Here is a 138,643-nt window from a genome sequence, read left to right on the forward strand (position 1 = left end):
CAACACTGACAATCATTGACCTCCTGTTTTCCAGGAAAAAAATAACACTTTGTCCTGCCCATGCTGGGGAAAAATGTCAGAGTAAGGATGTAAATAGACCCTCTTGTTCTAACCTCAGGTCTTCTACGTCTTTTTGTTAACATAATAACCATTTGTCTTCATGCCTACCACAGTCAGTTCATGAAGCTGAGAGAGCACAGTGTGCCCAGCAGTCCTGTCCAGACTCCTGGCAGATGCTGAGAGAAAGAGAGACCTTCATCTTGCACAGACACCCAGCTGTTCTCTTTTGCTCTTGTGTAGGGTCACTGCTATTTGGCCTTGAAAAATCTATGATACAAGAGAGGCACCTGATGTTGACTTCACAGCTTGCCATTTATGTTTGAGACTGACTGTAAGCTGTGCTACACATACATACCTTTAATTCTAACAGGCACTACTTTACTCACATTTTCCCTGTTTATTTTTTTGTTTCCCTGAGCCATAGCATGTTAATCTTTCCTTGCCAGACTGCTACAGAGGAGGAGAATCAGAGATGAAACCATTGCTTCCATTTTTCTAGATGTAAGACCACCAGCTGCTGATAATCTCTGTGTTAGAATGGCTTTTTTTTAATTCCCCTTCTTTTCCTTTTTCTTTTGAAAAAAATCAATTTTTCAGTTTAAGTGAAATGCCAGATTGTTTAGAGTCGTCTGATCAGGAATATGGGCAATTCCATCTGGGAGAAATTATAAGGAAGAGCTTAGACCATGCCAACATTTCTCCCCCCAACACCTAGAGGTGGATTTTTTTTAGTTTACTTCTCTTTCTAGATAATTACCAATACAATAGCTAAGGCAGCTGAGCTAAATTTAGATATTTAGTGTTTCCAGGGAGCACAGAACCCACAATAACTTCATTTGGACAATTACTAAGTTGTTACTCAGTGTATTTCTTTTATGATTCCCCTGAAGAATTAAGCAGAATGTGAACTGTTTTTTCAAAGATGACGAAAAGGAAGGCAGTAGGAGCCCAAATTCAGGGAGGTCTCCTTCATATCACCCTGTCTCACAGGAAATGTGGCTTGGACTAAAGAGCACCATAAGCTGCACTAGTCCTGGAGCTACAGCATTTGTAGCAATTCTCTACCTGAGATCATTCTGTCTGGAGTTTGCCATGAAGCTTCTTACCTGTGTTGTGTAAACATAAGACTTCAAGATTTTCTTGATGTTTTTCCCAAGCCTTTTTCTCTATATCTTTCCCTTTCTGGCCAGACTTCTTGCTCCTCTTGCACAGAGCACATATAGTTGTCCACAAACCTGTACTGTTGAACACTACCTTGCCTCATCACCAAACCTCGTACCTATGTCAAATGAACAGTTTCCTTCTCTCTAGTTCTCTTCTCTAGGCCTACAACTAATACTTTCAGTTGTTTTTGTACACAGTACATCATGCACAGACTCTCCCTAGGTGTGAAGTGTGATTCTGAATCCCACACTAGATTGAAACTGGCTTAAGGATAGGAATAAACCTCACCTCACAGCTGTGCTTAACTTCCTCTTGCAATTACAGGAGAAGAGTTATCAGTATCTTTAGTTGCCATTGAATGTAACCACAGAGTGCATATGAGATTCACACATTAATTTTATTAATTTCATGCATATACCAACTTACTTATCTCCTCCTGCGCAATTGCAAGGGTTTATCTCAAAGGAGAAGGAAGAAGGAATAGCGACCAAAACAACAAAGACCAAATCAGGTAAGAGCATGCTAGAAATTCTAAGGAAATACTAGGGAAGGAAGAAGGGAATATGTCCTCCCTGGTACCCCAGCTGGGTTTGTTTTTCTTCACAATACTTCACAATCAGCTTAATCCAACTTAAGCTGTATCTGCAACCAAAGAAATATTCTTCAACATGACCAACTGCATATTTCACTTGCCCTCAATGATGCTTGCCTCACCAAGTGAAACAATACGAGGAGCTGATCCCACAGAAACCCTCCTTTTGATAGGGGAGTGAGTTAGTTTTAAATAGGGCCACTTCCCAAGCAGCCAAATGAGTGTTCACACTGGTGTTTCCTAGGCAATAAAAGTATACACCTGGTGGTGATAGAAAGGAGGAGGCTCCTTTTAGCAGCTTAGACTCATCATGAAGATGCCTTTTCCAAGTACACCTTCCCAGTTTCTCTAACCTGATATACAGGCCACCTGCTGAGCACTGTGCTCCCTCTGCTCAAATCTGTTCTCTCCCCACTTTTATAGGAGGGTAAAATGTGCATTGGCTTGCTGTGGGGACAGCTGTGCATCAGCATCTGCAGCTGGACTGTGGGAGAGGGAGCAGAGTCAGGGCAGAGGGCTGTCTCCTTCACAGCAGCTCACCATCTAATCTGCTTAGAGGTACAGTTAAAGTGTTCCCTGCTGCAAAGCTATCATGAAAGGTGATGTTCAAGTGTTTAAGGGGGAAAAACAAGTGGATGACTTTTCAGCAGTGTCCCAGAAGACAATGTAGAAGTACAGAAACTGAAAGAAGCAGATTGACCTCTCCATCCCAGAACCGGAGGTAATTAAGACAACCCACAAGGCTTAAGATTTAAGGAAACTTAAGATTTATATAAGGAAAACCCTTATGAAATAGTCTAACTGATCAGATATAGGCAGTCAAGGGAAAAAAACCAAGAGAGAATTTTATTGCAGTGGAATTTGACATTTTCCTCAATTAGGGTCACTTGTGTTTAAGCCTTCATTCATATTCAGCGCAATAACTTCAACAAGTTCCAGCTGAAGACAGAGTCTAGGGGGGAGCATGGGAATCTTCTACTTCCACTGCTTCAAGAAAATCCAAAATACTTAGGTAGTGCAGCGCTGCTCTAAAAAAGGGTTTGTGTAATTGAAGACCAGGGCTCAGTTTCTTAGTAACTGTAGCAATACTGACCTTACCTTTCCTTCCTATTTTTAGCCTCACATATTCAGTTTGGGCTCTGAGTATTTGGCTGGTCTCTAACTCATCCCTCCTCACCAGGATGAAGGAACTGCTGGCCAATTTTTTCTCACAGAACACCTGTGCCATCCATATGCTTGGATAGGTGCAGCTATATAATAATGGCTTTTCTGGGAAATGTACTGTCAGTTCCAAGTCCCTTTCTCTGATACTGGATACACAAAAGTAGCAGGCCTGTTACATAAGAAAAGGTCAGGTTATACAAACCATTTTCCATTTTAAAGAGATTTAGACTGCCTTTCCAGTTCAAGCTCAGAATGCTCACTCAGGTCACAAGCACTGATGGGAAGACCTGCTCTCTTTAGTCAAGACCCTAACAACTGTAGAGGCAGATACATTTCTCTTTTGGATTCTGGAGAGGTCATGGAAAATAGCCTCTTTCTTTTTCTTTTTCCTTTTTTTTTTTTTTTTTTTTTCTTTTTTTCCAGAAAAAGGCTGAAAATTTTTATTCACAGCAAGTCAAAACCTTTACGAAAAAGTTTTAAAGAATTTAGCAAGCTTGAAAGTTCATATAGAGAGTAGTCTTCAAACCAGTCAGAATCAACAGAGACTGAGAGTCTATCTACAGGTTATGGAATTATATGGTAGAGTGTAATTCTCTACCCCATACCACAGAGGTTAGAAAACTTTACAGACTTTTCTTTTGCTCTTGAACTCTACAGAATTTTTCTATAAGGTCATTTTTTTCCACACTTTTCCCCATGTAAATAATTTCCTGTCACCATCTTGCACAGGTAAAATATACATCTTTTAGACATGGACCAGACATCTTAGTAACTGTAGCACTTGTCCACATTAAAAGAAAAAGATGCCCTGAATAAGGTGACCAACTTGTCCCAATCTTGTAAACACAGAGGCATCGTTTGAAACTACTCTGAAAGTTACCTTAAGCATTGGTCCTGGAGAGGACTGTTTTGCTAACGGCTTTTAAAAAAAGAAATGAGAAAAGAACAACATTTACTCATTAGTGATCTACTGAGGTTCTCCTGGCACATGCCCTGTCTTCCTGCTCTGGCTAGTGTGATATCCTAGGCCCTGCTCAATGGCTAGACTCAAACCAGTTCAGGAAAATGACCTAGCACTGTCCTTGCAAGAACTGTAAAGATCACCTTGATCAAGCCCTCCTCCTGCCCAGGGGAGGTTAGCACCTGAACATGTAAACATCTTTAAAGAGATATTAAAAGGTCATCTATCAGGAAAAGAGTTACCACCTTGAAGACATGTAAGCAACTCCAAGCAACTGGGTAAAAAACAGGTGGTCACCAGATTTTTTATCTTTTACCTACTCCAAATTACCAGTCTTCTTTAAATATCCCAGAGGTCTTTCCTATAGAGGTGCAATGGAGAGGGAAGACAGATCCACTTCCCGTGGACTTGGCTGGAAAGACTTGGGTGTTCATAGAGGAGAACCTCTTCATGCAGCAGTCTGTGTAAGTGGGAGAAAGCTGAGTGGAGTAAAGTTCTACCTGAGAGTCTCATTTGTACTTTTCATAACTCCTGGACATAAACTGCTTTGCTCAACAGGAGCTGGTTGAACTCTGACACTTAGGATATTACTTCAGTCACATTTTATTCTTGGACATTCTTCTCTGCAAATATACTGGCTCTAAACCTCAAAGAAGTAATTACCACTCTTCTGTCCTCCAAAAAATACACCATGCCTCAAGAGGAGGCAAAGAAGAGACAAATGTATCCTGAATTAAATAGAGTAGACAGCAGTCAGAGTAAGTGATAAAGAGTTGCCACTGGGACAGTATGGCAGTGCCCAGGCAAACACCTTTCTCCAGCTTATCAAATCAAGCATATGACACAAACCCATGCTTTGCTGATCTTTCCTTGCAAGAGGTACTGCAATTAAAACTCAGCTCTTGGGTAATCTCTGCTGGTTCTTGTTCAGTCCTCCAGCAAAACTGATAGTCTTGTACAATTTTTTTCTACTCCCATTTATTTTCTGTTGAGAGCTTCAGAGGAGATAGTTTGTTTAATTTCCTTTCAAAAGCCCTTCCCCCCAAAAAAGAAAGGAGCTCTACAGAAACACAGCAAGAAACTGCAAAATCAAATTGCCCCCCAGTCAATAAACCATAGGTTTTTAACAAAAAAAATAAATAAATACAGAACCTGTACAAATAGGGAAAACTCCTGAAATAAGCTTTCTCCACTCCTAAAAAAGAGACGGCAGGGAAAAACAACCAGACCAAGTATTGAGCATTATTTACACTGCGTGGGGGTAGGAAAACAAAGGAAGAAAATACAGGCAGGAAGAAGAAAGGAATAAGAGGAGAAAACTCTCTCTCACCCTGTCTCCTCCAGCTATATTTGGCACTGCAGGAGTGGCAGAAATGTGAAAGGTGAAGCATTTACATGACTGGAGTACAGGCCTTTCCCACTATTAACTGCTTTGTTAGGAATGCTTATCCAGCAATATAAAAAGGTTTCAAAAAGCAAAAACTGAAAACTCCAATGTAAACTCGGTATCTGTGATCTCATAGCTGTACACACTGTTCCTGGATCTGCTGTCTATTCTCTGGGTTGCCCCAAACTGCTGGCAAGGGAAAAGACAGAAAGATACAGCAGCAGCACCAAGATGGACATGTTCTCAAGCTCCCTGCAAGAATCAGCTTTTTATGACTGTCTCCATAGCTGAAAATGTCCTTTCCACTGGCTTTCAGTGCCCAGTGCCAAAAGGACACACTTGCCAGCTCCTGGGAAGGTAGAAATGTCAAAGACAGAAACAAATAAATGAAAGATTAAAAAGAGACCAGAGCATGAACATCTGCGAGCAGGGTTAGATTCGTATCCGCATCCATTTTTCCATGCCACAGCAAGGCTGTGCCCACAGAGCCACACCATCTGTACTGCAGCACACCCTGTGCCCACAGAGTGCAGTTTGTATCCATCGAGCCTGCAATTTCAGATCAAGGTGTTATTGGGGATCTGGTTACACAGTGAATCTTTTATCACAGTACAGTCTGTATTGAATACAGCCTTATTCTTTGTGTAAGCCACAATAACAATACTAGTGCAATCTATATTTGTAAAGCCATATCTTAATCTTAAACCAGTTTATATTCATATTTCTATCAAAGGGGACCATGTCCACAGAGCAACATCCATCTTGACAAGATGTATTCTAGCCACATAGCTGCTCCTATACCAAGCCTGTCTCATCAGCCACATCCCCAGTACCAGAAGAATTTGTATCCACAGCCAAGACTTTGTAGTAAAAAAATTTAGAAATTATTTACCAATCCAGATCTCTCCAAGCACCTCACATGTGTTGCCCAGAGCAATGAAAATCAAAAACACGTGTCCATGGTGGAGGGGAAGAAGAGATCATCATGTGTCAATCACTTTGAGATTTTCCTCTTGTTTAAAAAAATAATTAAATGTCCGGAATGGAAGGTGTGTCTACTTGGAAGTATGGGGACCTGGAGAGAAGAATCCCTGTCATTTTATTCCTTGCCACTCCTCTCTTTGTTCAGCAGTGATGAGAGCTTCACAGAAAGCATCAGTTGTTTGTTTCTCCCTCTTCCTCATCAAAGGACTGGACCCCAGAGGAGGTGACATCTGAGACTTTGCGGCTCAGTGCAGCATGTTCCATCTCCTCACGAGGAGACAGTGATTCCAGGTCCCGGCACACCGCGTCATCCTCCTCTGGAGAGGTCTTCTTGCTTAGGAGAGGAGCCTTCTCCAGCCGTGGGTTCCCTTCATCCTCAATGTGGTCCTCCATGTATGTGCTGGACTCAGCCCCACCTCCACCCTGCGCAGTCTGCAAGGGCCACACGTGGACCAGCCCCGTGCTCTGGATGAAGTTCTGCTCCTGCCGCTGTTGCTGCTGGAGAAGGCTGCTCTGAATCAAAATGCTCTCTTGAAGGTTTGTCTGGGACTCATCAAAATTCTGGCCTAAGTAGGAGCCAGTTGCTGGGGAAGCAATGAGGGACTGGTCACTGGTCTCCCAGGCATCAGATGAACCTAAGCAATACATGCCCTGCGAGACGTAGGAATGAGGCCAGCTGTCATACTGCGTCTGGGCCATATGCTCTGCGAGTAAAGAAGGGAAACAACACAGTTAAGACAATTTCCCTAGGCCAGGCTGGCTCATTCAGACAGATAGCTTGGGTAACTGTGCATGGCACTGTACTAAACAGGGTAAATAAACACTTCAGAAGGGAGAAGGGTGAAGAGAAAAGGCAGTAGTAGGCAGATGAACTTGATTATACCCACAACTGGTAGCTTTTCACAGTTGTGCCCCAAAAAAGGTAAAAGAACTGGGCTTTGGAGCCTCCCTGTTAAGATCAGATCCTTGGACAGCTCCACAAACATGATGTCTCTGCTAGATCCCAGTCCCAAAAACTAAAGCTACTGAACAAAACATGGTAGAGGGAAAGGGAACAACATGAGAAGAGCAGGAAAGGGGTGTTTCAAGATTAGCAAAAGGCACTGGAGCTCACCTTGGCTCTCCATTAGCTCCTGATAGTTCTCAGAGTAGTTGCCTGCTGTGTTGTCCTGATTTGAATTAACACTCACATCCTCACCATCCATGGAGGACCAGGCCATGAGAGTTGCCTCGGAAATAGCAAATTGCTCCATCACTCCTGTGGCCAAAGTAGATGGGGAGAGGAAGCAGGGATGTGTGAAAATTCCACTTCTCATTACCCAATTTAACCTCATCTCTTGGTTACACTGACCCACTCTTGTCCTGTGTCAGCAACCCCCCCATCACCCCGTTGGTCCTCACCCCCTCCACTTTGCATTCCATTGGCAATACTACAACCACATTCTTTCACCTCCTTCTGCAAGCTGAACCACTCACAGGCCCTCCTGAGTGCATTCTTGATGTTCCTGCACTTTAGTATCTCAAGGATTCTGCTCCGGGAGCTCCCAACCAATCCAGTCCACATGCCAAAATAGTTAGCACTACCTGCAAGGAACCGGGCCTCCTTTTCCCCATCACTCAGGTCTGAGTAGGCATCAGCGTCCTTGCGTGCTGTATCCTGTGTATGCTGCTGCTGCTGGCTGTTAGCTTTGCCCCAGCCTTGCCATTCAATCATGTGAGCCACACGGCCTTGGCCCATAGCTGTTGGCTTTGTGACATGGTCCTTCATGCTGCGAGATATCCCTAAGGGACCAGACATTAGAAAACAAGGACGGGCTATTACACAGCTCCAGGATTTTCTGCCACAATGTTTACCTCTCTTGGAATTGGAGCTTCTCCCCCACTTTCCTGCCAAGTTTCAGGCCATGGGTTGGATGTCTCCCACCTTTCACTGTATCACTCACCAAGAGAGTTTTTCCATCTTTCCTTGGACTGGTTCTCAGAAGGAGCAAAATGGGAAACTCTAAATATAAAAGACCATTTCCTTCTTTGCCTAGAATCCATCTAAGACACAGTTGGGCATGAGTGATGAAGTCTGGAAGTGAATAAACTAAGAACTAGAAAACAGGGTTAAACCTAAGACTGCTGGAGGGGAAGCAATTGAAAATGTTTGAGTTGGGGTGTGTGGTGAGAAGCCAACATGAGTAAGACAAATTGGTTCTTTGAAAGGGCAACAGCTAAGAGATTTCTGTATCTAGAACTATGGTGTTGGAGACTCCTCTAAGGCCTCGGAAAGGCAAGAGTCAGAAAGGAGCAGTTAGGAAAGCAATAGAAAGATATGGGAGGAGTCACAAAGGCCTGTGGAAAGAAGCTGCCAAGGATAAACCCAAATTTTTAGGACCTCACCAGAGAAAGATGATTTAGCCAAAGCCCCAATCCCATAAGCATTGGAGTTGCGTTTCAGCTTGGGGAGGATGGAGGTTGTATCTTCCATGGAGAGCTGAAAAGAGAGAGAATATGAAGAAATGATAACAGGAAGGAGAAAAGGAAGTGAACTGAAGTAAGAAATCAGCATAAGGTTTCTAAAAGGTAGAGGGAAGATGAGGAGCAGAAGCAACCAACGAGAAAAAAAACATAAGAAAGGAAGAAAAAACTCAAGGTCATTTAACAAGGCCTGCATATTGTATAGCATTGGGACTGAGTGAGGCAAAGTCAGTGCAAGAGGCAGAAGCAGGCTGTGAGAAGCCTCCCTTTGGCTGCTACCAGTCCTCTACAGACATGCTGCACTGTTCCCAGCTCTTTGTTAGAGATGCAAGACATGGCTGATGGACAGTTCAGGGAGCTTACAATGGGGAGCTGACAATGTGATAAACAAGACACAATAATGCATAATATATGCATCACACTACAGATATTAACTTTTATGTGTTGGTTTTGATTTTAATTTCTTCTCACATGGTCTTAATAAAATTAACATGATGGTCTCAGTGATGCATCCTGTTTCATGCACCTACAGCTACCTGTAAAGAAATGAGGCCTATAGTTCTGCATAACACCCTTTAGTCCCTTCTCTATGTTCATCCTCAGTCCCTGAATAATAAGGACAGGAAATTACTGAGACAAGCATCAAACTCAAATATCATCACAAAAACACCATTCTGCAAGACAAATTCATTAGGCTTCTTCAGGGATGCCAGGCATTGAATATGAGGCTTAATTTTCACAAGGGCTAAATGACCATTGCTTCTGCTCTTCATTTCAACCTTTCCGAAATAAAATCTAGCATGTTTCAAACACAAAGATACTCAAAAGTAGTGACCATGACAGTGAAAATCTTAAATCCTGACACGAAGCAAGCATTTGGCACAAACCTCATGAAATGTGAGAAGAGCAATAGCAAGACAGTCAAATATTTGGAGGCAAAGGAAAGTATTGTAAAGATGTTAAACTGCATATAATTCCAGCCAATTGCCAAAATATGAAAGGTGAGTCCCTCTGGAAATCACATGTAAATGCAGTAGCTAAGGTATCCTGTAACTTTGGAGCCAGGAATGTCTGAGTGTAGCATGTGAACTGAAGAAATCAAAAAGCAGGAGAAGAACAGTAAAAAGTGAAAAGTGTAGCTGAGAACACAGCCCCTCTTCATGATGCATTTCCTTTGGTGATGAAGCTGGTTGAAGAATGTCCATCTGTGCCCCCACTGGCTGTTGCCACCTGGGCCTGCTGTTCAGTATCCACCCATTTGTTTCAAGACAGTGTAGGGGTTTTGCTGTGGGACACCTCATGGGAATGGTCCAGAAAAGAAAGTAAACTGCAGAAGGTCTCTACCACTGCAAGACTGGAGTGCTACATGAAGGCAGGACTGAATGGGAATGGAAGGAAATTCATAAGCCAGCTTTGATACCAAAGAAGAATTACAGTGATAAAGAGCTGCAATATGAAGGAGATCCATGGAGTCAGAATGAGTTGGAAAATGAAAATACAAGTAAGGGAACTGTCTTCTACTATCTTTAAGGAAACATGACTATGTACCTTGCTTGCAGCTAGACAGAAGTGCAATGAGAAAAAAAATGAAAAATTTCTTCTTGACAGTTGGTGCATGCACCATAATTTTCCTGCATAATTCATTTCTCTGATTGAACGTAGGCAAAAGATCCCAAGCTGTAAGTTCCATAAGGAAAGAGACATCAGTAGCCTGAGGGTTAGTTAAAAATATAAGTTCCCTTGATATGCAGTGGCCTAAGTGCTTTCAGAGAACCAGAAAATTAGTGTCTTTTAAATATTTTGAAAGCATCTGGAATTTGAAAATGCTTATACTAAGAAAAATGCAGATTCTTATCCTGCCTTTCCAGGTGTACAAAACTGTCAAAGCTAATCCTATGTGAACACATTTTTTAAGCCTCCAGAGCAGAAAAAATAGTCTGGTAACACTAACATGTATTATTCCTTTTTCAGGATGCTGAGTTGGCATTAGTGAAAAAAAAAAAAGCCAACAAACTATTTTTCCATGGCACAGGTAGTAAGAGCATCAAAGAATATGTGTTGGTAACATGTTTTCTTGATTCTTCTTCCACTTGTTAACTAAAGTTAACTGGTGTTGACTGTCTTCCCTATTATACTTTAAGAATTCTTTTACTTCTGTATGCAGCTGAAAATGGGGGGTATATTTCTCCCAGACTCTTGGAGAAGATCAAATGATACTCTAATCAAAGGCTACTGATTTTTTTAACATGCTGGACAGACACTTTTTAATCTTATAGTGCCCAGAAATCTCAAAAAGAGAACATACGGAATGACACACATTTGACCCAAAGAGGACAAAACCAATTTAATAGCCACCTGCAGATCTAAATAACTGCCAGACAGTAAAAAGCCCAAAGGCAAACAAAAATTTAACACCATCTTTTGCTTTCTTATACAATTCCCAGAATTTCAGTGGCACTGAAGACTTTCAGTCATGTTTCCATTCTGGTCTCCACGGTATCCAATGGCATGGAAATCCTTCTACGACTATAAAATCTGAATAGTGGTATGGTCCATACTCACATTGATACCATCCCAGGAGAAATCTGTCCGTGTTTGCTAAAGAAAGCAAAGGGGGACATCAGGTTAGTGTAAAAAAGAAGATGCAAACAGATATGTATCTCTCTAGTAGTTTGCCATAATCAACAGCCACTGCTTCATCTGATGTATTAAAGAAACCTTCTGAGCTGTTTTCATTCTCTGCTGTTAATTACGGTGTCTGTAGGTATCACAATGTTTGAAGATACAATAGCAAATAGGATAATATAGAGTCAACAGTTGGACTTGATGATGTTAAAGGCTTCCTAAACGGTTTTATGATTCTAAAGAGTAAGAGACAGAAAACCACAGACATTTCATGCAGCCCCACTTCTATTAGCTCTTTGCTATAGGTTGCACTGCTGGTGTCCCTGAAAGGGAGTTGCATTGCTGAGGCTAACACAAGGATATTAGCTGTACTTCCTATGTATTCTGAGTGCAACATAGAAAGTTACAGAATTATTTTCTGATGAAATTATTTTCTCTTGTAGTTTTTCAGTTTGACCATTATGACCCACTTTCCCCTTGCAAACCAGATCCATTCCCCCTATCAGCCATTACTGTACCAATTCATAGTGCGTTTCTTTCTTTCCATCTCAGTTTTGGGGATGTAGAGACGCAGGAAATTTTTATTAATTAATTTCACCTATGGTATCCATTCACACAGATTAAAATGTTCACTGAGGTATAGTTTATGCTCCATGTCTTTTAGATCTGCACATGATTTAACAGAATTTTCCTTATAAGTTTGGGCTCCACAATTTTTACCAGGAGTCCATGAGACTCTGAGTTTCTTGAAGTTACATTCCAAACTAGCAAGGTATAATAAGGAAATAAAAATGCCTCTATGGTTTTTCAAATTGTATATTATTTATTAACATTATTTGCCATTCTTCAAATATTATATGATTCCAATAGTTTTGATCTTTTTATTAATCATGACTGCACACCCTTAACCTTACAGAGATGAAAAGTAAGGTTATCTTAAGATTGCAGAAGCTACCATAATTCAGAACAGCAAATGAACCAGCTCTTGAGGTACTATATGGTAAAATAATTGGCAGTGAGTTATTAGCAAATGCATCCCAAAAAATCAAAAGGGAGACAAATTAATTTATTCAATCCAAAATCAGAAGGTGTTATGACTGTGCTGCAGAAGTTGTGAGAGACAGTGCTGGCCATTTCATTGAATCCATTATTGAAACAATCCAGACCTACAGACTTGTCAGAACTGCCACAGTTTTTCCCATGTTCTGACCCACTTCAGTCATGAGTAGTAAAAAGCACTTTCATTTGCTAATTCTTACTCACTACAGATACTATGAAGGGAGTGACTTGACTCTATTCCATGCAAGTCAAACTGCACAGATATGAAACTCTGATCCTTAGGTGCACACCGGCATTCTGGTCCTCTCCCAGAATGCTCCATGTCTGAACTCAGAAAAATGGAAACTTTCAGATCCCACTGAGTGAATCTAAGACACTCACCTCAGCAGAAGGTCGATGGAAACTGCTGCCATGCAGTGAACTGGTGCTATCCATGTTGATTTGGTCCACATCTTTTAGTCCCTTCCAGTCTACTGCGATCACTTCGTTTCCTGTGAGAACACATCTAGTCAGGCTTCTGAATCCCACTACAATTTGCTCTGTTAATTAAGCTAAGTCAGCTCAGCATACAGGAGAATAATTGACTTTAAAGCCACAATAGCCTTAAATAACACCTGACTTTAATCAGAACACCTGTGCATCACTGTACATCATCAACTATCGTATTTCACACAGATATCTTCATTTGAAGATCAGTCATTTGTGTTTTTATGAAGCATAATCTGTCTGGCTAAAAAACAGCTTCCTAGGAAAAAAAACCATCTAGTTATTACACACGACTGAAAAAGAACCAATTCTTTTGATATCTGGTTCCAATATTAAAACACCGTAACTTAAAAAGGCATTTCTCCTTTATAATTTGAATTGGTCTGATATCAGCTTAGAGCTGCTGGTACCCTTGCTTTGCTGTTCTCTGCAAGATTAAAGTTCTTTTAAATACCTGCTATTACAAGTCAGGAAGGTTATTCATACACTTGCTTTTCATCTTGACAAACCAGTTTCTTACAGCAGAGAATTCTTCTAGCCCCCTTAGTAAATCTGTGTCTCTTTTTAAAAGATATCCCAATATTTTCAGTTCTTTGAAATGTGGACATAAAAGCATACACAGTGATACAGGACTGCTCTCACCCATTCTGCCAATGAAGTTAAAACTTACTTGTTGCTTCTTGTCTCACTAACCTGTTGTGCCATAATCTTGCAGTACAATGCAAAGTTGCAGACTTTAAACAGTCAGCCAAGTAACCAGGACTGCTCTGTGTGACTGTTCTGTCTAGTTAGCTTTTACTGTGCCTTCAGCTATCGTGCTATTGTCAAACTCTGTTCAAAGTTATTTAATTCCATGTGATGGAGGAAAGGTTTGTACTGTGTTTAAAACTGAGTCTTTTGGAACCTGGCAAGAAATAGAGCTCTCCAAATGATCATACGTTCCTGGGATTAATTCAGCAATCTATAGTCTATTTGAAATATATGCCATGGACTGTCAATGGTTCTATTTTCATTAGCTTTTAGCTTTTTATTTACTCTTTATCACAAGTTTCTTCTCCAGAGATGTCTGAAATCCCTTTGCTCATTCTAACAGCTCAAGCACATTTGCACTGATTATCAATGCATTTCCCAGGGAGAAATATTCTGACAGTCAAGAGATGCTGTGCTCCACCCCAAACATGCAGTAGGCATGGAGGCACTTACATGTGGGAAAACTAAGGCACTCATCAGCTAGAACTCAAAACGTAAAAAATTAATTTGGTCCCTCAGAAAGGCTCAACACAGCAAGATGAAAACTAGCAGAAAGCAAATCCTATCTGAGTTGCTGTCTACCGCAACTTCACATCTCATATTTTTTTGCTGTGGAAGATGATAACTCTGAAAGAACCAAGGCATATTTTCCTGTATGCATTTGGCCTTAGTGAGCTCAAGTATTTATTTGTAATTGCGATCACTACTAATCACAATGGTGCTGTCCCTGAGGTGTTTGTACTGGGACAAGTGCTGTTTAATAATCTGCACCAGTGACACAGATAGTGAAACTGAATGCATCCTGAGCAAGTTTGCAGAAGACACTGTGTGTGGTTGTGTGTGTGGTTGTGTGTTGTGGTTGACATGTTGGAGGGAAGAGATGCCATCACGAAGGACCAGGACAAGCTCTAGAAATAGACCCACATGAACTTCATGAAGTTCAACAAGGCCAGATACAAAGTCCTGCACCTGTGTTGGGACAAACCGCAGTATTGCTACATCTTAGGGGATGAAAAGATTCAGAGCAGCCCCACAGAGAAGGACTTGGGGGTACAGGAGGACAAAAAGCTGGACATGAGACAGCCATACACTCTTGCAACCCAGAAAACCAACTGCATCCTGGGCTGCATCAAAAGATGTGTGGCCAGCAGGCTGAGGGAGGCCATTCTCCCCCTCTGCTCTGCTCTGCTCTGCTCTGCTCTGCTCTGCTCTGCTCTGCTCTGGTGAGACTCTACCTGGAGTGCTGCATCCAGTTCTGCAGTCCTCAGCAAAGCTATGGACCTGTTGGAACAGGTCCAGAGAAGGCCCATGAAAATTATTAGAGGGCTGAAACAGCTCTCCTGTGAAGGCTGAGAGAGTTGGAGTTGTTCAGCATGAAGTAGGCTACAGGGAGATCTTATTGCTGACTTTCAGTACTTAAAGGGCACTTATACAAAAGATGAGCACAAAACTTTTTAGCAGGGCTTGTTGCAATAGGACAAGGTGTAAGGGTTTTGAAGTAAGAGAAGGTAGATTTAGCCTAGATATAAAGAAAAAAATTTTACAATGAGGGTGGTGAAACACTGGAACACATTGATCAGAGAGATGGTAGATGCCCAATCCCTGAAAATATTCAAGGTCAGGTTGGAATGGGCTCCTGATCTGGTTGAAGATGTCCCTGCTCATGGCAGAGGAGTTGTACTAGATCACCTTTAAGGTGATCCAGTCCAAATATTCTGCAATTTTATGAGTCTATGAATTCATGAGCTATGACTGTTGAGCTGAAATTCTGCTAAATTCTCATCACATCATTTGGCTCCCAGCTGCAGGCAACCCCCTCTACAGGATATAAGTTAAGTTGTATGATAAAAGGTTGTCTGCACACCCAGAAAGGAGGACAGGGTGACAGCAGCAGGAAAGGGAGCACAAACAGCACCTGCCATGCTGCTCCCATGCACATCCCAGAAACTATCAGCTCACCAAAGCCTCAGAAGTGCACAGGGGCACAATGTCAGACAGAAGTCCAAATTATTGGCTCACAAGAAGAGACACCACATCCAAGCCCCTCTGAGGACTATTACAGGAGATCCCCAGCCCCAGGATCCAGTGGAAAGCCCATCAAGATCAGTCAGGGAGAGAGGCTTTCAGAAGCAGTTTTGTACCTGAGGGGGGTGGTTAGTGCCTAGGAATACACGACCCATTACAGGATGCAGGAAAAGAGCATTTGGGGATTGCACTAGAGTTACGTGATGTTTAGGGGAAGAACCAGTGGAAGGGAAAGGGAGGGATCTAGGTGGTTTGGGGATAAATGAATGTAAGAAAATAAAAGGACATAAAAGGGGCCAGTAGAATGTAAATAGGCTTCAGATCAGTATGGCTTTCTGGCCATGTTCTGATATGATTTTGGTAGGCTGTTCTGTCTTCCTGTAAAATTCAACTTCTAACTATTTTCTGGTATGAAGGATGCTCTCTCCTGGGCACATGTACTTTGTGATGGAGGTCTAAGTGCCAGCAACTGGGAAGACCAGACTGAGTGAAATCAGCTGGAGAGAGTAAGGGCATAAAATGAAGATATGATCAACAGCCAAAGGGAAGGTGAAATGATCTGGGTGCCAGATGCATGCCCCTGAGGGTGAGACCACAATGTGAGCTGGCTATCAGAGGGCTCAAGGGAGCCCCAGCCACCTTTTATAGAGCTGTGTGTATCTGTGAGGGGTCTGTACCAACACCTGCAGTTGGGCTGCAGTCTATGGGGCTGCTATATCCAGGTGGTATTAACTGAGGAGACAGGGATGCAGGAGCAGTTACTAGGCCTCCCTGCTTCAGGAGGGATCCATGTTCCACCTAATGGATCTCCATCATGATCAACCACAGACCAGAGTAGGATGAGGCTTCCTGGCAGTGTTTGTGTGAGTTTTGTGTTTGTCTGTGCTCATCTGTGTGGCTAGCACCTATGTACATAGATGTGTTGTATATGCATGCTTATGTGTATGCATCCTAGGAACACTGGCTGCAAGGAGCTGCAGCAGCCTCACCTCTGTTAGGATGCCAGATTTATCCCCACTAGCACATAAGGGTACTTGAGGGTGTTCACCAGAGCTTCCCAGCAGGAGGCATAGCTATTCCCAGGCCTCAGCAGACTGCCAGGTGTCTCTCTTTTTGAATCAGTGGGAGGATAAAACTGGAGCTAAGAGCAGAGTGGGAGCCTGCCCCTATATGCTGAGAGTTAGTCGCCTCATTCTGCAGAGGCAGCCCCTGCTCCCTCACTCCATCCGCAACCCTTCACACTAGAAATGGGATGGCTGGGGCATTCCTGCTGCAGAGCTGATCAAGACAGTGATGTTGGAGAGGCAAGAGAGATGCTGCCACTCCAGAGCAACAGGCAGCCCCCTGCCTTTTGTACAGAGGCCTGTACAGTGCAGGCAGCAGTGTCATGCCTGTTTTACCTCTGTTTGCCCAAGGTCCTTTCCCTATACTCTCATCTGTTTCTGAGCATAGTACTGCAGCCCTTCTGTAAGTCTAGACAGACATTCTGGCACAGTGGGTAACAGGCAGAAGCACTGCTCGGTGTCTTCCCAGCCAAAGAGAGACCAACTTCAGGCATCCTGGTGCTCAGCACATGTGACAGCATCCCCCGAGTTTGGCAAGTGACACTCAACTTCTGCTCTCAGTTCTGCTGGCCCACTGATGGTTTCCATGAAGTGTTAGACTGTGGCAAATATTAATACTGTTCTGCCAGATGGTAGCATCAAATGGTTGAAGAACGTTAACATAAAAAAAATTATTTGCCTCAAAGTCCACATCCCTTCCATAATAGTAAACTAAAGGCCTATGAAATCAATTTATTACTGTTTTTCTCCAGCTGAAGTATCTCACCTACCTAGACAAGGGAAGAGAAGGAGTAACGTGATTTTACATGCACTATAGTCATAAAGACTGAATAATTATTGAAAATTCTTGGTCTAAACAGTTTCACAGGTACTAAGAAAAAACAGTTTACGATGAAATAGCTCTTTAATATCTGTTAAACACTTTTAAATGCATTTAAAAGCAGACTTCAGCATAAATACCTGCTGAAGAGTTCTAACATCATACACTGTGGCTGAAAAGGAAATCTCTGACTTCAAATTTGCTTTGGGCCTGGGGCAATGTTACTTCCTCTTACTGAAAGTTTGCAGAGGGTCTTTCCCCTTCTGCTAGAAATAGCAAGAGCAACATTAATCCACAGACGTGAAAGACCAAGTTCTGCTCTGACAGATGGAAGGAAAGAAACATGGAAAATCACAAAAATGTAAAGACAGTGAAGTGGAAAAAATTGAATACAGTACATTATATTTGATTCTTGGTTTTATCCAACATCTTGTCTATTCCTTTCTCCCTTCAATTGATATGGTGTTTTTTTTTCTTTTCTAATGGTACATTTCTTTTCTGATGTATCTTCTTTTCTCATATCCACCTTCATTCCAGCTTCTGCTAATCATCATAACTATTTCATTTGTAATTCTATCAAAAATCACCTCTTGAAGAACAGGATTTGCTCCTCTCCATATACAGCTGATAAGCATTTTAAAAGATGTGTGGGTCATTAAGCTAATTTTAAATTTTTATAAACACATGCTACCAAATTTCTCATTGAAATGTTCTGAAATGAGATTATCAAAGTTAAAAGGTAACTGAGTTTCTGATTTCCTTTACATTGTGTCTGTATGGTGTGTACAGAAAGGATATAGTGGGGTTTTGTTTTCATTGCAGTTTGATTTTTTGTAAAAATATATTCTTTGTTTTAGGGGTTTTATCATCATAAATTCCATCCTTGCTCTGGAAGATTCAGTGGATGACTGAAGAATAAGTAGCAAGTTAACTACATGAAGCACTGAGATAAAACCAAAGCAGCTGAAATACATAAATGTATTAAGCCACACCATTTGCAGATAGTTCTTGCTTTGTAATTTTAACACAAACTTGATAAAAAATCTCTGGCACACACTCATCATAAAGCCACGTTTAATCACAACTGAAGTAATATTCCAACTCAAGTCCCCTAAGCCTTTAAGGGAAAAATACCATTTCTCCTTCTGCTACTGCACTGTTACAGTAAAAAACAAAATTCATCTTTAAGTTAGACCTTTCTAAAGAATGATGAAAAACATTTAAAGAGGAAAAGATAGGGGAAAGAGAACACTCTTTTCCACACCTTTTCTTTTTCCTTTTTTCTGAGCATCATAACTTTCAACTCTCAGAAAACAGAAAATGTGCATTCCCAAGCAATACAAAATACTGATCATTTTGATTAATGCAATGGAAAAATGAAGAAGCCATCTGGACGACTGTATCCCATCTTGCTGATCTATTATTGTTACCTTTTTCCTATTTGAGTAGTTTGTTTTGCCATATTTATATTGCAGATAGAGAATTTCTTCAATGTACTTTCAGGCTCTTTGCATTTCTGTGATCACAGGAAACTTGCCTTGTTTCCAATTACTTATTACTTAATCTTAACAAATCCATTCTCCCCGGGTTTCCTCTTGACATTTTCTCAACTCCTATTACCACTGTGTATTAATTGATACTATATTTAGTACTTTCACATGTATTTGGCTCATTTAACAAGGTACATGTTTGAATCAAGCATCTACATCTATGCAGAAACATTTCATAATCTATTTTGTTGTAACTTCTGTGCTACAGGACAAAAATCTTCTCCAATTTTTCTTCGCTAGTTTGTTCCATGCTAAGTAGAATAATACAGTATAAGAATCTCAAGTTATGGTTTTTTACTTCCTGGCACGATGCTGGTGAAGATGTACACCATATACTAAATACATATTTGTGTCAATTGCTTTGTGATGTGTCAAGCCAGTTAGCGTAAGAAGAAATGTATGAATTTAACAGTGAATTTCCAGCACCTCTACTATCCACTGCTGGCAATCTTTCTTCAGTTTCTCAAGTTTTACTTTCCAGCAGAGAGAAGAAACACTATCATTCAATATTGGTAGCCAAGGTAAATGTTGGTAAAGACAAATATTTAGAGTAAATCAAATTAAAAGAAAAAAAAAAAAAAATAAAAAAGCAATTGCAGTAATTATGATCAATCTTTAAACTGTTGTTTACCTGTTATCAATCTGTATGACACTCGTAGGAGTGTAGAATCTTTGTCAAACACAACATTATGGTGTCCTGTCAAATGTGGTTGAAAGAGTTCGAAGCCATTGGGAAGGAATGACAGGTGGATGGACATCAGAATCATAGAAACCTCTTCCTTCCTTGAATGCTTTACAGAGAGCCATTCAAAGCTAGCTAAAAGGTCAACATCAAGAAAAGGAATAAACTTCTGTCAAGTGAGTTGTCCCCGAGGTATACTTCAAATGAAAGCACTCAAGTTATCTCAGGTAAATCTGAGAAATCTACATGAGTTATTCCCATAACTGTGTAGGTATTCTAGGCTGTACTGCATGAGGGAACATTGAAATTAGATGCTGATGGCACCTACCTTAGATGACTGTGGAAGATAAACAGAGAAAAGCCTATTTTCATGGATGAGAGAAGGCTGAACTGTTTGGCACTATTTGAGGCATAGAAATGCATGGGTGTCCACAAAGCAGATGTCTTTAAATTTTTGATCAAAAATAAAAACACAGCTCTGAGGGGGTGTAAGATTAAGACTCACATGGGCAATTCTCAGAATCTTTGATCTGGATTTAGCTATTCTAAATTGCTTCTCAGACCATTCTGCCCCTTTCTGCAGATAGATCTGTCTTTGTAGACCTGCTTTGTTAATAGAATTAATGAATATAGCTTCAGATTCAGAGCTCCAGCACCAACATTTTTCTTCTTGATTGGAAAAATTTTAAAATCTATATTAAATACTACTGTACACCATGCCCTCCTAACTAAAAGGAGATGAACAGAAAGCCTACTGTTAGATACAAGCAGTTCTTTTCTGAGAAACAGTCATGTCATTTAAGCTGAAGAGGTACTACAAAACAAAGCACATCCAAATAGCACAATTAAAAAAAAATCTCAAAGTCCTGTCTCATTTGGAGAACAAGTATCAGGCAGCATGAGCAGTGGTGATGGGTTTATCTTCATTCCTCATTGCTTCTCTGAAGTGCAGAGAATGTGTCCCCAGGGGCCTCATTTAGTACAGTAAGTATGAAAACGTCAATATGTACCAAGATAGCAGCCCTTTTTTGCTGGCCTGTAGCCAACAATACATAAGCAATATGCAGCAGACAGTTTCATACGTTGCTCTCTGTATGTGTTGAAATTTTAATCTCTGCGGCCAGTATGTCAAATGGACACTGTCCTAGAGCACAAGAATATCATCAGTTGCGATATCTGCATCCATTATCTTCACCTCTAACAGTGAGGAAGAAAAACCAACCCAAATACTCCTGAGGAGCCACCCAGCAGATCACAATGCAGCTTTCTCCCTGAACTCCCTTCCCTGGAGCAGAGCAGAAAGGTGTGACTCCAGAACTGCTGCCACCACAGCTGCTGCTGACAACTTCATCTCCTCTTGCAGCTGGCATGTAACCCTGCACAAAGCAGAAGCCCAGCAACTTCGGGGGCCCTGCTTGTCCCCCATATTCACCTGCTAATCATGATTCCATCACCTCCTGCTGTCCTCAGCTTCCGTGACACACATGAGGAGAGCAACATGGAGCCTTCCTGCTATCTTACTCCTATTTACCCTTCTCCCTTGTGTTAGTATACATATGTAAAATACATAGAGATGAGCCTTCAATCTTCTTTGCCCTACTCTCTCATATTCACACCACAGCCCTTTCAGAATATCCCTTCTGCCTCCATACCTCCACATATTTTTTACCTTCTGTTTTCCTACCCTTGACTGTCCCCAGGCCAGCCCTGTTCCACTTTTTTAAAACACCTTTAGGGATGCTGATTCCACCTTCCTGGGCAGCCTATTTCAGTGTTTGATAACCCTTTCAGTGAAGACATTTCTTCTAATATCCAAGCTAAACCTTCACTGGTGCCATTTGAGGACATTTCCTCTTGTCTTACCACTTTTTACCATTTTACTAACGAGAAAAGACTCTCCACAACCTCTTTTCAGGTAGCTGTAGAGAGGGGTAATGTCTCCCCTCAGCCTCCTTTTCTCCAAACTAAACAACTCCATTTCCCTCAGATGCTCCTGATAACACTTGTTCTCTGGACCCTTCACCAGCTTCACTGCCATTCACTGCCCTTCTTTGAACACATTCCAGCAGCATAAGATCTTTCTTGTTGTGGGGGACCAAAAACTGAACACCATATTTGAAGTGCAGCCTCACTGGTGCTGAATACAGGGGACAATATCATTCTTCCACAGTTCTTCTGGCACTTCCATAGTCCTTCCAGTATTTCTGACACAAACCAGGATGCTGCCTGTTGGCTGCTTTGACCACCTTGGCACATTGCTGGCTCATATTCAGCTCCAGGTCCTTTTCCACCAGGCAGCTTTCCCAGCACTCTTCCCTAAGCCTATGGGGTTGCTGGGGTTGTTGTGACACAAGTGCAGGACGAGATACTTGGCTTTGCCGAACCTCACACAACTGGCCTCAGCCAATCCAGCCCCGACAGCTCCCTCTGTAAAGCCCCTCTACCCTCAGGCCAATCAACACTTCCACTCAACTTGGTACCATCTGCAAACTTACTTACTGAGGGTGCACTTGATCATCTTGTCCAGATCATTGATAAAAATACTAAAAAGACCTAGCCCCAGAGGAAAGTGCTTGTGAACAGCCACCAACTGGATTTAACTCCAGTCAACACAACTCTTTGGGCCTGTCCATCCAGACCATGTTTCATCCCCATCCAAGCCACATGCAACCAGTTTCTCCAGGACAATGCTGTGGGAAGCATCATTTAAGTATTTACTAAATTCCAGGTAAACAACATCCACAGCCATCCCCTCATCCACTAAGCAGATCCACACACCCTGTCACTGAAGGAGATCAGGTTCATCAAGCAGATCTGCCTTTCATAAACCCATGCTGACTGGGCCTGATCAACTGGTTGTCCTACAAGAGATGCATGATGGCACTCATCATAGAATCATCATAGAATGGTTTGAAAGGACCTTCCCACTTTCAGTTCGCAGCCATTACCCCTTGTCTTATCACTACACACCCTTATAAAATGTCCCTCCCCAGCTTTTTTGAAGGTCCTGTTCAGGTGCCGGAAGGCCACTAAAAGACCTCCCAGGAACCTTCTCCAGACTGAACAACCCTAGCCCTCTCAGCCTTTCTTCAAAGGAGAGGTGCTCCAGCCCTATGATTCTCTTCATGGCCCTCCTCTGGACTGACTCCAACAGCTTCGCGCTCTTCTTTTGTTGGGAGTCCCAGAACTGGACACAGTATTCCAGGTAGGGTGTCACAGGTAGAGTAGAGGGGGAGAATCACCTCCCTCAGCCTGCTGGCCACACTCCTTTTGATGGAGCCCGGGATACAATTGGCTTTGTGGGCTGCAAGAGCAAATTACTGGCTCACGATGAGCTTCTCAAGAACCAACAACCCCAAGTCCTTTCCTCAGGGCTTTTTCTCAATCCATTCTCCACCCAGCCTGTAAGGTGGAGCAGACAACCTGCTCCATAACCTTCTCTGGCACTGAGGTCAGACTGACAGGACTGTAGGTTTCCAGATCCTCTTTCTTTCCCTTCACGGTTGCTAACCTCCAGTCAACTGGGACCTCCCCAGTTAGCCAGGACTGCTGGTAGATGACAGAAAGTGGCTTTGTGAGCATTTCCAGAAGCTCCTTCAGTACCTTTGGGTGGATCCTATCCAGCCCCATAGACTTATGCATGTCTAAGTGCTGCTGCTAATCCACTCCTCTTGGATTATAGGGGCTTTATTCTTCACCCCATCCCTGTCCTCCAGCTCACAGGGCTGGAGAACAACTAAACACTGAAGCAATGAAGGCATTAAGTGCCACAGCCTTTTCCTCACCCTTGATCACTGTGTTTCCAACAAAAGACAGAAATTCTCCTTAGTACTCATTTTGTGGCTCATATAGTTGTATAAGCATTTCTTGTTGTCTCTAACAGCTGAAGACATTTCTAGTTGGGCTTTGGCTCTTCTAAATTTCTCCCTGCATATTCTAGTGACATTATGGCCTGCCCTTTCTTCCAAAGGCCATAAGCTCTTCTGTTTTTTCCTGAGTTGCAACCAGACCTCTCTATTCAGCCAGGCCAGTCTTCCTTGATGCTCAGTTTTCTCCTCTTTACAATACACCTCTCATTGTCAGGAGAGTATAAGGAACCCTGCTGGCCAGTCTCTGAAATGATTCCATGGACCACTGAGAACATCAGCTGGACAAATCCTCCATCAAGCAGAAAGGACAAGTTTGTTCACAGGATTCTCTGACTGTCTCCTAGGTAGTAAGAGGGAGACTGGCACCTTGATACCACCTTCTCCTAAGCATGGCAGTCTTCTGACTCCTTCAGAGCTTGTGATTGAGATTCTGGCTGCACTTCTCACATCTTTACTTCTACAGTTTCCATCTCAAGACCCACAAAATTCTGGGCACTCTTTACCAGCTTCCCTGTTTCTCACCAAGCTGCCTATCTCCAGCTCCAGGAGAAGGCAAGCCCAAGATTAGAAGAAACCAGCAACTAGCATTGCCATTTCTATTCCCTTGTTCTGGGTAGGGTATCACTTGACAGCATCCACCAGTCCATAGATACCATGGAAATACAGGGATGTTCTGCTCACTGTTCCTCTCTGGTTCCCTATTTTTCTGGTTTTAGTCTGTTAGTTTTTACACTGTTTTCTTTTTTATTACTATTCTCTTCCACTCCCCCACCCTACCTCAGTGATTGCCTTTCCTTCCTTCCTAGTTTTTTTTCTTTATTCTCTTCTTCTTTTGAGGTGTGGTGGGAAAGTAGGCATTTAATGTGTTTGGAATGTGTATCAGCTTGTCACTATAGCTGGAGTAGATGTGTAAGACAGCTTATTAGCACATGGGAAATAGTAGTGATACTTTCCCAGGATATATGTCCCAGCTTCCTGCAATTTACACCTCAGGTAGTTCCTGAGACAGAGATGTTGCCTCTGTATTTAGTAATTTTTAAGTTTTCTTCTATTCATCTGTTCATTTTTTCAACCAAAGAAAACTTTTAGTATCCATAGTATCCTATGTCAAGGAGTTCCACAATTTAACTGCATTGTATGAAGAAGTGTTGGCTTACCACTGGCTAGATTCATTTGACATCTAGATGAGGTTTCAGAATAGATAATGAAATATTTTTCCTTCTTCACTTTCTCCAAGCTGGATATATCACAGAGAAAATTAATGATTTTATAGATATCCATCATAACTTTCCAGAATAATGTCTTCTCCATACTTGAGAAACCCCTATCTATTTAAATGACTCCTCACATATAAGCCACACCATACCTTTGATTGGTTTTTATGATCTTTTCTTAATATTTTCCAGTTTGATTACGTCCTTTCTGGAATGGGCATAGACAATCAAGGACAATGCATTATATTCAGAATAAGAGAGTAGTATTCAGTTATGCATAATATAATACTGTTCCTCATTTTATTCTCTATTCTTTTCCTAATTACTAACATTTGATTGGCATTTTTACTGGTACTCAGCATTAAGCTACACAATTTAACTCCAAGATCTCATTCTTACCTGGAACTAGTAAACTCAGAACCTCCATCATTGCATATGTAACACCATATTGCTTCACCTGAGTGCATAATTTTACACTATCTATATTAAATTTCACCCATAATTTTAACATCTAGTCATCTAGTATTGTAAAATGCTTTTGCCAATCTGCATATAGCTTTTTTTTACTCACACAAATGATTACTGTCATTATCATACTTTTCTACTTCATTCTTTACCCCCCTTTTTCCTATCATTAATGGATATGCAGAAATCTGAAAAAAAGGTCCTTGTGAAAACTGGGCACTTCATACTAAACCTCATTTCCTACCTTTACCCAGCTAGTTAATAATTTCAGGAACCTCCCTTTGATTTAACAGCAGATTCATGTCTCTAACAACCTGGGGTGAAGGCCTTTTACAAAAGTGCTTTGCAAATAGTCATTGGATGTCCTTTGACAATATGCTTGTTGACCCCTTCCAAAAACTGTAAGACATGACATCTCTTAACAACAGCAGAATTAACTCTTTCTCAGTATAGCTTATTTGTCCATGCATGCACTGCTAATTCTGTTCTTCAGAGTAGTGTTTATTAGCTTGCTGGCCACATGTACATTATTTACTAGCCTATAGTTTTCCAGATCTCAACATAATTTTAAAAACTGGCATTTCTCACACTCTAAGTCACTGAAAACCTCTTTAATAGTAGCATCATGCACTAAGTTCTCCCAATCATTGCACAAGGCAAGTTACTTGTATTTTACAGGCTCTTCGAAGGGCCCCTTTGAAGTAAACATTCACCTTGCTAGCCTACACATAGGGTTAACTGAAGTCCCTACCACTACTGAATTTCCTGTCTTCACAGCCCCTTTGAATTTCTTGTGGCTGTCACAACTTCCTGCCTCCATCCCAGACAGAGATTGTAAATGGTCAGTAGTATGATGCCTAAAAATATTTTTCCCGTGTGGAATGTCAGTCCACGTGCTACCTATGTGAATCACAAAACTATTTTCTCCACTAGTTAAGAAACTTTGCACCAAAATCTTCCATGTAATCTTCCCCATGTCTGATCAATATCTACGGATACAACCACATCTCCCCAGAATACAGAAACTACCAGAATACCAAAACTATGTTTTCTTTAAAATTCTAGTATACTCCTGGACTTGAGAGCTTGTGGCTTAAACTAATAGAGAAACATCCTAATAATCTAATCTAACCTCCTTAAAATAAGAGCAGCTAAACATATTCACTTTGTTAATTATACTTTCTGTTGCTGTGCTTGAACTGGAGTATTTTTCTTTTTAATTCTTAATTCTTATGTGTTCATATGACAGAAGATTCAGTGCAACTCTTAGCAATTCCAACAGCTAAGTATTTTTACTTTTGGCCCATTTCCAATCTGAATGTATCTGCAGTCCTTCCGTTGCATCTTAAGTGTTTTCTGTTAGGTTGAAAAGTCAGATAGTTTTTGTGGTTTTTTTTTCTTCACTCACTTAGAGCTGTCACTGAGTCACTTATGTAAGAGATACAAAAGGTACAGGGTTTTTTATTCATGTTTGCATGTTTATTTTCTGGCTATTCTTCAGTTTTGCAGCATTTTTCAAAGTGATAATAATAGAATTAGACAAAGTAAATGAAAAATGTTTTTCACAAGTGCCAAATGGAGAGAAAATATAACCTCTTCTTCTGTTCAATATTCAGCTCTTAATAGATCAAAGAACCACAACAGCTTCCTCAGATGCAGCATTACAATAGTAGCTGTTGATGCACTGATTTTCTGTCAGATATCTATAATCTTTTTCAGTGTGACTGCTTTTTAATATAGAGCTCTGGTCCTGTAAATACTGTTCACACTCTGTCATTAGAGATAACTCATATTTGGTTAGATTGAAACACACAAATGAATCAGACTGTTCCACATCACTGATTCATCCTTTTCATTTGTATTTTCATTTTTAGCAGTTGTTCCAGTCTTTGTGGATTCTACCAAGTTTATTACTATTTTAGATTCCCCTCAGGATTTCGAGCAATATGTTAAAATCACATGGTATTGACAACTGGCACTGAAAAATGTGGGATCACATAACAAACACAAGCTTTTCACCAACAACTCTTTATTTGTTACTATTTTGCTGTTTACTGATGCACTTAAAATATATGATATTCATATATTATTAGTCAAAGAATCATGGGACACTAAGTTGGTTGCTCACTGATTAGCGTTTTTATCTTTTACTATGTAGTATTTTAGAACCATAACCATGACTGTAGACAAAGGTACTTCATCATAGAAGTACTTGGCTGCAAGAAGTCTCATAAAAGTCATGAAATGAATTTATCATAGATGCATAGAATGGTTTGGGTTGGAAGGGACCTTTAAAGGTTATCTAGACAACACCCTTCAACCCTACTGGCAAGTTAGCTTGACAGGATATGGCTTTGTCAATCGGATTGGCATATTGTCCTTCTAATACTTTATCTGTAATTACATCAGATAGATCAAAATTAAGTACCTAGGTCACCTCATTACAACTTCTAATGTTGTGATAAAACCCCCGCTTTTCACTTCCATATCTTCCTCACAATTTCAAGACTTACTGAAAAATAAAGCTTTGGCTTTGCCTAAAAACACTTGAATGCAAGTTATCTTGAATTGGCTGTTGTCAGTATCAGTCTAAAATCATGGCTGTTTGCTGTTGGACAGTATATCTTTGTTAAATGAGCTGAAAACTATTTTTCTCTTACTCCCCCCCCCCCCCAAAGAAAACAATTTTTTATTGATTTATTTTTTATTAGTTTACTTTTTCTGCCTTAATACACATTAGTCTATAGAAATCAGATTCCCAGGTCTATTGTGCCAATAAAGTACTATTCATTACTTCAATTTTCCCATAAGCTCCATTGCAATATCTCTCATAGTTCTCTCATATTACTGTCTGTAAGAGTTCACAAAGTCAGTATGTTGTCCTTCAGTCATTCCAAAAGAAAAGTCCTTGGTAGGCATGCCAGAGTGTTTTCTTATACTAATGACCCTTGCTGATACACCCATTCAGTTTTAGTATGGTTTTATTATAAAGCTAGGCTTATGCAGTCATGCTATTTGTTAGCCCTCTCTCCACAACAGCTTCAATACCACCCAGCCTGTTTCAGTAACCCTGACAATAGAGAAGGGTCTCAAAGATACTCAGTTTGGATGCACTTCATGACAGCTGGATGCTAGGTCCAGGAGATAGTGTGTCTGTTCCAACCCTTGATGGAAGAAATAGGTTCTTATACCAGGGCTGTTCAGGGGAGTTTTTAAAGTTATCAGATTGAGAGCTAGTTGAAAGAAGAAAGGCCAGGGTGGGAAGAAGTAGGAGTGATGAAGAGAGATCAAGCAGTAAGCAGTCTGTTCTGCTTATGATTCCCCCAGGTAAGAGGAACAAGATTTCAAAGATGCCCTTCTTCATGTATTTCCACTCTTTTTCCCATATTCCCTATGAAGTGGAGGTTTCTACTCAGAGCTGTGTGCTCCTTCCACCTGTGTGCATGCAAGTGAATGAATATATCCCTACTGCCATGACTGGGGGTACATTTCTGCATTATCATTTCCTTTCCTATCCCACTCACACTTATATGTTGGAGGTGAAGTTCCCTTGATATGATGTATGCATGCAGAGTATACATCTCACTTATTCACACTCCAAATGCACAGATGACGCTTTGCCATACCAAATGTCACTCCATACACCTTCATTTTTGTGGAGGGACAAGTGAGGAGAAAAATGAAGGGCAAGTTCACTAATTGCTCCAGCTGCTTACTCCCTCTCCTGTCAGTCTCCTGTCCTCCTCCCACTCAGCTGAATCTAAAGTGGCTAGGTTAGAACTGAGTGGTCTTTGGCTCCTATGGTGGATGCTATAAGCCATTATACTTAGAATAGCACATCCAGAAAGAAAGCAACATAGAATGTACTCCTCCCTCCAACAGTACTCTAACTATTCCTTGTAGAGGGAAGTCTAACACGCAAGCCAGTTGGCTTTAGCAGGTCAGATTTGACCCAGAGATGGATAAATGAAAAACATTGCTTTCTGCATTCTGCATGGCCAGGGACTGATATTCTCTCTGTGCATGAGCCTAAACCAGCTATCACTTGAGCTGTTTCTTGCAAAATTTCCAGGCTAAACAAACACAGACTTCAACTGACAACTGGAGTTATTACGATGAGGGAGTCTGTGGCATGTGGTTTATCTCTCTGCAGATGAAGGGAAGGGGGAGAGGAACATATAGGAGTGTACTACCAGCATACAGAAGACCTGGGGCCCACTGGCATGACTAAAGCAACAAGTCTAACCTGACCAGGCTTTAGATCCTAAGCACAGGATCACGGGATAATTCAGCTTGGAAAGCACCTCTCTCTTGAGGTCCAAACTCCTGCTCAAAGCAGTCAGCTATGGGGTTAGACCAGATTATTCAAAGTTTTATCCAGTCTGATCTTGAAAACCTCAAGGAATGGACACTCCACAACTTCCCTGGGAAACACCTTCCAATGCTTGACACGCCTCATGGTCAAAAGGCTTTCCCAGATATCCAGTGTGAGCATCTCTAGCTTCTCTTCCCACACTCCAAGCATTTCTTGGAGTATATTCCCACCACTTCATGTCACTTCAAAAACATACTTGCTGCAGGCTTCTGAGAAAAGATATGAGAGAAATCAGAGACAACACCAAAAAAAAGAGAGAAATCTTGAGCTTAAATAGGCCTGAGCTTTCTATCCATTTAAATCTCATCAAGGAATTAAGAGAGACCTCGTCCCACTAGTCAAAATAGTCAGTGTTAGGAGATGTCTGAGCTGCAGTCAAAGGTACACTGTGATTTCTGGTGTCCGTTATAAGACTGAAAGATATTATATTAATCCATTTCAATTTTACACATAGGAAGCTACTCTGTTGTACCCCTCTCAATTACTTTTCCCCAGGGAGAAATAATCAAAAACCTCACATTTAGTAAAAAGAAAATGTAAAGTTGCACATTACTAAACATGTGCAAACTATGACATCTAACTAGATCATAGTAAAACATCCCTGCGGGAAATGGAGAAATCATGTGGCTTGTTTAAAATTGGAATGGAAAAAGGCCCAGAGCAAGCTCAGGGCACAATCCTGCACAAGCCCTTGTGTAGTGAATAAACTAAATGTGACTGATTACAAGCTTTCTGTCACTAATTAAAGCCCCCCAAATTCTGAGTTAAAAATCTGTGTGTGCAAATTCCAAGGTAAAATCAGTACAAATCCCCTACCCTTCTTCAATCTCTAAGACCTATCTGGTCTTGGAAAGGCAATACAGAGCCTCTATATTCAACTACTGCAAAAATCTAACAATACACCACACAGCAAGAAAACAAAACTCTACTCATGCTAGAGTGTTAGTTTCTAACCACATCCAAGAGCGCAGACCTAGCAATTAAAAGCAGTGATATGCTAAAACAGGTCTGAAGAATCCTCCCAGTAATTCCAGTAAGACTGGATGAAAAATCTATGCTGCCAAATAAGAATTGTTCTGAGCAAACTTCCTTCAATAGAGAAGTCCAAGTAAAACTAAAGGCTCCCATCTTCACCCAGTCCAATCTCAAAAACTTAAAACAGGACTTGAAGGACAACTGAAACAAACCTGTGTAAAAGTTACATGTGAAGCAGCCATCAGGCACTATTACTACATTCACATCTGACTCATTGAGATTAGAATCATGGTTGTGCAATCCCCCTTAACCCACATCTCCATAACCTGAGGTCATGGAAGATTCCTCACTTAACTGTATAAATAGGTTCCTAATGACCACCATGCTCCTACCATCCAGAATGAGCACATGCATTGTAAACCAAAAGTCACTACAGTGTGGAAAGTCCAGTATCTGTACCATCAAGGTCTATATTTAAGGAGTGCAAGTTGCAAAGGGAATTTTCAGTTATTGTTTTCCCATTATCAATTTAATGCATAGATATTCTTTTATATTTTCATCTATGCTCACAAAACAGTATGACATCTATAAATATATCTATTCTTTCATACATACATATATATGAGAATGACACTTGATCAGTTATACAAGGCTTTTTGTAACACAGAGTCCTGGTCACAGATCATAAAAATGCTGCTGTGCATAGGGAACTCTGTATGGCTAAGTATGACAGCTTAACCATATTTTGGAGGGGAGAGTGGATGTTACTAGATGTGTATCTTGTTTATTTGAGCAGTGTTGTGGAGGGAGTGACCAAGAATTAATGCTGCTAGTTCTGACACACATTGATAAAAGGGATATAGTTAATTTGCCAGCTAGCAGGATAATACTGCCTCTGGCAGTGTTCATGTGTGGATACAAAAATGGTAGGAGAGGGAGGCAAAACATGTTTTGATATGCTACAGAGACACAGATCCAAGTGAGCTTGAAGAATCTTAAGGGAAACACCGCAATGATCTTTGCCACGCATGCATTACAGAAGACATACGAGATTTCTTTAGGTCTTGAGAATGTTTGAGGCTGCTAAGAGACATAGGCTAGACCTCGGAATTAAAAACCAAAGTAGAAACTGGAGTTTGTAGTTTAAAGTTTGCTGCTGCAGGAGTAGATGGCTCCCTGAAAGTGCTCACAAAGGGCTCTCCCATTGAGCCAAGAAGTTCAACAGCACCAGGCTTTGACATGGTCCCTCAGATTTATTCTGGGGAAGTGGTTTAAACCCCTTGCCCACAGAGGTTTCCTTTCCCCATGGATGTCACAGTGCCTGTTTGCTTCGTGGAAAAGCTTGAGCCAGAGACATGAACTGCCAAATGACCTGTTTTTCTCTTAAAGATTGCTTTGGTGGCTGGAGCGACATGTCCCCATGTAGGTGATGTCCATACATGTGGTTTGCATGGAAAGAAAATTTCCTGTGGGGAGGAAAGTGTGCCACAAGATGCTGTTTTTACCTGAGACCTGCACTTACGAATCAAGGGATCTTTTGCTATCAGCATGTGTGTAGGAGGGGAGAGCTAGGTTACACAGCCTAACAGCTTGGGAACCTCTGCTGTAAAATGTGCATTGGCCCAGTGGAAAGATGCGATTCCTCCCACTGTGTCCCTTCGAAATGGCTCTGCGAGAGGGAAGGGATTCGGGTTTGTTCGCTGTTCTCCAGTGAAGTCTACGTAGAGGGAAGGAGGAGAGAAGACGTGCAGATCAGGAAACGTTATGTATGCTCGGCTAACAATAAAACCGCTACCGAGCACAGGAGGCAGCCGCCGGCCGCCTGATCCCGCTCTGGGAGGCACGCCCCGCACCCACCCCCTTCTCCGGAGCCACCGCACTGACCCACATGTTCCGCGACCTTCTGCCACGGGTGACAAGAGGAGACGACCCCCCAGCCCCGGGCATGCCCCGGAGCCCCGCTGCTAGTACCTAGGCCAGCGGCCGGAGCTCCGCCGTACCCCACGCCCGCCCCGCCGCGCTGCGGGGGATCGGGGCAAGGGGAGGTAGGGGGTCGGTGGGGCGCAGCTGATGGCGCTGGACGGCCCCTGGGCGATCGGGAGGGAGGCTACGGGGGCGACCTGACACCCACCGTGCCGTTACCCAGGCAGGGGCCGCGACTGCCCGAGCATCCTCTAGTGCCGTCCCCGCCAACGCCTTACCCACGGTGCGGGATCCGATGCAGCCCATCACTCCGGCAGGGCTCCGGTGAGAGGCGGCAGGCTCAGCAGCGAGGAGGCGGAGGAGGAAAGGAGCGTGGGAGGTCGGAAAGGAGCCGGTCCCTTCAGCGAGAAACGCCGGGGTGGCCCAGTCGGGACCGGCGCGGGGTCATGGTCAGGTACGAGCGCGGGATGCCCCCGCCGGGGCGATACAGGCGGGAGGGGAGCCCGGGGGCCAGGCTGTCATCTGCCCCCCCCCGCCGCGCCTTCGCGCTTTGTTCCGCTCCCCTTGCGGCTCCCTCTCCGCGGCCGCGGCCCTGCCTCTGCCGTGCCCCCCTCCGCCCGCTCCCCCCTCGGCGGCTCCCCGACGGGGAGGCGGGCTGAGATTGGGTAAACAGCTCCGGCCCGGCAGCGCCGCTCCGATTGGCTGCCAGCCTCCGCGGCCCGGGGAGGCAGGGCCGGGCCGGGCCGGGATGGGCCGGGCCGGGCCGAGGTGTACGCCCGCCCTCGGGGAGCGCGGGACGGGGAGAAGGCGAGGATGCTCTCGGCGGGCTGACAGGTGCCGGGGACGGGCGGCGCTGGGCGCCTCCCGCTCGCCAAGAGAGCGACAGGTGAGCGGCGGGCGGTGCCGCAGGTCGGGGGGTGAGGGGGCAAGCAGGTGAGGACGGGGAGAGGTAGGAGTGGAGCGTCCCCGGAAGAAGAAGCGAGAAGCGGGGGGCGCTGGGGATGTCGGGGATGGCTTGGAGAGGTTCTCCGGTAACTACACTTGCCGGCTCGACTCAATTACCGGCAGCCCTCTAGCGGCTTCGCCGCCGCCGCCTCCCCCGGGGCCGGCCCGGCGCCCGGCTGACTTGGGGACGGCAGCCCGGCCCCGCTGTAGACCTACGGGGACTGCGGGAGTCGCAGAGGGTCGAGCAGGGCTGGAAGGACGATGATCCCCAGTCTGATCTGCTCCTTCTGGAGCCCCGGGGCGCTGCGACTTCCTGGGGGGCTCTGGAAGTGCGGGGCGCAGATGTGAGGCACTGCCCTCTCCCTATCGCCCTGCAAAATAGTGAAAGAAGCAAGCTCAGTCCTATGGAAGACCTTTGCGGCCTCTCTCACGTCCTCCCCGCTAACATGACAGTGAGGAGGGATCTTCTCAGGTGGAGAAGATGCTGTTAGGTCTGATCGCTTTGCAGCCCAAAATCTTCCTCACCTGAGAGCAGCAGCAACAGGCAGCCTCCTCCTGGCCCACTTACCCAGCACCACAGACCTTCCCTGATCTGCTTCTTCCACCTTCACTCTCCGAAATGATCACAATTTCTCCCTGTACTTTGTGGTTCATTCACCCCAAAGCCTCACTGATTTCATCAATTTCATTCCACCAATCTCTAGTTACAGCAAATTGAATTTCTCTCTTCCCAAACAAGCCATTTTGTTCTCATCCTTGGGCCTGGAAAATTCACTGTCTGTCTGTATTACTAAGAAGTCACTCAAGACTGAACAGCCATAATGGGCAAAAAGTATGTTCATTTGTGTTTCCATTGACAGCAGTCAGCCTAAGGAAGGGAAAACAGAAGATGTTAAAAAAAAGCCCAAACAACCAGGACTCCACATTAGACATAACTTTGTGTGAGCCTCTGAAACAGTCAACGGGAAGTCCACTGACACAAAGTTAGTTTACACGCTAAAATTTACACATTAAGAGAGTGAGCAGGAAAAAAATATAGCAATGTCTGAATATAAGCAGCAATTATATCTTTTTTCTTCATGGTGTTGAAGATTTACTGAGTATGGTGAACATAACACTGCTGAACTGTAACAGATCATAGTCTCCTCCTGTTAGGGTGCCTGAGGCCAATAAGAGTCTGCTCTGGGCTATAATGCTTATCACTGGATACAGCACATTAGATTTCCAATAAGGATGAAGTTTTTTCACAGCTAGAAATATCTCTATTTTATCCCTCTTTCCCTCTCCCCTGTGTATTTCCAGACCTATCAGTTTTATTCTAGTCCTCTTGAATGACTCACTAAAGATAATTTTCCTGATGTATCTGCACTCTTGAAACCTAGGTTGCAGAAAATACTGGGAAACCATAGATCTGGTGGCGCTTTCTGTTAACCAGAGGTGTTTCAGCATCTTGGAAAAGCAGATCCATATTGACTTTCAGGTCTAAGTACAAGGAAAGGGGAAACAAAAGCCCATTGAAGTGGGAAGAGCCTGTCTTAAATAAATGTTTTGTAATTAGTGGCTGCCCAGCCAACTGTTGTCATCCGCAGTTTGCTGTAGACAGATTGATCAGGACAGCTGTCCTCCGGAGCTTCACCACAAACCGCACCAAACAGCATTTGAAGCTCAGCCTAGCCTGAGAAAATGTATCAGTGACACAACTGTGGGCTACTTCTTTGCCTCTGTTCAAAGATTTTGGTCTCATTTTAATTCCCTTTTCCCCCCACCCAATATAAAGCTGTTTCTCTGCGAGCCACCTTTTGGTATTGTGAGTGATCTCTGCTCTGGTTTCCATTTCAGTGAAGATTCCAGGTAAGTCATGTTGACTCTTTTTACCTTATTCCCTCTGCATGATGCCTTAGCTTGTCTGTCACTTTGTCACAGGCTCAAAGTCATAACCCAGTCCTAGTAAGTGCTCACATGCCTTTCCTTTTGTAAAACTACAGTATCACCTATATCAGTCTGTTCTGACTTCTATCTTGAGGTTTGATTCTATAGGCAGGTAAGCAAGTTCTAGAACTTAACTTGCCTGAAAAGCACCTTTCCAGTACTTGGTGGATTTGTCTTTGGCTGCTCTAGAGAGGTGGTGATTTACACAGGGATCTGGGAAGTGCTTGCACTGCTGCAGGCAGAGTGTCAGGCATGCACAGCAGAAAAAGTGAACTGGAAAGGAGGAGTATTATACCCAAGTATCAATCCATTCACTCCACAGAACTATTGGCCTGTCTCATGGTTGTCTCACATGTCTTGATGTCACATGCACTGTCTTTTTTTTTTTTAATTTGGAATCGATATCACTTAGCTGCTGACAGCACTACATCTTTTAGCACCCGCAGCCCGGCTTTGTCTGCCATTTTTAACATAGTTGATAGGGTAGACTCTTCACTATCTTCTGGCTCTTACTTGTATATTGATTTATTATGAACTTTGTGTACATAAATTTATATATTTAAAGCAGGTTTCATTCTCATTAGAAGTTGGGAAGACTTTGTCATAGTACCAGCTATCAGTTTTGACACAGCTGCTTGACACTTCCATGCAGTAGTTTCCATGCAACAGAGAGCTCATAATTAGTGAACAGTTGCCAGTTCTTAATAATCCAATACCTAAATTTTACTTCCTAATTTGGTTAAACTACAACATTTTTCATGCAGTAACATAATTAATTTACAGTAGCTATTTTACATTATGAAGAAATACATGATTTCATGAGAATATGATTTCATGCGAATATGATTTCATGAGAATTATCATATAGAAAGGAAGTGACAGGACTAAATCTTTGAACAAGGGACTAAGACAGGCTGTCCTTGCTCTCCCTGAGCAACAGTATCACCATTGCTTCTGCTAGGAACAAGAAGTAACTTACAAAAATAACTTATCTTGTTTCTTTGAAGTACACTATCTGACAGACTCTGAATAGTTTTTCCAAACACCACTCATTGTGGGTATTTTAAACAAAGAGGCTATAATTTCATGAAGGAAATTTTGTCCAAAACAGATTTTGTATAGTGCAGATTTAAAAGCTGCTCTGAAAGATCCCTGTGAATTTAAGTTTTTGTACAGCATTAGGACATGAAGTTCAAGTATCTAGAGAGAGAAACATGGATAGATTCTATAGAAGGAAGGAGCAATAGGAGACAGCCACTTGCAGCCTCATGAATTATTTGTATGATGGGTGAAATTATGTCTTTATTGTAGAGCTGTAGACCTCCCCCTACACAGACCATGCTGAGAGGCACATGCTGGGCAAGAGAGAAGCGTGTGGCTGTGTTCAAGCTGTCATAGGCTGTAGGTCCATGCTGTTAGGAACTTCTGTTTGTAGAGCTTCAGGGCTGCCCGAACTAGGTCAAAGATGCTGCTGGTGGAAGGGCAACATAAAGCTTCCTTGACCTTTTTCCTCACTGACTCCTGCTCCTTTGCCATGAATGAAACAGAATTTTGACAGAGATGCCGCAATTAACCCACTAAGCATGTGCTCCTAGGGGAGTACCATCTGGTTTTGGGGTTGAATATTAAGGTGAGTTGGGAACAGAGGATTTGTGCCTCCAGCAGCCTCTTCCTCCTGCAGCCTCCCCACCCCCTGCACACAGGCAGAGTGGTCACTCTAGTTCTGAGCAGGGGTGGGTTGGGGAGGAAAACAACTCGAGCAAAGCTGTCCCTGGTAGAGGGGATGGTGGTAGCACAGAGCAAAGCACTTTCAAAGCAAGCTCTGATTTTAACAACTTGTTCCAAACCTACACTGAGGTACATCCACTGTAACCCTGAAGACAGTCTTACGCTGTACATGAAGCGTTTGCTTTTTAAGAGATGCCTGTTCAGCATTGTTTATCTTTTCTATAACCCGTTGATGAATCTATTAAACCTGGTTTTCCAGATGTTCCATATAAATCTATACAGATATCTTACAGATAGTGAAACAGCTTCTTCCTAAGAAACATTGCTTCTAAAATACAGAGCTACTGTCACTGCCATACTTGCTTAATAAATTTATACTTTTCATTAACTAATTATCAGCAAGGCAAATTATATCACAGTAGGTAATGTCTCCCTGTTGTCTCCTTTAGCTGCCATTTAAACCATGTAATAGGAAACAAATATATCAACAGAAGTCACTTCCCAGTAAACACTGTCAACCCCTAAATAATTTCAAATGTCTGAATTCTGTCTATCATTTATCCTGATTAATACCTGTTCCCAGAGGTCTCTCTGGCAACCAGTTCTATCCTCCCATGAAAAGGCTCTTAAAAATTATTGTTCATCTTCTTCTTCTCTGGTCCTTTATTTAAAGTTCTGTGGCCTGACCAAGTACTACCACAGAAAGACCTGGAGAAACTTCCTCCACGCTTCTTGCAAGATGCATCTTTGGGTGTGGAAAATACACAGAGACCTATGAAGTTCATGAGTAGGAGATGTTTATGACAATAGTATCTGTTATCAGATCTGTAGCAGTAGGAATCATCCTCCAGGGGCTGTTGCTCCAATATGCTTCTTTGCTGGCCTCCTGCCACTGTCAGTATGGATTCCCCAATAAATGTTGCTTCTGGCAGAGATCTCTGTAATTGCTTCATAAAAGTAATGGAGTAAATGCCACAAGAGTTAATGCTACATCAAGCTGTATTAGCTGCTGATAGGATTTTCATGTGGACTTAAAAGGAAATGAGAGAGCAAAATGACTCATACAGTTCTTTCTTATTCAGAGCTCCTCCAGTGTAGGAGACAAACAGGCTTTTTATCAGGCTCAAAGAATGAAAACAGCTGTGCCCATGTAGTTCAGATCCTGAAAGCGGTGTAACTTACCTGATGTAAAGGGAAATCTGGGTCCTCCAAATCAACTGAATCAACTGAAGATTAGAAGGAACAAGAGGTGAAGGACATGTTTGCATTTCATATTGTGCTATAAGCTCATGCTGATGCTGAGCAAATGTGATCTTGTTCTGCCTGCACCCAGAGATCAAAAACGAACTTTATGAGAGCAAAGTAGTTCAGTGCTGAGACAGATCTAATCAATCAACCCCCTGAATAGTGTATAAATCAAACAATCTTCCTGGGTATTTTGTCACATACTGCTGAATAGAATTAATGGTGAGCACTGAAAGATTTTTCCACCTGCCATTCATGGTAAGTTCTCAAACTGGTCTATGCTGTTTGACACAGATGCTTTGGATATACTGGCATCATCTGTTGGAAACAGCACTGATGGAATGTCCCAAATTGAGGACAACGTTACTCAGAGTTACGAAATACTTTGATAATAGCCAGATACCTTAAAAATACACTTATTTCAACACAAGTAGAATTTTTTTAGAAATATGTTTCTGCGTCCTGCTTTTATCTGGGATAGAACTAATTTTCTTCTTAGTAGCTAGAATAGTCCTATGTTTTGGCTTTAGTATGAGAAGAATGTTCATAATAATGGTTTCAATTGGTGCTAAAAATGAAGGACACCATGTTTTACTAGTGTGCAGGTCCACAAAAAGCTGGGAGGGAGCATAATGAGAAAAATGGATCCAGATTGGGCAATGGAATATTCCGTATCATGCAACAACATGCTCAGTATATAGAGGAGAGTTGTCCAGGAAATCCCTCTCCTGCTCTTACAGGATAATGGTTTCAGAAACTCTCTCTTCTCTGGGTTCACTAACCAGGAACAAGCTGGGCCTGGTCAGTGGGTGGTAAGCAATTTCATTGTACATCACTCAGTTGTATATTCTATTGTTATTACTATCATTTCATTTACTTGAAATTATTGTTATTATTATATAATTATCTTTTTAGAATTACTTTATTATTTAATTTTATTTCAATTATTAAATTGTTTTAATCTCAACCTATACGTCTTCTTTCCTCTCCAATTCTCTTCCCCAACCCCCGGGGTTGGGGAAGGAGAGTGAGCAACTGCATGGTATTTACTGGCCCTCCAGATTAAACCACAACATTATGAAAAGGATTTTTAGGATTTCTACAGTGGAGAAGTATGTTATTACAAAACATAAAGAGCAGAGCAAGCAAGCAGGGAGCTAACAGACAGTACTCCCATACCTGCTTTGCTGCAAGATTCCAGTTGTGTGACCTTGCTTATTTGGCAGTCTTCTCTTAAAATACAATCACCTTTCTTTAAAACACACAGGTTTGGCATATTGGTACGCACTTACAAAAATGTTCAGTGCTCAGTGTTTACCATTCTTCTCTCACCTTACCTTGATATTTGCCTTCCATTACTTTTTTTAAGGATTTGTAGCTTCACCGTTTTTCATAACAACATTGCTCTTTTGCAGGTTTTTAGCAAGTGCAGTATTCTCTCAGCATCTTCACCCATGTTTGAATTTTATCCAGTCCTACAGAAGGGTTCCTTATATATTAAATAAAATTTCATCTTTCTATAGTTCCCATTTCTAGACTTCACAAAAGACATAGCAAAAGAATTTACCATTTGGAACTGCTGGTGCTATTAGCATTTTCCTGATGCCTTTGTAGCACAGTGACCTGCATGTGATCAGGCATCATCTTCCACTTGAACTGTCACTCTCTGGTATCAAAGAATCAGCAAGTCTAGCCTCCTTCATATGTCACACACTTCACCCACTCAGAAACACCATTCTGGTGAGTATCTTTCATAAATATATTCTGCATCTTCATATGTCTTTGTTTCTGAACCAGCTAAATGCCTGCTCACATGGAATGAGACTGGAGACAGGCTGAGCTGAGCTCTGCAATTCTGGTTTCTCCTACAATGGCCTTGGGCTTTTCCAGGGGCACATGAAATGGGAATATAAGCAAGTTCCTCCCTAGGAAGTGCTAGGAGGGGGATTCTCTGGTTTGGAGGGTTAAAAACAGTACATGCTATGCACTATGAAAACAGAATATATCAATTAAATAAATGTGAAGAGTGTATTAGACTGCAGGCATCTTTTGATTTAGTCTGAGTCTTATTTTGCCTTTTTAAAAGCATTTACTTCGCCATTGGATGTCTGGTTTCCAAACAGCAAGACATACAGCAGCTACTTCTCCTAAATGTCAGCTGAATCTATACTAGAGATGTTGCTCAAACTGCATATTTAAAAATAATCTGCAAGCAGTTAATGTGCTTTATAAATTCCCTGTGTTATGTAAAAATGCACAATATTTTTAGCCTTACAAAATACCGGTTGTCATCTCCTCACTCTCTCTTTTTGATATATTGGAGATGGGCTGCTAGAAGCTTGCAGAACTGGAGGTATTAACTCTTTTAGAGTTAGTAAGGGTTTTTAGTAAGGGTTGATTTTTTCCTGAATTATGGTTTTGGAGTTATAAGAATAACAGTGAAAACATACAAAAATACCAAAAAGCTTAAAATCAAGTCTGAATACTTCTTATTTAAAAGGCTAGTGATTTTGTACTCACTAATGAACTTTTGTATCTGGAATAATATTAGTATAATGTATCCAGATGCAAAATATGAACTTAACAGTTCTCTCATGCACTGACAGAATGGTCCTCATGCTTTAAAATTCTCCATAAAGTACCCTCTGCCATATGACAGCTGCTGTGAGTAGGCTCTGGCAAATCAACATTGACTTAAACTATTTTTGGAATCAAGTCAGGCCTGCTGCTGTTTCTGGAGGATCTGGATACATCTACCTGTTCTACTGTGCCTCACTCCATAAATAATATGGTAGGATCAGGAAGGCTTTTCCCTGTGCTTATTTGGAGGTGACATTTCCAATCCCATTGGTGCTTCCAGGTCTTTTGACCTCAAAAGTTTTTGGCTGCTGACCACTTCCTTAATAAGCACCTTTGGGGCCTTGCTGTTTTCTCTGTTCTCTAATGAACTTTGAGAAACAAGATCTCTGAAGAGGCTGCATCTCTTTCCTGCAAACCTTGACATCCTGGCTACAACCTCAGGTGCTTCTGGCCAGGAGGCATCCCCTTCCAGAAGCAGGCCAGGAAAGGAGAGCATCTTGTCTTCAAAGGCAGAGCTGGTCCTTAAAAGAAATTCTGGACTTCCTCTTTCTTGTGGCACCAATGCAATTCAAGAGATGGCCACTAGAAATGCCTGCTATGAAAAGGTTTATTATTGCATCACGCAGCTTATGGAAGCATAAGTATCAGTACTGAGGTAAGGCTAAGGCCCTGAAGTCCATGTACAGGAAAAACAATTACACCAGCCTGGGCAGCAACTGGTCCAGCCACCAGTAACTACCACTTCCCACTCACATGAAGGAGTTCTAATGCCTTGCAGTGAAGTAGCCACCAGGTGAGGATGCATGCTGGCCAGTGCTGAGGGGGCTTTCTTTCAAGCTGCTCTGATTTTGTGGTGGCAGACAGCTGTGTTGTTTTTTCTTAAACCTGGTTGAGTTTGTGACTGGCTAGCAACTGCAGTTGGGTACCCCTGCCATGTATCACTAGCATTTTTAATGCCTGCAAGTACTTTCTCATATAATTGTTTGGGTTGGAAGAGGCCTTTAAAGATCACACAGACCAGCACTGCCCTGCCATAAACAGGGACATCTTTCTCTGGATTGGGTTGCTCAAAGCCTGGTCCAACCTGATGGGCTTGTCCTTACCAACCATCTGTAATCGTCAGCCACTCTATGTTTTTGACATAAAAGCAATTTAAAATGGAATCATACACTGATTACATATATACTGGGAGGGGGGTGTGTGTTTGGTTTTTGTTTTGTTTTATTCACAAAAATACCATTATCAGCCATCATAATAATACAAAAAGTTTCTCTCTTCTTACACTGTCATGTGTAGTAGGCCCATTCTTTTACAGTAAGGCCCTGGAACATAAGGTGCAGTTAATGCAAGAGAATGTCTTACGCATTTTGGGGGATCTTAGATTTTCTCTGCTCTCACAGAGGGCTGCTCCTCCATTCTGTCTCCCCAGAGCTGGTTTTAATCTGCAGTAGGTTAAAGAACATTTATTATACTTTCATATTTACTACTTCTTCCTCAGTTTACTGTCAGCTGGAATAAAGAGCTGAAACAATTGTAGATCAGGAGAGTTCTGGTCTCCCTTCCTCAAATCAGATTAACACTTGCTAAATTCAGCAATTATGTAACTTGAAATTTCATTCCTTGCTTGGAGGTGCAGGGCTCTGGAGAACAACAATTTCCGTGTCAAGTGCAAACACAAAGGGAGACTCTGGGACTCTGGTATAGCCTGGTAAAACAGCAAAGCAGATAGGACACAGCACACTGTAGGTTACTCATCAGTGTAAGCTGAAAGACAAGTTATTACAGCAAATAGGACCCAGCAATTCTTTTCATGGCATTGAATGCTATGTACCAAGGTACTGGGAAGAAAGCTGTTGGTGGGAGGCCCAGGAAGAGCAACACTAATCTAGAGAAATAGCTTTCTAAAGAACCCATTTGTTTCTTTTGGCAGCGGCAAATCTAACACTGTCTCTGAAACATCACTCTGCAAAAAATGGCTGGATAGGTCTTTCTCATATCTTGGCCCACCCTGTTTTCATTAGCAGCCTGATGAGATGTTGCTGGCTTAGTTTCCAGGCATCCTTTACTACCTCCCAACTTTGAGCCAGCACTTGGAACTCAAGAATCCCAAGGATGAAGTGCATTTCCATATGAAGCCTGAACACTGTGGTTGTTTTAAATTCGACAAACATATACCTAAAGTTGTTTACATGTAAAATGAAGTGTTTTGGATAAGGATGAAGGCTCCAAGTAACTTTTCATGAGATACAGGAGGAAAGGGTTAGGTACATAGGAGGTATGGTCATCATATTGACCTGCATCAAGGCAACTGGAGAATGCCTTGATTGAAGGAAATGCTTCTCCAGAAACACATATCTACAGCTGAGTTCTTGAATGCAATGTCTTTAACCCTAGGACAAGCATCTACTACTGAAAGGCAGGGACTGTTCACAGTTAATAGAGTAAAAGCCCTTTGCGTTGGAATAAAGTGGTGGTAGACAGAACTTATCCAGAAATGAGTCTATACTTCAGTTATCCTAGGACACCTCTGGAGAACCCAATGGGCAAATTGTCAATAACTTGATATTATGAGATTGAACAATTTTGAGGACCCCTCCTGCACTTTGAGCAATAGCTGTGGCTACTGATATCTCTCTATAACTTAGATTATCTATACAGTGCTGGCAATGGTGGCCTCTAACTTCTCCACAGTCAGCAGCTTTCATACGGTGCTAAATGTAGAATGAGCTTAGCACAGATCTTCAGTAAGGCTGAAGATCTTCCTCAAATTTTTGGCCTACTGAAAATTATACTCTGCTTGAAGACCAGTTCTCTCCCATAAGTTGTCACTTGTCACAGACTCCTAGCTGCCACTGAAAGGACACGGAGTCTGCTACAAGGCCCTGCTAGTTATCCTGACAACCCCATGGAATAAAGATTTCTGTCTGGTCTGTAATCATCCTCTTATTCATATAGGCAGTAAGTTAACTAGCAAACATTAGTGGCCACATGTACTAAATGTGAGAACTGCAGAAAACATACAGCTCCACACCTCTTGGTTTCAGAAACCAAGGGCTTGAGGGGCTGCTCCTTTTAAAGCTGTACTCAGATTGTATTTTACTCTGCAGTTTGCAGATAACATTTGGCCTAATTTTTTGCAAGCAGACTGTTGGACCATATGCCTATATTGTCTGTTTAGTTTGTTGCTTTGCTCGAGGGCCTTGGGTGTTTATCATCTCCACTGTGTACATACTGGGTTTTGCCAGGACTCCAATCTAGGTTAACCAGTTATTTGGTTTTGTGAGGCTCAAAAGAGAGGGCAATTTTCTTCAGGATCCATGCCACATAGATTAAGGAGGTGTGGACTACACCAGGCTTCATTTTCCCTGATGAGAACAATTTTCTTATGTATACATAATGTATTCAACAAGTCCAATAAGCCACCACAGAATTGCTTCTATATGACATAGGAGGAAGCTCAGTATGAGACCAAGGCTGTTGAGAAGCTGCTTTCACCTCTTGGCTTTGTCATAAGGAAGATGTGGGAGAAGAACCTTTTTCCAAGGGCACAGTACCCTATCCCTGACACATACAAACACCCTAACTATTCCTGTAACTTCTTGCCAAAGTCCCTCAGGATGCAACAAGATGAGCACCCAGCTCTGTTAGTTACCTACATCCACCTGAATGTACTTTTTTGCAGAATGGATTGCTTGTGCCATGCTTACAAGACTACACTATATAATAAAGTGATAGAGACTTACACCAAAGGAGCATGGTGCTTGGTGAAAAGAGGTTTGCACCACACATAGGAACTCTTTAATTAATAGGTTAACAGATCTATTTTTTTTGACAGACAGTTAGGACAACCCCCACTTTCAAAAAGGAAAAGAACGATGAACCAAAGAATTACAGGGCAGTCAGTCTCCTCTCCATGCCTGGAAAATCATGGAGCAGATCCTCCTGGAGGCACTCTATTCTGGGTAGTTTGTTATTCAGGGAATCCTCCAGGTGAATTCATGATCTTTGCAAATGGCATTCCTGACTGCATGCTAGTTTCACAGCTACAGGAGGATGATTAGGCTCAGGAAGAGTCCCCAGTGCAGCTTTCTGTGTTGGGCATGGGGCTGTCGACACGAATCCTGCAATGGGATTGAAGCACTCCAACTTGAAACTGGTTTTTATTCAGGAGAAAGGCAGCTCTGGATATGTCATGGTCTCCACAAGTAATGAGAGCAGAGCCATAGCAGGTGTCAACCTATGCCAGATGTAGACTTTTACATGGAGAACACCCTGCATGAGGGAGTAGGGAGCACACCAGGAACGGGCTGTACTGTGGAAGCACAACTAATTCTAGGAGAGCTCCTACCAGGGTGCATTACATCTGCTGTTCTGTACAGATGCAGACAATTTGCTGCAGGTGGTCCTCTCCTGGACAGTGTGGACCTAACCTCATCTGTACATCTTGGCCTGAGGTCCAAAATGTACCCATTATATATTCCCAGTTGTTTCAGTAGGCACAGACAAAGCATTTAATGCAACACAAGGTAAGCTTATGAGTAGCAGTTTAGCATCAATCAATAAAATATGGTCAGACTAAACAGAAGTTTCATGATTAAAGAAGTATCAGATGCAACACAGATATAAATCAGAACTTCTAATAGCTTAGGGAAAACATGGACTTCTAGGTGGCATCACTAATTACTAACAGTGAGATAAAGTGGCATTAAATGATTTGCTGATGTGGATGGAAATTTTAAAGTAGCAAACATCTTACATCATGAACAAAATTAAAGCATTTTGTCCAGCATCCAGATTGCTTTCCTCTGACCTTAAACCTATTGTTAACACAAAGATTGCCATCTATACCTACTTAAGCCATCTTGAACCAAAGATTTTTCTGCCCTGCAAGTTTAATTCCCTCCTAGTACTCTTGTAAATAATCCTTCCTTTTGCATTTAAAGACTTTTCTCTATTGCAGCTATTTTTGTTTTCATTATATAGACACCTAACCACTGCTAGCATATTCATCATTTTGGTGTGGTACATGAATTTGTCACATCATTTCTGTATGACATTATTCTTTAGCTACTCATTGCATGACATGTCTGAATTACCAGTGGAGCTTCTTTATATCTGTCTCCATGAAAACTTAGTGTCTCTGGATTGTGTTCCTTGAGCTCTAAGAATTTCTAAAGCTTTGATTTGACAGCCAGTAGGCTGTCAAAGGGCTTGCTTCGTCTCAAAGAAGATCCCAGCTAGAACTGCATTATTTTAAGTCCCTCCAACATCTGCTTTGTGGTGGGTTGTCATTTAACCCATGGTGCAAAGTAGCATTCACTCACAATGTACTCCAAAATACCAGATCACTTTTTTCATGCTATGGGACAGCTGAAGTGATATATGCAGAGGACTGCTGCTAATTTGAGGAATGGCAAGGTCAAATGTGTTGTCTGGGACAACAAGCTGAGTATACCTGCTGATCTATCACTGTAAGGTGCTCTGATAAGCACCTATTCAGGATTAATATTTTGCTTCAGTTACTGAGATTGAACTACACCCGTGCATGGCTTAAGGCACAGATTTCCATTTGCTACAGAAAAATGGCTACCAAGCAAAGGATTGCATGAGGGAAGGTTGCCAGCATAAGGAGGTAAGTCTTTCTGGAGGAATCAAAAGTATCATAGGGAAAGTAATGGGGCTGATGCTATGCCTACAAAAGTGGCAGTGACTGTGGGATTATTTAGCACCAATGCAAGAGCTGTATATCCCTCAAAAAATCACAGCTAAATATTGATTGTTCACCAGCTGCAGCTATGCAAGGAGTGAGGTGCTCAGTGCTTTTCATTGCTTGGGTGAAACTTTCATATGGTATGCAAAAATGAAGAACCTCACATCAGGCCCAGTTTGTCCAAATAAAAGATGTTACCTCTGTACAAACCTTGCTTGTGTAACTAAATTATTTATGTTGGATTTCTTAAGCCTTGAGGAAACTCTTTGGGTAGCTCTCTAATGTAAACATTGCAGTAATGCAAACCTGGAAGCCTCAGTGGTGTGGTTTGTGGCTTACTCACCTGCCTGTGAGTAAATGACCAGTACTGAAAGGTACCTATCTTGATAGGTAAGTCTAAAGGATAGACAAGCCCTAGGTCTCCTGCTCCTTACCCAATACAATAATTCTCCAGGGCATTAGCAACAGTAGGGGTACTAACCCCAGTATTAAGGCCAAATTCCAAAGACAAAGTACAATGATTGCACAAAGCATGAAATTCTGTTTTATTGATATCCCTCCTCCCTGAGCAGCTTAGCAGAAAGGAGGAAAGACCAGGGCTGAAAATGGCATGTTTTGTTGTTCTTGGGCAGGCTATGCCTGGTCTGGAGCAGGGCTGAACCCTCAGCCAGCACTGGGATAAAAATACAACTAATGCACAGCATAGGCAACCAAATAAGTAACTGAAGTGGCTACTGTTAGGTATAAAACAGTTTGGTGTTAGCCTCGCAGCCGGTACGGAGAGAACAAGCCACTTTTCTGCACGGTGGAGTCATCTGATATTTGCTTTAACTTCTGGAAGACTGGGGGAGTGTGAGTCAGATGCTTTCGCAGCTGGTTCGTGCGAGGAAGAGGCCAGCGGGGACCGTGACTCACCACAGCTTCTAAATACCTTCCTGAGCTCCAGCTCAGCGACTGGAAGTGAAATCACGGGCTGGGGGCAGCTCTGAAGTTAGGGAGGGAGAAGGCGGCCGGGTCGGGAGTCGGGCGAGGCCTAGGTGAGGCTTCGGCAGAGGGCTAAAGGAAAACCCCAGCAAACATTTCTTCTTCGTGATGGCTGGCAGGAAGAGAAATAACAGCACCCCCCACTCCACCCCCTCTGCCTCCTCGTAGAGCCGGAGGGGATGCAGCCAAGCCCTCAGCCCGGGACCCCCGGCGCTGCCACAACAAGCCCCGTCCCCCGACGGTGTGAGCCTTTCCACCAACCCCCCTCCCCTTACCTCATTGCCACATTCCCCAGCAAGTGAGCTCAGCTGTTCGCGCAGCCTCTCTCCTTTTATGGTCAAACAAGTTTGCCTGGGCGAGGCTTTTTTCGCGAGTTTGTAGGAAGCGCTTGGGCTCAGCAGCTCCCCCACCTTTCGCTTGTGCTGCCTTTCCCGGCCGGCGGGCTGAGGCTGCGCCCCTGCGGGGGAAGAGGAGCCCGGCCCCAGCCCCGGGGGTGGCATTTCTCGCTCTTCCGAGCTCCGGATTCAGAGGTGAGTCTCTTCTCCTGGCTTAGCGAAAAAACCTTTTTATTTGTAGCCCTGGACGGAGGTGTGCGCCCGTGTGGAGAGGTGCGGGTTGCCTGCCGCGCCCGGCGGGAGGGTTCCTCGCCTCTCTGCGGGCTCTTTGTGACTGATTTACCGTGATCGTCTCTGGGTTTTTCTTGCCTTTCTGCTTAGGGGAGGTTCCCGTGTGTGTGAATCTGGTGAGTTTTCTTCCCGTGAAATGGAGGCAGCGAAATGCTCCTGTATGGCCTCAGCAGTGGGAAGAGGGAAAGTTGCCTGCTTTGACTCGGAACAAGCTCTCTTTTGTGTGCGTACGGATGAGTGAGACACCTCTGGAGCCTTTTTCCAGATGTGCTTGAGAGAGAGGAATCTAGGGTTCTTTGTGCATTAAATTTGTTTGTTTTATGAGTTTCTGTTTCTCTGGGAGTTCCTTGAGAAAGTGAAGACACAAGTCTAGCGAAGTGGTAGAACTTCCTAACGTTTTGAATATGTTTGCATAACTTATTTTGAGTTTTCTCTTTTTTTTACCACCCTACTCAAGGAGGAGGCAAGCCCGGCAGATGTGGGAGAAGTCTGCAGCTCTGAATGCCCTTCTCTCCCAGTCCGGGTCTTTTAAGGCTCTACATTGCATCTTGCACAGCAGATAGGGCTTTGCTCTCTCTGAAGCTTTGTAACTTTGGGCCAGGCTGGGGGCTGGGAGAACTTTCTAGAATTGGTCTGTGTGAGAGGATGAAAATAAGCATAATTCTCTCTCTCCCCTCTTTTTTGTTTGTTTGGTTGGTTTAATATTATTCCCCTTCTTTTACCCCCTTTTGGTTAGGAGGAAGCTTGCAAATAGGGGAAGTACAGATGTATGTCAGACCACAGTGTTGGACTAGCTTTTACAGGGGCTCCTGGTGTGTCTGAAGCTTAACCAATTCCTACCCACAGAAGTGAAAAATAGCACTTGGGCTCTCTGCCTCCTCAGGTTCCTCCTCCCTTCACTACCCCAGGAAAAGAGCTGAGCTTTTTGGAAGTGGTGTCTTGGGGTCAAAGAACTGAAAGCTATCTGGGTGAATGAGAGGTAGCATACTCACTGTGAGACTTTCTGGGAGGTGACCTAGCTGCTGGGGAAGATGTCAATTGGTTCTGTCCTTCTGTTTCTCCTTGGTCTCTGTTGGACAGAAACAGTATATAGGGCAACTAAGTATCCTGAATGCATCCTTTGGGGGACATCTTTTCTTCATAGTTCCACTTGAGTTGTCTTAAATGCTGCTACAGTAGGCAGAAAAATGTCAGAGAAAATGAGGAGGAGAAGGATTTGAGTCTAGGTCTGCTGGTGTCAGCTGGTGTCACACTCCTCCATTAGGTCTCATAGACGGTGCCTAGGATTCACATAAGCTGAGTATTTCTGGTAAGGCTTAGAGGCTGTTGGCAATGCTGCAGGGCATGGGGTGTGTGTGTGACTCTGCAGGGCCAGCCTTTCTCAGCCTGTCTGGGCTGTGTGCTGGTGGACCAGTAAGTGAGGATGAGCAGAGGCAGCTGCTGGATGAAGACAGCTCTGAATAGAAAGGGATTTAAGGGTGGCATAGCATACTGGAAAATGGGCAGCTTTGGGTTAAGGGAGGTAGCAGCTGCTGGTGGGAAAGCCAGAACTTTTTTTGTGAAGCAGCCAGTGTCCCAAGGTTGTCTCTGTGTTGACTAACCCTGGTATGGATCATGATCAGAAATGATGTCACCGTGGTGCTCTGCTCAGAATGCTGTCAGTTCTGGTAGAGCCGCTAACAAGCAGTTCATTACACCATAGTGAACAGTGGAGCTCAAGACACTTTTTTAATAGCTTCTGAAACACAGTGGGAAGCTGCAGACTGGAGGGATTTGGTCAGTCCCTCGTGGCTTGCAAGTCTTTTAGCCTCTACAAGTCTGAAGGACTGAGAACAGACCTGGCTAGACATCTTCTGCCTTAGCCCTTTCCCATGCTGGATTATGTGGGAGATGCTCAACACATCATTTTGGCTGCTGCTGCTTGCTGTTGCAGCCTCTTCTTCCTTTCGAGAAGCCCCAGAAGAGTTTTGTCAAGGTGCACGCAACTCATTAGCTTTGCAAAAAGGGAACAAAAAGTGGAGCAGCATGGACTTAATGTTTGTCTACGGTCATTCACTTGTGACCTGGAGAAGCTGTTACACTTTACTGTATCTGGCCATACTGCGCTGAATTGTGGGAGTGCTTAAAATGGGGCATGCAGGTCTTAGCAGCAGCCACGGGTGAACTGGCGGTGGGTGAATGTTTGTGGCACCAGGACTGTCTGTCCCAGCAGCTGCTATTGTCTGTGAGAGAAGCCGGCAGTGTGGATGGGCACCGATTTGAACATGCCAACTTGGAATGTTGGCAGAGAGCCCCTGTGCTGGCGGAAACGCTATTGTACTCGGGTGTTAGGAGGACTATAGGCATGCCAGGCTCTACAACAAAGCACCAGGCTCGCACGGAGATTTCTAGCACGGGTGAGATCCGTGGCTTGCATTGCGGGCCTGAAGGGATCCTAGAGATGCGACTCTCATCACGAGACCTGCGGCTTCGGAAACAGCCGGACCGGTGGGACTGTCCGAGCCCGGAGGTGGGCAGGAGGGAGAGAAGAGGGTTCGCATGCTGCAGACGGAGTGCTTGTCCCTCTCCCACCTCACAGGCTGCTGCCCTTGCGCAGGAGCCCGGGCTGCGCCCCTCGTAGCTCGGCGGAGCGGCTGCCGGTGTCGGCGCAGCGCTTCCTGGCGGGGGCGGAGCGGGCGCCGGCGCAGCCGGTGGGGGGTGGTGGGAGCCGCCGTCTCCCTCGGCGGGGGCACGAAGGGGAGAAAGCGGAGGCGAGAGCCGGAGGGCTGGGGGCTCAGCCCGGGAGTGTGACAGCGGGGAATTCCTCCCCCGCCAGGTTTTGCTACTTCTGCCGCAGCTGCTTGGGCGCCTTCGGGATGCAGGGGCCTGGAGGTAAAAAAAAAAAAAAAAAAAAAGATTCAGGGGGTGTGTCAGGGTTGGGGTGTGTTGAAGGGGGACATTACTGGGGCTGTCACAGAGAGAGGTCGAGAGGAACTGTCTGGCGTTATCGGATAAGTGGGGGAGAGGAAACGCTGATTCCGGTTCTGGGGGAGCGTGTGTGGGTGCACCCGCCTCGGGGCGTGTGGGACTCGCTGTGTGCGGTGGATAAGGCTCCTTCCAGAGGCCCGATGCTGTCCTCTCCAGCATGCCTGTGTGCAGGGTTCTGGTGCAGCAAAGGGCTTGGTTTTCTTTGTGGAAAGAACCCCTTTGCAATCAATGCTGTACTGGTTGGGATGGTGAAGCGTGCTGGTGTATTCAAGCTGTCTGCAGTGTCTGTTCCTCCTTTTTCCTAGGCTCATCCTGGAAGTGCTCTGCTCAGGCACCTTAGTCCCAGACTAGTACAAGGTCCCCTTCCTATTCACTCAGTTTCATGTGTTCCTCTCTGTTGATTTCCAGTATAGCCCAAGGCTGACTTCATATTGGCTTCTTCTGTCTTCTCTTCTGCCAGGTGCCGAGAAGATGGCCTCCCCGGGTTCCCCAGGGGTCCGCATGACATCCACAGTCACTATCAACATTTCTACTCCTTCCTTCTACAATCCGCAGAAGAAGTTTGCACCTGTGGTTGCCCCTAAACCCAAGGTGAACCCCTTCAAGGCTGGGGGTGCATCAGAGTCGTCACTGCCCCCACCTCCTGGAGCTGGTGCCCAGCGTGCTCAGATAGGGAAGGTGGGGGAGATTCCACCAGCGTGCATGTCCCTGCCAGCAGAAGGTAGGTGAGGGCTGGCAGGGTGGATTGGAATATGTGTTTCTAAATTTTCAGGGCGTGAGGTCTGCAACTGGGATGGATACGCTTTCTGCGGAGGCTGGCGGGTTTCACAGTGAGATAAAATTATTATAAAGGGATCTCAAAATAGACAGTACCTCTGTTAGGAAAAGAACTGGGAAGGTAATCCTGCATTGCACTGATGCTGGAGGAGTGTGTTGGATTTTTTTCATAGTATTCCCTAAGTGCACAGTTGTGTAACTGCTGTCAGTTTCTGGCCAGCATGTCTGAGAGCAAATACGTTACAGGCAAATCTACTCTGGTGATGATAAATCATGCTGTTCTTCTTGTTGATTTATCTAAGCTCAAGTTGGTTGTCTCTTACTGTAGAGATCCTTCTCATGGACTCTGCAACTGCCACCATCCTTGCAGCTGGAGGTGGGGAGGAAGAAATAATTGCATAAAAAAATGATGTGTGCCATCATAAACAGGAAGTGAGACCTAGAGCTTGTATAGCTTGTAGAATTTTAGTTTCTCCTAGTGGTTTGGGTGTGTTTTTACACATAGAGTAACTTGTTTTATGATGGTTTTCTTTTTCTTCCTCTCTCCTTTTTCTTTTTTTTTTTTTTTTTTTTCCAATTTTTATTTCCTGTGGTGGTGGTGTACTTTTTGTTGTTGTTTTGTGGTTGGTTGGTTTTATGTTGTTGATTGGTTGGTTTTGTGTCCTTGAAAAAGCAGAAAAGTACTGGTTGTGTGGATCCCTATTTGGAACTGATTGTTGTGGGCCCAGCAGTATTTTGCTAATGCTTGATGCTGCGTATTATGCCGAGACTCTTATCAGGGTTCCCCTCAGTTGGTACACAAATGTTCAGATAATGCTAACTTCTGTTTTAATATTCTTTTTCTCTCTGCCTAGTATAGATTGTGCAACAACCGTTGATATGTATCTCAGTGTGCTAATTTAGTGAGCAGCTGAACTGATGGTTCATGTCCTCAGAGGAGACAAATTATGAAGCCATTTTTTTCTATTTCTGGAGTCGCAAGAGCTTCAGCACATTGGTGCTTCTGTCTCCTAGAACTGTACCAGCTCACTGTGGTCACTTTTTTCTTGTGTATTATTGACTGTAATCTTGTGTCTGGAGTACAAGGTCCCATTTAGGCTTTGTGGATTAGGGATGTGTCTGCGCAGAGATCTCAAACTGACACAAATACATTACCTGAAGTACAAAAGTAGACAGATGGATATTGGATATTATTTTTCAATATACAGTGTGAGTGGAGGACTGGGTGTTGCTTGTTCCCCTTCTCCCTGTGTTATAAAGTTTTTTGTGAGGGAACTAATTTGACAAAGATGAGCAAAAGAGCTGTTCGGCTTAAGCTGCTGTGTCACCATTGGGTGAGGACTGCAAGCAAAACATCTGAAGTACAGATGAACCACAAAAAGTCATGAAATAAACGTGACTTCTATCATTTTTCTTTGATGCGTCTCTTCAATATTGTCTCACTTATACACTCCCCAAATAGAAGTGTAACATAAAGCCATAGCATTGAGACTTTGTCTTAAGTGACAGGATGGCAAAGGTAGTGTAACTGTAGGAAAGTTATATTTAATATTGCTCATTCCATAAACCTAGTATAGTAACTTTTTGGGAAACCTCTTCGTATAAACAATTCATAAAACAGCCTTTTGGTGCATCTGAAACAATGTGATAGCAGATCAGGGCTTAGTTTCTGCAATATTCTTGCAGTAAATGAAATGGCAAGTGTATACAAACCTGATCCCAAACTGTAGTTTCAAAGAAAAAAATACCAGCTTAGAATTGCTTCCCCCCATACAGAATTACCATGGCATAAGAAGGCTTGGATGCAGTGATGCATACCAATGCAGTTTATGCATTCCATTGGGTAAAAAGATTACATCTTTCATTTTCTGAAAGGACAGTATCATCTCCCTTAGGTTACAGGTGAGAAGTCCTTGTAAAGTCTGTTGGCAACATCTAGGCATAAGGATGAGACGGTTTAATTACTGCTGTTGAAAGATGCATATGAACTAGCAGGAGTGGAAAAACATAGTCTTTCCGCCCTAATGTTGTTTGAGACTAGCTAGGAAGAGAGATGGATGTCCAGAAAGGATGTTGAAGTGTTCTCTGCTGCTTGAGTAAGACCAACGTCTCCCATACACGGTGAATGGAAGAGGATTCACTTTTTTTTTTTTTTCTTTACTATGTTGTAGTAGAAAATGTCTCTTCTGGCCTGCTCCAGATCTGTGGCAAATATGAATAGGTGGAAGCAATGTTGGTTTTTTGTTTGGTTTTGGTTTTTTTTTTCTAGATTGAGGCACTCTTGTTTGGGGGTTTTTTGCCTATTTTTTCTTGTTCTGGAAAAATCCTCGTGTCCTAATCTGTATCCTGCATGGGGATATCTTAACCTCCTAAAATAAAGATGTTTTTATCCCTCAGAAAAATAAAGCTCATATGTCTAAGGGATAGTTGGTCTGACTTGCTTGACTTTTTACTTGTTTCTTATACTGTTTATTAGCTAGCTGTGAGATATCAGCCTATTTTCCTGTAATGATGCAGGCTCTTCAGGATCCTGTGTTGTTCTCTGGCATTCCCCCTAGTGCTGCTCTCTCTTCAGCAATCTGAATTAGTTACTGGCAGGAGAGGCAAATGCTGAAGACAAAAGAATGAGAGCAAAAGTGAGAAGCGGCATAGTAAGGGGCATAAGTAATTATACAATAACTCTACTCAGTGACTGTAGTAGCTACTAAGGGAAGCTGATAGATGGTATGGTGGCAAATAGCTGTGGACAAGATGAAAGCCAGCCTGTGGAGGTCATTTGTCCTTGATGGGTTCTGGGATCTCCTGGGTACTGGGAACAACTTGATGTAATATCTGAGACCCCTCCTGGGGTTTTTACTGGGTAAGGGTAAGAAATCAAAATTTGTTTTTTTTCTTCTTCCCCACAGAGCTGCCACTGCCACCCCCTCCCCCACCTGGAGAAGAGGCAAGTTTCTCCTCGAACTGTGCTTTTCCCCCACCTCCACCACCGTTTGAAGAGCCTTTTCCACCAGCCCCAGAAGAAGTTTTTCCTTCTCCTCCTCCGCCTATGTTTGATGAAGGGCCTGTGAGCATTGTACCTGACCCACAGGTGAGTGAGATCAAGGGAAGTAAAGTTTTTTTGTGATGTTCTGTGGGTTGGGACAGCTTTTCAGTATTCTTTGAGATCAGCATCAGGAAACTCTGAGATCTTGGAAAGCAAAAAAATTCTACTACCCTATGGAGCAGCATATGTTTGGGTCAGCAGTTCTGCAGATGAAGGACATGGGCTTCCTGGTGGACAGTGTGTTGAATGTGAGACAGCAATGCACTCTTGTGGCAATAATGTCCAGCCACATGCTGGGCTGCATTTGTGAGAGTATAGTCTGCAGGACAAGGTAGTGATAGTGATTATTTCTCTCCTCAGTGCTAGTGAGGCTGCATCTTGGAGGACTGTTTCCAGTTGGGCTTCCCAGTATAATAACCCAGGACAAATATGAAACTAGATGCAATCCAGTAAAGGGACATAGTGATCACTGTGGGTTGGAGCACATTATGTGAGAGCTGGGTTTGTTCAGCCTGCAGAAGAGACTGTCAGGCAGGGATCTAACTGCAATCTCCAATACCTAAAGGAGGGATGGAAAGAAGACAGATTCTTCTTACTGGGGCACAACAAGAGAACGCAAGTCAATGGTCACAAGTCGCAGCAAGGGAAATTCCTGTTGGACAGAAGAAAAACCTGCTTCCCTCCGAGGGTGGCTCAACGCTGGCATAAGTGCCCAGAGAGAGGGGAATCTGCATCCTTGGGGGTGTTCAGAATCACCTGGACAAGGCCCTGAGCAGCCTGAACTAGCTTGGGAGTAACCCCTGATGTGAGCAGAGGGTTGGACTTGAAACCTCCAGATCTTTTCCCACCTAAATCTGTCTGATTTTCTTAAGCTGTGCATATTCCCATTCTTTGTAGACCTTGGAGACTGTGCCCTGTTTATCTTCACCAATTTGCTATCCACTCAAAGCAAGGAGCAGATCTGTACTACAATCCAAAAATGTTAATCTGCTATTGTATGGGGATGCACCAGATCCTTTGGTGGTTCCTGTAACATACTCTGCTCCCTCTTTCCTCATGGATGGTGGTATAGGTACGTGGCAAGATGAGCAGCATTGATCTTGAGATTGACTCACTGTCCGTAATGTTGGATGACATGGAGAAGAATGATCCCTTCAAATCCCGGGTGAGCTCTCAGAATGTTGCAGGTGGAAGGAGAGATGCTTGGTTTGCTGAACAGAGGTAGTGAGAAGGGTGCTACTGAAGATTTAAATGTCTGGATAAGCTGTAGCATGAAAGTGTACATGAAGGACCAGAAGGTATAGTTCTTGCAGCTTGCCAGGACTGCTAATGTGAAACAGTGTGGGAACTTTTAACATTTTGGGTCTGGGATAGCTGCTAACTGTACCCCTAGAGACAGCACACTTTCTCTTCCACCTTGCTGATAACTGCCTGTTTCTCTCTTCTGCTTCCCCTTTGCAGGTATCTTCAGGATCCACAGGTTTGCTGGAGAAGCCATTGGTCCCAAAGCCACATGTGGAAATACCATCTGCACCTAGAGATGCTCCTCCTTCATTTCCTTCCAAGTTCACTCCAAAGCCGAGTGGAAGCTTACCCTTCAAGCCCCCTGGAGTGGATTTGACCCCTGCCCCGAGCCCATGGGCAGCCCCACAGCAACACAAAGAACCCCTTGTACCAGTCCCTCCACCTCCCTCTCTCCCTCCTGTTCAGCCTACCCCTAAATTCACCCCACCCTCTGTTGCTGGCTCTCCTAAGTCTGGGTCCAAATCAGGTGCCAATGTTCCCATGACCCACTCAAACTCTACAAGATATCCTGCCTCCCTTCAGACTCAGTTCACAGCCCCTTCACCTCCAGAGCCTGCCTCTCGACCACAGCCTCCCAATTTCACCTACGCCCAGCAGAGGGAAAAACCCCAAATGAAGGAGAAGCTGTGTCCCACAGAACAACCTACTGCTGCAAAAGACATGGTAAGAAGTAGAAATGTCTTTGGACAGGCTGGGAATCTGGACTGGCTTTGGACATCACTGGGAATGAAGTTAGAGGATGAGGAGGGAGGGTCTCTGCCAGGCTATGGGAAGCTGTTACTCATCTGAGAGATGCAAATAGAAACAGTGGTGGAAAGGGATAGCACTTCATGTAAAGGTGGAAAGAAGCAAGCACAGTGGATGGCAGATTGTTTCTTATAAACAGGAGAAGTAAAGGTGAGAGAAGTAGGTTCACTAGGGACAGGGTGGGAGAGCGTCTGTGTGTATGTGTCCTTTGGGATAGAATGTTTCTCCTTCCTGCAGCATAGACCCACAGGCTCCAGTACGGATCCACCTAGGGGAAATTCCTGTCTGACCATGAAGGAGGTAGAAGAGCTGGAGATACTGACCCAGAAACTAATGAAGGATATGGAGCATCCACCCCCAGCCGAGACTTCCACTTCTGGTGTGTTTTCTCAGTGGACAGCAGCAGGGTTAAGACTGGTGGGCTTTCCTCTCTCCTGATCCCTATCATCTTCCATTGACAGAGCACTGTGGCTTCTGCCGTAAGCCACTATCAAGAACCCAGCCAGCTGTGAGAGCCCTGGACTGCCTCTTCCATGTGGAATGCTTTACCTGCTTCAAATGTGAGAAGCAGCTGCAGGGGCAGCAGTTCTACAATGTGGATGAGAAGCCTTTCTGTGAGGAATGCTATGCTGTGAGTTACTGAGATGAAAGCTGCTGGCAAGAGCTGAGCTTGCTGTGGTTGCTCTCTTTTACTTTCCCTTCCTCCTTCCATCTTACCTGCCTGTGGTGTAGGCTCCTGGAGATGGGGAATTGGATTAATCTGTCTTGTTTCCTTTGGACTCAGGGGACCTTGGAAAAGTGCAGCATCTGCAAACAGACCATTACAGACCGGATGCTGAAGGCCACTGGCAACTCGTACCATCCCCAGTGCTTCACCTGTGTGGTGTGTCATACCCCTCTCGAGGGCACCTCTTTTATTGTGGACCAGGCCAACCAGCCTCACTGTGTGGATGACTACCACAGGTATAGAGAGAACATGGGGATGTGGTGTCTGAAAAAGAACAGATTCCCTCACACTTGTTTAATTTTGCTGCAATATATGATTTCTTGGACATGAAGTTAAAAATGAGTTGGCACGTACCTTATAGCAATTAAGGTCTTTTCCTGCCTAACTCTTTGGAATTTTGTTCTTCTGCTGCTGATACTATAGTATGACAGTGGGAAACCTGCACTGAATGTCACCATGCACCAAGTCATGGTCTCCTCTGTATTTTTTGTGTGTTGCAGGAAGTATGCTCCACGCTGCTCAGTCTGTAGTGAGCCTATCATGCCAGAGCCTGGAAAGGATGAGACAGTGCGTGTGGTGGCACTGGAGAAAAATTTCCACATGAAATGTTACAAGTGTGAGGTAAGCCTGGTGGCTTCACTCCTCCCATCTCTCCCATGCTTATCACTAAGAACTGGGCATCTTTACTGTCTGTCCTGGCTGAAGATTAACTTCAGATTAATTTGCAGCATAGCTGAAGCAGGTTCAGGAAAAGATTAGATGTTCATAGGTCCATGAATAAGGACTTTGCAGGACCGTAGCAATCACATCTGTAGTATGGCAGGTGCATATACTAGGGAAATATGCTGGGATTACAGGACATGCTCTTCCCTCAAAATACTCCCGTTAGCACCATCAGAGACAGAGCAGTGGGCTGTGAGTCATTATCCTGATTGGATGGGGCATTTCTTACATCTTTGAATGCATTTACCCTGCTGTTTGCTGTCACTGAGCACCCTCCCTCTTTTCTTTCCCTGTCTAGGACTGTGGGAAGCCCTTGTCCATTGAAGCAGATGAGAATGGGTGCTTCCCACTGGATGGCCATGTGCTGTGTATCAAATGCCACACTGTTCGTGCCAAAGCAGCACGCTGAGGAGCTCGGAGACAGACCCCTGCACTCAGCATTCTTCCCTTCCCCGCATTGTCCTATCCTTCTGCCTGACAAGGCAGATTGCTACCAATGGATACTATGCCAGTGCAGTTCTTTACTCATGTAGGATTCACAGCTCCTAGACTTCGCTCTGCACACCCACCAAGAGAGAACCTCTTCTCCCGTTATCACTTCCCAGCCACAGTGTATTCCAGGGTGGGGGCTATGATCAAGCTGAGTGCACAATCTCTGTTCCCTCAAGACTGAAGGAGAAGGAGCAGATCTCCACCACTGCCTGGTGGAAATAGCAAGAGCAGCCTGGTGGCAGGTGCTGGGAAGGTCTGAGTGTTCTTCTGTTACTTGGAGCTAAGAATGATGATTTGACCTTAGAAGGTAGAAGTCTCCATCTTGGCACCACTTCTGTCTTCAATTTTATATTTGTTTCTTGTGCCACCTCCTTATCAGGATGTCTTTCCCCTGCTTTCTCCCTCGCTCCTGGGTTACAGTGTGGAGACAGAACATATTTGAAATCTCTGTTACTGTTGCTGGATAAAGCTAACCTACTACAGCATTTCTGTCTGTAATGGATTTTAAATGGCTAACTCTCTTGTCACTTTTTTTTCCTTAGCCAGATTAAACTGGCAGTCTTTGGAATCCTGCTGTGTCCCTGAGTTTGGAAACTTTTTTTTAAAAAAATCTTTTTCCCTCTCCAAAATGAGTTCTTTCCCAGTGTGGTTTCTGGATAGCCAGGCTGGGCACCAGAGTAGCAAAGCAGTCCAAAGAATGCATGTTTACAATTAAAGACTGTTGTAAGGACAGGCAGCACAAGGTGATGAGGCGTTTCAGTGCATGGATGAGGATTCAGCAGAGTGAGGAACATCTTCCCATTCCAACAGGGATTCATTCCCTGCTGTCAGTGAAAACTACAGTATAACTGCAGTACTGTTTGGCTCTAAGTGTAACTGCACTGAGCCCCATTTCCTGGACTAGAAACTCAAACTGAACAAACCTTTTTTAATAACTACACTGTCCAACCACTGTTTGCATTCAATAAAATGTGGGGTTTTTCCATTAACACGTCTGCTGTATTTGTTCAGCTACTCATGAGAACTGCTGCCTTAAGCAATAGAGAAAGTATGTATAGTTGCTATTCCACCTAGCTTTCAGAAATTATAAGTCTTAAAATATCCTTTCTCTTTCCATCTCTTGGTCTCCTCTGCATACTGTTTAGTTTTCTACTTCTCTGTGCCTGAAACTCTCACTTGAAGAAGTAGAAGACTGCATTTCAGTATAGCAAGAGTGTAGTCTGCTTGATGGTATCACTGGGTGGCAGGTTATTACAATCCACTTGCATCAGACCGGAATAAAGTGGTCAGTTTGCTTCCTTAATTATTGCTATTCAGAAACTGTCCATGATGTTCATGGTTTTAAGCATGGTACTGTCTTTGTCACTGCAGGTGAAATTCCTTTCTGGTGAGCATCAATGGTTCTAGAATTCAACAACATGAAACCTACTCTTGTTCTCTTGCTAGTTTTGGGGAAATCTTCAATGACTCATTGCAAACTGATCAGTAAATGCTTTGTGGTTTCCTATAGGATGAGCAAAGAAGAAACATATTTGCTTTCTTTTTTTTCTTATCTAAGTTCTTGCTGGCTTGTATGCATGGCTTTGAGTGGTTGCTTATGACTTTGATTATGTGATTAAAAGCTTGTGCCCACAAACTCCCAGGAGCACAAAAGAGAGAAATGATGGGGAGAGAAGAATACTAATCCAGGTCCTCCAGAGCTCTCAGTTTAATATGGATATGTATCCTGACCAACAGAGTTAATGGGAAGGGCTCTTTGGATCACTGCAGACTAAAGAGATTACTCACTCTGTGGGGCATGGAGTACAGGGGAAGAGCACTTCAGGACTGTGCAACACCTATGGGATGCATAGGGGCAGGATCAAAGGTAGGAAAAGTGAGTCAATAAGGAGAGGAAGAAGCATGGGAAAACTGGGGGGGAAAGGGCACAGAAGAGGCTGGCTGCATGTATACAGTGCACTTGTCTGGCCATGCCCTGGGTGTCATCAGCACAGTTTGTCCTGTCTTACAAACTTTGCTTTTTTTGTTTGTTTTGTTTTTTGGGTTTGGGTGTTGTTTTTTTTTCCCTTTTGTGTGAAAGGCTTCTGTTCAGTGCATGTGGAGGTCCAAGTGGCAGGAGCTGGAACTACCTGAATGCATACATGCTGTATGGGTGTATAAATCCATGCGTAATCAATCACCAGCAAAAACAAGTTAGTGCGTAAGTAGGGTCAGAGACTTTAGTTGGCAAAGCTGTGAATATGGCAGGATGCTGGAAAGACCAATCTGAGAGTCAGCAGCTAGAGCTCCCAAGTGCTCCCAGACAGCTTATTCCTTGGTCTGGAAATGAGTTAAGGGTAAGCCTGGACCAGCTACTAGAGAATAGTTTAAATCTCTGTGAGGTGACTGGGAGGACAGGGAATCCTGGGGCCAGCTGCTGGGTAATGCCAATGTCTAAGGAAAATCCCTGGAGGGCTCGTGTGTGGGCATGGGCATAAGGAGTCTGAGTGCACACCACTGGAGTGGGGCTGTAGGCCTCAAGGATTCGTGTTCTGGTGCCAGCAACTGAGGAGGTCATCTTGAGCTCCAGATTGTGGATCCAGATACTCAAGGAGCACATAGCATACATGCACGTATTTCTTGCTAACAGGTTCATCCTGATCAGCCAGAGAAGGGAGTAGGATCAGGCTGTTTGTGCTGTGCTTGCATGACTGTTGTGGTTTTTTGCCTCAGGCCAGTCATGTACAACGTGTGTGCATGTGTATACACATATACATGTGTATTTTGTATGCACTAATGCCTTTTGGGAATACACGTTCAGGCTTGCTACTGGCTGTACCTGAGGACTTGGAACTGAGCAGCCTCTCCTATATTAGGACAGCTGATTCAGCAGCTCCTCACAGTTGAAAATAGAAGGGACCTCTTTCCCCCAACATCAACAAGAACAGGTTGCTCAGGAATGTACTCCTTTAGTGTTTTTTTTTAAGTATCTCCAAGGTTGAGAATGCCCTTGGTAACCTGTTCCAGTGTGTCTTGGTTTTGTTGGGACAAAATTCAAAATAATGATTCTATTTCAAGAAACTCTAGTTTTGAGAGGCTGCAGAGTCAAATTCTGTGAAAACAAAAGAGGTGATGCTCTGGTATGCAGGTTACCACAGTGACCAATGTCCAGGGTAGTTCTGAACTACACATGCAGTGGGCTATGAGGGACAAATCCCAGGGCACCTTACCTGAGCTACCCAAGTATTTCATACCATAAAAGTCACCCTCACAATAAGTCAGGAAGTTTGCAGTCCCATCCATCTCATTAGTGATCCTGTGCCTGAGGCCTCTTTGTTGTAAGCATCCCATTCTTGTTGGAGCTGTCTAGTTCGTAGCGTTGGCCATTTAGTCTTCACTTAGCTCATGACTACTGTCTGGAGCTGAGTATAACTTTGTATTTCATATCAGCATTGGGGTTAATAGAAGTTCATTACTATTATTATTGTATGAAATCTCCTCATTTCCAGTAAGGGGTCTCCTTTCCTTTTCCTGATTCTCCCTCCTTGGTGGGGTAAGGTGATAGAACAACTGTTCAAATCACAAAGCAGTGTTTAACAACTCTCACGGTAGGTTTTTTTCTTAATTTTATATGGAGTTTATTGCATTTTGATGTGTCCCAGTTACTTCTCCTTTCAGTGGTAACCACTGAGGAAAGTCTGCCTCCCTCTCCTCAGGTAATTATACATAATTATAAGAGGCCCCCAAATGTCGAGGCTGAACAGTCCCAGCTCTCCCAGCCTCTTACCGTTTCTCAGATGCTTTATTTTCTTCAAAATTGTAGTGGCCTTTCACTGGACTTCCTCCAGTAAGTCCATGACCTTCTTTGGACTGAAAAGCCCAAAACTGAACACAACACTCTGGATGACTGACAGTTGCTGAGCAGAAGGGGAGAATCACCTCCATCCAGCTACTGGGGATGTATTTGCTAACACAGCCCAGATACATACAAGGGCACATTAATGGCTCAAGTGCAACTTGGTGTTCACTAGGACCTGCAAGTCCTTTCCTGGCAAACTGCTTATCCCACCAGTTAGCACCCAGCATACCTGGGGCTATTCCTTCCCATTTGCAGGGCTTTACGTTTCCCTTTGCTCATGTGTCTTCTCTCTTCCTGTTTCTCCCACCTATAAAGATCCCTCTGAATGGCAGCATAGATATCTGATGTATCGACCACTCCCGGTTTTCTACCATGTGTGAGGATAAGCTAAAGTTTACATATGCATGACAAGCTCATAGTCAGCCTCGTCAAGGCTTATCTTCCAGACTGGCTATCTGCCATGTAACAGCTTTATTATCTGTATTTCTTATTGAAGACACCTTTTACAAAGACTGAATTTACTGATGCACTAACAGTAAGAGCTTATCTTGTCAGCTCTATCTCTTACTGTCGGTATAATGACTCCAGTAGCTGAAGTGTGTGTATACTATAGTTTCTTGTGTATACTCTACTTCTTCTCGTGTTGAATAGAAACCAGCCTTCTTGCTTTAAGCTGCAGTTCTTTAGATCTATGCTTCTCCACCTTTCTGTCATGCAAGACTTTCCCAGGAGCATTACTTGGTAGCCTTAAGAGTTTGGAGCATTACACAGTTATGGAAACACCAATAGCTACCTACAGCAAGTGACTGCTGAATTGCTCAGACTCTTCCTCACCAACCTAGACTTCGCTCAAGCACTGAAATACTCTTTCCAGGTAGGAGAAAGTCTTAGGAATTTAATCTTGAGATTTTTTTTTTTTTTTTTCCCTCTAGAACAGTATCTTCTGCAGCAGAATTACTACTCATATGCACTTCATCAAACCACTGCAGTAGCTTTTAATACTTCTCTTGGCTTAGGGGTAAACACAGGCACTGTAAATAGAGTGACTTGGCTAATGGGTGGATACAGAAAATAATCTGAAGTGACCAGCTACATATGTCTCCTTTAACCCTGATGCAACCGCATTTCCACATTAAATCTGTAGCTAAACAGACAAAGGCTATTAACTGGAACAACTAAATATGGATGTGAGGATGCTGATGGAACATACATGCTAAAGTAAAGGTCCCAATCATATTTGAATTAAGCCAAAGAATCCCAACACAGCTTGCTCTGCCACAGGTTTATTTACAAAATATTATTTACAGTCCATAATTGTCTTGATCTGATAAATAATAACATTTCCTCCACAGAGAAGGAGTAAGACAGACCATCTACACATTTTTTTCTGTTACAAATACCCTATCCAGCCAACCAAGTCTATTCTCTCTTTAAAAAAGGAGCAGAGAAAAATGTGTACCTAAAAGGTTTTCTGTCCATGGCACAAGTGAAGGTATGAAGCTGACTGGAGAGATGTCAATCTCCCCGCTGAAGTGTGCATGTGCAAAACAGCAACATGCTGAGGTTACGTGATCATACAAGTCACAGCAGAGTGTGCTGCTACTCCCAGCTTCTCCAGAGAAGCACATAGTCAATTGGTGTCTAAGGCAAGAAAAGCTAAATTAAAACATCTATCCCTTACCAGCAGCCTTGTGAAAGACTGAATAGTTTGTTCCTGTTCCTGTAAAATAAAGAAGACAGAAGGCTACTGAAATGAGACGGGATGTATGCCAGGGAGTGAATGGGCCCAGTCTCTACGTGTCTGTGTCCTTGTGCATGTTCCCTGAATGTCCCAGTATACCTGAACCCTCATCTCCAGTCCTAAAGCATTACCCACTGCCCACAGCCCCCTTTGTATGTATCCTTATGTTTCCATGTGAGGGTCTGAAACTCCAGTATGTGGACTACGGGGACTACTTAGTGCTGCACAGAATGGACAACAGAAGACAAGGCTGAAAACAGTTTCTAAGACCAGTGTTCTGAAGCTTACTGATGGCTGCTGTAGAGCTAAAGCAAGGGGGAACAGAAATGAGAGCAGGTGATGTTGCCTCATGAGCCTTTTCAGTTCTGGTTGTTTTTTGTTTGCTTGTCCCAGTCACTCATTTGGAACCAATTACCATAGGAATGATTCCAAGTGATACCTGGTAAGAACGGGCATTTAGCAAGCTTAAGAGAGCAACAACTGATCACTCCTTAAAGCCTTGAATGCTACACAGGATCCTCTTCTGGTGGCCTGGAAGTGACACTCCCATCTGTTTCAAGTCCCTGAAGGAAATGGGAAAAGAAAGGAAAAAATTAATTTCTGTTCTTGTTGCTTGAGGACTGACATGACTGTAAGAACAGAAACAGTTCATTAGTTTGGAAAGCTTCTGTTCCCTCAGTGCCTCCTACTATGTTCACCTTTTCTTCAGAAGGAAGAAAATTCTAGATGTCCCTGTCCTTCTGTGGCTACCTCTGCATGCCCAGTCAATTAGCTCCTTCCACCTTATGACTGGGGGACCTGTGTTCCCATTAAATCAGGACTGTGGCCATGTCAGCTTGTCTCAACGTTTTAGCAGGTCTGTTCTACACTATGCCTACTCATTTGATTTATGTAACTGTTTGGAACTGGGTACACAACAGGACATGGCTGTGTTGGTAAAGCTTCTGACTTGAGTCCTAAAGAGCCCAGAAGGACTTTGCTCTATGATAGAACAGTGGCTGTCTGATGGGGCGGGGGGAATATCACTAGCCCATGTGGAGTTCAACGCAAGAAAATTATCTTATGAAGTCCTATACATGTGGGGAGATGGTCAGGTTAGAGAACCATCTGCCACCTACTCTCTCCCCTTGCTGTGAGTTCAGAGCAGCTCAGACCTCTGAAGAGCCTCAAGTATGAACAGTTAGGCCATTAGTCTCACAGTTTGGGATGATCCCAATCTTTGGGGCTGACTCTTCCCTTTTAGGGTAAGAAGCCAGTCCATTTCCATTGAACCATATAGAGAAGGATGGAGAGAAGCCTTTCAAGTAAATCTGAGTGCCTGTTCAGGTAGCACAGGAACAGCCCCAGCTATTTGTAGCACATCCTGGGGTGCCATGTGGGAGCAGAGCGTGCCCTTACTCAGCAGTGAGCTCCAGAATGGATTCCATGGTGTCCAGGCCAGCAGTGCGGAAGTTGGAGATGTAGCGCTTCATGCGGATGGATTCCAGCCACTCAGGGATGGATCGATAGGGTATCCCATCAGATCCACTGCAGCTGGGGAGCCGAAGGGTTACCCTGAAGACAGATAAAGCCCTCATTAGCCAGGCAACTACCTTAAATAGCCAGTACTATGAGACAGTAAAAGGGCAAGCACCCTCTGCCAGGGCTAGGCCAACTCTACGTGCTCTGAGGAGTGAGGTCAGGCAGTGTAGGCTATGTCCTTTGTCACCACCAGAGGTGACAACTACCTAATGCACACAGAACATTCAAGGTGCCTCTTGCCAGCCTGCATTGCTAGCACTACCTCTCTTCCCGCTGCAGGCAGGGGGGTGAAAATCTCCCAGTTAACCTCTCCTGGTCCAGAAATAGCTTGCTTACCTGGGATCAAAGTCTGCAACAGGCCGGAGGAGCTGGGGACTTGAGATGAAATGCTGCAGCTGTGCCCGAATTTCCTGAAAATGAGGCCTCCTTGTCCGATCGTGTGACCAGCAGCTCTTCATGAGCTCATAGAGGATAGACGGGCAGTCCACGGGTGGGGGGAGACGGTACCCATCCTCTAAGCTTTTCATCACCTGCACAGAAGACAGTGAGAAATCTGGCCAAGAGCAGAGGGTGTGAAAGAGAAGCCTTCAACCAGGGTCGAAGCAGGTTACATGTATCTCAGGTAGAATTTGAGCAGCACAGCAAAGGATGAGGACATATACAGAATGTCATGAAGTGAAGTGGCATTTGCAGCTATTTTCAATCCTTTACTAGCCTAGCTGCCATTTGCCACTCATGGCATGCACTCATGAGAAGTGAGGACCAAACAATCCTGGCACAGGCCTGGTGAGAAAAAGGGAACCAGACTCAAGAAAAATTTTGACAGCATATGCTAACCTACCAGATGTGCTGAGCCTTGAATTAGGCCAGACATAATACTCCAGAGACAGAGAAAGGAGAGAAAGAAACCAAAAGAGAACATCTCCAGACCCAAAGGCCATGGCCAATTTAACCAGTTTTTAATTTGGCTCATTGCTGTTGGCACCTGGAGATGGTTCAGAGGCTTAGACACTTACAGCCCCACACTTGGTTGCATTGGGTTTTAGCAGAGGGAGACGTTGTAGTTATGCGTCCAAAAGAATGTCAAAACTCCAGGCTGAGGGAGATCTACAAAAGTTGAGACATGCCTTGTTTCTTATTTTAAATCAGCACTTGAGCTCTTTTCTGTTACCTCTTGATTGGTCATGTTTCCATATGGCTTGTCACCAAATGATAGCACTTCCCACATGACAATTCCAAAGCTCCAGACATCACTGGCTGAGGTAAAAATCCGATGAGCAATGGCCTCTGGGGCTGTCCATCGGATGGGAATCTTACCACCCTGAGAAAAAGCGGAGACATGGTATATCCAGTGTGAGTTTTATTTCTGTAGTGCTGTCACATAAGGAGCATACAAAGCAGTCCAAAGACTGGGCCCACTTCACTTGAATGATATAAACCCCCCCTGGGAAAATATCTCAAAGAAACAGAAACATTCTTGGAAAGTGAATGAGTTTAAGCCCTCTGTTCAACTGAACGCTACACCAAAATGCTGTGAGAGTAAGAGCTTGACACCAGTCACATCCCTACTTTGAATGACACCAAACACTAAAATCAATGGAACTTTCATCTAAAGGGACCCTCAAATGTCTCTAGTCCAAACCTCTGAACTCAGCAGGGCTATCTTTAAAGCTAGGTTCAGTTAATAAGAGCCCAAAAGATCAGACCTCTTATTTGCCTCTGATTTCAAATCCACAATTACTCTGAGTCTCTTAGCAAACAAAATCAATGTGGACTCCAGACAGAAAAGTGCCACCTTCTGAATCATCCATACTGGGACTTGCAGTTTTACTACATGTTTTCCTCAGAGATTTTCCATCCAAAATCTTCCCCGGCCTGGTGTTTCCTACGGTGAAGAAATTCTGCCATACTTATCTGGCAGAATTCAAATCTCCCCGTGACTACAGTTCATTTACAAGACCAAGAGATTGTTTTTAGCATTACCTTGGTTTCATAGGTTCCCTCTGCATCATTCTCTAATATTCGAGAGAGACCAAAATCAGACACCTTGCACTGAAGACTGCGTGTTACCAGGATGTTGCGAGCAGCCAGATCCCGGTGCACATAGTTGTGTTCTGAAAGGTATGTCATGCCAGAGGCTATTCCCTGCAGCATGCTCACAAGCTGGACGGGACTAAATTTTTCCTCATTCTCCTGCATGGAAGAAGTGAGAGAAGATCCTGGTCAATCAGCTACATCAATCTGCTTGCTTTGTAGTTAATGGCCTTATCAACTTGCAGAAGTGAGCATTGGTGAACAAGCAAAAAGGCAATGCTACAGCCTAAAGAACCCAACAGGTTCTCACTAAGGGACTGCTGGTGGTCTCCAGGGTCAACATTAGACACCGACACTTTAACTACCAAAGACAATCCTTTGAATATTGAACAAACTTGATGTCATCAAGTTTTAATTGTTCAGACTGGAAATGTTAGCGAGCAGAAAGTAAGCATATGTCTGTATCTTATTTCTAGCCTTCTTTTATAATCCTAAATCCAGCTCAAGTGCAAATTCTGGCAGGACACAAATATATTTCAGGTTGGAGTCTCTCACCCGAAGGAAAGTATCCAGCGCTCCATTCTCCATATACTCAGTGATGATCATCATTGGTCTCCCTTGAGGAAGACAAGAAAGTGTCAGCCTTTTTGCAATTCTTCTATTCTTGCCTTTCAGTGCTGTCCACATTGGCCTCACACAAAAGAACCATATACAACCCCAACCAAAATCCCCACTCCACTGGCAGAGGTGTCTAACCCTTGTCCTTAGATTTTGTATTCTCCCAATGATTTTGTATTCCTCCTTGTATCAGACACATAATATTACAGCATCCCTTATGTTATCGCAATTTCTCATCCACTTATTAACCCAAGAAGCCTTCTGCTAATACTGCCTTTTGCCTCTGCTGGAAATCTGTATCCCTCCTCCCTTCCTCATTCTCTGCCATGGCTAACATGACAATGTCTGGCTTCTTCCAGCACAGCCTCTCTGGTAGCATCCTCTCTAACAAAGGCCCAAGAAAGGTATCAGTTTCTGCTCCCATTTCAGGACTCTCTTACTTTTGGTGACAACTCCTTCCAGGCGTACAATGTTTGGGTGATTGAATTGCCCCATAATTGTTGCTTCACGCAAGAAGTTCCACCACTGTGAGTCTGAATATGTTGACTTCAAGGTCTTGATGGCAACCACAACGCGTTCCTTCCCTGGGAGCCGCAGGGACCCACGATAGACCTCCCCAAACTCCCCTAAGGACAACCAGAGGCCAAAGTTCACAGATTAACTCAGGGAACAGGCAGCAAAATATCTGTGGGGTGGAACTGAAAGATGGGGAGAGCAACAAGTGACTCACCCTCTCCAATCACATTCTCCATAGTAACACAAGTGACATCCAGTTCCTTGGTGAATTCCAGCACTCCTCTGCTGGGGTCATCATATGGTTGCAGGTCTACATAGGGCTTCAACCAGACCTTCTCTATGTTAAAGGGAAATAAAAGAGCAAATTAACCTGTCAACTCTTTGGACAAGATTTGTAGAGCAAAGCTACAGAAGCAGAGGTGGAGCCATGCAATTCTGACAATGTGAGTAAACAAATCTACTAAAAATACATTGAAGAGTAGAGATGTTATGGGAAGAAGAAAATTAGATCAGGAAATCCACACTTTTGTCTGTGCTTCTAGTGCTTCTTTTCATTCCTTCTAACCCATTCCAGGCTACTGCCCCTTTGAACTCACCTCGATCAAAGCCTGAAGTATTGTAATCTGGCCGTGCTTGTCTCCGACGAGCCTGCCTGGAACATAAGAAGCAGTCATGAAAACAAAATGATCAGCAGATAGCAAAGCAAAAAGCAAGACTTCCAAGCTGTCTGCCCTAGCTGGTCAGTGACAGGGTTCAGGGTAACACAGAGCAAAGTGGAACCACATGCTGCGCCTACTTGGCAGAGTACAGCTAGCAAGAGAATGTGATGCTTTGTTTACATTTAGAAATGGAGCTCTGTTTCCCATGCAAGTTTTGCTCATCCTTCTGCTTGCTGACTTAAAGATGAATTTCTAATTATTTCCTGTTTTCTGTGCACTTTCAGTACAGTACCTGATCTTCTTAAAACAAAACAACAGCAGCCTTATAGATATTTAGAAAGGAAGTAGAATTTCATGTCTGGGTAGAGGACCAGTAAAGTACATGGAAAATGGTTTTAAATGACTGGATACATGTATTGCACACTTAATCGATCAGTAGCTATAAAAGTGATTGTACCATAACAAGATCTTTATTCATCTATCATGATAACAGCATGATAGTGCTGGATCACAACAAAAATGAGAAATAACCCCATTTTCCTCTGTCCTTAGCAGCAAGCATTATGTTACAGACAGACTGATCCCTCCAATTCTGCTAATCAAAATTATTTACTGACTCACTCCATCTTGCAGCACGCACACTGGTCTTTCACAAACACTCTTTCTTAACTTACCTCTACCATCCAATATTCTGGGAGAAATCAGTGCCTCCCTTCCTTTCTCCCTTCCTTTCTCAAGTATCCATAGCTCAAATATTCCTACATCTGTACCTTTTTCAATACCAAAAAAAATCAACACTTACTTTCGCCGAAAGATGAAAAGCCCCAGAAGCAATCCAATGAATAGCAGAACTCCAAAGATAATAGAGACTATAACTCCACCAGACAGAGCTCCTGTGTCTGCAGAAATAAACAAAAAGGCCATATGTTTTGAAAGACCAAGAATTATTTGTCTGCAGTGTAGCAACCAGCTTCTACCAGCCAATGGTATTAGGTGAGCTACGGACATTTGTTTTCCAGGCCACAGAGCTACCTGAGTTGAGTCCAATCATACTACTACTCATGTGCATGAAGCACCTTCTGGCAGGTAGATGGCTGACTCTCATCTACAGTACTGGTCTTCTAGTTGAGTAATTTATCCATATACCTGGTTTCCCACATAAATTCCACGACACTTTGAAAGATGAAGAACAGCTGTTCCTTCCCTTCCATTCCATTTCAATTACTCTCTCATATCAGAATCTTCTTTCTGCTCAGATGATTTAGACTATGGCAGAGCAAAGATATGGTCTTCCCCATCAGTCTAACATTACTCTCTTCTTGCCTTAAACACTAATTTCACACTCCTCTTCCATCAATATCTGGAGTTAGTCCTTTGCCTAGTTACCTTGATAGAAGCTACTCTCTGCTTAAGACTTCTGAAGCAAGCTGGTGCTGATTTACAAACTTGCAGTCTAACAGCTTTCTCAAATCTGTTAGGTAGTTTTATTTTGTAACTGGATAACATTCAGGTAGCATTCACATAACACATGTTGTCTTCTTTCATTTAGATTCTAAAGCAAAAGTCATCCATTTCCATACAGCATTCATCAGAGGAAATCGTAAATTATTTCTTTTGGTGAGGTATGTGTTTTTAAACCTTATTTCCCATGACTTAAAAAACTATTTTAAAAGAAATGAAAAATATATTAACAAAAAGTGTTCATATCTATATCTAATGAGAAATTACATTTTTTAATATTTTCCCCTAAAGAGATTCAGGAAAACATATAGAAGAAAGAAAATTCCTAAACAAATTATTTCAATAAATGAGCACATTTTAAAGTGAGAAAACAGCTTGTGTGAAACAGACAGCTGTGTCTTGAAGTATTTCCCAACATCAAGTCCAACGGTCAACATCCATAAAGTCTAATTAACACTTCTTATTCTTGCTCAATTTGATGCTAACTCATTCCACTAAAATTATTAAAAATTGCCAGCTTAGTTAAGCAGAAATTAAGAAGACCTAATGTTATTTTTTGTTAAAAACAAAGTCAAGGTTTGAAAAATTAAATACTTTCTTTTATTAATTAAATTATCTTTTAGGGACATAGCACTTCTTCAGGAAACTAAGGGATCTAAATTCTCAAATTCAGATTTTAAAAAAAACCCTCTCCCTGAAAAACCTATTCCACTAATATTTCCAGACCTTTACAGCTGAACAATGCTTCTTGTATTATCAGAGAACTACCACCACATGAAACCTTCCTAGCACTTTTTTTTTTAATACCCTTCATATTTAAAATAACTTGTTATCAGGTATGATGAGGTGATCAACTTTTATTTAGGGAAAAAAGCATGATCTCAATGAAAGCATTTTCTAACATGTCCTTTTATAAATATCAAAACCATCTAAGGTAGATGTTAACTTACATATTTTCCACAGAACCTTTATGATACACTATTCTATTTCAAGTGTTAAAGATCACTTATGTCATCATCATTTGGCACTGTGACTTCATTAAAATCTTACCAAAAGCTCCTGGTGCTAAAAAAGACCAATATTTAAATTACATTTAAATCACAGTATGATAACTCCTTACCAGCTTTTACATAGTTAGCTATTTAGTTACATTAAGGTATGCCTTTGCCTTCTTCCAAGTCCTATTTCATTACAATAAAACTCACCTTTCAAAGGCATAATTTCAACTGATGTATTTCTAAAACTATCCATAAGGTAAATAGGAGACTGTGTGAATGTATGGAGTTAGAAGAGAGCAAACTCCATTATAGAAATTTTTTATAAAGAGGAAGCCTCTGGGTAATACAAAGAAACAGGAGGCTGGGAGTGTGGCCTGTATGAGATGCTATTTCACATAGGAGAAAGGTCTTCTCTGTGGCCTCTATAGCTTGTCCTTCTACACTTTCTTTGCTTTGATGGAGAAATTTTTTCAGCATTGCATACCATCTCTTGGGGCAGAGTTACATCTAGAGGCAGGACTACATAAAGTAGAAATAAAGCTGGAAAGAATAGTGAAGAGGTCCTTTGAATTCTCCTTTTAACTGGTGACAAAAGGAGCTATATAGTAATCATTTTGCTAATGTTCAAAGTTAGAAACATTTGCCAGAATCAAAATGTCTTTCAGGAGGATGACATGAAGAGCTGACATGCAATTTGCCTGTACAACACAAAAACCTGAGACTGATCAGCTCTGAATGTGAAAGTGTTAAGTGGATTTTATATAACAGCAAGGAAACAGGATAACTGTCTTCTTGTTCTACACTTCTACAAAGAAACAAGGTTGACCCTGGTGACAAGGAACTCAAGAGTGTAGTGTCTGTGCTTTACAGTTGGCACAACACAAAAAGAGATCTATGCATCATGTGAATATACAGCGTGATGTGGAGAGGCAGTTTTCTTCCAAATCAGGTAACAGTGGTTGTCCTTTACCTGGTGGAAGGGTGCGGAATTCCTGCTCTGGGGAGTAAGGTCCAGGCCCAAGGGGTGTGATGGATCTCACACGGAGCAGGTAAGCTGTGTCTGGCTGCAGGTCTGTCAGAGTGACATTTGGCTCAAGAAGGTGCTTCACTGTGTAACGTGCCTCCTCTCCCTGCAGAAATAAGGCAGGGTCAAGTAAAAAATCCACACTGAACACAAAGGACACTTCCACCCCTTTGGGTGGCAGACCTCACCTTCTCAAAGAACATGACCTCATACTCCACTGAGGTCCGGCTACGCTGTTGTGGGGCAAGCCAAGAAACAGAAAGACTACTGTCATCTCTTTGTGTCAGGATGAACTGGGATACTGTCACTGGAGCTGAGGGGAGAGAACAGAGAACATCAGGGAGAAATGAAAAAATAATGCCCTCTCTCCACCAGAAGCTCTTTTCTTCCCTGGTCATAACATGCAACTGGAGGTGACTCACATGCCACTGCCGTCCCTCACCTTTCTCTTCTGTGGTGAAAGCGAAATGAGGTCTCTGGTTGTAATTAATGGCTTTCTGTGAATACTATGCTTCTACCCCAATAATGGAAGCATAACTCTGGCCCCCAAAACAAATGCAGTGTTCCAGGAAATTACGCCCAATCCAGCACTGCAGTGGAAGCGTTCAATTTGAAATAAAATGTCAGGATTTTATGCGCCTACACCAGCAGTAATACAACTATGCTATGTGATTTATGAATGCAGATCTATTTCATAAAGATACAGTGAAATTCAATGCTCAGAATCTCAGCTTACTGCAAATGCATGCTATTTATGAATAACAAAATAATTCTCAGCAGTTTACAAGGACTGAAGAGTCAAGCCTCTTCTGTCCTTCACCATCAACAAGTAATAAAGCCAGCTAAAAGTAGCTCTGCTTTTCTAGCTTTGAGTTCACTGCCCTTTCATAGGGTCAGGAAGAAAAGTTGTATTTTGCTATTGAATGAGAACTTAGGGAAAGCACCAAGGGATGTTGAGCACTACAATGTCACTTTTCTACAACCATGTTTCACAGCACTCTGCAAAGTATTTACAGGACAGCCAAACTAGCTAGCTTGAAGGTAAACTACAGAAACATGTCAAGAATCTGCATGTTTTTAACATCCTCATTTGACTATGCTTTCAAAATTTTTTAGCTGTTTTTTTGGTTGGTTGGTTGGTTTGTTTGTGGTTTTTTGTTTTGATTTGATTTTTTTTTTTGGTTGGTTTTGGGTTCTTTTGTTTTGTTTTTGTTTTTAAGTTACAGCAGAATTTCTATTGTGTTTGGCTGTATCTTTTTGTAATATCCAAGTCATGGAAAGTATTTCCTACCATTTCCCTGTTCTTCCTGTCACACAGGTAACAATCCTTAGGCTGGACTATACTAATGTATGACAGGGAGGGCTTTATCCTCCTCACCTCTGATAAGTCCTTGGTGGATTCATAGCTCTTGCTGGGTAATGACTACTGCTGCTTTGACTTGCAAGGAATATGACTGATGGACCTTACAAGCCAGAGGCAAAGGTACCTTACAGTCCTTATCATACCATACCAAAACATGTGGCAGACAGAAGGAGAAGATGGAGAAAGCTTAAACATTCACAGAGATTCATCTTCCTTTCCTGATGAGCAGGAAGAACTCCTCTCTGCTTCTGCTAACCTGCATGTCCTACTGAGACCCAGACAGCTGGAGAAGTTCTCTGTGGAGCAGGTCCCATCCCTGAGACACCATTATGGGCTTCCACAGCAAAGGTGTAGTTGGTGTAAGCTTCTAGGCCGTCGACATCCACAGCAGGTTTAGTGAGACCAGAAGCTCTGGGGGAGAACACCACCCCAGCCTCACAGGGGTCACACAGCAGGAAATGGCAGCGGTGACAGAAGACTGTGTAAGTCAGATCCTTTCGGCCACCGTGATCACTGGGTGGCTGCCACCACAGGCTCAGCTGTGTGCCAATAAGGGAGAAGCTGACATTGCGGGGAGCCGAGGGGGGGCCTACAAGAAGCATGAAAGAAAGTATTAGATCCAGTTGTTTATACCCAAAGTACTGTGGCAGTTTCTCATCTGATGATGCATTTCAAATTAAACCCCCTGCCCTCCCAGACAATCCCCCTCTCTGATCCCCATTTTCAATATTTTGTTTCCTCCTATGTCTTTGTTCATAGAATCACAGAACAATTTTGAGTTGGAAGGGACCTTTAAAGATCATCTAATCCAACCTCACTGTGATGGGCAGGGACATTTTGCACTAGAAGTGGTTACTCAAAGCCCTGTCCAATCTGATCTTGATCACTTCCAATGACTGGGCATCCACAACTTCTCTGGGTAACCTGCTCCATAAAAATGTCTTCCACATGCCCCATCTAAATATATCCCCTCTCAGTTTAAAACAATTGCCCCTTGCTCTGTCACTGCAGGCCATGGTAAAAAGTCTGTCTCTATTTTTCTTATATGTCCCCTCTAAGTATTGAAAAGCTGCAACAAGATCTTTCCAAAGTCTTCTCTGCTTCAGGATGAAGAACCCCAAATCTCTCAGCTTTTCTTCATGGGAGAGGTGTTCCATCCTGATGGTCACTTGTGGCCCTCCTCTGGACTCACTTTAACAGTTCCATGTCTCTCTCATGCCTGGGACCCTAAAGCTGGATGAAGTACTCCAGGGGGGGTTCTCACAAGAGCAAAATAGAGGGCAGAATCACCTTCCTTGACTTGCTGTCCACACTTCTTTTTATGCCACCCAGGACACAATTTGTTGTCTGGACTGTTAGCACACGTGGCCAGCTCATGCCTGGTTTTCGGCCCACAAGTATCCCTACATTCTTCTTCATGGGCTGTTCTCAGTAAGATAATCCCCCCAGCCTGTATAGATATGGTTTGTTTGTTTTTTTCTATCCATGACTCACGCGTGCAAGCAATGTTCTGGCCCTCTGCGGGTGCTCTGTAGAAGCCTGCATTGCAGGGACAAGACGTAGCCCCTGACTCATTGGACAAGCTGTTGGGGGGGCACTTCAGGCAGTGTTTAGTCTCCAGGGAATGACGGTAGAATCCTCGTTGGCAGGCTGTGAAGAGACAAACAAATCAATGTAAGATCAACCAGAATAAACAGGAAACCACCTGCTAGTTTCATTCAGCTTCTTGAACTCTCTTTATCTGCTGGTTTTTCTTTCATTTTCTTAGCCTCACAGGTTGGAAGGGACCCCTGGAGGTCACCTAGACCAATTATCTTAGAGAAGACAGAGACAGGATGTAAACTCAAGGTAGGATCATTATGATATGACTTTTGTAATGAAGTGGTATCTCATTCCTCACAGATGCTGTATGAAAACAAGCTTTTGTTGCTCAGTCTCTTAGAGTTCTTTCAACATACACCCAGACTGGTCCCCACCTTGCCCTTCAAGCTTTCCACACCATAAGAACGAGCTGCAAATAGTAGCTCCAAGTCCTTGTACTCCTCAGAGTCCTCTACTTGCTGACTTCACATGGGATTGGCAGCAGGGATTTTAGCAGAAACATTTTTTCTGATTTCAAGTGTTGTGCCAGAGCATCACCTAGGAGGAACCTGAGTAATATCTAGACATCTGTCAGTTCACTTAACAGCATTGAGTGTAAGTGGCTACGGAGCCAACTCAGACTGCAAGAAAATAGGTGCCACGTGCTTTCTATGGACTAGAAAGTCCTACAAAAATAAGCAGTGACATCTTTCTTTAAGTATAATATCTGACAGTTTTTGCTGCATTACTATTAGCCTGATCAACAGAAGCACTGGTCTGTCTATCAGTTATCTCAAGGTCAATGGTTTTCCTCTATAGATGTGTAGCAAGGAGAAAATGAGCAAGGGAGATTGAAGTGAATTTAAATGTTTACCTGCCTGTGCTAAAACAATCTATTGAATGTTCTTAAACTAAAAAAACAAACAACCTAATCAGAAATTTGAGAATTGTATACACTAACTTTCTGCCATGGCTACCACTTGGTATTTAACTTGAGCATTGAGGGAATTACCCTTTTCATAATGAACTATAAAAGCAACACTGTCTTGTATAAACCCTCAGGTGATCCCAATAGAGAACACCCCAAAGCTATCTGCTCAGGAGCCTGACACAAATGATTTACTGTGGTGGAACATAGCATAGGAAATGATCCTTTATCCAGAGGCCAAAAGTAATCCAACCATTCCTGATATGTAACATAAAGAAGGGACCTGAGGGACCTAAAAAAATCCACTAGCAATAGTCAAACAAGACACCACACCATTAGTCCTCAGTGTATGTTGAGATCTCTATCTAGATTGTCACCAGCAAAGTGGCTTCATCTCATTCCTATTGGTCCCTTTTCTTGCCCTGGGATAGCAGGCAAATTCTCCCATTAACACTGGGTCCTGGCAGGCTGGCTACCAGTTGCACAGTAATACTATCCCACAATTATGTGGGGATACTGACTTACTTGGGCCAAAAGAATTTGCAGCACATAAGCCTAAACAGCACAGAAAGGAGAAATAATCACAAGCAGGAACAACCAGCAACTTTGGATTTCGGGAAATAACTGAACTGCTCAGGAAGGAGTCTGTTAGTCTGAGCTACAACAACACAGTTATGTGGTCAAGGACAGCAAAGCTTCTTGAAAGAATTAAGAGGCTCAAGCATTGATCACCAGCCTAAAGAGATTGCATTTATATTCAAGATCAAATCATCTCCTTCGGAAATAGACAATGAGAGGAGAATTTACTTTGATCTCTAGCCTGCTAGCAACCGAGAGCAATTCTACATGCTGGAGTGAAGATGAAAGCTTTGTGGCCTCCAGCCATTTTGCTCCAGCATTCAAAATTCAAAAATCCCTGACACTGGATCAGTTTGCGTTAGGAAAGCTTTGACAGCAAGATGAAAAACAAACCAAGCACAGCATAACAAGAGGTTGTGATATGGTTACCTTCCATAAATATGGGATGACATACACACCCTCTTATTACCAGGATGAGACAGCAAGTAAGTTAGGGAAATTTGGTTTTGGGGACCTTCACCAGGTCAGTTAGCACCTCCCCCAAGAGACCGCTGCTCGGCCTCTGTTCCCCCAGAACTAAGCTCCGGTGCCGCTCCAGACCCCAGCTCGTACCTGCTTCCCCCACCGGTGGTGGTGGTGAGGCCCCTCAAGCAGGAGATCTGTCTCGCGTGGTCAGCACGCCCCGCAAGGACAGGGAATGCAGGGAGGAGGGAACGGGAGACATTTGAGGGAATCACTTGGGGCCGTGCCTGCACCATTAAACTAAAGGAGGGCAGGGGTGAGGGCAGAAGCGGAGAAACCCAGCTGCCTGAACGACCCATCCCGCAGCGAGGGCGCTCTGGGATGAACGGGACGGGACGGGACTCAGCGCGGGACGAACTCCCGCGGGCAGCAGGCGTGAGCCCACACAGTTCCGAGCCGTGCAAGACTGGGCCCGCTTTGACCGGCGCCCTGGGAGCTGCCAGTGCACCACAGCCCACGGGCAGGGGAAAGCCGCCGGGGCGCGGAGGGGCGCGGCCCCGGAGCCTCAGGACGGAGCCCCGGGCCTCCAGCCCAGCCGCCCCCGGGTCCTGGCCGCCGCCTGACAGCACGAGGCGGTGCGGCGGCGGCCGGCGCCTCGTCTCCCTCCCCCGCCGAGGCAGCCCGGCCCCAAGCACCCGCCGGGCCGGCAGCGACCAGCAGGTGGCTGCACAGCACCGACCAAGCACCCCACGGCTGCGAGCCCCGGCGGGGCGCGGAGGCGGCAACAGCCGCCGAGGGCGCGGTGCCCGGCCCCGCCCCGGAGGCGGAGCGAAGCCTCACCGGAGCTGAGCGCCCGGCGGGTTGGGAGGGAGGTGGGGGAGGTAGATGCCGGCGGGCTGCAGCGCAGGCAGGGCCCGCGTGGGGGTGAGGAAGAGTTGCCCGGCGGGCCTCTGGCAGCGATGGGAGCCGGGCTCCCCAGCTTGCCTCCCTCCCCTGCACGCTTTGGGTTCCCTGGGTAGATGAGGTGGATGAGCGCTTGCCCTCGGCCACCCCAGGAGCGCAGGCGGCGAGGGAGGTGCAGAGCCAGTAGTCTCAGCTCCAGCCCAGCCCCCTTGGCCGATGCTGCCTGCTTTCCCCGGCCCCTGGGCACCAGCTCCAGGCTACATGATGGGAAAAACAGGCCTGGGAAAGGGCCCGCTCAGCAGGCGCCAGAGGGCTGAGAGGATGGCTGAGGCCCTCCCTTCACTCCTTATTCCTCCTGCAGGTGCCTCTCGGGAGGCTGCCAGCAAGCACTGAGCAGTCTGTAGGCACCAAGCCTGAGCTCGGCTCACCCACCACCCCACAGAGCCCATCAGGTAACACAAGCAAGGGGCACAGCCAACCTTCGTGTTCACACTAAATTACATACTTGAGGAAGTTAATCACAGGGCTCTAGGTTTATCAGCAGCAAAGTCTGCTTTGAGAGACAGATTTAATGCTCTGGGCAGGCACAGCTTTCCCCCGGATCATAGTGTGGCTGAGCTTCATATGGATGGGATTTCACCTAGGGATTGTATGAACTAGTTCAGAACCCCAAGCCTCTGGTTTTCTGTTGCCTCCTGTTCTCTAAACAGAAGTCAGGTTCTCCTCCCTCTTGTGAAGCAAAAGGGCTTCACAGTTGGGCTTTCCTTTTTTTCTGTTCCCACTTCAGGCAAGGCTTAGTGTCAGGAAGACACTGCCTGAAGATCTTCCTCCATCCTGACCCCCTTTACATGTTTGAAGGAGAAGTCCTACATCTTGAGGATGAAAGCAGAATCTCTGACCTCAGGCTTCATCCTGACTTGGACCTTGCTAGTCGTTTGCACAACTTCTGGTCTTTACTGCAGAGGGAGAGGATCCCAATATAACCCCCCAGCAGACAACCTACATTCAACACATCTGATGAATCCTCCAATACGAGACTGCTCTGAGCGTGAAGTACCCCTCCCTACCCCTGCTAGGTTCTCCACTCTTCTGAAGACCTCCCCAGTCCCTTCTGAGCCTACAAAAGACACTTTTGACTGCAGCTGCACTTGGGTGGAGTGGGAGAAAAGCACAGATGTAGAATGAACGTGTGCAGTGATAGCAGTCAGGGCCTGTCCAGGCATGACAGCTTCCCTGCCCCTTCCCAGGGGAGTGCTCACAGGAGGGCGGTGAGAGCTGTGAAGCACCTAAGTGGAAAAACTGGCTGGGCTGCGCATGGAGAGGAGATTGCCGGAGAAGGGCAAGGATCTTGTGCTTCAGCCTTCACCAGCTCCTCAAGCAAAATGAGCAGCAAGCAGTGGGGATCCATAGGGTCACGGGATCCTTGTAGCAGAGCAAAGGCAGAACAAACCAGTGGCAAGGCACCTTGCTGACCCTGAGAGCAGTGCACAGATTCCTTTTTCTATATGCCTTATTAGCCTTGTGTCACATGGCTCTGACAACAGAAGCAGAGATGTTCATTTACCCCCCTCTCTGCAGAAATACTTATTTCCCAGAACATCATACACATACTCTCCCCTAAAAAACCATGAACATTCCCCAAGAAGCTGGATCTTGTCCTTCCCATGGCAAAGGGAGCACCCCAGCACTGCTCATGACAAAAACTCTGTCTCAGTCCCTGTCTCCAGCACCCTGGTTACTCTTATGCTTGCTAGTTAGTCTTCCTCAGAAATGAGCCAGGCACTGATGGTATTGTGTGATGTGCTTTACATGGTTTCCCACTGCAGAAAAGCCATCCCAGTCCAAGCAGAAGGTGGGAAGAGAGGAGAAACTTGCCCTCCTCCGGCTCTCAGCTCTCCAGTCACAGGACAAATACACTGTTCCATCCATCTGAGCCATGTGCCCTGAGAGAAGAAGGCTGCCATTTAAGGGTTGGGAACCAGTTGTTGAGTGAATCAGTGTCAATCACACAGCTACAGCTCACAGAAACGAGCTCCAGAGCTGAAGGCTTCTGGATGGAGCCCAAGAGGGTGTGGAGAGGTGTGTGCAGGTCTTACACCTGACACATGAGGTGAAAAATGACAACTGAAAAAGAGAAGCTAAGGAGGAGAAGAAAGGTATAAGATACACCTGGCAGGCAGAGAGGGCAGGCAAGAAAAGTAGACCACACTAACTCCCCTCATCCCACTTAATGTTTACAGATGCTCTGATCTCTAGCTCCCTGGAACCTCTCCCATGGCCTACAGCCAGTGTCTGCATACTCACCTACGCAGCTCCCATCAGCTTCCTCAAACCCAACAGCACAAAGGCATCGGCCCATCGGTACCAGCCACTCTCCATCAGTGCTGCAGTGCATTCTTGGGGGAGAGCCTACTTCTTCAGCTGCATACTCCACGCAGACCCCAGGCACTTCTGTCAGCCCTTCTGAACCCGCTAATGTCTCTGGAAAATGGGCCAGACCCCGTACTGCCTCTGGGCAAGTCTTGTAGTACACTCGGACAGACACCAATGCTACACAAGCCCCAGAGTTCTGGAAAGCCAAGTAGAAGCCCCGTCGAGACAGCTTCCCAATGGGACACACTTCTGTGTTCAGCTGCATGGCACCCGATTCGATGTCTCTGCTGGTGAAACTTTGATCTGCTGCCACAGTATTGAGCTAAGGGAAAAGGGAAAAAGACAACAGTGTAAACATTGTATGCAGCAGGCAGCAGCAGCTGAGATACCCAGGCCTCTCAAACTTCATTTACTCTAAGGCCTTTTAGAGGCTGAATGGTCGATTGTTTCTAACACTAGTGCACTGCATGCTTTCTTCACACTTGGAAGAAGTGTTCACAACAGGGTCTACATCTTTTCTTGCCTCCATACCTTCCACCATCTCCTTCCAATACCTTTGCAGTCATTCACTGGTCTTACACAGCACTTTGTGTTCTGGGTCTCTGATCTCATCAGGAACTAACTGCCCCTAAAGGAGAAAAACTCCCTTCTGTGAGATTTTTCTTTGTTTGCAAATCATACGCAATAGAATCACAGCAGCACATAGGCTGTGTTTTTTTAAATTGACCAGTGAGTTACAACTACCTGTTTCTAATCTGTACTTGATGTGTATCAAATCATCTCCTACAAGGTGGTTCTCATGCAGCACTCAACATATTTCAGCACTGTAAATACTTGGGTGAAAAATGCTCCTACACTCTTACATTCCCATTATCTCAGCAAACAATGGATGAGCATGAGACAGAGATGCTTTCAGTACTTGGGTAAATGGGAAAGGCCTGTGACATCATGTGATATGGAAGAGCTGGACTGAAGGTAGGGTGGTCTTTCTTCTCAGAGAAAATGCCTGACAACTGATCCTCTCCACTGCAGGCCCCTACTCATTACATGACACCACCAGCTCTGTGTGGCTGGATGGCAGATGAAAGGATCTGCACAGCAGCTGTATCTGGCTGTGAGATCCTAAGGCAGCTTTAGGAGTTGTGGAGGTATGGCAAAAATTCATGTGGTAGGTCCCAGCTGCAGGGGAGGTGGAGGAGCACTGGGAAGAGAGGGAAACCTGTTACCAGAGTCCTGCTCTTCCTGTGGTGGCCTTTACTGTTCTTTGTTTCCATAACATTTTTTAATCTGCAGAAATAAAAAACAACCAAAAAATTCAGGTCTGTGGCTTTTTTTAAGACAGAACTTGGTTACAGAAGTTCCTTCACAAAAAAATCTGATGTTCCCTGTTCTGCATTTCAAATGTTTTGATGGCAAGAGGACACTACACTGGGGAAGCAGCAGTTAAAATACAGCAATGCTAATCACACAATGGAGAATTTTATTATAGCAAGTCACCATCTCTAGTTTTAGAATAAAAGGAAAAGACCCTGTATCTTGTAAAAATCAGAGTAAATGATTGGGAGCTGAACTGGATTTTGTTATTCACTTAGTCTAATCTTGTTTTATTACCTAAGGCAAGTAAAATTCCTTTGCACCCTGCTTTACTGTTTCTAAAAATTGGTGTAACCATCTATCACTGCTATAACCCTTTAGAATTCTTATCTACAAGGTGTCCAGTTAAATAAGTGCTTACATAGAATGGAGTGCTGATCTCATTTAAGAACTCCTGTGCCTCTTGTGGCAATGACTGCTCTGAGCATCACAGAGGGCACTGGGGCTAAAGTTTATTCTAAGGACAACGCTTACTATCCACATCCCTTCCCAGATGCTGATTGTCCTGTCCTCCCCCAGCTAGCAAGACACACCTAGTTTAAGCTGAAAGATATGACTAGTTTAAGCAGAAATATATGACTCAGTCTTCACACCCAGTCCTACAGACCTTGATGAACAGCGGGCGGCGGAACTGGATCCCGACATCTTGTTCAGACTCCATGTAATAGAGATTGAAGGTCTCTTTGCAGGTCACCACTTCACCTTTGAAGCTCTTGCAGTCCCTCACAGTAAACTTCAGCTCCACATAAATGCGGGAGGCTGCCTCACCCCGATAAATCCAGTTTGTGCGAAGCCAGTGATCAGTGTCACCCTCAGAAAGCACACTGCAGTCTTGGTACATATAGACTGGGGTACCATTTATCATCTGCTGCACTTCACTCCACTGCTCCCAGGGTAGAAGAAAACACATATTGTTAGGCAGGTACGATAAACAAGCTTCACTTCAACTATTACAAAATATAGCCTGAAAGATCCATTGCCAAATAGCATTTGGAGCTCAAAGCCTGGCTAGCTAAAAGGTCCCTTACAATGAGCAAGAGCTGCACCTGGCCTTGAGGGCCATATCTGCCCTCTACACAGGGAGCAAAGAGGATACTGTAATTAGGATCTGATTTACAACAAACTGAAGGGAATAAGACTGCATGGACCCTCACACATCACCTTCATTCTACCTGAGTTCCAATCTATTTCTTTCATAGACTATCTCAACTTAGATTGAGAAAAAGACTCACTACTCCATGGCCACTTCTCTCTGCCTCGATTCACATTCAAAGTTTACAGTAGGACATACTATATCAGGACTGTTATCTGCCCCTAAAAATAATGCACACTACTTTGGGGTAAGAAAAGTTGGCCCAATGCAATGGGAAGGTCAGTTGCAGAAGGACTGTGCTAGAGCACTCATTAATTTGGAGTCCACACTTCTTTAAGTACAATATTTTTCAAACCCTAATTTTACTGTTAAAACTCAGTTGATTTTCCTTATTTCATACTAGGTTCTGCTTCTTCCCCAGACAAATAAGAGGAGAAGGTGAGCCCAGTTGCTCATATGACTTCATAGATACTATTTGTATTAATCCAGTAAAGTTTATACATACTTTAATATACACTTTTGCTGAATTTTATGTGGTTCTATTTTTGTTTCCTCACCACAGGTCAGATACAAAATGCAGAGAATACACACTTTTGAATAAGTCACACACGAGAACTGAAAACTTGGAAACAAGGTTTTGTCCACAGGGAGAATAACTTAGGTCCTTTTTCCTCCCATGCTAAGACTGTCTTTCTCATTATGCTTTAAATGCTTAATCAAATTAAATTGAAACAAGTGCCCACAGAGGTATTGGCACAAGTTTAAGTATCTTGGTTTTAAATCACACCCCAGGTTAAGATGCAATTTAAACAAGGCCTCAGTCTCTATATTACTCTCAGCTTGTCAAGTCTCATGGTCTGAGCATGAGACTCACACATTTCTCCAGCACCACCACCTCCTGTACTCCCAGCATGACACCACAGCCTCTCTCCTAGATTCTCATTCCACAGACCAGGTCATTTTCCTCGTGGAATACAAGAGATGGACCCACAGAGTGCCAAAGGAGGCTCTGTTTTTATGCCATGACTTGCAGCGCACTTCATAAACAGCCTCACTCTGGAAACTGATTCAGAGTGCTTTATCCAAGCTAACAAGTTCTGCTGATGGCACAAGCTTGCTACTGGCTGATTTCAGCCATTTACCTCAGTACACACTAGTGATCTCCTCCCAGGAAGTTCTGCTGATGCAGCACTTCTTGTTTCCTTTTTCTTCATGTAATCTCCAGTGTTACTGCACACTCTTAATCTGATCCACCTGTACCACACAGGATTTACACTTATTTCACTCACTGGATGTCAAAGGACTTAAGATGGGAAGAGAAACAGACTGATGAGTCCCAGAGTATCAACGAGAAGTGGCAAAGAATCACCCCTTGCACTATTTCATTAACGAACTTCTGGAAAATGCTACAAAACTGAACTTACAACACATCCTGAAGCAGATTGAAATAAGTTAGAAAGGAGAATAAGAGCAAAGTAGTTTTCATAAGAAACTGACAATGTTAGAACTGGCTTTTAGAAGCATTTCTCCATGGGTGTCTGCCTCCACCAAGCTGATAGGAAATGCATAATTGCATTTGAAAGCTGAGAGTTAGACAAGTTTCCATTAGCAGTTTATCCTAAGGCATAGTACAGACAAGTGTCACCAGAAAGTGAGTTTGCATGTCTCACCGAAAGACACAAGCTGTTGTGATGCATGCCCTGAATGTAATATTTTCAAAACTTAAGTGACACAGGACCAAAATTTCATTTTCAGTAGTGACCACTCAAGCATAAAAATTTCCTTAAAAATCTTCTGCTGGAAAAAAATCCAGCTGCTGACTCCTGCATTTCTTAGCTCATCTTAGCCCAGCTTCTTCCAGACTGAGCTTGCTCTTCAGGACAAAGATGCTGAGCACTGACTATTGCACAGTTTCATATGCAGAGTGGTGCAAAGAAGTAACAAGGAAGTAAGACTTGGGTTTTTCTAGACTGTACTGCTGATGGGTAAAGGAAGTAAAATGAGGATATTATTTATGCTAACAATACAGAACTATTGTTAAATATACTTGTGACTTCTTTTTATTATTCAGTGAAGCTTTTAAATTCAAAGTAGCAAAGGAAAGCTGTTACATACAACGCTTAATGAAAGGATGATGAGTCCAGAAATTGCTAGGCAGCTGTCTCACTTCCTCAAAGAATCTGCTGCAAAATCAAAATATATACCTCAGATTTTTAATGTAATGTTCTTAATGAACACGTGTGGCCAAGTCTGGCTCAGTCAATATGAATTACTTCGCTCTCCATTTTGTCTGCCAATGACACTGAATTAACCTCCTTTGATAATACAACTTTCTACCAACTTCATTCCAGAACTGTAACCTTACGCCAGTCATCATTTTGGCCACAGGATGAGCAACATTCTAGGAGAGATCAGAGTCAGTAGGAGTCAGACTTCCTCATTTTAGCAGTGAGTGAACTGATTTTATGATGCTACAGAAAACTTTCTCATGACATTCACCATCACAGAAAGACTCAGTTTGGAAAGGATCCTTGGAGATCACCCTGCTCCAAGCGAGCTAGAGAGTTCTTAAATTCTTTACATTTTATTCTTTTAAGCTCCTTTTAAATATAAATTCTTTTTAAAGTTTAGTTTAACTGCATTTATACTTGTTTTTAAACTTTTAAAACATTTTAGAATTCTTTAAAAGCTGTTACAAAACAAGAGCAAATTTATTCAGGAGGGAGCCTTATGTCAGTTGCTTGATTCTATAGAAGTCTAAGGATGTAGCCATTGGATTTGAGAATAAAAGGGTGTTCTGTACTTCTCAGGAACCCATAGACTAAAAGGGACTTTGTTCTAGAGATTTGTTCTTGAAAGCCTTGGTCTGGTGGTTTAATACTGAGCAAAATCATTCCAGCAGAGCAACTAGTGTTAAGTGAATGAAAACCTCAAAGCAAACGTACTGTCTTAATAACCTCAGAACACTGCAAGTTTAGGAAAAAGAAAGCCAACTTTACTCCCATTGCTATGTTGGATTCAAGGTAAAGAAAGCAGTGGTAGAGATGAGCTGTCTTTATGAAGGCAGCTCAGAATAACTTGAATGGCAGTCTGGAAGGGTGCCAGTAGATATCTGTAGTAAACGGTTTTGGTTTGGTCTGCCTAGTGAGTAAAGATCCAAAGATAAGATAAGGTACCTGCCTTTTAATTGACTTGATCGACTCTGAATTGGTTATACAGTTTGAAGTTCTGAAGCCAAAGGAAGGCTTGCTCTACTTTTTCTATAAATGAGCTTTCTCTACGTTAAGTCTGTGTCAAGGAGCCTAACCAGGAAAACCTGTGATTCTTCCACTCATTTGTGGGCTACAATTCCTATCTGCTGTAATGTATAAGATGGAAATAAAACTGACAGTTCTTGGAGCTACTGTGAGGCTCTGCAGGCACCAAGTGGTTCTTTTGGGTTTAGTCTTTTTATGTTGAAAAAAACCTCAAGCTTTTTATGATTATGAATACTAATTTCACTGTTGCTATTGAAGATGTAGGTTACCAGTGTCAGAAACAGCAGAACATGACAGAATTGCAAATCCTTAGACTAAGGAGAGCTTGTGGCTTGCAACAGTAATGCTGTCTCCATCTCCAGCTTTCTGGGTACTTGCCCTGTCTCCTTTCAGATAAGAGCCTGCTGTGACCTATATTTCATTTGCCTTCACATTAGCTTAGCACAGTGGCTTCCAATCCATCACCTGCAGACTCCCAGGGAAAGGCAATACTTTCAGGAGTCTTACAGAAGGTAATAAGGCAAGTTAGTAAGTTACTAGGATGCCTGTCTCCACTGGAAATTTAGGAGTTAATATAAAAAGTTCATATAAAAACAAGTAACCTGCTTAACTTTGGGTGAGACAGTCGAACTGAGATGAAAAGACCAGCTGAGTTAGTACAGCCAACTAGAGTATACCTGTGCATTAGCAAATGCATCTCTTTGCCATTTAATTTACAACAGAATTCAGTTCTATTTTAATCCACTGCATCCCTTCTCAAAGAAAAATTGCAGGGCCCCAAAACAGCAATCTTTTTTCAGCGACAATACCTCACTGTTGTCCCAAGACTGAAACCATCTAGCAGAACATGCACCACTAAATGGTTTCTGTCTCCTTCCCCTGGAAGCACTTTTGTCTGTGGAGTCTCTTTGACTTTTCTATGGTGCTACTGTGACAGGAAAAAAACAACCAAGCAACCAAACAAAAAACACAACCTTACCTCCTCCCCCCGAGAAAACCAAAACCAAAACAAACAAATGAAAAAAACCCCAAACAAACAAAAAACCAAAACAAAACAAAACAAGAAATCCAAAACAAGCTTTCTGGAACAGATATAGAGTTGAAAGCAGTTGTACATTACAGGCTTGGCTGTACTACATTCTTACGTGGTGCCTCAGATGACAGACTGTGACAACAGAGACATCTTACTGATGCCTGTTGTGATATGATGAACAGTTTCTCTTCAGCTAAGACACATCTGAGAAAAATCCATCACTAAGTAAAATTAGACCAGCCAGTCAAAAATAGCAGCACCACAGTGATGTTTTGACAATATTCCAGATTGAAATTTCTGTGACCCTTAACTGAACATTTCTCAATACTCTTGCAAGTTCTTTTGCTGGTGGGGAAGACCATTTAGATTATGATGATGATAAAAGAAGTGTGATGACATATAGACACTTAGCTTCATGACTCGTATAACTTTAGACCTGAGAGCAGCAAAGAGGCTGCTTTTATTTCTTTGATCTTTTGGCAATGGTCAGGGAAATTTGGTTTCATCACATCATGATTGAGTCTTTGACACAACTGAACACAGAAGTGATGTTTACCTCACTACATTATCTTTCTGGATGGGATGATAAATTTTTCCCCACAATGATCTATTGATTATTTTCAGGGAGGAGCAACTTCATTATGTAATTATATGTCCTTTAGCACACAGGTCTCCATCCCACCCATCTCCTTCCAATTTAGCTTGTGCTCAGGTTCTTACAGGAAGATAAGGCACTAATATGAGCCAGAGAGCTTCAGTGCATTGATTACAGAACCTGTTTATCAAACTCAGGTTCTACTTTCTGCTCATTCTCTGCACTGTCTAACCACATTAAGGTCTTGTTTGAAAACAGTTCTGGTCACAACAGATGCTTCTAGGTGAGGGATAATGATACTCTAGTCCATCATTTCACCTAGGTATTTTCGAACACTTGTATATACTTGTTTTGCTAGCACCTACTAACAGTATCAGTAACTACAAAAAGGACAGGAGTGGAGTATCAATTGGTGCATATTAAGATTTCAGAGTTCTGGGCTGATGTCATATTACTGATAAAGCAAATGTTAGCTCATGTTATTTTTGCACCACATTGTACATTGCATAGGATACACTGTAAATGAAAGTGATTTTTCTTTTTTCAAGGCAAAGGGCTTTTTATAGTGTGAATTATGGTTTGTATAGTGTGTTAAGTATTTACAGTATTTACAAAGAACCTGAGAAATGAGGCTGATGGTGATGGGCAATACTTGCTCTTGTTTGGACAGGTTTCTTTCAAAGATAAGTGGTGGAACCCCACACAGAGATAGGGTAATTGTGCCTTTTCTTTGAGATGATCAAACCTGTCTGGACAAAAAATGATGCAGGAGATGGCAGCATGAAACACACAGTGAGGAGCTGGCAGACTCCAGGTCAAGCACAGAGAAACCAAGGACGAGAAAACAGAGGATATGGGCACATTTTTCTGCAACTCTGCCTCTAAGATGTTAAGAATCACACATCAAGGCATGTGTCCATACAGTAAGGACACAGAAGGCAAAAGCAGATATAAAGTCTTTCCTTCTTTCCTTTCTAACCTGCCTGCCTGTTCATCTTCTCAGAGGACCTTATTATATAGGAGGACTCATCTCAAAGCTCCAGCTGACTTGTGGTGCTTTTGTGTTGACAAATGAGGAAGTTCAGTGAACCTTGTCCACTCTCATTCAACAGCTATAAAAGGATGAATCAGCTTCCTGAAGCTGCTAGGCAACAGTGCTGTCATCAATGTATCACAGAATCACAGAATCAGCCAGGTTGGAAAGGACCTCTGAGATCATCAAGTCCAACCCTTAATCCACTGCCACTGTGGTTACCAGACCATGGCACTGAGTGACACATCAGTCTCTTCTTAAAAACCTCCAGGGACGGAGAATCCACCACCTCTCTGGGCAGCCTGTTCCAATGCCAATGTCGTGCCTGAGAAGCCATGGTGATGTGTGTCATGGTTGTACAGCATCTTTACATTGGCTTTGAGTGTAGTCTTTTCTGCCCTTCAGGTCACAACACTGAGTTCACCAGCTGAGGTTGCTACTTGGATCTCTGGCAGTTACTCAATCCTAGGCTGCCTGATTGGTGGCTCATGCAATCTGGCCTATGCTATAGTTATTAATTTACTTCCTCCCATCTCATTGTTTTTATACACCCCCCTCTATCTGCATATGCATTTTTTTTTTTTTACTTTTTTTACTTCTCTCCCAAATCCACACAAAATAACTGATTTTCACTTAACAGAATATCATCAGTTACCATATCAACGACAGCAGGGCATATCAGTGTATTATCTTGAAGCAAAGCTGGTCCCATTACTGGTTAATTGTTTACTTTACTAGACATTTGTCCCTTATTTCTATACAGATCCTGTTCAGTTGGAAGAGCTAGTCCCCTATGCCTGATACTTAAATTGAGAGCAGGATGAGGTATACGCTGCTACTCTATTCCAAGTTCAGAGGTAATGACATTCCTTTGAATTAGATCTTGAAATGCATGAATTGTCAACAGCTGTGGGAAGAGATGCACACGACAGCATTTCTGATGGTTATTTTTCACACCACCTTTGGATGCTACAAAAAGATGATTGGCTGAGAGTCATCCCAGGAAAGACTGAGTAAGTTACCAAGAAGTCTGATTAAATCAACTGCCCACGTTTAATGAAATAGGTGTGCTGCATTAGAATAACATGAGGGTAGAAGGCTGTGCAGCACACTGCTTCCTTCATGGCCATTAGAATAGAATAGAATAGAATAGAATAGAATATTTCATTTGGAAGGAACCTGCAACAATCATCTACTCCAGCTGTCTGACCAATCAGGGCTGACCAAGTCAAAGCAAGCTATTAAGGGCATTCTCCAAATGCCTTTTAAAACACGGACATGCTTGGGGCATCAACAGCCTCTCTAGGAAGCCTGTTCCAGTGTTTGACCACTCTCCTGGTAAAGAATTGCTTCCTAATGTCCAGTCTGAACCTACCCTGGTGCAACTCTGAGCCATTCCTACGCAGCCTATCACTGGATGCCAGGGAGAAAAGAGCAACACCTTTCTCCCCTTCCCCTCCTCAGGAAGCCACAGAGAGCAGTGAAGGTCCTTCCTCAGCCTCCTTTTCTCCAGACTAGACAAGCCCAAAGTCTGAGCTACTGCTCATAGGACATGTATTCCAGCATTGTTGTCATCCTGTGGACACATTCAAGGACCCTCACACCCCTCTCAAAAGGTGGGGCTCAAAACTTCACACAGTACTGGAGGTGAGTGCTGAATACAGGAGGATAATTGCCTTTTTTGACCAGCTGCTTATGCATGTTTGATGCACCCTGGGCTGCAGTTGCCCTCTTGGCTGCCAGGACACACTCTTGACTCACGCTGAGCCTCCTGTTGGCCAGCACTTCCAGATGCTTTTCTGCAGGGCTGCTCCCCAGCCACTCCCAGTTTATTCTGGTACCTGCTGTTACTCCACCCCAGGAGCAGAATCTGCCATTTTTTCTTGTTAAATTTAATTCCATTAATCATTGCCCAATGCTCCAAACTATCTAGATCCCTCTGCAAGCCATCTTATTGCTCAAGAGAGTCAACAGCAGCTCTCATTTTTGTATCATCAGCAAACTTGTTAATGGTGCATACAATTTCTGCAACAAGGCCTATCTGTCTGAGCAGAAGTGTTGGAAACAGAAACCAATCTTTAGCTGTCACTAACTTCTGGGATCTCTCAGTCTATTGGAACAGTATCTCACCTTGCTACAACTGAAGGCATTTACATTACTGTGTGGTCAGTGTTATGAAAGTGATATAAACCAGGTCACAGGTACTTGATCTAGTCTATCTATGTGTACTCAAAGAAATAATTGAGTTGTGTAGAATTTATACTACACCAAGGATTCAATAGAAAAATATAGCTTAAAAATGTATGAATGGGTTATGCAAATACTGTTCACAGGAAAAAAAAAAAAAAAAAGAAAAAAAAGACATGAGAAATTGTGGACAAAAGGAAAAGAAGCAGACTAGGCCCACAGTCTAGGGTGAAATAATCACAGCAACTAAGACAAATATTGTATTGCCCAATACATTGTATCACAGGCCTATATAAATTGATGCAAGAAATACATAGAAATAGATATTACAGAGTTCAAAACATCCTGGGCTAAAAATGCAAGCACAGGATGCTAGCAAACAAGCAATGCAAAACTACCACTTGAACACAGGAACATTTAGGTGGGAAGACCTAAACCTAACCTAAACCTTTGGGTTTCTACTCCAATCCCCTGCTCACAGCAAGGATAACTTCAAAGAAAGCTTGGGTTGCTCGGAGCCCTGTCTATTAAAAGCAAAATGCAAGAGGATAACATGATTCCTCATTACCATTTGTGATGCAATTATACATGAAAGCAAGATAGAGATAAATAACTTTTTATACTGTTATTTTATAAGCTCCCAAGAAGAGATCGTACTATGCCTGGTAACTGAATTTGTTCCTGATAGAATATAAGAAGTCCTTTTTGGACAGTTTCAGTGATTTCTGAAATCAGTTGAAGCAGCCAGGGGATCTTTCTATCATGGAGAGCCATAAATAAATATCACAGCAAGTAAATTCTAAATTCCTGACACCTTCACAGTGATCATCATTTGCTCTCTAATATATGTTAAAAGATAGGAGTCTACCACTAGCACTGTAATATACCTCCCTGCGCCTAACTGGTATTGCTATCTCAAAAGTTCAAAGACAAAAAAATTATCAAGGATTTTTATCATGGTGAGGAAGATAAGAAAGTGACTATATGAACTATCATCTGCCTTTTTAAGGCCAACTATCATCTGCCAAACTACCATCTGCCTTTTTAAGGGCCTAGTTTCCAACAGTAGCCTAAAATGAATGAAACCCTTTCTAAACAGCTGCTAAAAAGCAAGGTAGCACAAACCTTTCAGTAAACAAACCCCTATGATCACTTTACTTAAAGGAAAGACACTTTCACTTTAGAACTATCTTTAAGCTTAGGCAAGATTTCACTGTCAGATGCTGTGCTCTAGAAGCACAGAAGAATTACCTATGCTGTCCCAGACTGTTATACAGCTAAGTGTTCTTAGGCCAAGCATATGTTAACAGAAACATTGTCTATACTGGATACAGACCATGTCTGGTCATGAAAAAATCACACATGGTAAACCATTTCATCCCTTGTCATTGGCTAGAAGTGAGGAGAAAACAAAGGTCTAATTCTGCCTCCACAGAATTATCCGACCTTCTTCTGGGTTATACCTCAGGGACTTTGTCCATATAAAACATCACAGCAAATACTCCTCCTCTGTGTGATAAGCATAGCAACACAAATTCAGCTCAAAAATGGCAGAGCACTGGTATCCAAGGTTAGGTGCAAGCAGCATCGTTACATTATGTATACTCTTCAGTGCTGTATGGAATACAGCTGGGATATTTCCAGCCTGTTAATAATCAAGACAGTCTGACTGTTTAGTATTAATCTTTGCTATTTTGTGTAAAAAAAAAAAAAAAAAAAAAAAAAAAGAAGAAGAAAAAAAGTGTTCTGAATTAACCCCAGTTAATTTCAAACATATTTCCTTTTTCATTTTGGAAGAATCATTCCAGAAACAGTTGTTCTAAGTTCTGATTCCAAGAGAATCGCCCATTGTTCCCTTTTTGCTTGTGGCAATTTGTCAGCCTTCCACCTAACAGTTATTGGGAAATGACATAATTAGACAAATCCCTACAAAAGAGTTGCTCATCATAAGTCAATTAATCTATCCTTCATCCCTTGTGAGTTTATCAGTCATTAGCATCCTAATCTATTAGTTTAGATTGCTCTCAGGCCATGTTTTCCAGCATCTCCTACAATTCCAAGTTGCAGCTACTGTATTCTAAATGTACGTATTTTAAAAGCAAATGTAGCACCAGCAGAAGGGCATGCCAACTGCTAGCCATGCTGTTAACTTAATGTGCAAAAATCAAATGCTCTGTAACAAAAGTTTTATCTCTTTGCTATCAGATTATTTTTAGAACACACTTTTCAGTGTTTTTTCCAACCTCTTCAAGAGGCAAACTTCATTCTGAACATGCCTGCAGCCTAGTATTGGGTTAAAATTACAACACAGACAGTTGATGGAGACAATAAAGGAAATAATGGGCAAAACATGATCTGCATGTGTGTATCACAATGGCACATGTTTTCAGTCGGATATATTAATAATAATAGTAATAACAGCAACAACAAAACATACCAAAACAGTTGTACATATGAAACAAATGCAGTTATGCCAGTACAGAAGAACCTTGATGCCTGGCTCCAGTTCACACAGCAAGACTACCAGAAGTAGGAGGAGGCTGGGGAAAATTTAAACCAGCCACAGCACATTACAGAAGAAAGTTATGAAAATGAGCTAGGAACAGGCTGAAGCCAGGTCTACTCTGTTAGTAGCAAAGATACAGACTCTGTCTCCATAGGAGATCTTGGGACTTGCTAGAAAGATAAGAGTGTGGATGAGGAACTGGAATTATGTATTAACATACATCCTCCTGACTGCTGCAGCCCTTGAATTCCTCTTTCTTAGCCTTCCTTCCACTATTCCCACAGTCCTGCTATTACAAAAGAAACCATCTCCTATAGCATAGGTTGTGATGCTAGAGGAACTGCTCAGCTGTACTTCATTAAAAATAGCTGTACTTGTACGAAAATAGCTGATAGCTCAGCTGTCTTTTTAAGTCAATTTTTGCAGTGTTTTCAGGAGCAAATTTTGAAGCACTTCCATCAACTCAATGTTGCCATCATGAAACAAAGGGAAATGCCTCCTTCATTATCAGCTGTGTGGGCCAAACACTGCACTAAAGCTGAGTGTAAAGTCCTAGAACCATGGAGCCCACCCAGAAGGCCAGGTTGATGCCTCATGAGTTAACAGTTACCACTTCAGTCAGCTGCTGAGTTAAAAGATGCTAGCTGAATCATTCAGTTCAGAGAGGCAAAAAACCAAAACAACCTAAGAGAGAAAAATGCTTCAAATTTTTGAGACACTTGGAGACAGAAATACTTCTGGCATGGCTGTTTGCCCAGAGGAAACATAAAATATCTTTGTTACATGTTAGGATGAAAAACTTAGTGATTACTTATTTTTTCCCACTAATTTCTATTACATTACGGAAAAAATATATTTCAAGGACAAGTTTAATCACTGAGAGCTACTGAAAGTCAATAGGCATCAGAAGAGCTATCCATGAAGCATCAGCCCTCAAACAGCTGGCTAGTGGGTGAGGCTGCAGAGGTGAAGTGGCTGCATGGGAGATAGACTTTCAAAGCATACAATGTCCAGGAAAGGGTGGAGGTGGAGAAATCAGTTTTGGGAGGCAGGGTGAAATTTCAGCTTGGATTATTCTTTCCCATCACTTAGTCCTCCCAGTGACTCCCCTTCCTTGAATGTGTGTACTCACCCCTACTTCTGGAGGGTCTGGAAGCCAGCCCAGTTCACCCTGAGCAGTGCTTGTGTCTAGTAGATCCACTGAAAACCAGAAGAAGGGAAAAAAAAAAAAAAAAATCAGTGACCCATCTCATATGGCCCCTGGAATGCCTTCATCCTTATTATGTCACAGAAGACAAAGTCTGCACTTCCTCTCTCAGCCCGCAGCCCCATATTCTTTGTGACCCTTTTACTTTAAAAAGCACGGCTAGCACAAGGATGGGAGGATACAAGACAATGCAGCTCATCAGGAGTTAAAAAGTTTCCCTCATATACAAGACCCTCTTCCCTTTCCACCCTCCTCCCCAGTAACACCCAGACACATCAAAAAAATGCAATCCTGACAAATTTTTTTGCTTCCTAAGTGTTTCCCAAAATGTGAGCAGGAGACTGAAGACTATTGAAATGGGAACTCAGCATTAGCAGCTGAACACATCTTTCCTTGGGACAGGAAGGCATCAGACAAAATGAATGAAGAGGCAGGCATCAAATAAATTACCAACACAAAAGATCAGTCAGTGTCGCCTAGAGCTACTATGCAGTTCCTGAAACACTGTGGGAAAGTACAGAGGCAGTGTGAAGTTGGAAAAGGGACTTTCCATTGTCACAGTGTTGTCCCAAATGTACCCAAAAGCCATGACATACATCAGTTGCCCCAACTGCTGGACCCTGTACCTCTGGCTCAGGCTTTTCACCATCCGACTGTGGCCTAGAAATAATTTCACTGTTTGTCTCCCACAACTGTTTTAGCCAGGACACCAAGAGAATAACAGCTTCCAGTCATAGCATTGCCACCTCTTGCAGAATTGCCCTGTCTGGCTGTGTTGAGCCTTGGCTCATGGAGTCATGTGACAACGGAGAAATGCAGTGATATGTTAATTTTTAGCCTTAAAAGAAGTTTGAAAATGTGTTTGCCATCGAGTCTTGACCTAAGGAAAAATTTTAAAAGTATCCCTTTGTAGAGAAACAGAGAACTTGGGATAAATTGTACTGCTCAATGAGCTTTGTGCCTGCCTTTGGGTCTGCCAGTGCCGCCAGGACAGGATATTGGTTTCCGTGCACCTATTTGGTGCTCCAAATTTGGGAACATATGAAAGCTCCAATTTGGGAGTGTATGAACTTTGGGAGCATATGAAAGGGAAAAATTTCCTTGGATTTACTTTTAGCTTCCTGTGGGTGTGTTCAGAGGGGTCATTTCTAAGCACCTCAGAGAGGAAAATTTGGGGGTGAAAAGTAGGAGGGGGGAAATCTTTAAATGGCACTTAACCCGATTTCCTCCCCCTCATCTGATTGCTTTACAAATACCGCCTGCCAACTACAAGTAACAGAGTGTGAAGTGCAGATCAGCAAGAGTCCTGTGGAATGAGGAAGCAGGCTGTCTGCCCAGAATCAGAGATAAGAGGGATTGCGCTGCTGTTCTCACCTCTGAAACACCCTTTCGGGATTGGGAAAAGGGAAAAGCAGGAATCCAGGTTTTGCAAGTTCGCGGTGCTCACAGCATGGTCATATGGCAAAACCTTCCTAGCCACAGACTCCCTGTCCAGACAAGGCTCCTTCACTCACTTACCTTCGACTCTTAACCTCTCTATTTGAGGTACTACTTTTGTGTTGCTCTCTCCCAAAAATCTCAGGGGAAGGTAGCTTGTCCTTCCAGAACCACCACCCAGATAATATCTCTCCCAAGTACTTTGGGCCTGAAGCAGTGATGTGGATGGGAGAGGGGCTGCACGGCAACTTGCAGCAGAGCAAGGGAAAAGAAATTTAGAAGCAGCTGGGAACCTTGCAGAGCCCTTGTACCATGACACTGCACCATCAGCAGCAGCTCCTTCAAGCTCCTCCTGCCAAATGCCCACTGGAGGGGGTGAAGCCCACTCTCAGGAACTACCTCTCAAAGTGGAACCAGTAACAGGAATCCTCCAAGGAAAGGGAGAATGAGTCAGCATGACTACAAGGGGACAGAGTACTCTGGGCTACTAGCTCTTTGGTCCACAGCCTCACTGCTAGGAGTCTCACATGGCTGTCCAGCCACATGGGAGGAGGTCTCCCCCAAAAGAAGAAAGACTGAAGATAAGAGAGGACGCCAGGGAAATGAGCTGTTCCCAGATAGACACGTTTAGGAAGAGTGGATCACAGACACAGCCCAAATGAGATGGCTGAGATAAAGGAGAAGCTGGCAGAGAAGTTCATGAGTGTTACTGCCAGCGACTGATCACACACTTAAGGAAACCAGAGCCCGCGTGGAGCTACCTTATATTACTTCTCACCTAGGCTGGCCTTCTCCATAATGTCTGCTAGCTGCATTCGTGTAGCCGACTCTTACTACAAACGTGTTTGTCAAGAACACTTTAAAAGAGCACTCAGCAGTTGCAGAGTGTGAGATGAGCCTATGGATGAACCGTCAGTTGTGACTAAGTCCTCTCGATCGAGAGAGCAGCAAAGGAGAGAGGGCTGTCCTTGGGATGGAAATGCCCCAACACCTCTTCGTGCAAAACAGAGACCCTAAGAGTCAGGCAAGAATAAACTGCACGAGGATATAGAGAACAAGAACAGAGGTTTAGTCGTTCTCACCTCGGCATTAAAATTCCCATTCTGTGTATGTTTCATAACCACTGTGCTACTGCCAAGATGGAAGAAAAAAAGATAGCTACATCTAATGAAAGAGGCTAAATGGAATGGAGAAGGGAAGCAAGAGAAGAGGTAGAAGATGAAGTTGTAAAGCGCAGCTCTTTCTTCTCCCAGCACTGGGGTAGGTGCCTCCAAAAAAATCACAAGGGTTAACTCCCAAAAGGGTTTCCTGAGGAAACTGCGGGGGTGTTGGCGGGGAGGGGGGGGAACTTTCTGAGTTTGTGTTTAAACTTGTTATCTGCAACGCTTCTGTCTAAGGCAAACAGGGGAAGAATTCTCTTGGATCACTGGATATACGGAGGCATTTCTGCTTCAGCTGGAGGGGGTGGAGAGGGAAGGGGCGAACATACCTGGTCTCAGTTCACTGACCCACCAAGTCAGATGAGGATTGTTCCTGGCTTTTGTTGCCCCACACTCCCCCGCCACACTCCCCAGACACCCCAGTTGCGCTCCAGCTCCCTCCGAGCAGGCTGTGGAGCTCCTGGGGCCCCAGGCCTGTTGGCCAGGCCCTGTTCCCTGCCCCTTAGAGCGGTTCCTCTGTACCGGCCTGCCCAAGCCCAACCCTCCAGGCAGAGGGACCAGCGGGTCCCATGCTTACCTTCTTTCCCAGGCACCTCGGGAGGAAGGAGAGCCCAGAAGAGAAGGAGCCTGAGGGAGATCCCGCTGCTCCAGGTCCTCAGCTCCATGCTGGCTGGAGAGGGAGGCTGGCTCCGAGTCCGTGCCTGCTCTCCCGGCTCAGGACTCCAAGCTTTGGCTCCTGCTGGCAGTGCATGAACCTCTCCCGCAGCCTCCTGACTGGAGCGCACACATTGCACAACCTCCCTGCCTGGCCCACAGTTATGATGAAAGATCAAGGCAAGTGGGTGGAGAAGCCTTACTGCCTTTACCTGTTTTAAAGGGGCTGGTCACAGACTTCCCATCTGGCAGGCAAATAAACCCACCTTAAAAGCAGCCACCTTTTTCCTGGGAGCCTCCCTCCACCTTTGCTCCACTCCAGTAAGAGGCTCCCGATTGCCACCTCCTGGGCAGCCTTCGCCATGATCCCCGCTCCCGCTTCGGATCCGCCACCGCCGCCGGCACCGGGCAGATCCCCGTGGGCGTTCGGGGGGACCCGTGCCCAGACCTGTCCTCGCCTGTGCCCCCGAGCCCTCTGGGCTTGCTCGTAAGTTTTAGAGAGTAAAATATCTCAGACTCTGCGTTGGAGACTGCTCGGTGCGCTTCTCTCGGTGCCAGGGGGGGTAAAGCCACTGGAATCCATCTGTACGGTGTTTGTTCCCGATGGTGTTCGCTGTCACATTGTGAAATATAGTAGTAGCCACGCCACTTTGTCTGGCAGAATTACTGCTTTCCACTTAACAAGCTTCTCAGCTTCACCAGTGGAAGGTGCCTGCTTTTCAATACAAAAATCATGGGAGAGTGTCTCAGCCAGAAGGATTCTCTCTCTAGGCAGGAAGGAGACATTTAGTTTCCTTCTTCAGGGACATAAATACGAAATAACTTCCTTGTGTGGTATCTCTTCTGCCATTCATCAGGGATGTAACTCCCACCCATACACAGCTATTACATCCCTCCCTGTGAAATACGGATGACATTATTCTTTCACTTGCTGTAAGGCTTGCATTCCTCCTGTGCTCTTCCTCCACCTCCTCAAGGAAAGCTAAAGAATGAATTTTGTCAGGTTGCCTAGAGAATCTGGGGGATCTCCTCCCCTGGAGATGTTCCGTACTCACCAGGACTCACAGACATGGGCCTAGCTTTGGAATAAGCCCTGGTGTGTGCAGGGATTGGGATGATGGAACTTCCAGTGAACTTCAATGAGTTCACAGAACCCTTTCAGTGAATTCTGTGATTCTCTAATCATACATCTTTGGAAAATCAAAATTTGTCCCAAGAAGACTGAACACAGGCAAGAAAAATTTGAAAACAAGTGTTTGAAATACTAAGCTCTAAATTTTACATAGTATAGTAAAATATCAGTATAAACAATTCAAATTTTAATGTAATTCAGAGTAGTTATATCTTAGATTTGTTACATTTTAATCCTGTCTGAAGTTATCTTAGTCTATGGTGCTAGGCCTCAAATTTTTATGCCCACTTTTCCTCCACATTTGAATGACTCCTACTGCAACAGGTTTCCCTGTCTGCCTCCCATACTTGGAGATTGCACTAGTGGAATGTATCTATTTCAGTCTTAACCTGTACAATACTCTGTTTTCTTCAGTCTGTGGTGTAGCAATGGGTCAGACATTCACAGACAACTTCTCCTTTGTGATGGGACAGCACAGATGAGGCAACATAGATGTGAAATGGGAAAGAACCATTTGCAGCTGGAGGCTAAAGCTCTAGGACATCTCAGCTCATATTCTTCCTAAAGCAAAAAAATATTCCGTGTTACAGTCTTACATTCAGTTCCTCAGGGCATCCACACTTTGCATCTGCACAATCTCAGAAGTGCCAGATCTCTGGAGTAAAAAACCAAGGACTGCTCTATTTCTGTTTCATTTGATCTAAGCTATTTGGAATAGGCAGGAACAGATTTACTAGGGTTCCTTAGTGAAGATGGCCTAAGAAAACTTCATTTTTCTCTTGCTTTTTACTGTTGGCTGATGGGGGTCAGAAACGGGGGTATTCCAGCTGATGGGGGTCATAAATCCCCTGTACTGCTTTCTTACTTTATAGATTGGAGTAATGTGCTGTAGGTCCCAGACAGAACTTGTTCAATGGCTGTCAAACAAAACACAGTCTAGTGTTACAGCAAGATCTAGATCTGCCACAAATCTATATAAAAGCAGAAACGTTAAAAAGTACAAACTCCATGTCTGGAATTTTACTGATATCTGTAAAAGTTCTGCTGCATTGCTTTGCCATGTGTCCTCTGCACTGAAATGCAGATCCAAAGAAAAAAAGAAGGAATCTACACAGAGGCTGTACCCTGTGGAGTACCACATGTGAATTATTCATACAACTCTGCTGAGTATTTGATTGATAAGAACCTTTTGCTTGTGCATCACAAGGTTGGATGTTTTTCTTTGTAAACTGATGGAAAAAGCTAATTCCTGGAGTGTTAAGTGAAAAAAAAATCTGAAAAAACCTAAGTTCAAAAATCCTTATCTTTACAATCATATTCTATGATTTACACCTCCACAAACTTTTCAAGCTTTCCAGTGAGCTTCCCATCTCTGACATGCTTTTTGCTGGTAAGAAGATAACTGCATTTTCTAAACTCACTCTCAGTATGTCCTTGGCTTGAATCTCACTCTGTATTTCTAGTCCCTCTAAATAATGCTGAATCATAGGGCATATTTTTTTTGTTCCATTTCCCAGTGCCCTGTTTCACGTATCCCTGAGATTAGGTATCTAATTGAAAAATATCACTATACAACACACCTGGGCTTTCCTCCTACAGCAATGTAGGCTTGTGGTGAGGGAACTGAGAAGGAATGGTATACACCAGATCTTGTGTTCTGGGACAGCCAAAGGGCACTCCCGAGACTGAGTTGGGAAGTGCTGCTTTTGAACTGCAGTTCAGACAGAATTCTTTCAGATAGTTCTTATAAATTGTTTACTGTGTTTGCTGTTCCTTGCATTTTAGAAAAAGATAGGAGTTTCACCATTGTATTGTTAAATGCTATTCTAGATGATGAAGGAAACTGAACATAGAAACAAGGTCTAGAGTTTCTCACTTGATATTGCTTCACAGACTGTCAAAGCATATCTATCCCTATATCTCTCAGCCTTTAGTATTGATAACTTGAATCTCTGCATCTCAAACTGTCTTTCAGTAAAGTGTTATAATAATGTAGATGTCTAGGGTCTCCAGGGGTCCCTGTAGAGAATTTGTGCCCTCTCTCTTCTCACCTCCATGACCACGGTTTAATATTCTGGTGGGTTTTTTTATCTTGCAAAGTTTTCTGGCTCTACGCCACCAACAATTATCTTAGAATATTTCAAACAGCTGACTTCAGACAGTCTTTCTGCAGCAAATAGACTCCTACCATCTAATGGCTTAACCTATTAAATTAGTTTTACACACAGAATTCTTTCATTCAGTACCTCAGGCTTTATTTTAAACAGATATATAAAATCCTGCAAAGGAGCACAAATGAGCCCTCTTGATCACGAAGTGGTCACCCTTAGCTTAGGAACTTGCAAACTCAACTGCACTTGACAGCATTTCAGTGGAAAGGACTAAAGATGGACTAGAAGTCCAGTATCCCTTCATAAAACTCCACGTAACTCATTAGTAACACATTCATAGTTTATTCTCTATCTACTGATGCCATGGCTGGACATCTAATTATGCGCAGAAGTGTATTTCCACTGTTGGCTGGAGTGCAGGCTTTCTGGATTTTGTCTGGCTTTTAAGCCATCCCGTGCATGGTCTGCCATGCTCTTGCAGGGTTTGCAAAACCAGAGGATATTAAATTATTGTACCATCCTAAAAATGAGGAGGAGAAATTTTTTTTTCCCCAGAAATGACCTGATGAAATTCTCTTCCCTTCTCTTGCCAGTTCTTCTCTGTGGGGTGGTTCAGCAGATGTGGAGTTCAAGAGGACTCAGCTGTGGACTCAGCTGCCTTGAGATGCTGTGGCAAGAGCAGAGAGCAGCCCACCGCACCCACCAGGACCACAGTTAGTTTGAGGGTGATGCAATAGGTTTTGTCTGGTGATGGCTGGGATTTTGTTTCTTTCCAAGTTAATGCTATTCGTCCACAGTGAAATAATGAGAAACTGAGGGATTTACTACAAAAAGAAAAAAAAAATCTAAGCAAGACAGGTCTTCACTTATATTAAAATGCTACATTTTGGATAGACAACTGGAAAGCAATGCAAACCCAGCCATAATATAATCTAATTCCTATTGCCATTCATAAAACTGCCCTAAGTGGTTCAAGTTTGGGTCATGAGTTAGTTACTTTCCAATAGAGATTATAGAACATCATATATTTGTACATCAAAAAAGCGCAGTTCAACACTTACCACTCCTGTTCAACAGCATATATCTCCTGTGCACATTTGAAGATATTTATTTATCTAAGTGACATTAAGCTTTCACCTCATTATTACTTCTATTACTAACATGAAAAAAAAGCCAGCCCCCTCCAAAAAAAGCAGAATTTGATTGCATTACTAATACAACATCATATGCACAACAAACATAAAACTTGACCTAGAGAAATTTGATTTCTAGCAGAGATGTCCATGAATTCTTCAACTAAGTTGTAGAAAATTGGGATTGTATTATTTTCAGCAATCGAATCACAGTAGTAGTAGTAGTAGTAGTTACTGCATGACAAGTATGTACTGCTCAGTAATTTTGTAATTTGTTCATACTTCCTAACTATTCTTTCCCACTCATGGATTGATTGTGATTGTATGGAAATACCTCACCTACGTTGAAAAAAATAATTAGCATTTATAACATGCAGTAAGCACCCATGTCACGGGTCACTTTGGTAGTATGATTTTAAATTTCCTTTTTCTACACTGTCAGCTAAATGTGTGAGTTAATAAATATTTTAATTTCTGGGGGGTTTAATAAAAAAATAAAAGCTGTTATATCTGTTTCAAATCTGCAGTTGTTTTTATGGTCCTCTTTTTGACAAATCAGAGCTGCCTGCACAAATGTCAACACAATAAACTTATTTCTTATGTCTTTTTTCTTGCTGTTGTAGCTTAATTGTGTTGTAATGTTGCTATCCTGTGCAGAAATGAAATAGTTGTCATCAATCACTGCATTACCAAGCTATGTTCATTGTGAGTGCTTTCAATGTTGGCATCAAGAGAATATACTTAAAACAGAAACCTCGTTCTCTTGCAGGTGGAAAGGGAACATTGATTGTGGTAACATCTTCCCAATTTACTGTCAACTATATTTCCAGCTCAGCTTCCTACTTGATTTTTTAAACCTGAACCCTTAATTAAATCTAAAAATGAAAACTGAAATGAGTGCTGAGAGCAACTGTAGACCAAATATACAATAAAGCACAAGAATGATTTTAGCAGACCTGATTTTCAGCAGTAACTAGGCTAGAGGCCATATGCTGCTGAGCCTCAGCTTTACATACCAGTTTGTAGAACCAGATGTTCATATATTTTTACATACCAATTTGTAAAACCAGACAGTATCATATCGTTGCAATTTTTCAGGTTAAGCCAAGGGTTCACACTGGGTGAGTATTGACTTTCCCATTCTCACTTTTTCCTGGGCTTGTCTAGAAGACAACTGAGCATGGCAGGATCTTTAGAGCCAAGAGTTTTAGGTTAGGGATACAATGCTGGAATAGCACCTTCAGTCAGCTTTTTGATGTGGAGATGATGGCAAAGTGAAACTGACTCTGAAACCAATCAGCTGACATGGAGCTTCACCTCACTCCTCAACTTCACCAGCGTCTCCAGATGAGTTCTTGACCTTTGTTTCCAGTTGCTTCCTTAGGCAGACCTGTAAAGGAGACTTGGTGCCTGCACAACAACCAGTTTGAAAGTAAAAAGCTTTCAGAGTATATAATTTATCTTTTTTCTAATAATCTGGGATGGAAGGGAAAAATATTTAGATATATTTTCTTCCTACTAGCCTGTTTTTGGGGCATTGACTTAATTTGTTTACATCATATAGGGTACTATCATATTTTATGTGCTGGGTAAGAAATTTCGTATAATGGCACAAAACAAACTCAGAAAGAATTTATTTCCCTTCTGTAAGTCTTCTATCTATAAATATCTCAAAGAGAAACTTAGAGCATTCTAGTATTTACTGTAGTGTAGTCAACATGGCTGTTGTCTTTGGCATGTTAAATAGTAAACATATGGAAAACAGAGGCCTTTTATCAATAAAGAAAATGACAATTTTTGGCAGCTTCTCACCCTCATGATATTAAAGTCTCCTTTCTAGGTCTGATCTTATCCCTACATACATTTTTCACTGTCTACAACTCAATTGTTGTAAATAGCTGTACTAATTTCACCTGGATGCTTCCCTTTTGCTTCAGATCAAAGGACAAAAGAAGTTATAGAGGTAAATACAAGATTATCTGTAGGTTTTCTTTGTTTTGAAAGAATCCAGAAGAAGGGATTCTGGTGGACTCACTTCCCAAGTAAGCCAAAATGGATGGGCTGTGGTAACATGCCTTTGTTAAGAGGAGTTTAATACATGGAAACTTCTTCATATTTTTAAAATTGGACACCTGGCAGAATTCCAGCTTCCCTAATGCATAACAGAAGCAGATCCCCTTCATCATTTTTTTGCATTTAGACTACTAGAAAAATAAGGAAATATTTTTAATGCAAGTGCATTTAAATCTTTTCGGATATTTCTTTTTCATAGGAACAATTTTTAGGAAATGTCTTACCTGGATTGCAAGAAAAACATGACAACGTATTTTTAAAAAGAGAGCTTTCACTGGTTTCTCTACAAGGAAAAGATTTCACTGTTACCCCATCAATGTCAGTGGCATTGACAGCACTCAAGATAGCATTTTTTAATACCTCCTTGAGTGAAGGCACCTCTTTGAATGGTGTGTAACATACAAGGTACTGGACATTGAGTACCCTGAATGTTACTCAACATCTCTGCCATCATCCCCCAAACCCATATTATTTTTGAGTGTATGGACAACACTAATGAGTTCCTACAGGCCTTACATCTTGAGCTCTGGTGCTCTGTCACTGATGAGATCTGTGTTCTCATCCAGTGTCTTGCTCATGGCAGCTTTTACAGAATTAATTGCAAGGATGAATACTCTGGTTTTATGGCTGTGCAAACCATGAAGAGGTTCTCAGAGGTGTCATAGCTGGTTTCATCAAAAAACTCTCATGACACCTGTGTTTGCCAGATCCCAGACCTCTGCAAATTTGGGGATTGTCCTTCCAAGAAAGGACAGGACCATTTGTGGTGGAATGCAGGTCCTCAGCCTTATTCATACACTAGCAGATCTGGAGACCTTACCCAACCCAGACAGCTAAGATGCCTACAGATGCTCTATCCATCTTTGGTGGGTACAATTAGTTATGATTCCTTATCCATTCATCTGCAAGGACATTGTGTAGAGACAACACCTTTGCAGAAATTCTCCATTGCTTGTTGTGCTTCCCACGTGTATCTCAGAACTAAAGGGCTGGGAGTCTAGCCTGACTGCTGTTTCAGCCATGTAATCCCTCCCAAAGTCATTATCCATTTCTGCTGAGATGCCCTCTCAATCAGCAGTTGCTCACATGGAACATCTGTACTTCAGGACACAACTCTGCTATCTTCTCACAGCTGGCAATAGATGATAGTTGTATTTCTACTATCCCATGCCCATAACTACCAGAAAGGTCCTCTACCAAGGTTTTGATCTGTATTATAAATGTCGGTGTCTTTCTGTTCCTTAGTTTTATTGCCAAGTATTTGAGCATATCAGTACCTCTAGGAGCTTCTGCTGTAGAATGCTGCTAATCTCAGAAGGGACATCTGGAGGTCTCAAGTCCTGCCTACTGCTTACAGTAGGGTTAACTTCAAAGTTTGATTTGATTTCACAGGATTTGGAATTGATGCTTCAATTTTGTCCTGTGCTCAATACAGTTATTTACTATCTTTAAATCCTTTAATAGTATTTTGATTCAAAATACTTCTCTAATGAACTTCTAAAGTACTTCTTGATTAGTAATGTACTTTTACTGAGACTGCCCCCTTCTCATTTTTGGAAGGCCTGGCAGGTAATTAAAATGTTCACTACAACTTTGATCATTTTAAATAAAGCAGCTAAACCTTTGTTCACAGCAGTAATTACGTATTCATTGACATGAGAGCCAATATTCTGTGTTAATGCTTTAGTCTGGCTAGACTGTCAATTTGAAGGCAGCTTTTAATGTGAGTTTTCAATTCTACGTTTCTCTTTTGTCAGATGGCTCCAAGTTAATTTCCTTAGTTACAGTGCCAATTTTTCACATTAGTCAAATCCACTTACCATAATTTTTCGTGATTGTAGCCCAGAGAAAGAAAACATCACTCTGCTCCCTCAGCCTGCCAAGGGAGAGAGCTGAGGGCATCTGGAGTGCTGAATTTCCTTTGTATTAGACAGAAAATCTGAAGAAAGCCTTTTAAGTATTTTCTCAGCAACTCAATATGTGAGACATGGATTCAGAATCATAGGGTTTTAGTGGGGTTTGAAGAGATACGGCGAAATGAAGTCTTAAATAAAATAATGAGGTTGCATTTCCGCCCCCTGTCCTTTCCAAAAATCTTCCCTAATTTGTCTAAATCATCCTGTTCCGCCTACATGTAGGAAACACACAAAATAACACTGCTTTGCACCCGTCAGACTCACATCTGCTGCAGTCCAGGTTGTGCTGTAGTTCTCAATGATTTTGCTGAAGAAATTACAACTGCAGCAGTCATGCTAATAATCTTACAGTGATAGATTTTAACACTCCTCAGGCATCCTTATTTATATGATACAGTCTTTCCTGAAAAAAGTCACATGGTAAGACCAGTATCTTAGCCTTTGTGTTACCATAGGAACAATCCAAACCTAAAGCATTTCCTTGTAAAAGGAAATATTGCATAGAAATCATACTCTAGTCTAATCAATGGCACGTGCATTTTCATTAGCTAGAATAATTCAAAGTAAGATGTTTATACTAATGATCCTTCTGCTTGTGATGGGGTGCTGGAATGCAACCTCCTGCTATTTTTGGAGAAGACCACAACTTAATTTCAATTTCTTTCTGGACATGGGCCTTATTCTTTCAACCTTGCAATAACCCTCTTTAGATTGCTGATAAAGTTAGCAGTCTCAAATCTTTATTGACTCTCTAGGTTCCAGTTTCTACTTTCAACTTGATAGAAAAATAACGAAACTAATCTTCAAATAAATTTGTTTTGATCTCTGGATTGTGCTGAGAAGACCACAAATGTAAACATAGGTATGTATGTTATCACAGAAGTGAGACGACAAACAGACCAGAGCTCTGCTTCCTCGCAGTCATTAAAGCATTTTCCTCTAGGAAAACTATTATTTTAGAGATCTTTTATGTTGTTTTCTTTTGGTTTTAGCCCAGGTGTCTTGTTGTCATAAATGCATAGATGCAGGTTGAATTCTGCCTGCATATTTTCTGTAGTGAAGTCCATAAACAGTCTGGTCCTTACATGGTTATGGGGCTGTTTTCCGACCTGCAGATGTTTGTTCTAGTACAATTTACCACACACACATGTCACAGGCCTGACTGTATCCCAGATCATTTCAGCAACTTTTGTCCTCATCATCATTTTCCTGAGGATTTCTCTGATTTCCTTGTTCCTCAGGCTATAAATGAGGGGATACAGTAACGGAGTGATGTTGGTATAGACCAGTGACACCATCTTGTCCCGAGCTGGCCTGTAATTGGACTTAGGGCGAATGTAGATGAAGGTGGCACATCCATAGTGTAGCAAGGTGATGGTTAGGTGTGAAACGCAGGTGGAAAAGGCCTTGCCCCTTCCCACAGCAGAGGTGAAGTGCAACAAAGCAGCGGCAATGCAAATATACGAGGTCAGGATTAGGAGGAAGGGGAGCAGCAGGAGGAGAACAGAGGCAGCCAGCAAGGGCAGCTCAGGGGCATAGCTGCGTGTGCAGGCCAGGTGCAGCACAGCGGGGACATCGCAGAAGAAGTGGTCGATGCAACGGGACCGGCAGAAAGGTAAGCGGAAAACAGACACCGTCAGCCCCAGGGCCACAGCAAAGCCTCCCAGGCAGCATGACACTGACAGCCTCAGGCAAAGCCCCTCGTGCATCACTGCCGGGTAGTGGAGCGGATGGCAGATGGCAACGTAGCGGTCATAGGACATGGCTGCCAGGAGGAAGCATTCGGCCCCGCCGAGCGCCACAAAGAGGTGCATCTGTGTGGCACAGCCTATGAAGGAAATCCTGCTGCCCTCCACCACTACCAGGCTCAGGAGTGCCCTAGGGACGACAACTAAGGTGTAGCACAGCTCGATGAGAGAGAGCTGACAGAGGAAGGAAAGCATAGGGGAATGGGAAGGCTCCATAGAGACTGCCATGAAGATCATCACATTCCCCACCAACGTGGCCAAATGGACAATGAGAAAGATAAGGAAGAAGAGGACCCTCAGACAGAGCAGCTCGGAGAAGCCGAGCAGGAGGAACTCCATGGTTGAATCACTGCTGTTATTGTTCCTCTCTGTGAAGCTTTCACATGGCATCTGCAGAGACAGAAACAGAAGGGTTTAAATGGTAGAATTTGACCTGATGCCTGGCAATCAATTCCATATAGGAAATACTGTTGCAGTACTTTAGAACCAATGTAGTAAAGCTCATTGCGTGGGGAAGAATTTCACTTAAAAAAATACTTAATTTCACTCAGTCACATACAACACGTTTTCAGACTCATGTTCTCCCAGTCACCAAGGTTCCTGTGTCCAAATGATCTGCCTAGGATTCTTTGCCATGACATTGATAGCAAGGAATGTCAGCTGTTGGATCTTCATCAGTTGTTCTGAGCTGTTCTTAAGCTGGTGACCCTGCGAAGGTTTTGAACATGCATTAGGTAGCCCTTAGGAGTTGACACTGATTACTCCCTCCATCCTGTCTTGCTTTCGAAAACATCATTTAGCTCTCCCTCCTGATCTGGGTGGCCTAAGAAGCTGAAGATGTTGGGATCTAAATGACCACCAAAACCTCAGTCTTTAAATCATTCTGCTACTTTTGGTACTTCCATAACCTGGCAGACCCATGCGTTCTCTGTTTTACATCAGTACTGCAGTTCTCCACATCTATGCCAGAGATGTGCCAGGAAAACCAGGGAGTGAGCTTGAGCTTCTGTTCTACAATCTGACTCCAATTAATGAGAATATGATTTATTTTCTGACTGACTTCTCCCTTCCCCCACAAGGAATATGCTTCAAAATTCAAACGGAAACAGGTTTCAAATGGGAGAGATCAGTGATTAGACACAAGGATTCCAAAATTAGAGCTGACGTTTTGGCTGCTTAAATCTTTATGCCTGGCTCAGTTCCATGACATCAGAAGTAAAGTAATAAAATTCCTAGGCCCCAAAGTAAAGATATCCCTGTCAATATAATCTGTACAAAAATATTTTGAAGAAAATACAAAGCTATTATCTTGGACTTAGAGACAATGGGATCTTGCTTGTCACAGGAAGAATGGAAAGTTCCAAAGGAATGTGAAATGATGCATAGCTGTTATGTTGTAAATATCTAGAAAAGATAAGGACATAGAGAGTCATATAATAATAAATTACATATACTGGTCATGGCTGAAGAGTGCTCAATTCTCTTGTGTTCTTTATATAGTGCAATATTCACTATGAAGAGCAATTCCACCTATTTCTACACTTGACTGTAAACCAGGAATAAATGCAGAGATTCTCTGAAGACTTCTGCTCACATCAAAACCCCAGCAATATTTAAGTATGAAATAAGATGGAAAATTACATTAAAAATTCCAATGTCATCAAGAGCAAATACAAAGAGTAGGAAATTAATGGAAAGATTATTTATTAAAAATTGTTGATAGGGATTTTCCTGGAAATAAGACATCTCAGAAAAAGCTCCAGGCAAAAAGTAATTAGGAAAGCTAAGGAGGTGAATCTGATACACCCCTTTGCCTTTACTTTTGTCTCTCCGTTTGCTGAAACTTGCTGCCACAAGATTTTCCTGTGATCTGGTATCTCAGCAAGATTCAAACCATCTGGGGACTCAGGTGAATAATATAAACATCCACAATTATATTACCTCAGGTGCAAAAATAGGAATTAAATCTCTGTTCTTAGAGCACAAGTCAGCAAAATTATTAAGTTAGGAAGAAACTTCACTGTAAGCTCCAAGACAAAAAGAAATTAATAGTCAGAAAAAAACAAGAAGGAGCTCTTTAGATAATATAGAGGAAGTAGTGATCCTGCAAAAGCAGGTAACTCAACAAGGATGACCACTAGACACAGTTCCCAGTGCTATATGACAAAGCCTGCCTAAAGCTCTGATTTCTTGAGATCCATATGAACTCAAAACTGTGGCCTCAGTCACTGGGGACCAGCAAGGGCTCCCCTCACTCCAACTACGGAACTTGAATAGTATTCTATCAAACACAACAAAGCTGGAGAGCAGGGAAGAAACAAGGGTTTTCCTGCCTTTCATTGGAACCAATTACTTCAGTGTCGCCATACCGTCTGGATGCTAGAAGGTAAGGAAACAGAGGCTTCTTCCTCCTGATGATGTGTGTAGTTCAGTCTGGGCTGAGATTCTTTTTTCTTGCCCGGTCTAGGCTGCCTCTGGTTGTGAGTGTCCCTAGAGCCAGTGTTTCCCTTCAGCATTTCATAATCATCGCCTCTCCTCTTCTGCAGGACCCAGTTCCTTATATAGAGCACGAGGTCTTTCCTCTCCCCTGCTGCCTCTGCCCTCACTGCATGAATGACAGGCGGATCCATTCCTCTCAAGAAAAGGGGGTTTGCAGTTTTTTCTGTAAAGCAATTGTACCTTCAGAGGAAGGCGATGTTGCAGCACCCTCCTAGAGGGCTCTCACCTCTTTCAATGAGGCAGTCAAAAAGATCTAAGCCATTACTCCTTGTGCTGGTTTGTGCCCAAAATAATAAAGATTTAATTACAGGAACACATTCTGGCTCTTCATAAATAAAAACAAAACTGTAGGTCTTTAGATAAGTTTAAACCAAACACAAAGCAAAACAGATGCAAAAACTTTAAAGCTATCTATTGAACTGTGCGTGGAGTTTTCACCAGTTCAGAAAATCCACTGTTCCTTACTGACTCAGGTGACATCACTGCACACACATGAACCACAGAAGTGGATAGGACTGGGACTATTCAGGCCCAGTTTATTTTTATAACATTTTTACATTCGTTCCTTGTCACTTACCCTAAAATAATTAAGTGGGCTTAAGTAATTAGAAAACAGAGGCAAAGTCAAGATTTTTAACCACTAAAATGGAACTGCTTTCCATTAATCCAGATTTGCAGAATCATGTAAATATGGTACCTGAAGATTTTTCCCAGGACATAATTTAGAGGAAATCTACCTTTCAAAATATTTTTCTGTATTTTATCTATATGACACAGTCATTTTAGGACAAAACTACCCCATGCATCAGTACAGCAGTCTGGGGACTAATTGTGTTGGAAGCAGCTCTGCAGAAAAGAGCCTTGGCTTCCATTGGACAGGAAGATGAACAGAAGTCAAGAGGAGGCAATAAAGACCAACCACATACTGGACTGCAATGGCAGGAATGCAGCCAGCAGATGAAGGGAAGGGATTTATCCCTTGATCTGGCACACAATGAAACACAAATGGAATGCTGTGTCCACTGTTTCAGTCCCTTGTATGAAAGATGATATGAAGATAAAAAGAAGCATATGAAGAAGTTAAGTTTGCTCAGCCTGGCAAAGAGGAGGCCAAAGGGGGATCTAACTGATTACTTTAGTTAGCTACTGAGACAACAAAGCTGGAGTTCTCTCATGCTGAACCAGTCATAACATTTGCATCAAGGAAAATTCTGATTGGCTATAAAAAAAAAGTCTCCTTCTCACAAGGGTGGTTCAGCACTGGAACAGATGTATTGAGAGGCTGGGACATCTTCCTCCTTGGAGTTGTTCACATGTTGCCTGTACAAAGCCCTGGGCATCTTGATCCAGCTCTGGAGCTAGATGTGCTGGAAGCAGGGTGTTGGATTAGAAATCTCTATAAGTCTCCTCTCATCTAAATCTTTCAGAGTCTGTGATTCTGTTCAGCCTTGGTCAAACATCAGTATTGACAGGAGCAGAACTGTGTGTACTTGAGGAGCTTCACTGTTACAAACTGAAATACTTCTGGAGTTTTGGTTTCTCTAATGCCACCAACCAGATCCCATAATGCCACAATTTTGAAAAGATGCAGAACCTAAATGCCGAAGTTGTATTTAAGTGTTTTTACTCTTTTTAAACCTGTCATGTAACTTCTTTGAATTAAAGCCATGACAATGGTTTCTATTCTCTTTAGTCTCTTAACTCACTTCCATAGCTTTCAACTTTTTAAAACCATTTTTTTATTAAAACCTTTTTCTCTACACTTCTTTTGTTTAAGAGGCTGCAAGCAATTAAAGCACAGAATGTCCTTAAAGCATTTACAAAACTTAATTCTGGGTCTGGCTGGAATTTCTAGGTACTGTTGCATAATAATGAATAAAACAACAACCCTGAGGCTTCTTTCTGTGGCATGTTGTCTCTGCAGCTGTGACAGCAACGAAATTGAGGATCTGGTCATTTTATAATACCACCTAGCAAATTGGATGGATTATAAGGGGAAGTAAATCTTTTTAGTAAAGAGTCTATTTTAGTCAACTGCTTTGCAAAGTAAAAATTGCTCCCTCTAGGAAATACACGAAATTTCAGAACGCCAGCTGATAAACTTTCGCATAGTTTATCTTTGTGTTATAAAATAAAATACAGGAGTTTAGGTGCCATTTCTCCCTTTGATTTATATTTATTCTTTTCTCTAACCCAGACAGGAGAAAATTTGCTACAGTAAAACTGCGAAATAATTAGAAGAAACTATTGTGACAAGTTAGTTCCAACTTTCTCATCTTCAGATGGCCATTTTCTGCTGCTGGGCTGAAGGTGAACCTAGGTGAGTCAGCACGTACCTGGTAACCAATACCACAGAGTCAGCAGTAATATGCACTAATTTTTTTTACCATAGTGCCTAGCTGTATACTGAAAAAAGTAAGGCAAATTACTGTTTCAGTCTGTGTGTGTGTAGATAAACTGTCATTTACTAACATGCAACTTACCCCTCCCCACAACGTTTCAACACACACCTACACCTTACCTCTAAAACATGGCTTGCTGAGGAGGGGAGTGTTAGCTGGAGTGAGGTATGCATCCCAGTGCCAGAACACACAGCAACAAGACAAACAAGGAGCAGGAGAGGCTGAGAATGTGCATGTCAAAGCAACTCCATACTTCCTCCTCCAGCCCACACGTTTCGGGTTCCCAGCATTTTCATTACATCAGCTTGAAGCCAAATTCATAATAGATTAATAAAAGCTGTAGGTTAGCATCAGTGTTTGCATGTCTTGAGTCTGCAGCATGCTAGAGAGATGTACCTTCTCCTTGCTGCAGAGTTCAGTCCTGCTCTCCTCCTCCACACACCGTGTGGGGTTTTTCTGGGTACACACCTGCAAGGCTTTGGGACTGGCCCATCTTAGCCCACATTAGTATAAAGAGTTTTTTGGAATCCAAATATGGTTAATGAATCACACAGTATCAGTTTCTATCAGCAATTGCAACATATTTCAGAGGATATTCCCCTTGTTTTTTATAAAAAGGACTAGCACTGGACTTGCCTGTCCACATCTGTGAACCACCATTCTGCTCCAAAGAGGGCAAGAGAAACAATAAAGTTTCCCAGGAAGAACTATTGGGAGTTTCAGCTTAATATAGATCAATCTGGACAAATATGGAAATGGCTGAAACATGTACCAGGAAGCCAGAAAGAGGGGGATGGCCAGTTCCTGTGACAGGTCAGGAAACATCACTCTCATCCAAGAGACCCCTATGGCTCTAACACGATGGAGAGACGCAAAATTGTTCAGCAGATGAAAAGAGTGCTCTGGCAACGTGAGGTATCTAGCCAGTGGTAATAAAAAATAAAGAGTATAAGAAAGATTGCATGCAAAAGGTCACAAATATCGATCCTCTGGGATATCATACTGCTGTAGAAAGCAAATATTTTGGCTTTAGCAGCTTCATTGATATTCTTGCTGCAGGTATGTTCACAAGCAGAAACTACTTTGTTATTCAGAAACGTTATGGGGAGTTACTTGATTAGAAAAATTAGACAGTTTTAAGGTCAGTGTCTTGAATTATTTTTTGTGATTAATGAAATGTAAGATTGACTCTAATGGAAATGTGACAGTGGCAGTGTGAAAATAAATATTAAATTTGAAAAAGCCTATTTGTAACTCCAGCAAGGCTGATTATGGTCAGGATGCAGCTGGGCCAGGGACTGGAAACTGCACGCTCTTTAACAGCCACAGGATCTCCATTCTTTAGTCAACAGGAGTAAAAAAAATGTTGCCTCCCACAGAAGCAAGACCCTGACACAATTGTGCATAGCCTTTAGGAGAAGCAGTGTCTCCTTATTCCTGTAGCATTCAGAGCTTTCTGGGAACCTGGAAGTGGCTGAAGTGTTAACAGCAGGATGATTGGTATCAATTTGCCTTGGTGAGAAAAAGCATCACCCTGCTCAGGCGGAGTTTCTGTTGTTTGGCTTGATAAACACTGCCTGAGAGCTCACTGTGGGAAAGATGCTGAACCAGCCTGGCAGTTGACTTCTCCTCATGGTTTTTTAAAGGTGTTCCTTTCACCTCATTGTACTTACTCATACTCTAACCCAGCCAAATGCATTGTCTTGCATCTTTCCTAAGAAAATAGTCACGTGTATCAGTTACATCCTACAAGCTCTGGAAAGGATTGACTTGAACTCCTTTAGTTACAACAAAAAAGAAGGTGAAGGCTGATCAGAAGGCTGATATCCTAGAGGCATCTAAGTTTTCTTATCTGATTGATAATTTGCTTCATTATTATTATGGGATTTCATCTTTCCAGGACATCTGGTTGTTTCTGTGATGTAATCAGAACAGGTTGCCACAGCCCTTAGGAGCATCACCCTTCAGTAATTCTGAAAAACTTGAGGTGCCTGTTGGCTGCCCTTTTCAACTCTTCCTCTCTCCATGTGACAGACTGCCACATTAGATCTCACACTGTAACCACTCTGCCTCATCTACATCAGTCAAGTTCTCAAGAAGATAATCCCATAGCCTAAAATAGCAGGACTCAATGACACAAAATGACATGGCCTCATATTGCTGTGGGCAAAAAGAAGAAGCACGTGTCAGTAACTAAAACTGTAACTAAATCATTAGACGTAACTTAATCATGTCACACAAGAGTGAAAAAAATGCCACTGGACAAGGATTTTAGATAGACTGGGATGGACTACTGTGAGACCAAGATGTGGGAAAGTCCACTCCACTTATGTGAAAGGAGTACATGCATGACACCAGGTGATGTTAAAGGGGATGTGATCCCCTTCACATCTTCTCTGGAAGCCTCCCTGAGTTGTTCACAATGAGCTGCTGACCTGAGGACATATCTGAAGAGCACAACTCTTAAAGTTATTGGAAGTTAGTTTCAGATTAATTTGGATAACTTTGTGGATGTCTCTCTGGATCTAATTAAAAGTTTTGCTTTTAACTCCCAGATTATAACCTGCTGTCAGAGAGGATCATCTGGAAAGGAATGGAGTAGCTGCATCTCACGTCGACCTTGCTCAGCCCCTCTTGGGACTGGGATCACAGCACCCCAGGGCCTTGCTGAGAAACACTGGTGTTGACATCTGAAAACCATGTATTTGTTCCCTGTGCAATGGTAAATGAGGCATTGTCCCACCTGAGTTCTTCCTTAGGGTGGCAGTGGCAGAGACACTCTACCTGGGGACATAATTTGGTTTTGCTTAATTTGATCTGATGCAACTGCTGCTCCTGGAAAGGGTAGTAGAAAAGTTCATGAAGTTTTCCACAGGAGACCTGACGAAGCACACTGTCTGTACCAATGTAGTGAGGCTACCACTCATTTCCTCCTCCTCCCATCTCTTGTTTGGCCATCTAGGTTAATATTTGGCACCTATGACACTTAGGAACCCAAGTCTCATTTTCAGGTTAGGGAGGCAATTAACTATTAGACCAACATGTTTTTCAAAAGAAGCTTATTGCAGAAAGTAAACTCTGACATACAACCAGATGAACTGGAGCTTTTCTACACAGAGGACATGTGGTAGGCTATTTGAGCACTGAATACTTGAGGTAGTTTCAAGCTGTATTTCAATCAAGTTAGATGGGGAAGGTGAAAGAAAACAGTAGTATATCACTAGTCATAACCCGTGTTTTAGAAACCATATATAGCTGGACTGGATAGCAAAGGTGCAGATAACTCCACTGAACAACCATCATAGAATCATAAAACGGTTTGGGTTGGAAGGGACCTTGAAGATCATCTAGTTCCAACCCCCATGCATGGGCAGGGACACCTTCCACTAGACCAGGTTGCTCAAAAGTCCATCCACTCCAGCCTTGAACACTTTGTGAACTTGACTTCATCATTCTTTAGCATCATATCTACTTGTTTCACACAACAATGTATGCATTATCTACTTCTATTATGCTGTTCCTTGTTTTCACAACATCCCTATATATTTACTAGTATAAGATCAAAACCTAACACATCTCAGTGAGAACTGAGCAAACTACCCTCAGTCAAAGTGAAGCAGTGCAGCTGCACTGTAGAATAAAGGGTGAGATGATGATAGGGTGAGTAGTATAATCTAGCAGCAAAACAATACTGGTGTAGGTGTCCATGAACACAGGTTTACAGGAAATAGTTTCCAGATGAGTGAATGCAAAAGAGATAGACTTAAAATAGCTTTCTATATTGAACGATTACTGTAAACACAATGGACAAAATGTTTAGGCCCTTATCACCTTCTGGGAGTCTTATTGAAGATGTAGCAGCAACACAGGACTTGTGTTTGGTCAGGCTTTCTGGAACCTTGTGTGGGCTCTAGCACTGCAGGACTGACAAACACCCTTCAGCTGTGAGAGACCTGAGCCTTGTCCTGGGCTGGGGACCTATGGGCACAGGACCATGCTCATGTTTATGTACTGGATGGCCAGTCTAGAGCCTGATACTTCTGGTGCCCCTAATAGTTTCCAAGCCTTGTTTTCACAGATCTCTTGGGTGCAAAGATTTGTATTCAGAAATAAACTGCTTGTTAGAGTCCATGGTAGCTGAGAGTCATCTCTATATTAGCAAAGCCTGATTTTCCCTGATTAGGGAACATAAGCTGAAGACCTTTCAACAAACCAAGCTAAATATTCAGATTCTCTTTCAGGCTGATGAATAGCAAATGTGATGAAACAGCAGCAAGTGGATGGGATAATGACATGCTCTCAGGCCCTATAGAAGCTCTTTACTGAATCACAGGAAGATAAGAAACTAAGCTGGAACATCCAGCCTCCTGCTCAGAGATGGAGTATGACTACTGCCAACTCGCATGGTCATGGCTTTGTCTAACTGAGTCTTGAAAGCCTCCAAGGTTAGAGAGTTCTTTAACACTCTGGATACCAGTTCCAGAGCTGTCCTGCCTCTTGGTGTAAATTTTTTCTGATGTCCAACCAGAACATCCCAAGCTGGAATTTACTGTCGTTGACCATTACTGTTGATTTAATAGATCTGTCAAAAATCTGTTTTGTGGACTGGAAGGTGAGGGGAAGAGGAAAAAAGGACAGGAAGGGGGAAAAACACGATCTGTACATTAAGACCATGTTGGAAAACAGTCTGTTAGAACAGCATAAAGAAGGAGTAGCCTCTTTACTCTTTTTTTGCATGAAGAGTGAAAGAATTGAAGAAGGAGAAAGGCAGAGAAGTCTAGACCTTCTTTGCAGAAAGTCCCATGTAAATGCAATGTCTTTCTTTGAACTGCTCCTCATTAGCCAGAGGTCTTTCTGTGCTGAGCAACTGCATTTGAACTGGCATTGAAATAAAAACATGTCTTTTGTGGTATGGGGCAAGAACTTGGCAGGCAGAGACTGCTGGCTACTGCATTGCCAATGGCTTGAGCTGGGCTGACTGTAAGGCAGCTGCGTAGTAAAACCAAATTCAGCTTTCAGTATATCTCCACTTCCATTTTGTTTCTCATCCATACAGATGGATGGAGAACCTATAGCAACAGAATCTGTGGATGAGAAACATCTTGGACTCCTGGGAGACACTGACAGCAAAAGCTTTAAAATTAGTTTTCTTTCATGTTTGCTTTTTTCCCCCATGAGCTCATCAATCACTGAATCTTTCACATTCACTACTTTCAATTCACAGTGGTTATATCTTGAGAACAAGAGAACAGTCAGTTCAAAGGGGTTACGGGTATGAAAGTTTGTCAATAAGACAAATAAAAGAAAAGTTGGGAAACAATTTTTTTCTTACATCAGAAATGCATTAACAGATGTTTTCTTTCCCTGCTGAAGGTCAAACAACAGCATAAGAAGTGAGCAGTTAACTAGGAAATGTGATCCTAATTTATAATCTGGCAGATACAGAAGCACTCACCAGCCTGGAACACTTGACCACAACCTTACGATGAGGATGGTCGCCCATGGCTTTGAAGGATATGAAATTGCAGAAATCTGTTAAATGCCAGCTGGAAACACCAGAGATTAAACTCTGTAAAGCACGTTTTTAAAAACTGATTTCATTTATTCTGTGCTTTGATGGATAAGAGCAGCCTTTTGGTGCCTGAAATTTAGCATAGGGTTAATGTCACATAAGTCACTGAGACAGCAGTCTTGACATATGGTTCACAACACATCTGATGGACACTAGAATCAGAAAATCAAGGTCAATAAAATTAAGTAATGCATAAAATTGTATCTAACAATTAAACAAAGGTTTTTTTCAAGATACTCTAAACCAAGGCTTTAACTTCTACCCAAGATGGAGCAACAATATCCATACTTTCTCAAATCGCTACTTTCCCTGTCTGATTTTGGAACATTGATGACTACTGCCAGAAACACCATTGCTTTCATAGTGAGCAGCTTTCCTACAAATTTTTCATTGCAGGAGGTATTGTTTATTTTAGACTTAACACTATCAATGTTGTGTCAGAAATTGAGGACTGTGGAGCAATGGTGAGAAGAACAGAAGATGAAAATTATGGCTCTACTTGTCCATTATCTATTCATGCTATGGAAAGTAAAATGAGCAGAGGACTACCCTGAAAACAAGCAGTGAAGTCACTCCTAATAGAGATGCCTCACAACATCAGGTCCTAGTCAAAACAAGAGTGGTAAAACTGGATGAAAACAAGTCTGAGCACTGCTGCTTAACTCAAAGAGTATTTCTTTAAAGGAGAAAACTGGTGGAAAAAGATTAATTTTGAAAAGTCTCTTGCAGAGAAAGGGGAATGTTATGAATAGAGTGCTGACATCAAGGCAGGTAAATAGACCACCATCTTTTTTTGCACTACACCAGGGAAGAAAAACCCAAAGCCTGAAAATTCAGATAATAAGCCAGAAGTACAAATCTTTCCCTGCAGTCAACTGAGTCTGTGAGATTTGATGTGTCAACAGCATTATGCAGACATTCATATGTCTACTCAGAAACAATCTCCTCTGCTAGGTTGAAATTTTTATAAATTCACCTCAGTCTAGAAATGACCTCTAAAGAGTATATTACTTAGAACTGCAAACACAAGTTTTTTGTCTCCAATAAAACTGAGAGTCAAACTGAGAATGACAATAGAACTGGTAAGTACCTCAGCCACCAGTGTAGAAATAAATAGGATTTTCTTGTTGTCACTGCTTTGCAGTGCTGTAATTAGCTGGAGGATTTAGCTGTCTATACTTGTTTTATGTGAGACCTCGGAGTGTTCTGTGTGTGGCTGCTGAAAGGCAGCACCTTGTCTGTGGCAGCCTGTGCAGCTGACTGTGTCAGTGTCCTTTGTGGTGATGTGTGTGCATGTCTCATGTTGGGTTACACGCCCAACCTCACTACTGGCTGAACCTGCAGCATCCCTGTCCACCACCCTTTGACAGAGGGACCCTGTCTGGGCTCCAGCAGCCAAACAGGAGGAGTTACCAGCGCTGAAAGCTCACTATACACCCCTTACACACTACACTTGACTTGAAAAGTTAGTTGACCTAACAGAAACTCTGAAAAGTGTGTTTTTTCAGAGAAAAGCTAGCTTGTCCGACTTTTATTGTTCATTGTTTTTACTTGATATTCTTGTTCAGTAATACATTTTCACTCCTTGTTTCATGATTGTTAATCAACTTCTTACTGGAACTATCACAGGCTTTCTTGGAAGAGCATCCTGAATGTCAAAATCCTACACATCAGCAGCTACTCTCCGAGTTCTCTGCCGCTTGCTGTTGTTGTCAGATATTCTTCTATTACCGTGTCAAAAGCAATGGAAAAATCCTGAAAAATTATTTTCAAAAATAAGAAAAAATTATCACCAAAAAAGCGTAAGTCACCAAATTGAAGCCTAAGGCCAGAAGCACAGATTTACAGAAAAAAATAAGGTGGTAAAGGACCACTGGAAGCCTATGGTCTCATCTGTTGACAACAGGGCTTACTCCAAACTTAGGTGAAGCTCCTCAAGGCCTTGTCCAGGTGAGTTGTGAAAATAAAACCACAGAATCACTGTATGGCTTAGGCTAGAAAAAATCTTTAACGAACATCTATTCAAACTCCCATGCCATGAGGAGGAACGTTTTTCACTAGATCAGGTTGTTCAAAGCCCCATCCAACCCGACAACTCTGTGAAACCTGCTCCAGTGTCTCACCATCCCCATCATAAAAGTGATATCCCATCGAAACCATTGCCCCTTGTCCTGTCACTGCTGGCCCTGGTAAGAATATCTCTGTGTCTTTCTTGTAAACTCTCTTTATATATCAGAAGGCCCAAATAAGATGTCTCCAGCCTTCTCTTCTCCAAGCTGAATAACCCCAACTCTCTCAGCATTTCTTCAAAGGACAGGTGTTCCAGCTGTCTGACCATTATTGTGGCTTTCCTCTGAACTCACTCCATCAGGTCCATGTCTTCCTTTTGCTAAGGGCTACAGAACTGGAGGCTCTACTCCAGGTAGGATCTCACCAGAGCAGAGTAGAGGGGGCAGGAATCACCTCCCTTGCCCTGCTGGTCACACTTCTTTTGATGCAGCCCAGGATACTGTCAGCTTTTTGGGCTTCAAGCACACATTGCCAGCTCATGTCAATTTTTCATCTACCAGTACCCTCAAACCCTTTTCCACAGGGCTCCTCTCTGTCCATTCATTCCCCAGTTTTTAATTTTCCTGGCCAGCTGCAGGACCTTGCACTTGGCCTTGTTGAACTTCATGTGGTTCACATTGTCCCATTCCTCAAGCCTGTTGAGGTCCCTCTGAGTGCATTCTTTGCTTCAAGTGTATCAGCTACACTACTCAGCTCAGTGTCATCTGCAGACTTGCTAAGGATGTACCCAATCCTATTGTCTATGTAAATTATGAAAATATTAATTATTGCTGGTCTCAGTATGGACCTTTGAGGGACACAACTCACTAATTGTTTCCACCTGGGCAATGGCCCATTGATATTATTCTTCGGAAGTAGTTTTCCAGGCAGTTCCCTATCCATCTAACATTCTGTCCTTGGAACCTGTAAGTCTCCATTTTAGTGGCAAGAATGTTGTGCCAAAAGCCTTATGGAAGGTGAGGTAGATGACATCCATAGCTTTTCATTTTTCCAATAACATGGTCACTCCATTGTAGAAGGCCACTTGATTAGTCAGGCACAATTTTTTTCAAATGTTCCTTTTCTGACCAATGCACCTGTAAAAGACCTTTATGTTGTTGTCAAATGCAGCTCCAGATGTGCCTTACCCTTTCTGATTCCATCCCCTGTGTCTGGAGAACTGGTGCATCTTAGGAACTTAAAGAAACACCCACCAGACATGCTGTGTAGATATACTTTATAGTGGAAGGACTTCTGTCTGTCTGAGTTGCTAGGGGAGATATTTCTGCTGCATTCCTCATACCATGCTCTGTATGTCTCACTGGGGGAGAGGAAAAGTTACATCTGCCCAGCCCTTAGTAGTGTTGGGAAGTCCTTATCTAAAATAACAGTGTTGTGATGCCTTGCAAGGCAGTGTTCACACATGGGCTTCCACTGTCTGCACTAACAACTTTCTGGTGCTTGCACAAGTCGTCATCCACTCATAGCAAGAAGTGTCATGAGAGCAGAAGAAAAAAAATTTTCACTAGGTGCTAGTGCAGCACTGGACCAAGTACGAGGTAGTAGACTTCTTCATCAGTACCATCAGTATTTTCAACACTTGGCTAGATAAAGTCACAGTGAACTGATGTTGCATTGCGGATGGTCCTACTTAAAGCAGAGTTTCTTAACAATGACCTACTGATTTGATGACTGGAAATGCATGAACATGATAACTAACAAATGAATTCTTAGTTGTACTTGCAGCTCCAGCTGCTCATTCAGATGTTAACCTAATATGCCTCCCTTTCCAGCTGCTGCTGTTGACTGGGAGGTCCATCACCAATCCATGATATTCCTGTCGTATTCATTCACCATCAGGACAGAATTTTATCTAGAGCAAGTCCAGACCAGGTCCTCTTTGCTTAACATCAATCCTTATCTTCTTGTTAATCGTGATGACAGGGAAACAGAGGGTTCTGCAGAAATTCTGGACAAGTACAGCAGAGTTTTCATCAAATAATGCAAGTTAAAAATAAGGATAGGGAGCCCACCACCTCCTCTCGTCCCCACTGTTTGTCAGCTGCCCAGGAGCTGAGTTTACAAGTAAAGATATTCCTGAAGCATCTTGTTTACATTTTAACTTCTCTAGCAAGGACTGTGAGAGAGTAATAAAAAGGAGATTCTTGGATTAGGTCTTTTCCCTTACTTTAAAATCCTTTTCCCTTCCAGGCTGCTGTCTTCAAGGCCGAATGGAAAGAACCACCCAGAAGAAGCCCTCTGAGCCGCAGCTGTCTGCAGCTCCATCCTCCCTCCCTCCAGAGGGTGGCAGCAGAGGTCAACCAACACTGAGGGACGCGTCGCCCCTCTCTGGTTCGGACCCCACCGAGCTCCCTCTTTCCAGGTTTAAGGCGGAAGGTCCCGTTCGGTGCCCGCCGCCTTGGGGACCCCCGGACGGGGCGGGAGGAGGGAGTGCTGCGCCTGCTGGGGCTGGGCAAGGAACACTCTTTTCCTTTTTTTTTTTTTTTTTTTTTTCAGGAAAACCTGGGATTTCAAGTGCTGGGAAAGACTGATCTGCTACAGCACTGGATTACCTGCTGAAAACAAGCTCTGTTTATTTCAACGTGGGATTTGAAGTGAATTAGCTGTGATTTGGCTGGCTCACAAGAGGGTCTGAGCAAATTCGTGAGATAAGTAACTTTTCAGTGTTCAGTAAAGGTGAACATATCTTGTAGTAGCCATAGACTGTTTTTCTTAAGGTTCCCTCTTGGAAGGTGGGATATTTCTAGGGTTAAAATGAAAATAGTATGTGTATAAATAAACATATCTATATGGACAAATTCAATCATATATACCTATGTGTATTGTAGTAGATGTAGACAGTGCTACTATTGATGATAATAAAAAGCACCAGTATTATTCTAAAAACAGAAAGCAAAGTCTCAATTTAAAAGTGCATTAGTCGGTAAATAAAGACCTATGAGTATTGTGTACAAACAAATCAAATGTCATGGGGTTGGGGTTTGGTTTTTTTTGGAGAATGGATGAAAAACAGCCCTGAGGAGAAGCACTTGGGAATGATGGTTGATCAGAAGATAAACATGAGCCAGCTGATTCTCCCCTTCTACTCCCCTCATGAGACCCCTTCTACGCCCCTCATGATTCCTGATTCTCCCCTTCTACTCCCCTCATGAGACCCCACCTGGAGTACTGTGTCGAGCTCTTGACTTTTTACAAAGGTGTGGAACAAAAGGACAAGGGGTAGTGGCTTAAAACTAAAAGGGTGACATTTAGATAAGACATTAGTAGGAAAATTTCCACTATGAGGGTGGTGAGACACTGGCACAGGTTGCCCGGAGAAGCTCCGGAGGCCCCATCACTGGGTGTATTCAAGGCAGATTGGATGGGGTTTTGAGAAATATGGTCTAGTGGAAGGTGTTCCTTACCATGCAGGGGCATTGGAACTAGAAGATTTTTAAGGTCCTTTCCAACCCTAACCACCCTATGGTTCTATGATTGCATACTATGATTCTGTGTTTTTTTAAAGCAGAAGCAGTGGAAAATAAACATCTTTGCAGACATTTAAATTTGCAGAAATTACCAAATATTGTAAATGTTGCTTTATCTTGTCTGTTTTGAAATCGAATAATTTAATTTCACACAAATTACAAGAAATAATTTATTGTGCTAAGCATGACTCCAAACATTTCCCCCATTCACTCTGAAGTAAATACTTGATATAACATTTCTTTTTAATATTTTTCCTTTATCACTTGTTTCCATTTCTGTCCATGGAACATGAAAGCGGATATTATCCTGCCCCTGCATATTTCCTGTCTTTTTTAATTCCTGGGCCACATATCTTGCTTCACCTAATTTTCCCATCCTCTATTTTCTTATCTACATAGGTACAAATTATCTCCTACATCAAGTTGTTGGTTCTCCCAAATGCCAGACTTTGCTCTCAACAAGAAGAGCTGTTAGCAGTGCACTGAAGGATCTTTTTGAAGATCTTGTGATCATAGGAATCAAATTGATACTGAGACAGAGGTCTTGAGGTGACAGTGCCTTGGATGTGCTCTTGAGAACTCAAGTCAGTGCATGATCACTGCAACCAGTGACTCTAAAACAATCACACTCTGCTGTGAATGATGTCTTCAGTGACACTTCTCCAAACAGATGGAAATGGTGAAAAACCTACACCAGACACCGAAGGCAAACAGTTTACTGGGGCGTGATATGTGTTATTATTTGATTACATGGCTTGAGTCTTCCTGGAACTCTTCTTTGCAGAAAACAGCATTCCATAAACTCTCCTGGAGCTTTTTCTGTACCAGAGATGCTCAGAACTCAACCCATCCTCTGTCTGATGGCTGCCTTTCAATGGGCTTTGGTTTCATTCATTCTGGTCTGGTGTACCTGATGAAATACCAGGTATCAGAAGGATCATCTAATGAATCACTGCATTGAATTCATCATAGAGTGAAATGAAAACTTTGGTTTTCCACACAAATCCTATCTGTCATTTATCTTTCCTCACTGGTCATTTTTACAGGATTATGTAATGAGAAGATGTTTTTCCTCTTTGCTAGTTCTAATCTCAACTAACAAACTTTCTGGACAATATTGCAAAATCACCACTAGAACAATTCCCAAAGACAGCTTCCAGCCTCCATTGCTTTATCAGCTGCTTAACAATTTTCAAAATATTGCCTTATACCTTTCCCTATTGCTAATCAAACACTTACAGAAACTTTTATCATGGGTCTTTCTGAAAGAGCATCTTGTATGTTGAAATCTTACTGTTTGAGCTCTCTTTTTCTTGCTGTTGTTATAGGATGTTCTTTTATGTCTTCTGTGTCAAAAGCAATAAATTAGTATAATGAAAAATTTGTTTGCAATAATTAGCATCACAAATTCCAAAACTCCAAACTAATTAGAGAAAAAATGCAGGGACAAATTAATTTCTAGCGCTAGGATAAAGAAAAGCAGCTCATCAGACCCACTTGAGTCAGTGTCATTATATATAAACTCAGATCAGGACAGTGGCAGATTGACATGGCTGAACAGGAGTGATGGACAAGGAACAAGGGTCATCTTTATTTATAGCAAGATTACTGAGGAATAATATAGGACAGGGAATAATAGGAATTGCCATTCTTGGGTCTTAAGTAATGATCTTGAGTGATCAGGCTAGCCAGAAGGATTGTGGGATCATAGTGGAAGTGACTTCTTGATGCCATCAGGTCCAATCTGCTGCTCAAAACAGGGAAAACTATGAGGTCAGATGTTGTTGCTCAGGGCTTTATCTAGTCAGGTCTTGAAAACACTCTATGGACACTACTCAGCTTCTCTGGATAACATGATCTAAACTTTTACTGACCTAATTATGAAAAAGTTTCCCATTATATCAGTTAGAAACTCCCTTGTCTAAGCTTTATGTCTATCACTTTCTCATCTTCCCACCATGCATCCCTATGAAAAGTCTGCCTCCATCTTCTTGATAATCTCCTTGTAAGTATTGGAAAGCTATGATTAGGCCCCACCACATTCTTTTTTTTTCCAGTCTGAGCAAGCCTAATACCACCAGCTTCACCCCACAGGGCAAGTGCTGCCGTCCCCAGACCTTCTCCATGGCCCTTTATTGAACTCACCACAGTTTATCACTTTTTGTACTAGATGACCCAAAACTGAATGGAGCGTCCTAGATGCTGTCTAGGAAGCATTAAGGAGAGTGATATAATTTCCCTCAGTTTACTGGCTAGACTCCTATTAATACAGCCTAGGATGCTGTATTTTGGATGGATGTATTGCCTTCTTTGCTGACAGACTCTTGGTTTTTGAAGACCATTGGAAGAGCAGTCTGATTTGCAGACTGTTGGTTCAAGTTCACCCTCCTGCCTACAAAGACCACCAGGTCTTTTTCAGCAGAGCTGCTGTCCAGACAATCAGTCCCCAACATGTGTCATTGCAAGGGAGTCTTCTTTACTGGATGTAGGACTTTGTATCTGTTCATGTCAAATTTTGTAAGGATCCTGTCAGCCCATTCCACCAGCCTGCCTAGGACTCTTTGAATAGCATCCCTATTTTGAGTGGTGTCATGCACAAACTTGATTAACAAGCACTCCATCACCTCCTCCAGGCTATGTCTTTCAGTTGTACATATGTGGAGGCAAAGCAAGTCTCCATCTGAGGGACAGAATTGTCCTAGCAACCAAAAATGTGATAACCATAGAGCTGTAAAAGGGCATGCCAGAAAGTATAATGAAGTCATATGCAAATTGAGAGGAGAGAATCTGCAAGAAACACTCTTATTGTTCTGACCCATGGGTGATCCATCTATTCTTTTTATGCTAAGGAAGCATTCATTAAAATGTTTGAACTATTTCAGCAGCAGGTGAGACCCTGATAGTTTATGGAGTAACAAACATGAAAATCCAGGTGAAAATACTCCAGCCTTGTGAAAGAGCACCGCTTTATACTCCTCAAACCTGCCATCCACCCATCGTTATTAGGAATATATAGTGAGCTCATTGAACTGTCAGAATCATTAATAAACCACCAGGGGAAAGATACCTCAGCCATTAATTTCAAGAAGAAATTTTATCCAGATATCTTCTCAACACCTTCTTCTTCTAGCAACTTGCGTGCAAAACTTTCAAGGATTTTAACACTAGAACTAATGAAAATTAAAATTTACTAACACCAGCCTCTGAAAACCACAACTGTTAAGAAGTGACAGTATTGTACAGGTAAGACTCCACATCACTTAGGTCTACATCCAAGTGGGGTTAAGACATCTAATGAAAACTTTATGTGCAGTCTAATGCCTCAGTTCAACCAACCCTTCACACACCTGTCACTCTCTTCACCCACCCACTCAAAGCCTCTGTGCACAATATTGTGTTCATCTCACAAGGGTCCATCATGATCTGCTGTATATAGAGGGCACAGCACTCTGCTAAAGAAAGGTACATGTCTGGCTCCCTGAGCTGTGTACTTATGGTATGGTATAGTTGCTGTGCTAGGGAGGGGCTGAGTTACAACAGGACTGGTTAACTCAAGTGCAGCCTTATGCTGGCATGTTACATCAATTTGGGTTCCAAAGAAGTTTTTTGACCTGTCTGCCATGTTGCACTGCCATGTGGAAACATACTCATCAGCATCCCAAGCTAAATATGATCACTAGCCTGCAGGGCTCCCCTGGGTGAGTTTTAAGAGTTTCTCTGTATCTTAGCGAAGAAAATCTTGAATATGTCTGGGCTGTAAAAACACCCTGCAGATAACATGTCTTCAGAAAGGTGGTAAAAAATCTGAGTATTTCACAGATGGAACCAACCACAGAACAAGATCAGGATGGTTGAGTTCACTGCCAAATAGAAAACTAGGCTCAAGGTCAGATCTTGTCTGCCAGGAAACCAGGTCACAAATATGCATAACTGCCTATCTTATTTTGTAATATACATAATTTGTAGTAGATGCCCAGGGTGCTAATAATTAGCTGCGAAAAGATAGACTCTTTTGATAGAAAGTTCCCTTGCCACTGAGCAGGTTTTAATGCCAAGGTTCCATCTGCAGGCATAATGCAGCCTTCATACCATTTAGTGACTAAAGCATGGACAGAACACAGCACTGAAATGGTTGGTATCCTGTTACTGTTCCCTAGCATTTAAACATTTTATACATGTTTTCAGATTATTTTCTTCTTGTTAAGCTGAAAAATTAATACGTGAACTATTTGTACCACTTTGGTTTGATTTTTTTGCTGAACAAATGACATTTTCAAAAATGCCCTCTAAATGGAGTTCTTTGGAAGAGTTTGATTCCTGGAGCTTGCTCCTTGGGCAGTACTGACTCCCAGCTTGATGGGTGAATACAGGATGCTACATGATAAATGAAGCAATAGTAATACCAATATATTTTTGGCAACAAGATCACAGTGTACAACTAGATTGATCCCATTAGTTACAAGATAGTGTTGTGAAGGTGGAATTAAACTACATTTTTCCGCAACATGTTTGGACAAGTATTGATGAAGTAGAGGTGTCTCAATACAAAGAAAACTGTTCTTGAGAAGGGTAACATTCACACCAAAGCTTCCAGTCTATTTTAAAAGAACTCAGATTTCCTAGGCATGCTATTTTTGTAGGAATCATAGAATGCCAGGTTGGAAGGGACCTCAAGGATCATCTGGTCCAACCCTTCTAATATTATTGTTTATATGATATGTCTCAATACCCCATTGAGCTGAGAATTAAAATTCCACAAAGTGGGGAAGGAGAGTATTCCAATGTCTGACTGTCCTCATAGAGAAAAAATTTTCCTCCTTTCTTCAAATGGAATCTCCCCAGGAGTAAGTTGTGCCCATTGCCCCTTGTCTTGTCCATGTGACTCCTTGTAAAGAGGGAGTCTCCATCTTTGTAGCTGCCTTTCAAGTACTGGAACACTGTAGTAATGTTTCCTCCTAAGCCTTCGCTTCTCAAGGCTGAACAGATACAGTTTTCTCAGCCTCACCTTGTATGGCAGGTGCTCTAGTCCTCTGTTCTCATGGATCTTCCCTGGATCCTCTTTAGCCTGTCCACATCCTTTTTGTACAATAGGGATCAAAACTGGATGCAGTACTCTAGGTGTGGTCTGACAAGTGCCAAATAGAGCAGGATGATGACTTCTTTGTCTCTGCTGGTGATGCCCTTGTTGATGCAGCCCATCATCCTGTTGGCTTTCTTTGCTGCTGCAGCACAGTTTGCTCACGTTGATCTTGCTGTCCACCAAGATCCCCAGGTCCCTTTTCACAAGGCTGCTTTCTAGCCAAGTGGATCCCAGTCTGAATAGCAGTCCTGGGTTTTGTGTTCCTAGATGCAAGACCTTGCACTTCTCTATCCTGAACTTTATAAAGTTCCTGATAACCTATTCCTCCAGTCAGTGTAGGTCACCCTGGAGGGTGGCTCCCCATTCTGAAGTGTCAACCTCTCCACTCATCTTGGTGTCACCAGTGAACTTCATCAGGGTGCTCTTGATCCCAACATTTGGGTCGCTTATGAAGATGTGAACCAGCACTGGACCCAATATCAATCTCTGGGGGACTCCACTTGTGACCCACTGCCACTTGGAGGATGAACTATTTGCTATAACCCTCTGGGTATGTCTCTGAGTCAGTTCCCCATCCACTGCACAGACCACTTGTCCAGACCATGCTGAGTCAGTTTCTCCAGGAGGAGTCTGTGGGGTACTGCATCAAAGGCCTTGGAAAAGTCCAGGTCAGACAATGTCCACTGCTTGCCCTGCTTCAGCTGAGCAGGTTACTTTGTCGTGGAAGGCAATCAGGTTTGTTAGGCATGATTTGCCCCTGATAAATTGCAAAAGACCAGAATCATAAGATAGGACATGATATGATATAATACAATATGATATTATATACTACATATTACATAGCATATGTCCTATAATAATTGCTCTATGCCATATAGTATATGTATATCATATACATTATATACAATTTTTTGCACCCTTCATAGCAGAGTGCACTGCCTGTTATGGACTGTGGTAATGGTGCCTCAGAAATGTTGGTATTTGGTGTGAATGTCACATCAAAACTGAAGCATTGGCTTAGGAATGAGTAGAGGGTGAGTGTAGGCTTTGTCTGTCTCCCTTCCCCTGTCCTCTACCTGCACCGTGGGAAGGAAATTAAGCAGGCTGAAACATTGACTGAAACGTGGTATTTCTACAGGACACGTGGCCCAAATTTTTTCCTGATGAAGTTGCTAAAAGGACCAAATGGATGGTGAAACCTAATGACACTTGTGGTGTTTCTGACCTCTTCCGTTGGCGGTGTAACATGCCAGTACTGCATGTTGGGCCTGAGAAGACTCACAATGTGAGTATAGATAACACCACATCTTGGGACAGAATACTGAATCTAAAAATTGCAGGGTAAATGTATACAGACAGAAATAAATGCATACCTATCTGTACATCAAGTACTCAAGGGCACAGATATAACAGAGAAGGCCATGAGAACATCAACTATTCTGCAGATTTGCAGGCAGCTGTTCCTGTTGATCAAGTGAAGAAAAATAGGTTAAAAATTGTGAATAACATTCATACTAAGGTTACATTAAATGCTAATTAAATTTCTGCCTTCAGTTCTCCTGGCATGCCAATGGGAACTGTAGTGATCTCGCATGCCTCTTCCCTGCAGAGCAGGTTCTCCAGCTAAGATGGAGCCATTAGGCAGCCAGAACATGTCTTTCATTATGTGCCATAACCCGAAATGTCTGTGGTATTTATATTTTAGTATAGTTGGGCAAGAAGGGAGCTTATAGTCAGGACAAAAGAGCTGATGTTAAGCAACTGGGGGTTGTCATTCACCAACAGCTACTGCCACTTGGCTCCAGAGGTCCCCACAGGCATGCTGAAGAAAGTCATTTCTCACACAAAATGAAGCCATATCCCTCTTCAAGCAAAAGGCTGAGAATACAGCATAACCTCTTTTTTTAAAGCATCTAGAACAGTAAAATAAAAAAGCAGATTTATGTTTTGAACAAATCTGTCTTGTCTGCTTCCCAAAATAACTACTGACCTTTCTTTCAAGCTTTTGTTTTGCTCTTGAACTCAGCTGCAATTCCTCTCATGTGGAGTCCTGTGGTGCCATATGGCTGACATGTGAAAGGTAGAGGTGACTGTATTCAGTTTTTCAGTGTTTGTATAGATAGATCTTCAGATAGTCAGATATTTCAACACTGAATTACAGAGAATTACACTATGAACTACAGTTCCTGGGTTTTGACAAGTAAACTAGAACCCTTTCATAAAGCATTTTACTGTCTCCATAGGTTGACAAATAGGAATACAAAGTTTAAGAAAATTAAAAGCTTATACAATGGGTTATAAAGGTACCTTTGATCACCTGGAAATAGACTTTATTACATTTTTTTTCAGAAACACAAATGTGCTGAATGACTCATAATACTCATATATAAAACTCAAGCTTTCATTGAAGACTAAATAATATTGTCAAAGTGCAAGGATGACCTCTTGACAGATGTTTTAATTGCAAATGCTTTCACAGCTTCATCTTTGCTGTTTCAAGGTTACTTTCCCATTAGGGACCAGAATAAGTTGGTTCTCATTCTACAGATGAGACCTGCAAATAGGTGATAGGCAAGAAGGGGAATTTGCATAACTTTACTTCCATTTGCAGGCTTATCATTTACCATGTCAAAATTTAGACTGAACTATATACCACATAGATTTCCATTTTTGCTTTGTCTGAAGTTTACCCTATTATACTGTCTGCCTAGTAACACAAATTCTCCCCAAACTAAACCGTTCATGTCTTAAGACTAAAGAATTTCCCTCCATTTCTTGATGAGACTTCATCTCAATTCGTCTTCATCTGCACACAACTAAGAACTTCTAGAAGAAACAGCTGGGGACACCTTCCTTCATCCTGAGCCACACAGACTCAGAAGTGAGATGAGAAGAATTATAAAGGTTGCAATAAACCATAATAAAACCATTTATCATATGTTAGCAGATCTCAGATACTTCAGAGGAATGATTTCTCTGCATCTTCTGCAAACTTGCCGAAATACTAACTGATCTTACAGTAATGATGAATTGAATAAACAAATGGTCCCTTGGAGATGGCAAACATAAAAGATAGAGGTTCAAAATAGATCTTCTTCTCTTTATATAGTAACTTTTTCATCTCTTTTCCCTCAATTAAAGGTTTTGCTCAGCAGCATTATAGTGATACCAAACCAAACTTCAGATGAGGTCACTTTCCTCTCAGTAGCAGTCTAACCATACAGCAGGAGAAACCCTATGTGAATTGGGCCATACAGGATTTTGTGGCCACTATCTGCTGGCTGAAGAAGTACTATTGTGTAAACCTTCATACTACACATCATGTATGATAAATCCTCAGTGTGTCCTCAAGAAAAAACAAATCTACTATTCAGATAAATTTTGTAATTTATGTGTGATAAGAATACATGCCTGAGAGAAACAGATTAGAGTACATATATGCCACAGTTGGCTTTCTGGGCTGCAAGCACATATTGATGGCTCATATTAAGCTTCTGGTCCATCATCACCCACAAGTCCTTCTCCTCAGGGCTGTCCTCTATCTTTTCTCCTCCCAACCTGTAACATGCATGGGATTGCCTTGACCCAGGTGCACAACCTTGCACTTGGCCCTATTGGACGTCATGCAGTTTGCATGAGCCCACCTCTCAAACCTATCAAGATTCCACTGGATGCCATCCCTTCCCTCCAGCATGGTGACTTCACCACACAGTTTGGTGGTGTCAGCAAACTTGCTGAGGGTGCACTCAATTCCACTGCCCATGTTGCCAACAAAGATGTTAAACAGCGCTGGTCTGAGTACCAACCCTTGAGGAACACCACTTGTCACACATCTCCATTTGGACACTGAGCCATTGAACACAACTCTTTGGGTGCAACCAGCCAGCCAGTTCCTTATCCACCAAATGTTCCATCCATCAAATCCATATTGTTTCAGTTTAGAGACCATATTGCACAACATGAGGACAGAAGTAGCCAACAGAGCAAGGAAAGAGTTTATTCCCATTTTTTCTCCACTAATAAGGCCATATCGGGAATACAGCATCCATTTCAGGTGCCCCATTACAAAAGAATGCTAATTCTTTTTCACCACAAAGCGGTGAGAGCCCCTCACATGCCACCGCAGGGCACTGGAACGTGCCATGTACCATGAGAGGCTGAGTGACCTGGTTCTGTTCAGCCTGGAGAAGATAAGGATAATTGTTCTCAGAAGTGCACAGCAATAGGACAAGTGGCAATAGTCTTACCTGGCAACAGAGAAGCTCTGACTTAAAATAAGGAAAAAAATATTCTCAACCCAAGGTTTGTTCAGCGCTGTCAGAGGCCAGACAAGCTAGAGAAACTCCACCCTTGGAGTTATTCATAAATCACACAAATCACCCACCTAAATCTTTCGTGAATAATTCTAATAAAGATTAGAAAGCCTTAGTCACTGTGTAGTAAATGTGATCCTTTGTTCAAGGTTTCATCATAATTACAAGTCACGTGTACAATAACTTGGGTATTACTACTTTGACCTCTATAAAGTTCATTTCCACAACGTCAGTCTTCTCTCCCAGCTCCCCCACAGGCTCTCATTTGCTATCTTATCAGATGTAATCAACAGGGTTCTTTTTAAGGGTCATAGTCCATCTCCATCTTTACTTTCTCATCCTGTTCAAGAATCCTTTGCTAGACTTCTTGACACATTTGGACATTTGTTTGTACTCTGTCACTTTGATCAAAACATCCTTACAAAAGCAGATGCAAGGTGTCCGACACATACCCATTCATGTCCCTCCTTAAAATTTCCCTTAGCTGGGACACCTAAGAGGAGTTTAGAGTACTTACTGCTACTGTACTGACACCAGACTACAGCCCTGTTTATGTGCCTCATTTACGTTCTCATATTTGACTCTTTACCCCAAAACTTTTCTAGGATTAACCTCATGGGTAGCTGTGTCTATGATGTGCCCAAGAGAGGTTTATAGAGTTATTTAGGGTAGAAATGGCCTCTGAAGTTTTCTGCTTCAAGCTCCCGCTCATGGCATGATTGAGACTTTGTGAAATCCATGTATTATCTCTAAAAAATAAAACTCCATGGCTTATTCCAACAGTTATTCTAGTCTTTTTCTCCAGTGGAGAAACAGAGAACAGACTCCTTCCGTCCTTTTTTTTTTGTGTTTGAAGATTGTTCTCAATTCTTTTTATTAACTCCTTCAGGCTAAACAGTCTCAGCTTGGCCAAATATTCCTTAAAAATATGTTTATCTTTTTAAAAAATCCTCAACAATTTTATTGTAGTCTTCTTCAGACACCACATTTAGAAAGAGAAAAAAGAAGAAAAAAAAAAAGATTGTACAAATTACGAAGGGAAGGGGAGGCACACTAGACAGGCTTTTTGAAGATCAAAAGGGAGAGAAACGAAAGGAACAATTGCCATGGGGTTTGTTATCACCAGGGTTTGTTTTTAGACAATTTATGAAAACGCAAGTGTCTGAAGTAATGGAAAGTGTTGGGAAAGTGACCACAACTGTGTCAGTGGGAGACAAAAAGAGAATGGCTGTGGGAAGCTGCAGGGAACTGATGGAGGCAGGAAGCCTCAACAGAGAACACGGCTCCAGATGAGCATTGCAGCCTCAGACAGAACTCTCCTCAGCTGCATGAAATATTTTTCCAAGAGAGGAAGGGCAACCAGGTGGCCTAGCTGTTGTCTCTACAGTGGAAGACTCTGTAAGGCACACTCATAAGGTACTTGTGAATTAAATACTACCCATTACCCTATTTATCTACCATTTTGGACCACTTTTCTTCCTTTGATGATGATATGGTTCACCAAGCCAAATGTTTCATGCCTGCGAGCACAGAAAATTTACTACCAGACTACCAGAAGATTTTGTTGGCTTTTCCCAAATTTCCAGGTATAAGATCTTGCACTCATTTCAACCCCTCCAGAAATCTTACCTGGACCTTGCTGGTCTTGGCAGAAGGGTTACACTTACAAGTGGCATGGGAAGGAAATAAAACACAGGAAAGAGCCTTATCAGTCTGGCACGGTTTAACACAGGCCCGGCAATTAAACCGAGTGACATATGCTCTCTATTAATCTCTCCTTCCTGATAAAGAAAGGAGAGAGAATAAGGGAGAGAGACTTATGGGTTGGAAACTAAACTACACAACTTTAATGAAACAGTAATGATAAATAGGAAAAATTACTAAATATATATACATATATACACATATACAGGAAAATTGATACCACATTCCTTCCTCCCTTTTCCCCCAGTAACTCTCACGTCACCACCAAGGCTCAGGGCAGCCCTGGGAAAGTCCAGGCTGGACTCCTGGAGTTGGCAGCAGAAGGGAGCTGGAGGCAGGAACACACAGATATGGGCTGGCATGGATCAGGAGCACAGGCAGAGGAATGGATGGAATCCTCCCAGGATGCTGAAGGAAATGGGGAACGGGTGAAGAAAGGGAAGCAGGAAAGGTAGGAAGGGCAGGAAGCCGGAAGCTGGAAAACCCATCCTAATCCTCATGATCCTTCAAATTTATACTGATCATGACGTGTATGGGATGGAATACTCTGTTTGGTCAATTCTAGCATCTATCTTGTCCGTTCCTCCCCAAAGCAGGGCTGCAGGTGGGACCTCTTTATTCCTTCTGGAGGGTAAAATATTCCTCAGAGCTGAGCAGTGTCCTTGGGTCTGCACACCAGTCTCTAGCAGTAACTATAAACATCGAGTGTAATCAGTCCCAGAAGCAGACACTGACTGAGAAACTTGCTGTTAATTTCAGCAAGTGCAGCTACTTACAAGAGACTTAGCTGAAAGCAAAAGTACAAGACAGAAAATCACCTTTATCCTGGCCCAAACCAGGACACAGTCCCAGAAGCAGACACTGACTGAGAAACTTGCTGTTAATTTCAGCAAGTGCAGCTACTTACAAGAGACTTAGATGACAAAGTGACAAGATGGCAAAATGACAAGAGAGAAAATCACCTTTATCCTGGTGCAAACCAGGACACATCCTTACAATTGCTATGCTAAGCTGTCTGTTCCTGTCAGGTATAAATATTTCAGGGATCACCCATGTTGGAATTGAACAGCAGTTAAAAAGAAACTCTGAGGTCTGTGCAATTTACTGGTTTGTCACCTACTTTTGGCTGTTGAATGAACAGTCCTCCCCATGCAAGCTCTAATCCAAATAAAGATCAGCACAGGACAACGTCCATATGGCATTCCTGTCTTGAAATGCTAATTTCCACTTCTGTTTCTGCACATGTCTAAATAGTTTAAGGAAACACGTTCCTCCTCATTGAGTCTGCTGTCTATGATAAATAACAATTAGAAAGCAATGGCTGAGAATTACAAACTCTTTTCCTGCCAGGAAATAGGCTGCGGCCTCACTGGTAGCAAAAGGGAGTTTATTCCCAATGTTTTCAAGGACATTTCACTTAGTTTTGCTGCCTCATTGATTACTCCATCTTACCTAGGAGATCTGGTAGTGCACATAAACAGCAGCTCATCCCATCTCATGCTGTTGATAAGGACACCTCTGCGTTGTCCTTGGACCTGAGTATCACTGCGGTGGGAAGTGATAAGCAGCAGCTATGGGTTGCCAAGTTGCTTTATTCCCTGGAAGTCATATTACTCTGGGAGGTTGTCTCAAGCAGCAGACACTTAGCAGGTTTAGCAGTTTATAGGGCATATGCATCACATACATGCCAGGAGTTTGGGGAATTCAAGATGAGTGCTCTGAGCTCTAGGGCTGATGGTGTTTCGTCAGATGAATTGCACCCAAGAATATGTGGGACTGTGTGAACAGCAGTAGGGCTTTAGGACTGTACAAAAGACAAAGCCAAGTTCGCTCCAAGGAGGGGAATTCTTTATAGGAGTAACCTGCTGCAACTGCACTCATAACACCATTTCACGAGTATTTTCCTGATGATCTCAACAGATCTCTGAAGGCAAGGTCTCTCATCAGTGCTTTTGTCAGCTTCATGCTTTGCATTTTTTAAGATTTGACTTACAAGGATGGAGAATCTGATTTAAGCTTTGCCATAACATTGTTATGATTAAAAAAGTCAAATAAGGCACCATCAAAAAAACACAGCATCACAAGGGGAGGAATATTCTGGCC

General features: G+C 42.8%; 4 protein-coding genes across 9 annotated transcripts; 1 reads left to right on the top strand and 3 right to left on the bottom strand.

The window, feature by feature from the left end:
* Positions 1-6,172: 6,172 nt before the first annotated feature.
* Positions 6,173-33,178, bottom strand: FAM131B (family with sequence similarity 131 member B). The gene is made up of 8 exons (XM_030453864.1): positions 32,936-33,178; positions 12,841-12,950; positions 11,338-11,373; positions 8,698-8,791; positions 7,897-8,094; positions 7,427-7,570; positions 6,840-7,016; positions 6,173-6,758 (listed from the first exon to the last, which is right to left on the bottom strand). Exons 1-8 carry the CDS (start codon positions 32,961-32,963, stop codon positions 6,484-6,486), a joined length of 1,062 nt encoding a protein of 353 aa, XP_030309724.1. The 5' UTR covers positions 32,964-33,178; the 3' UTR covers positions 6,173-6,483.
* A 14,879-nt stretch (positions 33,179-48,057) lies between these two features.
* On the top strand, positions 48,058-60,174 carry ZYX (zyxin). 3 transcript variants are annotated; one of them, XM_030453793.1, is made up of 10 exons: positions 48,058-48,308; positions 51,832-52,092; positions 55,055-55,236; positions 56,264-56,356; positions 56,653-57,159; positions 57,481-57,622; positions 57,705-57,874; positions 58,028-58,206; positions 58,471-58,591; positions 58,992-60,174. In XM_030453793.1, the coding sequence occupies exons 2-10, from the start codon at positions 51,843-51,845 to the stop codon at positions 59,100-59,102; spliced, it is 1,755 nt and encodes a 584-aa protein (XP_030309653.1). In that variant the 5' UTR covers positions 48,058-48,308; positions 51,832-51,842; the 3' UTR covers positions 59,103-60,174. The 3 variants fall into 3 exon arrangements, with proteins under 3 accessions (XP_030309653.1, XP_008497335.1, XP_030309634.1); XM_030453774.1 differs by lacking the exon at positions 48,058-48,308 and adding an exon at positions 51,200-51,275; XM_008499113.2 differs by lacking the exons at positions 48,058-48,308; positions 56,264-56,356 and adding an exon at positions 51,085-51,275.
* A 4,118-nt stretch (positions 60,175-64,292) lies between these two features.
* Positions 64,293-99,527, bottom strand: EPHA1 (EPH receptor A1). Of its 4 annotated transcripts, XM_030453692.1 has the most exons (19): positions 99,244-99,527; positions 95,995-96,062; positions 83,766-84,041; positions 81,716-82,106; positions 76,453-76,608; positions 75,215-75,547; positions 73,784-73,908; positions 73,542-73,701; positions 70,915-71,011; positions 70,050-70,105; positions 69,668-69,790; positions 69,378-69,563; positions 68,875-68,936; positions 68,269-68,478; positions 67,457-67,606; positions 66,622-66,815; positions 66,163-66,318; positions 65,204-65,327; positions 64,364-64,664 (listed from the first exon to the last, which is right to left on the bottom strand). In XM_030453692.1, exons 1-18 carry the CDS (start codon positions 99,329-99,331, stop codon positions 65,249-65,251), a joined length of 2,910 nt encoding a protein of 969 aa, XP_030309552.1. In that variant the 5' UTR covers positions 99,332-99,527; the 3' UTR covers positions 64,364-64,664; positions 65,204-65,248. The 4 variants fall into 4 exon arrangements, with proteins under 4 accessions (XP_008497336.1, XP_030309552.1, XP_030309563.1 ...); XM_008499114.2 differs by having other exon boundaries at positions 64,293-65,327; XM_030453703.1 differs by lacking the exon at positions 68,269-68,478 and having other exon boundaries at positions 64,364-65,327.
* A 9,282-nt stretch (positions 99,528-108,809) lies between these two features.
* On the bottom strand, positions 108,810-114,781 carry LOC103533315 (olfactory receptor 10AC1). The gene is made up of 2 exons (XM_008499156.2): positions 114,731-114,781; positions 108,810-109,823 (listed from the first exon to the last, which is right to left on the bottom strand). The coding sequence occupies exon 2, from the start codon at positions 109,821-109,823 to the stop codon at positions 108,810-108,812; it is 1,014 nt and encodes a 337-aa protein (XP_008497378.2). The 5' UTR covers positions 114,731-114,781.
* Positions 114,782-138,643: the final 23,862 nt, after the last annotated feature.

Source organism: Calypte anna, chromosome 1, assembly GCF_003957555.1.
Source record: "Calypte anna isolate BGI_N300 chromosome 1, bCalAnn1_v1.p, whole genome shotgun sequence".
Classification (NCBI taxonomy): Eukaryota; Metazoa; Chordata; class Aves; order Apodiformes; family Trochilidae; genus Calypte; species Calypte anna.

Coding starts and splice junctions, on each gene's coding strand:
- FAM131B (XM_030453864.1), bottom strand. CDS start 32,963: ATGGGCTGCATCGGATCCCGCACCGTGG. Junction 12,951..32,935: donor CATCGGATCCCGCACCGTGG/GTAAGGCGTTGG, acceptor GTGTTCTCACAG/GAAACGAAGTGATCGCAGTA. Junction 8,792..11,337: donor TCTCCTGGGATGGTATCAAT/GTGAGTATGGAC, acceptor CTCTCTTTTCAG/CTCTCCATGGAAGATACAAC.
- ZYX (XM_030453774.1), top strand. Junction 56,357..56,652: donor ATGATCCCTTCAAATCCCGG/GTGAGCTCTCAG, acceptor TCCCCTTTGCAG/GTATCTTCAGGATCCACAGG. Junction 57,875..58,027: donor TCTGTGAGGAATGCTATGCT/GTGAGTTACTGA, acceptor CTTTGGACTCAG/GGGACCTTGGAAAAGTGCAG.
- EPHA1 (XM_008499114.2), bottom strand. CDS start 99,331: ATGGAGCTGAGGACCTGGAGCAGCGGGATCTCCCTCAGGCTCCTTCTC. Junction 73,909..75,214: donor GGTCTCAGTAGGACATGCAG/GTTAGCAGAAGC, acceptor CTCTCCCCTCAG/CTCCAGTGACAGTATCCCAG. Junction 73,702..73,783: donor AGGTCATGTTCTTTGAGAAG/GTGAGGTCTGCC, acceptor TTATTTCTGCAG/GGAGAGGAGGCACGTTACAC.
- LOC103533315 (XM_008499156.2), bottom strand. CDS start 109,823: ATGCCATGTGAAAGCTTCACAGAGAGGAACAATAACAGCAGTGATTCA.